At 41.0% G+C, this 121,896-nt stretch overlaps 5 protein-coding genes and 2 long non-coding RNA genes across 17 annotated transcripts; 4 read left to right on the top strand and 3 right to left on the bottom strand.

Annotated features, from left to right (window-relative positions):
* Positions 1-10,153: 10,153 nt before the first annotated feature.
* Positions 10,154-15,822, top strand: erlec1 (endoplasmic reticulum lectin 1). 2 transcript variants are annotated; one of them, XM_037124853.1, is made up of 14 exons: positions 10,154-10,507; positions 10,657-10,761; positions 11,618-11,698; positions 11,849-11,926; positions 12,029-12,089; positions 12,215-12,258; positions 12,359-12,582; positions 12,722-12,863; positions 13,241-13,402; positions 13,491-13,550; positions 13,669-13,793; positions 13,873-13,950; positions 14,085-14,160; positions 14,973-15,822. In XM_037124853.1, exons 1-14 carry the CDS (start codon positions 10,367-10,369, stop codon positions 15,042-15,044), a joined length of 1,449 nt encoding a protein of 482 aa, XP_036980748.1. In that variant the 5' UTR covers positions 10,154-10,366; the 3' UTR covers positions 15,045-15,822. The 2 variants fall into 2 exon arrangements, with proteins under 2 accessions (XP_036980748.1, XP_036980746.1); XM_037124851.1 differs by having other exon boundaries at positions 11,849-11,935; positions 12,026-12,089.
* A 1,551-nt stretch (positions 15,823-17,373) lies between these two features.
* gpr75 (G protein-coupled receptor 75) lies at positions 17,374-20,479 on the bottom strand. Its single transcript, XM_037122638.1, has 2 exons — positions 20,101-20,479; positions 17,374-19,717 (listed from the first exon to the last, which is right to left on the bottom strand). Exon 2 carries the CDS (start codon positions 19,604-19,606, stop codon positions 17,963-17,965), a length of 1,644 nt encoding a protein of 547 aa, XP_036978533.1. The 5' UTR covers positions 19,607-19,717; positions 20,101-20,479; the 3' UTR covers positions 17,374-17,962.
* Positions 20,480-21,911: 1,432 nt separating this feature from the next.
* On the bottom strand, positions 21,912-48,854 carry psme4a (proteasome activator subunit 4a). 2 transcript variants are annotated; one of them, XM_037124137.1, is made up of 48 exons: positions 48,079-48,854; positions 46,689-46,829; positions 46,310-46,426; positions 44,495-44,551; positions 42,522-42,566; positions 41,227-41,376; positions 38,860-38,923; positions 38,691-38,765; positions 38,170-38,292; positions 37,975-38,067; positions 36,483-36,748; positions 36,143-36,329; positions 35,967-36,056; positions 35,806-35,870; positions 35,209-35,359; positions 35,019-35,117; positions 34,855-34,924; positions 34,673-34,740; positions 34,373-34,588; positions 32,932-33,089; positions 32,712-32,807; positions 32,472-32,527; positions 32,304-32,360; positions 32,163-32,218; positions 31,677-31,775; positions 31,458-31,520; positions 31,279-31,374; positions 30,978-31,109; positions 30,679-30,888; positions 29,809-29,945; positions 29,589-29,642; positions 29,365-29,494; positions 29,183-29,264; positions 28,936-29,089; positions 28,731-28,800; positions 28,494-28,619; positions 28,257-28,409; positions 28,010-28,114; positions 27,745-27,836; positions 27,532-27,663; positions 27,219-27,427; positions 27,016-27,101; positions 26,788-26,916; positions 25,020-25,175; positions 23,625-23,787; positions 23,397-23,530; positions 23,144-23,284; positions 21,912-23,014 (listed from the first exon to the last, which is right to left on the bottom strand). In XM_037124137.1, exons 1-47 carry the CDS (start codon positions 48,273-48,275, stop codon positions 23,150-23,152), a joined length of 5,544 nt encoding a protein of 1,847 aa, XP_036980032.1. In that variant the 5' UTR covers positions 48,276-48,854; the 3' UTR covers positions 21,912-23,014; positions 23,144-23,149. The 2 variants fall into 2 exon arrangements, with proteins under 2 accessions (XP_036980032.1, XP_036980033.1); XM_037124138.1 differs by lacking the exon at positions 44,495-44,551 and having other exon boundaries at positions 48,079-48,853.
* A 1,510-nt stretch (positions 48,855-50,364) lies between these two features.
* On the bottom strand, positions 50,365-56,567 carry LOC119033762. The gene is made up of 3 exons (XR_005079365.1): positions 56,019-56,567; positions 50,605-50,707; positions 50,365-50,518 (listed from the first exon to the last, which is right to left on the bottom strand). It is a non-coding gene; the product is annotated as an uncharacterized LOC119033762 (long non-coding RNA).
* Positions 54,765-55,269, top strand: LOC119033761. Its single transcript, XR_005079364.1, has 2 exons — positions 54,765-55,084; positions 55,177-55,269. It is a non-coding gene; the product is annotated as an uncharacterized LOC119033761 (long non-coding RNA).
* A 2,185-nt stretch (positions 56,568-58,752) lies between the features above and the next one.
* LOC119033760 lies at positions 58,753-63,187 on the top strand. 3 transcript variants are annotated; one of them, XM_037124247.1, is made up of 4 exons: positions 58,753-61,514; positions 61,615-62,353; positions 62,446-62,527; positions 62,620-63,187. In XM_037124247.1, the coding sequence occupies exons 1-4, from the start codon at positions 58,786-58,788 to the stop codon at positions 62,637-62,639; spliced, it is 3,570 nt and encodes a 1,189-aa protein (XP_036980142.1). In that variant the 5' UTR covers positions 58,753-58,785; the 3' UTR covers positions 62,640-63,187. The 3 variants fall into 3 exon arrangements, with proteins under 3 accessions (XP_036980142.1, XP_036980141.1, XP_036980140.1); XM_037124246.1 differs by having other exon boundaries at positions 61,615-62,527; XM_037124245.1 differs by having other exon boundaries at positions 61,615-63,187.
* A 7,867-nt stretch (positions 63,188-71,054) lies between these two features.
* wdr27 (WD repeat domain 27) lies at positions 71,055-114,199 on the top strand. Of its 7 annotated transcripts, XR_005079451.1 has the most exons (26): positions 71,057-71,195; positions 71,292-71,437; positions 71,902-72,043; positions 72,272-72,396; positions 72,549-72,662; positions 72,787-72,838; positions 73,194-73,264; positions 73,334-73,448; positions 73,635-73,737; positions 75,224-75,315; positions 75,975-76,039; positions 76,605-76,717; positions 77,711-77,784; positions 83,289-83,358; positions 83,990-84,058; positions 84,146-84,249; positions 85,027-85,116; positions 85,914-86,035; positions 88,253-88,386; positions 89,806-89,903; positions 90,661-90,782; positions 93,151-93,248; positions 99,687-99,789; positions 102,658-102,756; positions 113,310-113,508; positions 113,896-114,199. XR_005079451.1 is itself a non-coding variant. In XM_037124637.1 (25 exons), the coding sequence occupies exons 2-25, from the start codon at positions 71,303-71,305 to the stop codon at positions 105,497-105,499; spliced, it is 2,358 nt and encodes a 785-aa protein (XP_036980532.1). In that variant the 5' UTR covers positions 71,056-71,195; positions 71,292-71,302; the 3' UTR covers positions 105,500-105,880. The 7 variants fall into 7 exon arrangements, 6 of the variants coding, with proteins under 6 accessions (XP_036980534.1, XP_036980532.1, XP_036980531.1 ...); XM_037124637.1 differs by lacking the exons at positions 113,310-113,508; positions 113,896-114,199 and adding an exon at positions 105,452-105,880 and having other exon boundaries at positions 71,056-71,195; XM_037124636.1 differs by lacking the exons at positions 113,310-113,508; positions 113,896-114,199 and adding an exon at positions 103,361-103,483 and having other exon boundaries at positions 71,056-71,195.
* The last annotated feature ends 7,697 nt before the right edge of the window (positions 114,200-121,896 follow it).

Below are 121,896 nucleotides of genomic sequence, written 5' to 3'. Positions count from 1 at the left end.
AAAAGATGGAACATTTGTTCGTTCAGGGACACTTGCACACTTACATGTTGTTATGTCTTCACAAAGAACAGTTCCAACAGTGCAGAGATGATTGTTGGGCAACTGTGAAGAGAAAAATAACAAGTTAAAGTGTACCACAACTAAAATCACAAATTGTTGCATTTCTGTTTCTGTTTGCAGATTGTCTTCCTCTCTACACTTGCTTCCTGTTTTTAGGCATATCTAAGCTAATCATCTGTCATTTTATAAAGCATGGACACAGAGAGTGCAATTAATCTCATCACCTCATTCTTGGAAAGATTATTTTACTGACTTTATGAGGTCAACAGTTTGTGTGAGCACATTCATCTTTGTAACAGGCCTGCGGGCAACCACTGAAAAATATATAGCCAAGTGAATGTGAACTTGTTGAAGAACCTCATTCATTTCCCAGTGATATCCAAGAAGATTCCTCTCCTCGCTTCAGAAATTAAATCTCATAGTAATGAGCCAAGGAAGTTAACCCAAAACCCCATCAAGTCCAAATTACAACTTAAAAGAAGAAGTCACACCAAAATCCAACACCTTGAAGGAGGGCATGATTAAGTGTGTCCAAAGGTAAGCCTCTAATTTTCCAAGATAATTACCCGCCGTGAGACGCTTTCAGGAAGATTTAGGGGCTGACAGTTAACTTTGTGTTGTAACGACTCCCTTCATTAGGATTCTTACAATAGAAGATTTTTAGGAATAGGATAATCACGCCAAGCACTTTTCTAGGTGAAACCACCGGTGAGCAGAACAGGGAGGATGGAGTTTATTTTGGCAGCGTACCTCTGCATCCCAGCAGCGCCGAGGGTGAGAAGCCAAGCAGTCAGCTGTGAGGGGAGCCCAGGTAAAAGCTGCGGATGCACCATTAATTCATACCACTTTACATTGTGGCAGACTTCAAAGCTCGCCTTTTTGTTTCTCAGTGTGTGTCCTCTGTCTTTCCCTCTGGCCCTGACCGGCCTGGCCTTTTGGACACCGGAGGCGGGTGGAGTAGCGGGTCGTGGATAGAAGAGAAAGCAGCATGGATCCTGCCAGTCACACAGGGCCCAGAAGACTGAGTGGCCAGGCCTTGCAGGACCAGCTGGCAGATGGCTGCCTCGGGATAATGACCAGGTGACATCTGCAGAGCGAACAAGCCATCAGGCTAACAGACTCACCTTGACCCACCGGGGAAGCCAAGCTGCCCGTTCTAAACCTCGTCATCGTCCTCCTCCTCCTCATGGCGCGATTCCCTCAGGTTACACCCACAAAACCAGAAGAAGAATAGCAGAAGTTTATTGATTCACTGAGTTCTCAACTCACCGAAAAAAAAAAGAGGTGTGAGAATGTCCTGAAAAAAAAAAAAACATTAACAGATTTCATGTGGGTGTTTGAATTGAATTTTCTTTTATTCACTAGAGATTCAGTCGCTGCCTCATCAGTGCCAGAAAACAGGGAGTAAATTCGTCTTCTCCTGTGATTCTGACCAAAAGCTCTCAGAGACACCAAATTATTGTGAGACAAACCAGACTCGTGGGATCTGAATAACTTCTGGTGGTGAGAATAGCCCGAACATGATGCACAACAAAACATTTTTTTTTTTTTTGTATTATTATTATTTTGCTCACAATGTTGCTATTGACAACTGATTTTAAAAAGGCAACGTTTGTGCCTCCTCATAAGCCTTGACTGCGTGGTGCTGTGCACAAAGGTCATCTTTTGACAGCGCCGAGATCACGAAAAGGTCGGATTCCTTGTGCCATTTGGAAAAGAGGCAGTGTGATACCAACCTGCCAATATGATTTCAGCATGTCTTTTTTCATCTGAGTGTTAACGCCGCACGCTGTTTACCGAGCAGTTAGACTGAGGCCGGGTGACTTCACGCGAAACTGATGTCGGGGAAGAACTTTCGGAGGCGGACGAAGAGGGGAGCAGCGAGGAGCTGAATTAAAATGAACCGAGAACAGAAAATGCAGCTGCAACCATTGTGCGCAGGAAGTGAAAATGTTGTGTGTGTGTTTTTTTGTGTGTGTGTGTTGAACAGTAAAGCAAGTAAATAAGTGAGTTAGAAAGTAAGTGAGCATTGCATATGGTGAGAGAGACAGCAGGTTTACCAAAAAGGTTTGGGATCCCTGGGGAGAGACCGTGAATAACTTACACACAAGCCTCAAGAGTGCAAGACTGTTTCATTTTTATTTCAGTTTCTGCTCACTTTTTCTGAGCCAAACACACATGACGTGTCGGACTAGGGACAGAATGATGTGCACTGTGCAATTTCTACTTTTGTCGGGACATGAAGCTCAATTTTCACTCGATTAGAGCCACTCTTTTACTTGCGGCAGATGTAAAGAACATTAGAACAAAGTGCAATGGAGGGGGGGGGGGGAGCTGTGTATACTAATTATCGCACATTATTGCCTGCATCATTTTGCAACATGCAAGCAAATACATGTGGAGTTATGGATGTGGAGGCTTCTGGGAGGGCAAAATCATATTTCCGCCGGATTAACTCGACTTGACTTCATCACGACTTAACTGTAACTCAGCATCAGCGTGCCGCCTGCAGGGGCCTCGTGTGCTCGGCGTTAGAGACGAATGCTCTGAGCCAGGAGCCCCGACCCACGCCTTGCACAGTTTTAATCATATACTGTAAGACATTCGTAGTCGGCCTTTAATGTAACAACAAGCCTTCCTCCTCCTCCGTGGTTGTGCATTTTTGAAGTAATGTTGCCTTACAGTGGGTGAAGCACAGGGTTAAATTGAATTCTGCCATACGGGTATCAGCTGACTGGTACCGTCCAATCTCAGTGTAACCATCTGAACCTGACAAACGTGATGTTTGTCAATTACAAACTATAGTTCTGTAAGTCCATAAAGACCTTCAGATTTTCTCACATTTTTCATCATTCTCCCAGGGGCACAATTTCTCTAGATTTATAACCAATTTTCACACCTTTTTCCCCTGAGTAGTTATCATCAGTTGTTTTTGGCACTGTACGGCGTGTAGCCGGCTGTTCTGTCGCTCCTTTGTCCTGGATGGGCTGGACACTTTTAAGAGACAGGGGTATATAATTTGAATAATATGCCATGTTGATTTCTTTGTTGAACATAGAGTTGCACTGATGTCAGTCACCATCTAGAGATAAGTCAGTGTTTTTTAATGAAAAGTGATGAATGTTACTTTTATGCCATGGATTCATGCAAGAGAGGGAAACATTCTGCACTGTTTTCTGAATATTCAAATAAAAATTCTGGGATTTTTTTTTTTTTTAATCTAAAAAGCCGTTGTGCTGTACTTACCATTTCTGTTATTTGCATTCTTCATGAGTCGCCAGGTTGCATGAAGAAAAAGTCTCTGAAACTCAGCTTCCTCAGGATTAAACAGGCCCCTGCTTTGGTTTTGGAAGCCTTCCTATTTCTGAGGTCTCAAGGTTGGCAAGTGTGCCTCTTTCAATACTGTTAGCTCTGTTATAGAAGGTGCAACATGCAGAGGTGAGAGCCACGTTTGTGTTGTTTGAGTATATTATGTGAGGTGAGAGATGTGGAGTTTTGCACAAAACTAAATGCTACATTCATATTTTTTTTTAACCACAAAAATGCGACTTTCTTTAGTTGAAAAATTAACTTTTAAATTGACAAACATCATATGCGTTTTACCTGATCTTCTGAAATGAGGTCCAGTGGAAGGAAAGAGACTACATCTCTGTGTTACGGCTGCTTTGTACATTTAGTACGAAAATCTATTTTGTCGCAGCTTGTTTTTCATTATCTTCATGAAATTAACGTGCCAAAGGTTAAAAATAATAGATTCACATCACTTTCATTTCCCCATCGGTTTTCAGCCATTAGTCTAAAGCAGTGAACGCTTTACAAGTCAGCCAAGTGCTCGTACATTAAATGGAAGAAGCCATCATCTCTAAAATATCTCAGCCAATTAAACCCATCTGCGGTCCAAATTGGTGCCAAACAGATAGTGTGACTGCATTCGAATGATGATGGATCGTGTCGGGTTTCTCTGCATCGATAACATTAAAACAGCCAATCGAATATAAATGACTCGGTAAATCCAGTACATACTGTACTCCTAATTGACAGGATGAGAACTGTGTTGAGACAGGAATGTATTTGTTTGATCTATAAATAGCTTGCGTGGATTGTTGCAGACAGTTAAAGAAATATTTCTTGGACGAGATCGGAAAGCTGTAAAAGGATACGGTGTCGAACATCACCCAGGTGTGGCAAACCCCAACATGTACTATACAGGAGTAGTTTAACCGTACGTTCATGTTTTGTTTATAAGATTCCAGTAATAGTAGGAAGCAACATAATCAAATTCACAGTTATCTTCCTTGCTTTCCAATCCCGCTCAGATTTCCCTGCATTTTCTACCTTCTGAAGTGTTGATATTGATCCGTTCTCCATCTCCAGCCACTTGCCATCCAGTCGGACAAGAGCTCTGCTTACCTTACCTTGCAGTATTTTCTGCCAATCACTCTCAAACTGTGAAGAAACACTAAATGACTTTCAGTCTCAAAGTCTCCCAAGCTTCCCTATAAGCTCCTCTAGCTTATGCTCGCTGCTTAGGATGCATTTTCAAGTGGTTAACCCACTTTCCGTCCTTTGCTTATAGACAAAATGCACTTCTGGGGCTTCACTCACTTTTGTCTTGGAGCACAGCGTCTCAAGACTCTCAGAAACGGCTTAAAGCTCAGACAATGCAGACAGTATTTACGTAAACATCCATGGTCACCTTCGAGAAGCGGTCATGGTCGGCGATGTGAGAGCCAGCTGTAATTGCAGGTCTCCCCTTGCTTTCTGGATGAAAAGAAAACGCGAACCGTAAATATAGAATATCACATGAAAAGAGAGAGGTACTAGTGAGGACTAACACCTGAACATACATCATAGAAGTACTCGCAACCTCAGATTTCGATTAATACAAAGCTTTGACTGCAGGTTCATATTTAACCATGGGCTCTGTGCCATCACGATGCGTTCAGGGACCCATGGATGCTCCCTTTCTGCTGACCCTCAACTGATGTTATCAAAAAAAAAAATGCTAAAAGCTAAGCCCGAACCACGGGCAAATACAGCGAGGACCAGCTCTGTGAATATCTGGAGCCCATCCAGCTCCATGCAAACAAAAACACTCTCTCATTACTTTCTCTGCAGGGATGTGGAGAGCGGCGCTCTGATCCACTGGCACGGTTAAATCCATTTCTTTCATGTTTCACAGACTTTGTTGACTTTGTTTTGCTTCTTTGCATCATTTATTCGAGTAGTAGCTCCCTTACAAGATTCGTTTAGCCCGCAACACAGTTTTTCGGGTTCGGCTCGAGCACAACAGGTGCCTGAGTGGCAGCTGTGCACACGCAGAGCAGACAGAACTGTGGGGGGAAGTAGGGAGGGGGGGTTTGCTCGAGCATGCTTCAAAATGCATATCAGGAAGCGTACCACATGTTCTGACACGTCGGTCCTCAAGCTGGGTAGCCCTTTGGTGCTTCCATCGCTCCCAGAGAGTCAGTACACAAATTGAGTGTGTGTGATTTAGGCAGCAGAATAAAAAGGCATGATGTAACGTTAATACGCCTGACAAGTGTGTAGAATTAATGCGGACGCCATGATTTATTAATTAGACGCGTTGAACGGACCGCGAGCCTGAAAGGGAAATGTTGGGTGAGGGGGGGGGACATGTTCAGCAAGGGAAATCTCCATTTTGGAATAAATACAACAGGTAGAAAAGCTTCAGTCAGATCAATATTGAATGCCATTAAGAAAATCCTGCTAAAGTGACACTATTGATCTGACGCCTGACATATTCTATGTGTATTTTTGGGCGCCAGCTCGGGAGATATCTTAATCTCGCTTGAGACCTTCAAATGTCAAGATTAATTTCACTCTGCTCCCTTTGGAATGATGTTATTATGGTTGGGGAGATGACAGTTGTATCAATTATGCATAAGGTGAGAGTGTGCGGGAGGCATCTATGCAAATCAGGTTCACCCCACGGATGATGGCAGTGAAATAAATGAAAATGCTCATATCAGAGTGCTGGGTTCAGGTGAGTTCCCGCCATTCAGGCTCCGGGAAAGTCTTTGAACCAAAAAAGAAAACCAAGGAACAGACGCTAAAGAAGTTATGACTCACTTTGGCTCGTAGTGACTGAAATACCAATTATTTTTAGGTCTCACGATACTCATTATCACCATTTTGATGGACAGCTGATGCACAAAAACTGGCACAAAAAAAAAAGCGGTACAAAGTCTTTGTATGAACTCATGCAACATTAGTAGTCATATTGTTGCTTCACTTTCATGAGGTGTAACTGCAACATCTGTTTGGCTCCAATCAGTTTAAAGGTGCACTATGCAGTTTTGGGGAAGAAATCTTAATCGGAATGCCTAAACAATTCAAACAAAGTGTCGTTGTCAGTCATGACTGGACTGTCATGAAAAGAAATACACAAACAGACCTTAACGGACAACAAAGTTTCATACTGTTTGAATTTGTTTATATGTGGCGGACCCTGCCACCTTTCTAGCTCCATTTGTCTCTGAGAGCAGCTTGTTTATTCACTAACAGAAAAGCTAAATATTTCTGGGTTACCTCATTGATATTGTAATAAGAGTATACATGTATCCTTCCAAAACTACAAAGTGCCTCTAAGAAGTTGCTACAGAAAACACAGTAACCTGTGTCTTATTGAGAGTGTGATGAGAGGATTGGTACCACTCTCATGTTTGTATGGTAAATATGAAGATGGAGTCAGCAGCCATTAGCTTAATAATAATCTGCCTGTACTAAGAAAACCACTGCAGGCCAAAGCTTCATGTTTGTCAGACAAACACAGAAGTGGTGTTGATCTTCACTTGGCAAGTCTTGTTAACGCAAAAAAAATTGTTAAATCTATTGCGTCAGTTGGCTCATGGTCGACCCCCTTTCTTGTTCTGGAGCCTTCAAGAGCAGGTCTTGAGTAACCGCTAACTGCTGCTAACGGTAGCTGCCCGTAGCTAGTTGTTGCGGTGCTGCTAGCAACACAGTGCAGTGACGTCTTCGACATGATGTCTGAACTGTTCTTTTTGTCACATCCTGTTGACAATTTCAGGAAAACAGAGTTACATATTGCACCTTTGCAGCTTTTCTTCTTAAACTACTTGGTGTGTTGAAAACTTGCATGTTGAAGTTAAACATGTGTGCAGCGCTGTGATCCAGCCCTCTCACTGAACTCACACACACACAAACAAGAGACAGCATTCAAACTAATACAAGACGCTGTACCATCAACAGGATTTGGAAGCTCTTATTTTAATGTTTGAATGTTTGCCTTGAATACAGCCACTACCGCAGATGTTGTTTATCAGAAGAGATTACAAAACAAAAAGGCAACCCTATTAGAAGATGTCATTAATCAACAGCAGAATATCAGTTACCATGGAAACACAATGTGGTTTGTCTATCTACATAACTACCTCTTTACTTATCTTTTTTTTTTTTTTTTTTTTTAAATCTAATCTACCTCAGACACGCTACCTTCTGTGCACACACAGATGTAAGTGCACACGCCGGTATTAACATTCAGGTACTTAACAGTCAGGTGTGAGAGGAAGCTGAGTGTGTATCAGACGAGTGGAGTGGTTGGAGAGGGGTGGATGGTCTAGTGGGACGTTCTTTTGCTTGTATCCCTCTCTGTTCCTCCATAACCCTCTCTCCTCCCAATCCTCTCCCTCTTTGTCTCAAAATCTCCTTTATTATGTCTCCGCCTCTCTCTCCCTGGCTCCTGTGCTGTGCATTCTCGCGCCAACAGCTCCACCAACAGGTGGGGGAAGCGCCTGTCTCTCTGCTTTGCACTCCACGTTTGGATCAGTCCACGGCAGTGAAATGCAACGCCACATATTTTCAAGGTCCATGTGGTAAATTTCCTGTTCGCTGAGAGCTGTTTCCATGTGAACTGCTCAGGTGTGGGGTGGGGTGGGGTGGGGGGCAGATTATTTATTGGTCATACAGCACAAAGCTGTGCTGAATCAACAGAGTCGCAGGATGAGGGAGTGAGGACACCGCACGCTGGCACAGAGATGCTCTCATCAGTGCCAGTGCACATGAACATTATGTCCAGGAAATGGTCAGTAAAGCAGCTTTTGAAAAGGATCTACAAGCCTGTATCTTCATTTCGTCTTTTATCTTCTGCTCTGCATGAAGAAAATAATAATAATAACTGAGACACCCTAAACATCAACTCTATGTGTTCAGCACACATTTGAACTGTTAAACTTCCTAATCCATCCACTGGGAGGCAGAGAAGAGGAAACCTGACTTTCTCTTTTGGTGCCCACAAGAAAAAAACCTCTTTCAAGCATTTTAAGTCCAAAAGAGCCCAACGCTTGAGGCAAGCGTGCGGTCTGCGTTCAATAGTGACTTTATGAGCACTGTTCTCGGCATATGTGGATGTGGTTAGCTGTAGCAGAACATATGGGAAATTGATTCTTGCCAGTGAAAACAGTGCACAACAGAAGGAAATCACCCCCTCAGAATATTCTCTGAATTATATTATCGATCATGTTCTGCACAGCTATAGAGGGACAAGATGCTTTGTTTATAGCCCTTTCCTGTCAGGCGCCTTAAGTTGCTTTCATGTTGGTGATCCATATCCAGATGCCAGATGTGTATATCGATGTGCATTTTAACAAAGATAATAGCTCTGTCCATGCTCACCAGCCTCATTCCAGATCGTACCACCAGAGAGTTAAAGCGTTGAAAGGAGACTGAATCAGAAATTACCTGCTGTTAAAATTTTAAACACATGTTTGTACTGGCTGGTTGAAAGTATAATAATAGCCACAATTCTTCCGTACCAAACCGGAGCAAACATATCATGTCCATTTCCAAAAGATAACACTGATGCACAGAAGTATTTAGTGCAAAAATTTGGTTGATCCACCCGCAACTTGAGAGGATGTAGAATGCATACAATTCTGTATAACTCCATATACTGTATATGTAGAGTATATTAGGGAGGACAAAAACCTGAATTTCCTCATCAAACTGGTAACGATAAAGTGAAATATATATATATATATATATTTGTATTAGAAGAGGGTGTCATCTCTTCTAATACACCTAAATATACGTGATTTTTCATCAAGATACATTCATTATTCTAATAAGAAATGTAACCTACCTGATGGAGGGTATGTTAGAGAAATAATGCAAAAAGAGGGCGCTATTCAAAATACATAAGACATTACATTACAAAGATTAGAGGAGGCAAATGCTATTAAGGAGCAGTAACTAAATATACCTTCTTAATAAAGGAGGGGAAGTCAAGCGGTGCCATGGGGGGTTTTAGTGGCTCATCTTTTTTCTGCATACACTTGTAGGCACAGAGTGATAATGCAGGTTAGACTTACAGGCACAAGTTGGAATTGAGAGTGTATTTCCAATATGATTCCCTTTTCCCTAACAGATTCATAGTGCTGCTACCACTAAGAGGGTCTCGTAATCCTTATGAATGCAACATAGGCAGCAGATCAGTGTTGTCCTTCCTTGTGCCTTGCCTTGCAATAACTTAATCCATGTTTTGATTTTTTTTATAGCCATTTTATGTTCAGCTATTCTTAATTTTAGATTAAGCTTTGTTTGGCCCACAAGTATAAAACCATATGGACACCTCAGCATATAGATGACTACGTTTTTCATGTAAATAAAAAAACAAAAGTGTTTATAGGGAAATGTTCTACCACATTTATGATTTCCATAAAGCCAGATATTTTTTTAAAATTTTAGCTCGATGAATGGAAAGATCGTCTGTTTCAACAACTTTATACATATTTCCCGAGCTCGAGCCAGACGGATTTGATATTTTGTGACATTGTGGGATCTTCAGTCGAATTTAAAACAGTTATGTGGAATTGAAAAATGGTTTGCTACATAGAATGACTTTGCTGTTTAGGAAACTCAGCAGCTGTAAGAAACAAATGAAAATGTCTGAGATACTGCAGCGATTTTAGAGCACTGCAGGTAATATAACCTGCACAGTAAAGGCATCAAATGGTGGAGGGGTTATTCTGTTTTTTTGTGTCCACTCTCTGTCGGTACCTGGTGTCGCCGCCAGAGGGCGCTGCTGTTTATTTCCACTCGACGCAGGAGCGGAACACGACGTGGCAAGGAAGCAGTTCACTTCCGGCATTTCTTGCTGTGTTGACATCCGTCTCCCACTGTCATATCTTACGTCTGTCAAACCGGACTTCCTCGGACCTCGTAGTATCTTCCAACCCACCACTCGGGCCGGTGTGGGTGCGAGGTGAGCGGGCTGTTATCTTGCATGAGGAGCGGGCTGTAGGAGCTCGGCAGCCGGACTGGAGAGATGGTGTCTGGGCTGCTGACGGTGTTCCTCGGGGGGCTGCTGGAGGTCTGCAGCGGCGTCTCGGCAAACAGAGGAGGGTATCCCTCCTTCACAGACGAAATACCTTTTAAAATCAACTGGCCAGGCGCTGAATTCACGCTGGTAAGCCTCGTTTATTCATTTTGTTGGAATGCATTTCCTGTATGAGGTCAGGGAGATGCTACTGTCACCTGTGAGGAGAGCCGGGTTACTCTCGTCTGTCACACACAACGCAGTAGTTAACGTAACACAGGGTTTTTCTGTAATTTCAGCCGGCCACAGGTGCACTTTACAACGAAGACGACTTTGTCATCATGACCACAGCAGAGAAGGAGAAGTATAAATGTCTGCTGCCTTCCCTGACCGCCGGAGACGAGGTGAGCAGGATTAACAGGACTGTTGATTGATATCTGCACCGTGTTGTAACATCAGGCCGTGTGACTGCACCAGGTGTTTCTGCCCTCACGGAGATCAGCCTGAACCGTTTCTACACTCCACGTTGATTAAAAACACATCAGAGACGTTATCACCCAAGTTGTTTACATGTCAGGCAAAGCAGCTCAACTTGTCCAACTGAGCTGATGCAAGGCACTTCCACCCTGGTTTACATATCATACTGCGATGATATGCAAATACAAAAGATCCGAGAGGTGAACTGCTCAGAGCACTCTCTTTATGTGCAGCCTGTGCACCATCCTTACTGGTATCAAGGCAGCTGATCTGTGACGGCCACAGCAAAACAAACAGTTGGTTCTACCTTGTGACCGGCAGCGTATTTAACAGGAAGCCATATGTGAGAACAGGATTGCAGAAGAAAGTGAATGTTTATGTACAAAATAATATCAAAATCGAACCAAAACGATGGGAGTCTGGAGGCCAGAATGAACAGAAAGAAACACTAAGAAAAGACAACATAAACTAAACTAAGACTACCAGACCTCCGTCTTCAGAAGAAAACAAAACACCACCTCAGGACAGAGGCAATCTTAAAGGGTCAGGACAATTTTTTCTGTCCTCCTCCACCCTCCCTTATATATGAGGCAGGGTTTCTCCCTCCTCTCTGAACCCATTTATTGCAAATTGTATTGTATTCTTATTTTATTTTTATATATATATATATATATATATATATATATATATATATATATATATATATATATATATATATATATATATATATATATGCTGCCTTATCTCCCTCACTCTTTGTGTGGTGTCTTTTTATTTTATCAGGACGATGATAAGGAGTACACTGGGCCGAGTCCCGCTGAACTGCTGGAGCCACTCTTCAAACGAAGCAGCTGCTCCTACAGGGTGAGACTTCTCAAGTTTCATTTTCAGTTCATTTCCCTCTTTCTCACAGCTTATGGACTGAAACTGTGTTCACGCTACGTTAACGAAGCGTGACTTAAAGGATGTTTTTGAATTGGGCTCTAACCTGCTCTTGTCTTGCCGACGTTGCAGATCGAGTCATACTGGACGTATGAAGTGTGCCACGGAAAGCATATAAGACAGTATCATGAAGAGAAGGAGACTGGTCAGGTCAGTGCTGTGAGTGGATGAAATAACGTTCAGATGATGTGAATGAGAAACCAGTATTTAGTAAAGTATGTTCTCGAGTTGATCATTTGTTTTCCCCAGAAGATTAATGTCCAGGAGTACTTCCTGGGGAATTCGGCACAGAAGAGCCAGTCAACAGAGACAGGTGAGTTTGTTCATGATAGTAATTCTATGGTATCTTTTGTTTAAGTAATTTTGAATGTGCTATTGGGCATATGAGTCTTGTCTTCACTGTGAAATCCTTTTTTTTTTTTTTTTTTTTTTTAATAGATAAAGAGGAAGCAGAAAACGTCAAATCAGCAGCTGAAACAGAAGTGCGTTTTGTATTAAAAACTTTACTAACCAACCAGATGTGCCAGGTTGGCTCTCGCTTCTCACATTTGTCGTCTCTTTTCCGTTTCCATTCGTGTCCAGGTGTTCACAAAGAACATAGAAGGTCAGCTGACTCCTTACTTCTCGTTCGAGATGGGAAACGGGACTCCTTGTGTCCTGAAGCAGAACGAGGCCCGCTCCACGTCTGTGCTGTACGTCTGTCATCCAGAGGCCAAGCACGAGATCCTGTCTGTCGCTGAGGTCACCACCTGTGAATACGAGGTGGTGGTGTTGACTCCGCTGCTTTGTTCGCACCCAAAATATAGGTAGATTTATCAAACTGGCTACATTTAAATGTTGTGCTCAAAGGCACACACCTCAGTGACGGAATAAAGTTTGAAAAATTATCAGCCACTAAGATTTCCTGATCTTACTGTTTTCAAACTTGATGCTTGTCTCTTGCAGGTTCAAGTCCTCCCCGGTGAATACCATCTTCTGCCAGGCTCTGGCAGGCTCCCCTTTGCGGCCTCAACGGCTCGCTCAGCTGGACAAGGAGCACGAGGAGCAGCTCAAACCGCCTTTCAGTGCCACAACTGAGATCAGAGAGGTGAGATATGCGCAGAATTGACAGAGGTGGTTGTAATGTTTGTGAAAGCAATACCAAAGCTGTGATACAGACTTCTGCAGTCTCAAGTTGCGGTCCCATGATTTGTCGAACTGTCAGACCATGTCCTGTAGTAAGCAGCTGCCTGCTTCTTTCAACTGACTGTGCTTTACATGGTGCATTCAGAGGCTGCTCGAAAATGACAGATGTTCCCTTCCCCTCCAACTTTGTAATGACTTTCTTGCACTTAGTTAATGTGAAGACTGGTCTTAAAAGAAGTGATTTTTTTTGTTACTCTACTTTAAATTGTTATTGAGTGCTGTACAATACATAAAATCGGCAACAACTGGCTCAATTATGTCTGTGCAACACTGTCACAGGAGGAGGCGCCACCAGTGAGAGAAGAGGCCTTCACCTCCACTCACAAACCCATAACTGTCGGTGGGCAGACTCAGGTCACCGTCGGCACCACTCACATTTCTCGCCTGACAGATGACCAGCTCATCAAGGAGTTCCTCAGTGGCTCATACTGTCTGCATGGGGTGAGACATGTACACCTACGTATAGCTCCTGAGTGGAGTTTTATTAACTATTCGGTGGCATGTAATCATCTTGATATGTGTGTTTCAGGGTGTCGGGTGGTGGAAATATGAATTCTGTTATGGAAAGCACGTCCATCAGTACCACGAGGTATGGGGCCCTCATGGCTAATGCAAGCGTGCTAAAATAGCAAATCTTAACAATTGACAAGCTGGAATTGTATAATTCAGCCTCTATACAGTGATGAAAATGTTCCTCTGTGTTCCAGGAAAAAGAACAAGGGAAGAATATTGTGGTGGTCGGGAGCTGGAACGCTGAGGAGCACATCGACTGGGCAAAGAAGAACGTGGCCCGGTCCTACCAGCTCAGAGACGACGGAGTGCAGAAAGTCAAGTAGGCCATTTATATTGTTGAACCCCAACCAGCCTGTACGTTAAACCCAGCCTTGATTTTTCCATTTTCTCCTCGACAGGTTGGTTTCCCACTTTTACGGCCACGGGGACGTGTGTGATCTGACCGGGAAGCCCAGGCAGGTCATTGTCAAGCTCAAGTGAGTGAACATTCATGTTGGGGGCAGAGAGGAACCACAGCGCTGGCTCAGTGCCCTGAGCCGACTCACGAATAAGACAATACCCCAGTGTTTCCCTGTCGATTCACTCCTCTCACTGTTCTCCTTTCTGTCAGGTGTAAGGAGTCTGAGTCTCCCCATGCTGTCACTGTCTACATGCTGGAGCCTCAGACTTGTCAGTACGTCCTTGGGGTGAGTTCACTGAGCCTCACCTAGAGTGCTAACCTGTACTTTAAATTAACATGAGAACTGAATAAAAGGACAGTACTTATCCAAACTGTCACAACTTTATTGTTAATCCACATTTGGTTCGTTGAATAGACACGTTTCAAAGAGAAACTAATAATATAATTAATTGTTGCAATGCTTGACTAATAAGCTGACAATTGCTGTGACCGAGCCATTGTTAGATTTGATTAGGTCCATTAGATTTCCATCGGGAGGAAAAGAACTTGTTTCATTTACATCCAGCGTGTAAGGATGTAAAAACACTGATTGCAACTCTCAGTCCGCTACAAACTGCAAAAAGAAGAAGAACACAGTTTCCTTACTTTACAGTGTGTTTTTTTAATTATTCTCCTTATGAAATCTTGTTTATCCATTACTGACGTGACTGCCCGGTATGGTCAAAACGATTCACAATTGGTTGGAATCATTTTTACCTGAGAAACTGGAAGAGTCATTATGGTGTGACATCCCAAACAATCATGTTTTATTACATCTGGAGAAGAAGATTTGTAGCTCCGAGCATCTCTGCAGCACAACAGTTCTTCATTATAATGCTGTTTTGTCACACGTTGAACAGAAAATTGCAGCTTCTTGCAATTTAGATATTGCACTTTGCCATATTGCATTTTTGGTAATATTTTGATGAGTTTTGTCGCCTGAGGTGAGGAAGTTTCTCTAACTATATTGCCTGAGTGCAGAGAAAAGGTCAACCTAGATGATTGGCACCACATTTGAGGAGTTTTGACTTTTTTTTTGTGTCTTTTTTTCCTTTTTAGGTTGAGTCTCCGGTCATATGCAGGATTCTTGACACCGCTGATGAACATGGACTTCTGTCAATCTCCAGTTAAAGTGACAACAATCATATGACGGCAACGGCGCATGAAGGACAAGGAGAGAACAGACGGAGAGAGACTGCACTTAAAGAAAGAGGAGACTTGTCATGAAAGAAGAAGCCCGTGCTGTGGAGGAAGAGAGATGCCCATGACACTGCGCTAAAAGCCAAAATAAAGGTCAAACTTGATCCTGAGGGTGGACTACATGTAGCCGAGGATCCACGGCCTCGGCCCTGATCTGTGCAATGCTAAATCACAGCCTGCAGGCAAGCTCAGACTTTGTGAAAACTGTTAAATGGGGCTGACGCCTCACTCCACACGGCAGTGGATTTATTGCCAGTGCATCATATCTATGCGTAATTTTGTGTTGATAAATTGTGAGCAAAAGAGTAATGAATCAGGGGATTTGAAATTATCAGGGGATATTCAGTGAAGTTTTATTGTCTTTAAGGTGTGTACTAGTGTGTGTATTAGCGTGCGTGTGAGTGAGTGTGTGAGAAATGATGACCTGCTTGACTGCGGACAGCAGTGAGAATGTGTGTTGTGTTAATTGACAGGATGACTGAGTGTAACTTATGCATTAAAGGCTGCTGTGGAATAGAAACAAAAGTGAGCGGTTGATTAAAAACATTTCTGTCTAAGTTTGTGTGGGATGTACAGGATGTCTGTGGGTTCCTAGAAGAGGTATTCTGTGGTTGTATGATGATGCACACTGGGATCCTGATCACTGCTGTATGACGGGGATGAAACCGATGCATTTGCGGCAAAGAATAAAGCTAAAACATGAGCATCTCATGTATTGTGTTGCGTTACCACGAAGGAAAACAACATTTGACTTGACTGAGATATAAAGATATGGCAACATACTGTATGTCTCTGTTTAACAACTATAGGTCATTTTAGAGGTTGCTTTTTTTTTCTTTGAATTCATTTTGATTAAATATATACAGTGATAATGGAAAGAACATAAAGTATGTTGATCCTCCATTAAAGGGGGTCTAGTGTACCTTGTGTGCCATGGTAAATGTAAGGCCACCAGAGGGTGCTATTTTATAATCTTTTCCACTTTGTTTTTCTTTCATCCAGAAGAGAGCCACTGGACCACTACTATTGTATTTGTATTCCAAAATTTTAAAAACGTTTTTGTTGGGAAAAAAAAAAATTGGCAACCAGTGACCTGAAGGCCTGCAAAAGTAATAGGGTAACTCCACCAAAGTACACATTAAAATGTGTTTACTGGCCTTGGGGAGTATTGTGGGTAATGTAGGCACCAAGATATGAGAAGACAGAAGAATGTGTGCATTTTAAAAAAGGCAGATCTGGTTCTACTCTCAACAAATTTGATAATTTTGTGAAGAATTAGTCTTAACAGTGCTGTGGGAGCCAAACGATGCAAACGAGTGGATTGCTTTTCAGTGCCTACACTACCCACAATGCAGCTGAGCCGCTGGGTGACATCACTGGAGGCACTTTATCAGATTACATGTTGTTTCTCTTTAGAGCCACAAAAGACTTTCTACTGCTTGTCTTAAATATGCAGTAGTACTCCTCACGACCTGTAAACACACACACACACCTTTAACTGTATAATGTAATGAATACCAGGTCATGCTTAAGGCTGCTTTGATTTAAAGTACACAGTTTCTAATAAATATATCAAAAGAAAAGAATGTTGTGTAAGTTTGGGAGACAGCAAATGCCTGAGGTATCATCACTTTATAAGTAAGTTATCACTTGATAAACGGTTATTTTCATCAACTGTTAATCTGCCATTAATTTGTCAGTTAGATGTTTTTGGAGTCCTGTTTCATCTGACAGTAAAACCTGGACCTATGAATTTTACCTATCATCTATGGCAAAGAAAAGCTCACATTTAAAAAGCTGGAACTAGCAAAAGCCTGAATAAACGATTAATCAATCTTCAAATTGACGGCGCACCTCCACTCTCAAAACTCAAAAAGCAACCTCTCCCTCCTCCACAGTTCACTTAGTTTTGCCTATTGGGATCATGATTGTGCTATTTGATCCAACTGACGCTCAACATTTCAGCCAAGACAGCCTAATATTGCTGCTGGACGTATCTTCAGACTACATCGACATTAAAAAAGGGCATATCTGACTGTTAGGGAGTGAGCAACCAGTCACATTCCCCCCAAATTCTGCACCTGTGAAATATTTCCAACCAAATCATCCACCTTTATTCTATTCTATGCAATCATTAAGTAGCTAATGTAACAAATGGTGGGATATGTTCACTTCCATTCCTTCTGAAAACCTCTGCTCTAATCGACCCATCTTTTAACCATTTTCAAGGCTGTTAAAAGAAGTAAAAGCACACGTCCGCTGCACTTGCCAAACATTTATTGTGTTGAAAAGTGTATGAGGTTCACAAATATATATTTTTTTTCTCAAGAAGAAGCAGGAGTCCGTCAAAGTGCAACCACATGCCATCGGCAGCCACGTGTGGGCCTGTGCAGGGTTTCACAGCGGCTGGTGTCAGTGCTCAGCAACTTCCACCAGAGAGGAGAGCGACAGTGAAACCAGAGACTGCAGTCTTTGGCTGCGATGAAGACCTACAGAGTCTTGGGTTTTAATGGCACATGCGTGTGCGCAACACAGGGGCAGATTTATGTGTGTGAATGCAGCATCTGTAAAAGGTAAGTCATTAACGGTAAGTCTTTTTTTTTTTTTTTTTAAACAGACACTTTCGTTGCAATTCTATTGCTTGGTTTGAGCTTCCATGGCAAGGCTTATAATTCAGATTCTTTAATTCATCCACAATATAACATGTATTTCCACTGCAGAAGTAAAACAAACGTTAATACAGAATCCAAATACATAAAATGGGCTGTTTTCGTCTTCCTCTTTTGATTCACATTTGATCTAAAGCCACGGCGAGACCATCCAAACCTCACTGTGGAGCAGCTCTCTGATCAGACAGAGGGAATGGGAATCTGGTGCACTGAGGTGCTTTCAAAGTCTTGCAGTGCGTCCTGGTGAGTGTGGTAGTGCATGGCTACATAAGACTTGGCAAAAGCAAACGTCTGAGAGCTGACAGGCTGCAGGCTGGTGGGGGAGCTGGGCCCCGCGGAGGGGCTGCTGTTGTATATGCTGTAGTAGGGCTCAATGCGGGTGTTGATAGGTGTAGAGGTGCTCGGCGGGCGAGGCTTGCGCGCACCTGTCGCCTTTGGACTGCCCGCACAGTCCCTGGAGTGGCTGGGCCCGCAAGCCTGGTCCACCAGCCTCCTCTGCGGCTTTGGCGACAGGACATATGCCGAGTTGGTCTCGTGGTGGGAGGATTTATTGCGATTGACTTCCAGGCTGCCCTTCCCCATCGCATGCAGGCGAGTCTTTTGCTTGCAGCAGAGAAAGCCCAGTGCCGCCCACTGGACGCAGCACAGCACGCGGCGGCGGAGGCCTGCGCTGTTGCGCGAGTACACAAAGGGGTTGATGCCCGACTTGAGAAAAATGAGCACAAAGCCGCACAGTTCAAACTGGTAATGTGCAAAGCTGCTTTCTGGCGACAGAACGTCCTGTGCCAGTGACACTCCCATCGGCAAGCAGCAGAGCAGCACAGAGAAAACTATGACTACACAGGTGACAACCGCCTTGGAGTCTTTGGCTGTGGCCAAGTTGACTGTAGACACCAGCTGACAGCAGGTGGCTCCTTGGGCGGCGCCGGGAACAAGAGGCTGGCTGGTCTTGTTGGCAAAAGAGTGTGTCTGAACATTCTGCAGCTTGTTATATGTCTGGTTACGATACAGAGAGGGGCCTTGAACAGCACACTGCATGCTCTCAAAGCCTGCTGCGATGAGAGGCGGTGGGGGCGGAGGGCACGTGGCGTCTACAGTGATGATGGGACATTTTCTCACTTGCGCGTTCTTTCTCAGCGTCTGGGCGATCATCAGATAGGACACGGACACGACGGCAACGCAAAAGGCAAAGTCTGCCAGGTAGACGTACAGCACAACCCTGGCCTGCCCGCTTCCGAGGCCAAAGTGAGGCAAGCAGGGTCCGTCCCTGCGGGGGTACGCCCGCATGGTGAGCAGGGCGGCCATGGTGAAGCTGGTTGTCCACAGCAGGGCGGTGAGGGCCAGCGTGCAGGGGAAGGAGGCGGTGCGGTTGGGCTGCTGCCCCAAAACCATGCGCAGTCTGTGCAGGGCTATGACGGCAACCGTCTCCAGGGACATGATGATGAAGCCCGAGCTGGTCAGGTGGAAGGCGAAGCAGAAGCTCTTTGACACCCCATCCCCTCCGCCCGCGTCCAGGAAGAGCACCAGCGCGAACATGGGGGCGGTCACGCAGCAGATAAACAAGTCGCAGAAGGAGAGGTTGAGGATCATGAAGTCGAAGTTAGTGCGGAACTTGCGAAACACCGGGTCGAAAAAGGACAGGAACACCACCAGGTTGCCGTAGGAGCCCAGGCAGAAGATGAAGATGAGGAGGAGGGAGCAAAAGGTCAAGGTAGCGGTGTGGATCACGGCCCAGCCTGACAGGGCCGGTGTGCCCAGGGTGCCATTGAGGTTCTGCTGTCTTGGCACGTCCACCAGGTCCGACGGTGTTACAGTGGCGTTCATCGTACTTTTAACAATTTACACGGATGCCAAAGTCTTCGATCCCTCTGCGAAGGAGTGTGTGGTGCTCACAGTATCCGCTGCCTCCGCCATTGCTGCCACCTTGGTAGAGTGCTACAAAGGAAACAGTCATGTATTAGCCCTTGTACTGAGCAGAGCACATCTGAATACACTCACAGCTGATGGAAGGGAACAAGGCATAGCTAAATGGCCACAGAGTGTAAACAGGCACATAATATTAATAAGAAGCTGTGATGCACTACATGCTAGAGACAATCTACAGGAGGCTATAGCTATGCACCACTGCATTTGGCCAATTATACCTTACTCCCCCCCCCACCCCCTCTCTCCCCCAACACACACACACACACACACACACACACACACACACACACACACACACACAGTCTGCTGATAATCCAGAGGATATATGTACATCATAGTTGATCAAATGTACCCAGATCTGAAAGCTCGGATGACAAAAAAACGTCACCTACCGTCAGTCGTCATCTTCATCACTCGATGCAGCCCGTCTTCGTTTTTAAAGCAAAAAAAAAAAAAATGATGGTAAGTGAACGCACCGCGGCGGGGGGGGGGGGACAAAACCAACAAAAAACGTATTTTACCATCAAATCATCCGAACCACGGCAGGGCGAGAGCAAACACAGACACAAAACGCGTCCGATCTCATGTCCGGTGTGAATCTTTCACCGCGAACACATGACGGCACGTCGGTTTTTCTCTCGGAGATGTTTCCATCCTCGTACAGGAGCGAGCGGCGGCCGCTGGACGTGCGCTGAGAAAAATGAGTATGAAGTCACTGCCTACGTATCTGGGTACGAGCGTAACCACTGCATCCAAGAGGTCCGTCCGTCTCTCCTCTCCTCCTCTCCTCTCCTCTCTCCTCCTCTCCTCTCCTCTCTCCTCCTCTCCTCTCCTCCACTCCGACTCGGTGGACAGGGCGAGAAATGACGTTTTCCCTCTCTTCGTACAGTTTTTTTTTACAGCAGACTGTCACGAGAGCCGCTCACACCACGTGAATATTTAAAGGTGCGATTAAAGGTGCCAGGTCACAATCACAGCACGGTTACTCAAGTCTGACTCACAGGAATCGATTCAGTGTAATGAAAATAAATGAATCAGGTGAGACTTGGTGGGATTTACTGAGCAACTTGAAATGTCTTTGAAATTACCCCCCCAACATTATCACAATAATTACCCCAAATATTATTAAGAAATGATAATCTAGTCTTTCAACAAGTTGTTAATACATTTCAAAGAATCTTCCAACTGGTTTCTGCCAAACCTCTGCTCATGATGCCCTTTTAAAGCTGCTATGGGTGATATATATATATATTTTTTTTTTTATCAAAATATGAGTTAAATAGCTCCGTATTCCGACAGTAATCAATGTCATAACTGTATTTCTGTCATCTGGGTGAACAGGAGGTCCTGCGGCCCCGGGCACCGCTTGGCGATGCCTGCTTAGTCATCCTGCTGGATCCACACGCTTTACACATACTGTGTAATTTGTATCAGATAGTCTGTCAATATACTTTGTAAATTGTGATAATGTTGTTCTGCTCTGTACAAGTGACATCTACTGCATGTCTGTCTGTACCGAGAGAGGGATCCCTCGTCCATGGCTCTTCCTGAGGTTTCACCATCTTTTTTCCCCCTTGTTTTTCCCAATATGGCGAGTTTTCCTCACTTGAATCGAGGGTCTAAGGACAGAGGATGTCATTCACAGTGCAATTTTGTAACTATTGTGATTTTGGGCTAAATAAATAAAATGGATTTGAATTGATCATAGACTGTTTGCTCAGGGACCCGTCTCTATATTTTTTTCCCCACTCATGCAGTAAAAGAGAAAACAGATTTTCTGATATCCCTGCCCACTTTACCCAATCAGGACAGAGGTCTCCATAACGAGGTAGTCCTGGTAATTACCTGGCATGTACATGTGGGGAAGGAGAGAGGAGGGAGGGGATTCCTAACTGCAAAATGAACAGCAGGTCAGCTAAAATGACATCAGCGCTTACATTTGAAATTGAGAAAAGTTCCTAGATCCGTCCCTTTATCTGGATCTGCCCCAAAAGGTAAAGGGAGTTTATTCTGAGCTGAGACCCATCCTCCATCCAATTTTCTTTCAGTAGTTTTTGTGTAATCTTGTTGACAAACCAACCAAAATAACTTCCTTGGCAGAAGTAAAAATAATAAGATATAAAATATCTTTTATTTAAAATATGATACATATTATAAATGTTGTGAGACAACTTCATTCAAAGAAAGTCAATCAACTGCAGGCTTTGTTACAAACAATTTATTGTCATCTCATTCAATAAGCAAACAGTACATCTAAAAAAAAAAAAAAATCACTGCAGTTTTGGCACTACACTATCCATAAGTGAGGTACTAAATGCTTCAATGCTTTAGACTAATTTCAAGTCATCAGGGGGAAAACATACACAAACCAAAGTAATTCCATTTTATCTCATTGGGCTTTTAGAAAAAAAAAGGTAACTGTAACCGAAGATAAGAGGGAACAGGTCACAATTATTATTGACAGGCGGTTTGGTTATTTTCTTGCACCGATACACATGAAATGGTCAACGATCCAACTGTGCTCATGTCCTCACAGCAAACGCACCACACAGCACAGCAGCGAGGGGAGCTTGCCCTCTCCCTTTCTCTGCAGAAGTAGATGAGAACTGGGCTCCAGCGTTAAAAGCTCAGCCATCTACTTTATTTCAGAATACTTCTATGAAAAACTTAAAAACGTAGCACTTCAAAAAAAAAAAGACAAATAAATAAATAAATATGTTTGTGCATATTTGCTATACCATGACATACACATACATGATGCATATAATCATATTTAGAGCAAAACGCCGCACAAACATTGTGTGTTGCAGGTGTCAGTTAAATCTAAGGAGATAATTCAGTCAGTCAGTCAGTCCTCTGTGAGTGTGTCCTGCACCGGAAACAAAGTGTTGGCTCAGAGTTGATACTTGGGATAGAAATCCTGAGAAATGTGTGGGACATTGGCAGATGTCTTCAAACATCCCATAATTGTGCACACACACACACAAACACACGCATACACTCGTGCACATGCACACAAACCAAAAAAGGAGAGGGAGGGGAAAAAAAATAAATCTGTACAGAAATGTTACAAACTGCAGGTCATTCATTCCTGCTATGATTGATCCTTAAATATTAAGTATAGTAGAAATGTAAATGAGCTAAATACATAAATACACAACTTTTCAATCCTTCTGTGTGCCACAGCTTCATTACTTTGTGTGGCACTCTTCTTACAGGGTGACGCTGTTTCTTTCATTAGTCAATGGGAACCGGATCCTCCTCCCTAGTGCGTGCTGGTATCTGTAAATCTGGGGTTGTCCCAAACTGATGCAAGGGAAACAAACGCAAACATAAGTTCTTACTTTCCCACATAAATGTATCCCTTCAGTTTATTCAGTAACTGAACATTCAGTGAGGTTTATGTTCATAACGTGTGAAGTCAAAATGCTTTACCGGGTTTTAGGCATAGTAACAGGGGGAGACCAGTAAGTCGGTCAGGACCAGCAGCTGGTCGTCTGTGAACTGCTGCTTGTGCTGCTGCCAGTTGTCGTGGTGAGTCCGTCGGAAGTTTGACAGCGTTTTCTTCACAGTCATCTGGAAACAAACGCGACTTATGACTACACTCTGCACAGATGTTGTTGTTGGGAAGTTGGGCAATTTAAAAAAAACAAAAAAAAAACAGTTTATATAAGGTGATTACACATACTTCAATGGGTTGTGTGTCATTGAGGTGAGCACTCAGGTCCATCAACAGCTGGGGCATCCAGGTGGGCACATCATACGGGCTGGAGAGAATACAAGCGCTCAGCCCAAGAACACCAGCATGGCGCCGCACCAGGTCTATAAAGACACAACAGGGAGAGATTCCGTTAAAATGACAAGGAACAGCGTTCTTCGTGTGTCATCATATATTCTCCAACAGTTTATTCCTTACCAGCAGAGGGGATAGTGTCCACCATGGAGCCCAGCTCCCTCTTCCTCTTCTTAGGCAAACAAGTCTTGCAGAGAGCCTCGAAATGTGCCTGCATGGGGGCGTCCATGGACAGGAAATTGCACTGAAGGAAGCCACTGAGTGTTGTGGCAGCCATTTCTCTTACCTAGAAAATGCAGGCAGAAAATGAGCTGTCAAGTTCAAAAGGTATGTAGTCACTATGGTGCAGTATCCACGACTATCCTGGGCAGGTTACTTCTGGTGCTCTGTGCAAATAGCATCAGTAACAAAGTACAATAACTAACGTACAGGCAGCACTTTCAAGGCTTCAGAAGCACTACCTAAGTGGGCAAAGCAATAGTTATAGTCTTACTGGTATTTGCTTGATTAAGTCGCTAACTTAGATCTTCATGAAGAACACACATAATGACGGTCTAACTTCAGTACATGGATCAAAAACCAGTGATCAAAGCGATGGCTTACGTTGAGGTAGGGTAAAATCCATCTAGCAGGTTTATTTTATTCAAAAAGGCTGATTATAGATTACTCTTTTCTTTTTTTTTTGGCGAATTTAATCTATTTTCATACTTGAATGTGAAAATACCTAATCAAACACGTAGACTGTATCTGCCAACTTTGGGTGTGCGTTTTTGTCAGAGGGTGCTTCTCTATATTGTGAACTTTAATGGTCTGTTGCACTTTTTATGTCTTTATTCTCAGCAAAAACATACAGCTCTTTGAGTAGAAAAGGCAACTACAGAAAATTGGCATTAGCCTTCCTCTGAGGTGCGCTTCAAGATTTCCTCCAAACCAGAAGGTAGCCTCCTCATGTGTTAAGCTTGGTGTCCTGTGTGACACAGGTTATAAAAGAAAGAGGTTGCATAAAATGGCTCTTGGCACCAATCGATTCGGTTTATGTATTTGTCTAATAAAGGTGATTCCGCAGAGGAGGGAGTAATCAAAGGGTCAGACATTCGATGCCTATAATGAAACTTGGGTTAGTTTAAGAGGCCAAATAAAAATGGCTACTTCCATCCATCCCCCACTTCTCCTTTGTCTCTACTCCATCCCTCTCATCCTCCTTCAATCTGGACGTTATCTCCATAGCAACAGATTACTGCAGCCTGTGGTTTCCATAGCAACAGCTAGAGGACCGGAAAGGGGGGGGGGCTAGAGTGGAGAGCTGGAAGGAGAGTGCTGAATCACTACAGTGAAGCTGAAAGACAGCGAGAGTGCCTGCTAGCATAAACAAGTATGTATTGGCCAATAGCTTGGTGATTATTATATAATCATGCTGCCATATGTGTGTGTTCATCTTCCAACCGTCTTCCAGCAACACTTATGAAAGGCTGACTACATGTTTCAGCTTTCCATTCTGAATGATTTGAGCGCTTTTACCTCCAGCTGCTCGTCCTCCAGCAGTCGTATAACCAGCGCCCGCACATCGTTCACTGCTTTCTGGTCACTCATGAAGCTGAAGAGGTTGTAAAAGACCATTATCTGGAGGTATGTGAGCACCGTGTAGCGAGCGTGCCAGGAGCTGCTGCCAGCGATCTGCAACACACAACCACAAACCCATCCCAGCATCAATAACGCGCTCTGAGCATTTGTTCCACAAGAGGAACAGACCATGTCCTGCACAAGTACACCATTTAGATTTTTGTTTGTCATAATCAGATGTTTATTTTCACATGATAATGGGTGCATCTTTTTAGTGCAGATCACTGGCCTGAGCAAATGAGAATGAACAAAAAAATGAGTGAGAAATAAAACAAAGGGCAATGAACAAAACTAAACAAGCAACATTCTAACTGGATGTGCCCATTTTTAAAGGACACCACTTGAGTCCCTGGGCAAGTGGTCTACCAGAGGCTGCCATATATCTATAAAGCTGTTGTCAGAGCATCTCCATCTGAAAAACTCTCAAAATGTTCCTATAGTTTTTCATGAATCTACTGAAATTAAATAAATCTTTTAGCCACAGATAAGTTTGTTCAAGAGCCTAGATCATCTTAGCTCCATGACCTTGTATTCAGGTGGCAGCCCTTGTTATATGTATAATGTCATATGATTTTCAACAGCAAAATTATAAAATGAAGCCTCCTTTCCACCAGGCAGTCCACTTCAGCTCAGTTTGTTACATAGCAGAATGGATAAAACTCTAGATCTGTTTTGTATTTCCACTGCAGACCATCACATACTTAGTAGGTGCGATTACCACACCTACTAAGTTGCCACATCAACCACGCAAGTAGTGTGACATCATATCTAACACGACACAGTAAGTGTCAAACAAAGGAACACAATGGAAGACATTCAGTATTTTGTGTTCTTTCTTCTCAGAATGTAGCTGTTTTTTAAGAGGAGACAAACTTTGTTTGAAAAAAGGCTGCAGCCCGCAATGAAAAATACTGCCAAAAACCAAAAGCGCTTGGGAAATATTACTTTAAGCTCAGACAAGGAGGTTGACCTCATGTTGGCAAGCCCAAAGAAGACAGCCCAAATAAGAGGCTAACCTCAGCTATACAGTACTACAACAACCCTTATTACAACATCAGATCTCATGGACTTTAGCTACCACTAAACCACTGAAATCATTCATCTGATTATACTAGAACTATTACTATTGGTTGGTATAACTATACTGCTAATGCCTGAACATTTGTTTACTACATGTCATTTTGTGTTTGGAATCTGATTAACGGCTCTTTTATCAGTACTTATTTTGTCCTTGTCCTGCTACTGCACCCAAAATTCCCCTCTGGTGGCTAAGTAAAGGTGTGAGCACAAACAAGTCTAAGTCACTGATCTCTGCATGTGTGTCTCACCCCACAGCTCTGAAACCATTCCTCATCATTGCTCAATTGTCTCGATGCGATTGGTCATTTCTCTGTATTTTTTTCACGTAAAATTAAATGTGTTATATTAATACAACCAGTTGCGCATCAGGAAATCCCCAAAGAGTCCTCCAGAATACTATCATATTCATCATATATCAATACTGTCAATCATATGCCAGATTTGTATAAAAATTCATGTTCAGAAGGGCAGGAACCAGAAAATGTCACTTAAACTATTCCACATTTCTGCTTATAATCTTTTGGGTTATAAAGAGGGATAACATGTTAAAAGCCCAGTGATGCAGGTGAAAAGTGGAACAACTCACCTCCTGAAGGACCCTGAGGACCATGGGGATCTGCTCCGAGTAGAGGAGTCCCTGAGACATCAGCGACAGGCAGGTCTTTGCATCCCTCTTCAGCTCATCGTAGCTGTCGTCATTCTCAACGGGAGCGATCTGGAACAGAGGACGAAGATAGGTTAACAGGAAATGGTTTGACGTCCCTTTAGATAAAAAATTTAAAGTTAATATGCTGTGAATCAACAAGTGTTTCACCTTGAAGAGCAGGGGGAGCAACCGTAGCTGCTCCGAGACAGCAGTGGAGAAGGAGCGACCAGCACTTGCAATCAGCCACTTCAGCACTGCAGATGGGGGAAAAAAAAAAGACGGGCATTCTTATGTGCAAATAATGGTCCTCTACTTTAATCTTGAGTGTTAAATCCACTCCACTGAGTTCAAGTGACAGATCCTCGACCTACCTGTTTTGAGTAGCTTGATGGCTTGCGTCCTCTCATCCTGCTCTCCCACCTCATTCTCCTCGATCACGTGGTTCTGGATCTCCTCATCGCCCTCGGTCAGAGGCTTCAGCTGCACTAGAATCCGCTCTGTGAAGTCCGAGATGCGCGGGGAGGTGGTCGGCTGGGTGTAGGGCAGGTTCACGTCGATCATGAAGATGTACGTGAGCACGCTGGAAGGATACCCAATCAGAGAGGATAGAATTAGTCGTAAAAAATACGAAGAAGGAATAACTAGCACATCCACGTCCACTCGGAGTGTAAAAAGGGACCTCACCTGCCGATTCGTTCCCGTACATTCTTGTAGACCTGCGTGAGTTTGGGCTCCAGATACTGCAGCAACCTGTGAAGGAGCTCTGGGACACGCCACTCCTGCTGAGCGAGGCCTCCCTGCAGCACATAGAGACGACTGCGAAAAGAAAGAAGCATCGTTGTCACACTTTGTCTGTCGAATGAACATCTGCTACAGGCAGCAAGACTTTCTACTCACCAGGCGTCGACAAAGGAGCCCCCCTCTCCATTGACTGGAGACTCCATTAGCATCTCAAACAACCAGTGGAGCTTGCGTGGGTCCCTGCTCTCCTGTTAAGAGACAGACGCAGAAGAGTCGTATGAAAAATATAGATGATAGATGAGTATTGTGATGTTATGTTTTATATTCATATTATGTTGACTTGACACAATTTCAAAAGATTTTAACTTCACAATCTCTAGAAGCCTAAAAAAACAGTGGATAAAAATCGGCAAAAGCTTACACAAGCTGTGGCAATGCAGGTGCCCCAGTCTGCATATGTTTCTATTGTGATGTTGGACAGGGCAGTGCGGAGCAGTGGACACAGCAGCTCCCAAAGGGTATCAACCTGTAAAAAAAAAACAAACAAAAAAAAAACGGTTGTAAGCTCTGAAAGGCACCTTCAAAAGGTACATTTACATAAAGTCAAATGACTTCTCTATGAGTTCCAAGAACATGAAACAGCCAGGTGTCAGTTTTCAAATCCATACCTTTGAGTAGCTCCAGTGCTTGCAGCCTCTAATCAGTCCAGAGATGATCTCTGCAACACAACGCTGCTTGCTCTCGTGGGAGTCGGCCACTAGGCGCTCCATGTGCGGCTTCAGCAGAGGAAGGAAGGCATCACTGAAATTGCGGAACAAACCCTGGCAGAGCACGAGAAGGGAAGAGATTAATGTGCGCGTTGGCTGACTTTAGTTTAGTTTCTGTCTACCCTCCAGGAATCTCACCTTGAACAAACAGAACCTGCGAGGGCTGAACTTGTCCTTCCCTTTGCGGTCCTCGAGAGAGAGGAACTCGATAAACTGGTTGATGAACACTGGGTCTGAGAAGTGGTCGAAGATGATCTGCTCCCGCTGTTGGGAAGGGTATGAAAATTAATTTCAACAGATCCAGTCAAGATTGCTCTACACTAAAAAATGTGATATTTTTTTTTTCCAAGAGGTTGTGTGTGATTGTGCCTATACCTCTGTCATTTCTTCTCTGGTGAGGTTCTGTTTGGGCTGCTCCTCCAGAGGTGCATAAATCGTCAGTTTTCTAGAGAGGAGTAATGGGGTGATGGTGAATAAAAACAACATATTGTTAGACAAATAGATGAAAAACTGATAAATAACAGCAAGCAACAGTCCAGCAAACCAAATAAAGACAGCAGAGTAATGCTTAAATGAGAACCTCGGCCAGCAGTAGTATCCCCAGTGAGTCTTCTCCACAAACACACAGTCATCCCAGTCCTGCTGTGTGCGCGGCAGGCTGCTGCTGTTATACTGCAGCCACTTGTTGTCAGTACGGTCCCCTGCCACCATATCACTCAGCTGCTTCCCTCCGCCTACCACAGATAAGAGCGGATTTAGAAAAATATAAGAATGAAAAATGAGATACAAAAACTGTTGTTCACACACACAAATCGTTTGATGCTTACAAAGCTCCGACGGGCTGACGGTGACTTTCTTATGAGGCCTCTTTATTTGTTTCATTATCCCTGCCAAAGCTGATATCGCCACCTAATGGAGAAAATTAGGCATTTCAAGCTAAATGTCCACAGGAAAGAGCGGAATACATCCATATTCGCAGTACATGTGTCATCATGTGCGTATGGCAGACCTTGCGGACATAGAGGGAGTCATGGTTGAGGCTTTTGACAAAGAACGTAACGGCAGGTGGTGGGAGTTGGTGGTCATCTCTCAGCAGCAATGACAGGAAGCCGATCGCAATGTGCTCATACTTCCAAGGCCTGGGACATTAAACAAAGAAGGTGTTATCGATAGTAATAAATAAGTCTTTACAGGATTTAATGTAGACGCATAAATGTGATTAATATAACTTACATGTTCCTGTTGTTGATGCAGTCCAGCAGATCACCAATGAGCTGTTTGTACTTCCTACAAATACATAGAGCAACATTATCATCTTGCCCACATTATGGTTGTTTACTGAGTAAGCACAGCGTGTTAACATACAGCTTATGTGTCAGTCTGTTTAATTATTATGTGAAATGGAGACTCCAAGTGTGATGATTCTTTTGTCTTGTTGCTGGTGTAAACTTACGCAACAGACTCAGCATTCTTAACCTCCTGCCTCCTCAGTCCCTCGGCTAACTCTTCCTCTAAAGGAACAGGTTCTTCAGGCATAGGATTTGACGTAATCATCAGCTGTTTGGCCACGGCGCAGCAGTCAGCAGGGATCTTATGGGACGAAGAGGATACAACACATAGTATCAGAAATAATTTGCCCCGAACAAGGAAGGGAATGAGCCTTGAACAAGCCCCATTCAGAGGGAGTGGTTTGTAAAACTTTGAAAGACTGAAAGGAAACACAAGGGGGAGACCGTTCAATTTTTAGCTTTTTGTCATGTAGCTATGTGTGAGTGCATGATTGGGCTGAAAGCACATAGTCAGAGGGGGAAAAACGTTTTTTTTTTTTTTTTAGTGAGGGTCTGTAAGGTCAATGTCTTTCTGGTACCTTCAATAATACCCCTTTAACACTGGACAAAAGATCCACTAACATCTGGCTTTTGTTTAGAATGTGACTGTGTATAGTAGTCATTCACTCCCACTTCAAATGACCCTACAAAAATGACAAGGAAAAAAGCCCAAGTTGTCTCCCAACAATGGTTTACCCATGTTTACAGAAACCAAAAATCACTCGCTAATTTTGGAAAAAAGCAGAGAGAGACTTTTCAGATTTCAATGTTTAAGAAAAATACCCATGAGACCCTTTACCAATACTCACCTAATAGCACAATGATCTTGTTGTGCTAGATTAATTTACATGTTCTATATAAGAATTATGATTTTTGATACATGGTGCAGTCCCTTAAAGCAAACCTACTGTTGTGAGCTATCGGAATTTGAGTTAATGAGCTTCTATTATTGCAGGCAGGCAGAAATCACGACTGTGTTTTGGTGTTGCTCTTACAGCGAAGTCAATGCCGATTGTCTCATACTGGCGATGGATTTTGTCTGCGAGGTCGTCGAAGAGCCGCACAATGGAGGGTTTCTCCAGCGACATGGCAGAGCTGAGGCCAGAGCGTACTACAGCAGGCCATGTCAGAGCGATGCACTCCCAGTCATGCAAGTTGGCCAGGCACACTCCGCTGTGATTCCCAAGAAGACAGTACAAGGCACCCTGGAGACATACAAAGAATGTTTTTCAGAAAATAGAAAATTAGAATTTCTTGAAAGTGTGAAAAAAGAAAAGCTCAGTCTCTGACATACTTTGAACTGCTGCTGTGTGACACTGCTGTTGTCAGGGTTGAGGAACTCAAGGACGTGGGGGATGAGATCTCTGCAGCAGAAGTTGTACGTTCCCAGTGCACTGAACAACACATTCTGAGCTCTGCTGCGAACCTAGAAGGTAATTAAAAGCCTCTGTTAGGGTCTTATTTACTTAGGGTGTTTAAGCACACATCCCAAATGTCTTTCTGATTCAAGATGCATGATGGTCAATCTGTGGATACATATTTTAAAAACACAAGGTTAATAAATCCTTGATGGGACGTAGCTAATGTTTCCTCACTTGACTGTAGGTGCTGGTGGAAAGCCTCAACAGATCTCTCATCAGCTCCTGGTGAATGCTCCTGTATTGACATCCTTCCACTGTCAGTTTCCGCAGCTGTTAACACAAAACAGATTTGAAGTTAAAAACTGTAAAATACAATTATTATCAAAAGAATAATTTCTCTCTTGAAAACTTACCTCATGCTGGAGCATGACTCTGTCTATCAGAAGAGCTCTGATGTGCTGCTTTCTGCCGTGAAGCTGCAAATACGAAAAAGCATTATACACTTTGAATCACCACTTAATCTTAATCAAAGGATATAATACCTGTATCAATAATGCACCTGAAGTACACTTTTAGGAGGAGAGTCATAGTACAAATGTGACCAAAGAACAACAACACCTGTGATTTCTCACCCTGTTTTCCATTGACTTCTTCACAAGGTTGAAGCTCTTCCAGCGGGAGTCGAACTCATGTTTGTGAGAGCCTTTGAAGTGCAACAGGTCACTGATAATCTGAAAGGTATAACAGACAAAAATATTGATTAGTCTTAAAAGATGGGATCAATACATCTGCTATAATAGCTTATGTAGAGACTTATAGAATGCAACTGAAGGCGAAGAACGTGACTCAAAAACAGCTGGTTGTCTCCACAGCGTGATAGCTTACATATGCTAATCCATTATGCTTGTCCAAAAGATAAATTGTACGAGTGCTTGTTTGGTATACAGCAGTCTTTGTAATACATTGGCCAAATATATAAGTAAATGCAGGCTAAAGGTCAGTCCAATAGGGCAATTCTGCCCTAGAGCCTGATCCCTAATATTAGAAAGTTTTTCAATGCAAACTAAGCAGTATTAAGACTTAAAAATATCCATGCTATTGTGTTCCTGTCTGCTCACCTTGATGATGGAGAAAAGAGACTTGGTGTCATCTTCAGAGTGCTCCAAGATGTAATCTGCAAGAGGTAAAGGAACTCGGTTAATGGGAAAGAAACCCACAGTGTGTTGAGGCTGCACAACAAACAGAGGGTGAACACTTACGCAGCAGCTGTCGCATCACGTTACAGATGGCATCTCTGTAGTTCTCTCTGGACTCATCTGCAGGTAGAGAGTAAAATTACATAGTGTCATTATGCTACAACAAACACTATAAATTACATCTGTGAGTGATTGATCATTCAACAGTTCTTTAAAAAATGGTGTACGCACCATACTGCATTCCTGTATAGAGCAAGGTCTCATCTAGATTCACCATGCTGCGGACCCTGGGGGATGAAGCAGGTTCAAAGCCATGTTAATCAAATTTTGTAGAAATAAAATGTGCATTTAGCCTATGATCTTTCGCAAGGACTCAGTATGCCTGCTAACTGTTTCTATAAGGGAGATATTTTTTAACTAATTGTGTCTTTCTGTTTTTCTGGACTTAAGAGTGTGAACGCAGCTGCTCACAGTTCAGGGATGGGTTCTCCTTTCAGTGGAGGCATCAGACCGCCAGCTCCGAGGAGGCAGTGCTGAACAATGGTCAGGCTCTGCAGGACATCATCTCTGAAAAACACAAAACCAACAACTATCAAAAATACAGTATACATGCATTAAAGAGGCAAACAAAAATAAACAATCAACGGCCCACATCTGTCTACAGCTAGTGACTATGTGAGGGCCTCCTCACCTGCTCATTTCCTGTTCTCCCTGTGCAAATCTCTGAAGGCGCTTCAGCTCAGGCTGGAGGATCAGGTCCAGTAAATAAAAAGCCATGGAAGTCTCCTCAACACTGGGTACATGCCATCGGATATCCAAATTCCAGAGGTCCCCAGGCCGGCCCCAGTCCTATGTGGGATAAGGCAATCAGCAAAGCTTACTAGTTTGTCTGTCTGTTCTGGCAGAGGGATCCCTCCTCAGCTGCGCAATGTGAGGTAACTTCTAATTTCCCCCATTGAAGTGATTGTTTTGGGTAGATATTCCACATCTAAATAAAGGTGAGCATACAGTGTTGTGCAGACTGTAAAGCCCCTTGAGGCAAATATCTGCCAAAGCATCATTTATCTCAACACAGAGACTTGTTGAAGACAGTGCTTTTTTTCCCTCTGGTCCAAATACAAAACACACAGGCTTTCTCAGCACTTAGAGAGAGACACAGTCATTTTATTTTTTTTCTAGTCGTAATTTAACAAACTACATCTCAATAGACACCACTATTTGCCCCTCTGCACTACAGCTGGCAACTGTAGTAACCACAATCACATCCCTTCTACGGTATAGGACACCGTAATCCAGCCCAGTGATCTACTATCTATGCCTCTACCAAACAGGGACTTAATAGGATCAAGGGACATGAGGTCTTCACTGACAGTCTGAAGAGAGGAGCAGACAATTAATTAATCAAAGGTCACAGTAGCACCAGCGGGAGTTGTCTGGCTTATCTGCTTTAAGAGAATTTCTGCTATGACTTTTCTTTGTTTACAGTCCTGGTTCTAAGAATGTTTGAATACTATGTAAAACATAAATACAACAAAATGTGATAATTTGCAGAACTTTTGGGATATACTCTATGGAAAGCAGTACACATTTTGTTAAATATATGCTAATTCTGAATTTAATAGCAGCAGCATGTTTCAAACATGCTGGGACAGGGGCAACAAAAGACTGGGAAAGTTGTGGAATACTCCACATTCTACAGGTAAACAGGTTAATTTCTAAGAGGTGATTAACAGTATCATGACTGGGTATGAAAGGGGCATCCTCGAAAGGCTCAGCCATATAAAAACGCAAAGATGGAGCCAGTTCGCCCGTTCGTGAAACACAAATTAGTTGAGGGATAGTACTACATGGGCTCGGGAACACTTTGATAATGCCCCGTCAGTAAACAAAGTATGTTTTCAAATCAGTATTGCTTTTTTATTTACGTTTTTCACAGCATCCGAAGTCTTTTGGAATAGGGGTTGTATTTTGTTGTGTCATCACATTCATAATTTATGTCGTAAAGTGGATGCTTCGCTTCCTTGACACAGAATGAAACCTATTGTTAGTATCTAGCAGAGATTTGTATGGTTATCTGGATGTGAAATTCAATTGGTCAAACAGCCCTATGTACCACCATTCAATACACGTACCTTGATGGGTAAGTAGTCACTGATTGGTTGGTGGAAGCCTCCCGGCACACTGCAGTACTCTGTGGGGTAGATGAGGGCTGAGGAGCGGAGGATGTGGTGCAGCAGGTTGCAAGCTAGAGTGTAGCCCTGCTTACACTTGAGGCGAAGGGTCAACTGCAAAATCTGGACCAGGTTCGAGCGGTAGGGCAGGATCTTGTCACCGTCCACTCGAGTCACCTGAGGGAGAAATATAGTGAAGAACAGCATTAGAGATAGAAGTTAATACAGAAATGCAGAGGTTATGTATGTGTACCACCTCACCTCAGACAGTAGCTGGAGATTCCACAACAACTCCTTGTCCAGCTCCTCCTCATTCAACACTTCCTCATCTGTTTAAAATAAATAATAAATGTGTCAGGGAGAGGACAAAGATTCATGGAAGAAAACACGAGTCGTGCATTTGAAAACCGGCATATTGATGTCCCTGTGTGGTGTGCACTTACTGACAGCGATCTGGTTTATTGCATTACAGCAGTGTGGCACAAACATCTTGAGTGACTCTGCAGGGTGGCACTGAAAAACAAAGCACAGTGAGGATATAGATAAGATAAGCTAATACCCTACAAGACGTTGATGCAGGAAGAAGCTAAGCTTCAAAAAGACTCACCTTGGAAGCAGCTCTGCACATGTCGGCCACCATTCTTCCAGATACCCGGGTCTCGAAGATGTTGGTGGTCGCAAAGTTGAAAACCTTTTCTAGAGCCACCTGTTAAAAACACATTGACAAATGTGTTCATATACATTTATAGAAGAGAGAATGAAACATGCGGAGTGAGACACATGTGTGAAGTACTAACCTTGAAAATGTCCAAAGAGCACTGTGTGAGGATGGTGCTGAAGGTGGAAGACAAGCCAAGCTCTACCAGACTCTCCAAATGAGTCATTTTCTCTGTTTCTGTTTCTTCTCGCGTTTGTTCCAGAGTGCTGCTGTCGATCAGGGCAAAGCATCTGGGCAGGTATAAGAAAAACCTTAAGTTAATATATTTCATAAGATATTATTTCACTCAAATACTGAGAAAATGCTGTTGGTTATGAAGCTTGACCTAATTACGGTGCTTTTGGACAGATTGCTACTGGACAGATTCCAAAACTTTTTTTTCTCCATTTTAAATCATTTTGTCAAAAAAATATCTAGGCATGTTTGTTCACAGACATTAAAGCTACACCAACAGAGCTCATCTCTGAACACTGTAGTCTGTTTACATGTTCTGCCACTCAGTGCTACATCACAAGTTTTGGTGCCATGACTCGTTGTAGGTCTGTCCAGAGGCACTCTGGTCTGTGCCAATGAATTTTTGATAAGATTGGTGTGACTTATACTGCAGCAATTTTACTGCTACCACAACCGTGTTACAGAGAGCTGCTGACTCATGACTTGTCAAAACTCCACGTACCTGTCCATGAACTGAAGCACAAAGTCCTCAAATTCAGCTGAGGCTGAGCACATCTCTCTTTCAACCTAAAAGTCATTTAAAAGATATGAAAAGGGTTCAGGCAAGGATCATTTAACACCATGCACTTAATCATGACAAGGCAGGGAGGAGTAAGTATTCACCTCTGTCAAATCTGTTCTTTCATGTAGGGCAGACGAACAGTCCACCAAAGGCACAAGAGTCACGAATGTAGCAATGAACTGGAATGTTATCTGTACAGACGGGAATGATGTTTGTCAGATTGAAGAACTTTAACTGAATCTTTAAGAAGGTTGATGTTGACAATGCTGGAACACACCATGCACTTGCTGAAGTCATTCGGGTCAACGCCTGGCAGAGCCCTCATGAGCAGGGGGAGCATGTGAGTGGGCCCCTCAGGAAAGCGCTGCCCACCTGACACTAGGCTCCGTGCCACACCAATCATGCAGCTCAGAGTGGCAGTCAGCTGGTGGGGCTCGGTTAAAGTCTCCAGAGCGGGGTATGTTCTATGGCAGAGACAGAGAACAATCAGTCCTTTGTGTTCATGTTTTTGAAAATGTGGCCCAATCTCTTATCTAAAGCAGAAAACTAGCCACAGTGCAACAAACTCTAAAGAAGCAGAACTTGGGTTGAAAATGTATCGTTGAGATAAAACTCACTTCTCCAACACAGGGGGAATGACCAACTCAGGCCTCATTAGAGCGAGGTTTTGCAGGGCCTGGGCTGCATCGAGGCTGCCCGTCTTGCTGAACATGGCCAGCAGCACCGGCTGCATCATGCTTTCCACGAAATCTGTGATGTCCTCCTCTGTGAGTTTGTGACTGTCTGGTATCGGTGTCAGCCATGTGGGCTTTTTGTAGCGCTCTCGGTGTAACCGCCGCACCACACTGGCTGGGAGGCGCTGGAGAAGCTTCATGAGCTTCATCTGGACATGAGGACAGAGGGACAGAAAGACAGATGCATGACAAGTAGGCAGACAATGTGCCTCCATGTAGTCTGGACATCCTGTGGCATCCTGTGAACACAGCTATGGCTACTTGTCTTGTATGTATGTTTAAATTATGGGATTATTTTTTAATCTAATTTTATTTTACTACACAGTGACTCCACACGGCGGAGGCTCTAGAAAAAAAACATGATATCACCTGACCTCAGTCATAGTTTCTACTCTCAGTATATTGTGAAATAATGTTTACATGTAACAAAAACTGCAGCGAAGTGGACCAACTTCTCACGTGTATCCAAGCAACTGCTAAGAATACACACAAACTCATCCCCCTCTGCCAAAAATAAAGGTTTGTGTGTGAAGACACGTTGCTGCCTGTGGTGCTTCAAATCCAGTAGAAGGGGATCCTCAAAACAGAAAGGCATGTGGACCGGCGCCCACTGACCTTTAATAGCATTGCAGCCGACTCACTCACATGTTCTCTTGTCAATTCTGAACTCGATACTGACGTAAACCCTGACGGACGTTGAGATTCCGGAAGCTTCCTAGAAAAATGATGACGACTGAATACGCCCTCTGTCATTGTCATTGCTGCTGCAGTGTGCCAGGGTATGCTCTGTTAATATGCTGCTCGGATTACAGTTGGAAGGAGCTGGATGAGTGATGCAATTAAACTCGATGGAAGAATGTAAAGCCTCATGACTTTCACTTGTACAAGATGTTCATGCCTCTTGTATAAACGCACTGACACCGAAGTTTAGGTTTCAGAGCACAATTTGAAAAGCTCAAAACTTGATGACAGTTGTTGAGGCGGCCACTATAATGCCACTTAAATCTGAGCCAACCATGCCTACACGGTTCTGATGGCACAGAGTAGCTGAGTTTTGGAGTGTGAATCTAATATATTTTACCCTTCAAACCTCAACTTTGATAGACGCTTATTTAGTCATGAATATCTAATGCTGGAGAGAAAAGCTGAAAATTTAAGCCAAGTTTCGAGAGGCTTCAAGAAGGTGACCCTTTCCCTTCTTTAGTAGCTATTTTTGTACCATCTATAGACCACAGAAAACTAGATGTCTGACCTATAAACTCTAGTTTGTTCGCTGAGAACACTGAGTTTCTAATGGACTGTCTAACGAAGCTTTCCACAATCTATTGTTTTTTTCAGTTCCACAGTCATCCAAAAGACTTGAGAAGTGACTCACCAACCAGCGGCCATGGTTTGATGGGTGGAAGAAGGATGCGATACTGTTGAAAAGGCCACTGAGCTGTGCTTGCGCTTGCTTGCTGGGTCCTCCCTGAAATTGGGATAGTAGGAGTCATTGCAAGTCACAAATTTCTAACACTATCTGTTGCTGCTGTTATTCACCAGTCACATAATACATGAAGAATGAACTAACCAGGAGGGACGACACCCAAAGCACCACATGACTGATGTCGTAGGCATTGGTGATGTAACGCGGTACCATCATCTGACTGGTGCCCACTGGGAGATTCAAGCTCCTCAATACTCTTGTGAAAATCTGAAATGTGAGAAACAAAATAATTACTGTCAAATGGTTCATGTCTGATGATCATTTTGATGCAGACTAATTTGTGGTAACACTGATCAAAGGCCCTTGATATCTAATCAGACCTAACAAGTCAGGAGTGTGTGTCTGTTTATCAGTATCACATGCTGGTGATGTCAAAAAAACATGAATCAGAACAGTCATGATGCAAGTCACTTCCCTTCAGTGACTAACAGCGAGATCAACAAGGAAACTTGATAGTGTGTTTCTCTGAGGCGCAGCAGTGGCCATGAAATACACACCATGGGGCAATATCATAAAGGTCATCAGACAGCATGTGCCCCAAATCTCAAAACAAACAAGTACTAAAACATGTAGCAGGTGATGGAGAGAGAAAAAAAAAAACAAACCTTAGGGATGTAAGGGTCCCAATCAATGTAGCCAATGTTGTCATTTGACAAACGAGCAAAGAGATTGACCAGATGCTGCAAAGATGGATGACAACATGTTACAATGGCAAGACAGAAACACTGACCACTGCACTTCAGGTAATTTTTTAAAACAAATTAAGTTACGTACCACTTCCCAGCTTGGAAGATTTTGCACAGAAACCCATAAGCTGATCAACTCGTCGAACCACAGCCTGCAGAAAAAACAAGTGGTTACAAAAGCAGAGGTTGACTGTATTAAATACATCCACCAGACATTTAATAGACAATTGTTTGTTCCTGTTCTAGACTGTTCTAGTTCTCTTATGTATGTATGTATGTATGTATGTATGTATGTATGTATGTATGTATGTATGTATGTATGTATATTTATTTGGCAACCTCAAATTGGATTTTTTAAATATAGAATATCTGAAATCCTCCTAAGTTCAGGGAAGTTTCATGGTAATATCTATTTTTCATTACTTTTATCATTGTTTACCTTAAATGTCTCCCGTTAAAGGTGCAGTATGCAGCTTTAATGGGACATTGCAGTATGCAATAATTTTAGATAAAACATTTAAAAATGAACTAAAGCAGAAGAAGTATTGGTTTTGATATCATGAAGTCTATGTTGTGTGTTGCAGAGATACTGATATTGCATGCTAACCAGCTAGCCCTAGCTGGTCTCGGTCCTGATGTAGCGGTAGCTGCTTTTAGATAGAAAAGGTGGCACATTTGCAGCAAGTTAAATGCTGCAATGTGCCGCCTTGTCTATCTAAAAGGGAGGTGTAATATGCCTTCTTTGGCCACCAATGGGGTAGGCGCAAACATGTGACGTGAAGCACGAAGTTGGGCATGAACAGTGAAGCAGGTCGAATTTGTTCTCAAAATAAGAGCTTTACATTGCACCCCATTGGAGTTTAGAGCTGGGTTCTTAGCGGGAGGCTTTTAATTTGAAAGTAGCAACTGTATTTTGCCGCTACAACAACAAGCGGACAATGAACACAGCTACAGAGACTGAGGAAACGCTAGCATTTCCCGGGACTCAGCAGCTTTCCAGTTGCTCATCTTGACGTCCAATGAAGTGATGGACTGTCTGCTGTGATCAGCTGTTTCCTGGTTTTAAACTCCCTGGCTGTGCATCGCACAACAGTGCAGGCAATGCAAGTGCTGGCACAACGACAGCTCGGATTTACATAGCAATGGAGGTGGAAAAAAGTATATCCTCTGAGGCGTCAAATTGGCGGAACAAAACATGGGGGTCTGTTTTGTTCCACCAATTTGACACCTCGGAGGATACACTTTTTACCGCCTTTTGTCTAAATCCGCGGACCTAGCCCCAAAAAGGACAGCCATATTGGCGGCTTGCTGCCCAGTATAAAAACGGCCAGTGTAAACACAGACAGTCCTCTGGTGCTCCAAGCTTCCAGTCTGGACCGCTAGGTACATGGCTAACTGAACTGGCTAGCTAACACTAGAACAGTTAACAGCAGTTACTGGTTATTTTGTTGATATGCTGCCCCCTATTTTTTTTTATTATGAATTCAGCAAGATGCCAATTCTTACATATTGCATCTTTAAGTTTGACATGAAGCAGTTCTCCTTGGGAAATTCCTATTTCCCCTAAAGTTAGTACCAATGCATGAAAATCATTAAGAAACTATGGGCCCGTAAAATAAGTTGAGTGCTCAAGATCATACTCTTCACTCCTCCAGAAAAACTAAATTTACAAGGCATTCAAAATAATGTAAACACTTCTTAGGACACTTCATGTCCATGCATACTTCACAGCATTAAACAGTTTTGGCCCAGCATTTCAGCTACCGACTGCTGTTCACCCTGTGGGCTGAGATCTTAAAATGTACACTGAAGTCACTGTTATGATCCTGGAAAAAATCTTAGAGTGATCACTTGCTTTGTTCCCCAGGCCATGAAAGGATGCATCTAGTCAGTGCTGTGTTACATTGTTGAGGCATTAGGTAGGCGGTGACATTTAAGGGATGCACTGTCTGTATTAAAGGGGCCTAAAAAGTCACTCATCACCTCTCTGCACCATGGTGTAATGATGTGGGAGGAATGAAAGCCCTTAACTAATATCAAAATGTGTTTGATTAATTTTTAACCAGCAGTAAAAAAAATAAAAGAGAAAAAGTAACAGAAATCAATGTGTGTTTTGATTTTACTGGTTAAAAAAAAACAGAAATTGAGCTGTATCTCGGTTCTCTTTTCTATGTGTCACTACGGGATACACCCCCTCATTTATTCTCAGAAGCACTTATTTCATTATGCCAGCACTGTGTGGTGAGCAGTCGTGACGTCTGCCTTGGGTATTTATGCCCTTATACTGTATATATGGCTGACACAGCCACACTTTTCATTCATTCATCTCCTTTCGCTTCGGCAGCCAAGCTGTTCTTTACCGGATCTCAAGGCTGACTCGCTCAACTGCCCTCAGACTGGAGCGATTATATTGGATCTCGACCATATACGTAGGAGAGGATGAGAAGTTTCTTACTTGAACCCCTTGTGGTGCAGCTCTGGAGGCAGAGTTGTGGGTAGGAAGAGCTCAAAGTAGCTGATTGCTCTTTGCATGGTGACATCAAAGGGACAGAGGAGTGGTCTCCACTCATCCAGCATCTCCTGAGTAGCAGACTCTGAAAAGTATCTGAACAGACAGACAATAATCATTGGTTTGTTTGTAAAAAAAAAATTGAGCAAGTGACAGAAGATAAGAGCAGTATTTATATCATTCAACAGCTTGTGAATGGGCAGATATGGACATATGCACAGCCGGGGCAGCTTAGAGAGCGCTTCAAAGATGGACAAGCATATTAGGATTGCTCACAAATCACACCTGAACACTCACGAGATGCTAGGGACTGACAACCACAGAGTACCAAAAAATATGCTAATTTAAAGAAACAACCCTATGTGATGGCTTCAAAGCAATGGCATATAATCTATATTTGGTCATCATTTTGAGTTTCTACTCATCAGGTACTTTTATGTTTTGCTCATGTTACAGACAGGAGACTGAAATGTCAATGTTGGAGCACAATGTTCCACAAACGGGAGATTACAAGTCATACACCTGGCACATTTTAGCTGGTCGGGGCAAATCCTGTGGTTCAAATGGGCTCATAGTCCCACAGGGAGATTTTCACGGTTCATTACGTGCTTGTGTAAACCACTCAGGTTATTTCAGGTCACCTAGCCACCTCAGCAATTCCAAATCCACTGGAGGGCTTGAGAAAACTGTCACTTACAACCAACGCCACCTCCCCCTACGCCTCATCACTGATCCACAGTGTCTCAGCAGCTGACCACAAATCACTCTCCCTTCTCACAGAAACAGGAAACTCTCACACAAGACAGAATTAGATGAGATAATAGGATTATCTGCCTAAGTGCAAAGCGAGGGACGAGTCCCAGAGCTTGCCAAAGATATCTGCATGCACACAGGCACATATAAGAGGTGAACATAGTCAAGGACCTGCTGGTGACAACAAAGCTGTGGAATAATAAGGCAATTAAGGGAAACCTAATGAGCAGCATCTGACCATCATTCAGGGAGGTTCTTTTTTTAACAGCTCAGCTGCACGTGGTCGTAGTTTTCTTTATATCCCTGTCCCTAGATCCCTCATGACGTCACTAAAATCCATAATACAATCAATTAAGTGTCTGAACATAAACATACATTTGAAAACAATGACATTTCCAGTACCGTACTAAAATCCTCCAGCAGTCAATATTTTTAAAAAAAAAAAAGAGTCAGTCAAAGACACTCAAAAGATTTTAAGATGTACTTACGGTCTGCAGCTTTTCACGAGTGTTTTCAGCACATTCTCCACAGAGCTGTAACAAACGAAGTGAAAGAGGAGCGTCAGAGCACGTGAAATCAACCCCTGAAACTCTGATGTTGTTAGAGTTAAACAGTCTCCACACTGATGCAACTTGACTTTGATTGCATGCACACAGAAACGCCTTTTTTTCACGCCTGATTGGTGCACAGGGAACGAGGAAACCTTATGGGCCGGTGTATAGTGAGGAAACTAACGCGTTGTTAACAGAGTGTGATCACTTACATTATGGATTCCTATGTTAATAGTTTCCCTGACTGTTATCAATAACGAGTCACTTTGAACTCCGTCATTGCTTCGACAGTTTGTTAGAGGAAGTTTGGGATTTAAGTCAAGTCAATTTTATTCACAAAGTAGCTGCAAATCTGCTCCTTACATATTCTCTACGATATTATTTAAAGAGACCCAACAATTCCCATCGTAAGCAAGCACTAGGTGCCAACTGACAGCTTACATTAACTACTACTGTAGGCCTGTCATGCTAAATACAACAGCTATCTTACCAGACATATGTTATGATACAAATCGATCATTTTAGCTGACCTCCATAGTGTCAGTTGTGTTTACATGTGTTTGTTCACATCAGAATGTGACTATTTACACTTTACTTCTTTAGGATACCTAAATGTTTCTTTCCCATACCAGTTCCAATGCCTGAATATTAAAAGGTGCACTGTATAGTTTTGGAATAGATTAGAAGATTTTTTTTGTATCATCTATATATCAATGGCATAAATCGCTCTTAAAATGACAATAATATCCTTTATCGAAATTCTTTCTGAGACAAGTTATGGTCTGACAATAAGTAGTTAATTACTGTGACAGGCCTAAAAATAAAATGTAATTATAAACCCGCTTACAGGAGACACTTCTGACATGATTACCTTTACATATAGACTGTGAACGGCAGGGCTGTGGTCACATAATGGTGTTGAAAGCTTGGGACCAATATAACCACAGCTTTTGAGCTCCCTGCACAAAATCCCACCAATCTGTTCGCATGCAAGCTCAAGCCATGCCTTATTGGAGATGCCCCGCCAATCCCACTCAGCAACTGGTTATTTATTATCTCCACATCAATCAAAGTCTTTTTCTAGCTGACATACTCCCGATTTAATACTCTAACAATAGCTGAATTGTGGGGGACACTCTGCCAGTCAAATTGCAGCTATTTAAACGCAAGTTCCTCTCTGAATCTTAAGCACTGGAAGCCCACAACACACAGGCTACAGACCAGGGTCGAAGTCATGCACTGCAAATCCAACAGCAACAAGAACTAGGCAAAGTGAGTGTCCTGTTACAGAGTGCTCAGACACTTGGTGAGGAGGACCTTTAGTTCAAGTGAACCCTCACATTCAGCCTGACAAATTCCGTGTCGAAGAAACGTGACAAGAGCTTGGGCTCCTCAGTGACTCCTGAAAATGCTGAGTAGTGGTGCAGGTATGACCAACTAGAAAGGCAAGCCGAGAGGAAGGGTGTGCAACAGCAAAAACTCCCCTGAGCATGGAGCAAAATCTAGATAATCCTTCCTAATATGGTCGGCATCACTTTGTTAGTAGTTTGCTTTCAAATAATCCCTATGGCTGAAACACTGGGAAACCCAACCTGACAGAAATCCCGGGAAAATGTATATAAGAAACTACAGAGTCTATCACCATTCTCTCACAGTTGATATGGGGGAGTACGTGGGGGACATGAGAAGGGTAGAAAAAAACCTTTTTAGCTGCAGTGCGACAGTCTCCAGTATGTGTGAAATGTTAACATTGATTAAGTCTTGACATTTCTTCTGTCACAAGCTGCAAATGGGGTGTTGAGTGTTTGTTTTCACATGCAATGTATGTAAAAAAAAAGAAAAAAAGAAAACATGTAAGTGCCTCAAAAGATGACTTCAAAGTAAAACACAAAGAGAAGTATTGTCCTTACCACCTCTGAACCAATTTTATCATTATGAGTTTAGAGGATGAACGAGGCCGTGGAGAACTGAATGTGAGAGGAGACAAAGGCATAAAGAACACATTCAGCACACGACAAAGTGCCAATCACTCAAAAAATATGATATACATACTAAATGCATCATCTTACACAATTTTATCTTCAGAGTATCATGTGTTGTGTGCATAAGTAGAGATTGGAAAGGGGTAAGCTGGCAATCAGCCAAAGCAGCTTGCTTCCATCAGCCGTAACATGAAGTGATGTGCTAGCAAGGCATTTATGTGATAAACATACAATGTTGCCATAGCACCATAAAAGAGCACCTCGCACTGCTTGCTAAGAGACCTCACAGGGAATTTTCTAAGGGTGTTGCACAGGGTGAACCGACATTCAAACTTCTCTCCAAAAACTGTAATGTCAGGGTGAACATCGCTCTTGATGAAAAGTACAGTTATGAAGGGTGTGTAAAACAAGAGACGGTCCCCTTGTTCTCTGTCAACTGGGCTAATCGTCGAATGCAAACAGACTGTATTCAAACTATTGAAACCCATAACCTCAGACTAACAACAACATTATGCACTCATCTTTTATAGCCCAATTTAATTTAATTGTACACCGTCCCCTGTCCCCTTAATACTCTTTACCTCTACCGTCACTTTATATTTTTAATATCACTTTATATTTTTATACAGTTGTTCAAAACATTTTTATAACATTTTCTTATTCCATATTTTTATTTCTACTGGGTTTTTTTTTATATTGCATGTATGTTCAATGTATGTTCAATGTTTGTTATTGCTACTGGATGCTTGAATTTCCTCCGGGATCAATAAAGTATCTATCTATCTATCTATCTATCTATCTATCTATCTATCTATCTATGGTTTTGCGGATCTATTCCCCAAGATATGTAAACATAGCTGTCCATTTATTCATTAAAGGTGCACCATGTTAGTTTGGAAAAGAATCTGAATCTTAGAGAGGTAACATATACAATAAGGTATGGAAATGTATTAATGTGATATGTTCTCATGAGTGAATAACAAGCATAATAAGCTATCTAGAGTAATAAGGTCCCCAGAATACTGTTGGAAGATATAAAGGCGGCTACTTCGCAGAGGCCTGCAAATATAAACAAAGTCAAACAGTATGAAATTGCAGTGTCCTCTGGGGACAGTTTATTTACCCAGTGTATTCAGAATTGAAAATCAAAGTTTACCTCTTCTGTTCAAATTTCCTACCCCAAAACTACGTAGTGCACCTTTAAAGTTAAGTTGTTTAAAGCCCAAAATTAACAAAGCTAACAACTGACAACCTTAATTAGTCTAACAAATCACGATAGTAGCTATTCCTTTTAATGTTTACAGTCATCAACGGTGAAGACGGGAAAAATGTTTTGGACACTTGGACACCAGGGCTTTATAACTGAAATCAGTCTAATTCAGGCTTTCCATGACATTAGCTTTTTTTAGTTAAAGCAATCCATTTTCCCTCACATGCTAAAATCTTTACTGTGTATTTGATAATCATTCTTCAACACTTACATAACAACATTACCTTACATTACATTATTCAAGTCTTAAAAATTGTTTTTTCGATGAGATATAAACACTGCAGGAGTTCTATCACAGATGTTCCAATGTACCACACAACCAGCAAAAGTGTGCAATTCAAATGCAGTGAATGTGCCCTCCTCATTGGATATGCCCATGGCGATTTCCTAAATGCGATGACTGAGCATGCCTTTTAAAAAAAAAAAAGAACAAACAATAATATCAATGGCGACAGTAAAGAATAGAGGCATACTTGGGAAACCAGTTGAGGCCCAGATGCTCCGTCTTAGAGAAGAGGATCCTGTCGTGCAGCTCATACAGCGGTCTCCAACTCAACTCAAGGTCCTCCCTTGACAACAGTTCCCGTTTCCTGTTGGATGAATCAGACATAGAATAAACACTCAGATCCTAGCTCAGCATACAGCCTTAGCCTATGGGAAGAAAAAAATCCATACGGTCGCACGATTAATCATCAGTGGCGAGTTTTTCAATGTACTTCATTTAATGGACAAAACAACAACAACAACAAAAAAAACACACTCCAAATGATCTGTGGATATGTAAGTGTGACATAATGGAGCGTTTATCATGTGTGCAAAGCTGGTGTGTAAATAACTGGGGCCCATTCTTACTTGAGGAGGTTGATAAGAAGGCGAGCGAGGCCCTGCATCATGCTGATCTCCAGCTTGGGGATCGTCACTAGCTCGTAGAGCAACTTGATGAACAGCACATGGTCTTCTTTGCTGAACTTCCGCCCGTACAGCCTCATGTACCTAGATAAGAAGTGCAGATTTAGGGATAACTGCTTCAGTTTTCATCAGGCCAGAGTGTCAGCAGCAGCATCCACAACACAGACGTAAGGTGCTTATGTTCACTGTTGTGTAAAAAATAAATGTTTCAACAAATTCAGGCACCCAAATTTTCTAAACATGGGTAGTTGTTTTTTCTTCACAATAACACAAGTTGAACTGAATAAACTTGCTTGCGACCTTTGACAGTGACCTCTACAAAAGGGCCCTTAATCACAATTTAAAAAAAAATAGTGAGCAGAATCTGGGTCAGCCCCACAGTAAACTTTCCATCTCTCTGAGCCGGCAGTGACTCACTCTTGGACAGAGCAATGTGCCAGCGTTGGGGACTGAAAAGGATTAAAGACAGCCGAGCAACCAAGTACAACAAAATGAAACAGTCCTCTGAATAATCCACGGCCATACTGAAAAATACTTTGTGATTCATTGTAAAACACCTGACAGGGAAATAGAAACTGTTGGGTTTCGTTAACTCTCAATGAACAAGTGTGACTTGTCTTATCTGTCTGGCTGTGAAACTGTCTCAGATAACAGACACTAAAAAAAAAAAAAAACAAGTTAAACACTGTAGATGTTGTCCTCTCCACAAGCATGGCAATCCCTTGAAGGCAGCGACTTCGCCTTGCCCCGCAAAGTCCATTAAAAAAAAAAAAAAATCTGAATTTCCCCGTTTCTATTTCGACACATCTGCTGAGCTATCACCTGACCCGCTGCTTCCAAAATATAAAATGTCAGTGCCAGTAATGACAATGACCCCCTGTTGTGCTGCACTGCCAGGGTCAGGCTGAGAATTTGACACTCTATTCCGCCGATTATGAAACCCAGGCCGTCCTTAATCACATACACTGGGCAGTTTGTAGTGCCTGGGCATAAACAACTAGGTTAGCTAACGCTTAATAGCACCACAATAAACACCCCGGGGCTGTTGAGCAATACTGTTTTGTTTTTTTTTAACCAAAACAGCCAGGCTAACTAACGGGAGAGCTCCTGACCAGAAGAGTGTACACAGTTAGAACAGGGACAAAGTGTTAGCCTAGCAAACAAGCCAACAGTGCACCTTCAATGTTTCCCCACAGCTAAACAAGAAAGATACACGGAGTACTGCTATACAAACACAACAGTTGGTTTACTTTAGAGGGCTCAAGGCTAAAACATTACTAAGTGCTGCGGCTGTTTCCTCCCGGTTAGAACAGCAAAGATTAGCGCTACTTACGTGGAAAGTTTCCTTGTCCAGAACAGCACACCGGGCCATATCTCTCTGAGCTGAACTGCTCGGGCCAGGTTCCCTTTGATTTTACCCAAAATCTCATTAGATTCATCGTCCAGCCTGTCCGCATACGGTAGAAGTTTGTTGTATACGATGTCTTTTTGGGGATAAAATCCAAGTGTGTCAGACTGTGCCTTTTTCATATTACAAATTCCAACCGGCCAGACCCGGTATGCTAGCAGATTTGACTCTTGTTTAACTTCCTTCGGGTTACCAGTACACGTTGTTATGCTACCTGGCTAATATAACGGTTAGCAGTTCCCCAGCTAGCTTACCCTCGCCGATGGTAAGCTGCAAGGTTGTTATGGCCCACACAGTGACTAAGTTAGTATATTCACAAGTTGATGAGCCGCTAGCTAGCCATTTATCTAGCTTAAGTAAAGTTAGATTCCTTTACCGGAAAACAATAACATCGCCATTGTCATCGTATAAAAATATTAAGGCTCACGAAAAACACGAGTTTGTCCAGATAACGCGTTGGCACTCGAATTCCTCTCTTTCGGCTAACGTAATCCTACAAACCTGACAAGCCGCTAGCCGTCTAGCTAAAGTTAGCTCCCTACTACAAAAGCACAGTCATATCCCAAGGACTGTCAACGTCGACTGATTCATCCAACTACGGCAAAGCAGACGGCAGACGACACCCAGCTACAACCTACACAACACAGCCGTCACATCCGTTAGCTGCTGAGAGAACTACGCTACCCAGCATACCCCTCCCCATTCATGCTTTCTATAAACGCTGATCCTCTAGCCTGGCAAACAGGATGACTTCAAAATCCACTTAACAACTCGTGTCCTCGGATGTCTTTTCTGTTGCGGTTTATGTTCACTTCGTTAAGACTAAAATAACTAAAACTAAAAGTATTCATTATTTTCTCTCTCTCTCTCTCTCTCTCTCTCTCTCTCTCTCTATATATATATATATATATATACACATACATACATACATACATATACACATTTCTTCTTCCTCTATTATTATTATTATTATTTTATGCATTACTGTAGACCAGGGTAGTAAACAGTATCTATAGTCATATTTGTTTATATATTTCTTTATGGATAGTAATTGAGTGAAAGAATTACAGTATAAAGTGAAGCAATTTACCGCCAATAAAGGTACTTACATATCAAAAGCATACATTAGACAATTCCCCGCCGGGGAATCGCGAGAGTGGGCTGTGCGCTTTGCCCTGTGACGAAAAAACTCTGAAAGCTACCAAAAAAGTTGAATCCCACATTGATAATTTGGACTTGTATCTACATTTTAAACTTTGAATGGTGTGTCCAGGTTAAAGTATGCCAGATATGTCGATGTTTGAAAAACAAAGTTTCAATTTTTTCACTCAGCCCCATTCACTGTCAATGGGAAATGAGGATTGTCAATGCTATGATACTACAATGCAATGCTACGATGTGTTCATTTCACCACCTACCATTCATTCTCAGCATCTTCATCTTTTCATTGTTAAAAACTATAACTAAACTTGCAAATAATAATAATTCAACAGGCATACACCGACATCTTGTAACAGAGATGATATTTATTTCTCTCCAAAAAACAAGCACAGGAGGCCTTCTTCCTGGAGGTCTTCATCCTGAGTCTGAGAGTTGTTGTCTCTTCAGTGAAGAGTGAGACACGAATTAGTTCAAAATCATCGCGTAAACATTTGAAGAGACAACAGCGTAGTAGTAGTAGTAGTAGTAGTAGTAGTACTTCCCTTATTTTTGCTGCAGTCCGCTGGAGGTCTTCTTCCTGGATCACTTTTGTTAGATTTAAAGGACATTAATTAGTTACAGGTTCGAAAGACTGATGTAAACATTTTAAGTGAAAGTTGAGAATTCAATGAAATATTACTTCCCTTATTGTTGCTGCAGTCCTCTGAGGTCTTCTTCCAGTAGTCTGTATAAATGTTGCCAGATTTGAAAGACATCAATTAGTTACAGATTTCAAAGACTGATGGAAACATTTGAAGTGAAAGTTGAGAATTAAAAGGAAACATTACTTCCCTTACTGTTATTACTTCCCTTATTGTTGCTGCAGTCCTCTGGAGGTCTTCTTCCTGTAGTCTGTATACATTTTGCCACATTTAAAAGACATACATTAGTTACAGGTTCAAAAGACTGATGGAAACATTTGAAGTGAAAGTTGAGAATTAAAGGAAACATTACTTCCCGTATTGTTGCTGCAGTCCTCTGGAGGTCTTCTTCTTGTAGTCTGTATAAATTTTGCCAGATTTAAAAGACATAAATTAGTTACAGGTTCAAAAGACTGATGTAAACATCTTAAGTGAAAGCTGAGAATTTAATGAAATATTACTTCCCTTATTTTCTTCTGGGTTGTTGTCTTTGCTGGAGAGAGGGTCCTTCTCACTGGATCATCCTAGAAAGACAATGACATCATCATTGATTTAAATCACTCAATGCAAGTCAGTCACTTAAAAAAAAAAGAGAGAGAGACATACTTACTTTGTTATGCACCTGGTTTGACATGCAGCTTGGTCTGCATCTCAGCTGGATGTTCAGCTTCCTCCCTGACACTCCTACACTACATTAGCTAAGATTAGCGTAGCTAATGTAGTGACAACAACCCAGCAGAAAAAAAACAAGAAAACAAACAAAAAAACACAATAAAAAAAAACCCAAACAAACAATTACATTACATGAATAATAAAAAAAAACATGATTCATTAAACATACATCCTTAAATTACATAATTACATGATAACTTACGTAAGCTTAGCCAATGTAATTCTTACATGAGCTTAGCTATTATATTGCAGCTTACATTATATCTTACACATGCCATTCTCATCTAAATCTAAAGAACAACATGAGTTAAGATTTTACAATGTCAATAAATACATGATAAATATATTAAAACATTTTTAAAGACATTTACAAAATTATTAATTACAAAACATTTAACACACTGGCCCGGTCGCTCTCATCATCTCAAGAGATAATAAGAACATGAAAAAAGTTGCTGACCCCATTCTAAAATAAACAAATACATACATACATACATACATACATACATACATACATACATACATACACGTTTACATTAAACGATTAAACTATTTCCAGCCAAGACATGCCACTGCAACCACATACATATGAAAAACAATTACATAAGACTAAACACACTAAAAGACTAAACAAGACCAAATAGTGAAATAAATGACATCAATCACTAGTGAGCAAATCTCCGAGTGCAAATGATTATCCAAGCAAGCCCCCTGGTACCTACCTAACTCCAAACTAAACCTAACTATCTTCTGAGACGTGCTGGGCTCGAGGCTTCTTTAAAGCAAAACTTCAGTAAACCTCAGCCAAATGACCAAGGCCCTGAAATGCTCACCCCCACCAGAGAAACATGTCTCCACCCAGGATTGCCTCAAAAATAAAAAAGGCAAAATAACAAATAGTACACCGATGGAAGGACAGATTGCTCTGCCCAGCTGGCACACTCCCTAACTAACCAGGGAGATCAACCACAAACTGAAATCAGAAACACTCGGATGCTATACTCACCCGGAGAGGACCACAGCTCCTGGTACACTGTAAAAACGTGGCACAACAGGTCTTGGACGTAACAGCTGGAGATAAGTCATTACTCAGTCAAAATACAATAAACTGGACTGTGGTAACTGTAATATGTTTGGAGAACACCTGATTGAAGACATTTATCAGGATGTGAAATGTAAATGTGATCAATCAGTGTGTTCTTTTCGGTTGTCGAATTTGCTACTAATTGAGTGTAACCTCTGGACTGAAACAAATCTTTGAATCTTTTTTTTCCCTTTGAAAGGTGGTCCTCATTAAAATCGCCACAAACAATGATGTCAAACATGTCCAATGAGTCCAAGAGGTTTTTCAAGTTTTGGAGAAAGATTCCCAGTTGAAAACTTGGCGGTTTGTACACAGTTGCTATTAGCACTTTGACTGGAGCCTCAATTTTAAGGACAACAAATTCCAAATCAGTGACCTGTTGCATGTACCTGCGAGGCTCTGCTTGCACAGCGTCTCTACAGTACATCGCAACTCCACCTCCCTCTTTTTTGGCCATGTTCACACAGCTGTTGTAAGACAGCTGTCTGCTACGTGTGAACATGGTGTACCCCTCCAATTGAAAAATTTCAGCTACAGAGGACCCTGACAAATGTGTCTCTGTAAGGCAAAGCACATCTGCTTGTTGGAGCTCGTGATATGCTTTCAGGTCCACCATGTGACATGGCAGACCCTGCGTGTTGTGGTGGACAATTGTCAAAACCTTTGGCGTTTGTTGTATAGATTTCAAAAACGTTAACAATGGTCTACAGCTCTGGAAAGATGCATGAGGCATACTTTCCAGGGCTGTCTTGATCTTGGGGTCAGCATAAATTTTTTTCTCATCAAAGTCAAGGATGGTGAGACCTTGAAGCGAGGTTGTGCGGCTGAGTGCAACGTACGCCATACCAGGTTCAAAAACACGCTTCAGACACACAACCGCCGATGGCATGGTCATTCCTTGAACTTTGTGGGCCGTACAAGCAAAAGCTAATTTCATGGGGAACTGCCGGCGAACAACTCCTTTCTTGTTACTTAGGTTCTCCTCAGATCTTTCGATGTACACTGAGTCATCTGAGGGACCTAAGATTTTTTTGCGGTATCTCTGTCCTGCTGTAGGATTGTCCAGCAGGAGTCCAATCATCTTCACGCCTTCCGGTTCTCTAATTACAATGTTAGAAATGGTTCCAAATGTACCGTTCACAAGGCCGTCTTCTACATCTAAATTTCGGATCAACATAACGCGTACTCCTTGAGCAGCCATTATGTTGTCGGGCAAATCTCGCTTGTGTCCTTTAATTTCCCCAGACACAAACGTCATGCAGCCAGTTCTGGGGTCTTTTCGAAAATGGTTAAAATGGTTCTGGATTGTGGCCCCAGACTAGTTCAAAGCACCACTGTCGAACAGTGTAGAAAACGGAAGCCTCAGTTTCGTTCAGACTTTGGTACATTTTCCTAACAAAGTCTGGATTCAACTCTGGAGCATCTATTCTAGGCATAGAGCTCCCCTTATCCTTCTTAGTGCCGAATTCTGGGACATCTTCACCATTTTGCTCCTGATCGCGAGGTTCACATTCAGCCAGGCACTCCAGCCGGTCAACTTCAACTTCGGGCGCAAAAGAGTTCCAAGCATTCACGAGAGGACCGCACACCTGAAGCTGTTGAAACGCAGCTTCCATGTTTTTTCCTTGTCCCTCATAACGTTTTTTGTTGTGCCTCACTATTTCCTCTACTCTCATACCCCACTTGTCGCTACACTTATAAAACTCTTCATAAGTGGGGTACGCTTCATCTCTCAGATCGGCGTCGGATCGATGTGGGAGATAAAGTTTCAGCAATCTTCTATAAAACTTCTCTGGAGTTTTTTCCTCAGAGAAGCGAGTAAATCTAATGACTGCTGGTTTTCCTACGATTCTCTTTTGAATAAATCCTTCATTGTTCAACAATGGAATGACATTCGGGCTTTCTGTTTGCCGGCCATAGACTACCCTGTAGTCTGACGCGAACTCGGCCAGGCACATACATTCAAACTCTCGAGTGAGAGGTCTGTTGACGTATTTTTCAGGCAACCCCGACATCCATACATCCACTGATCCAGGTTCCATTCTTTCCAGTCTACTCATAGGGTGACTCATTTTCAGACCTTCCTCGTCGGTCTGAATAAACACCACGTATCGGGAGCACTTCTTGAGGCGTAAGCTGCAGGTACGGGCTACAGCCTCTTGAGCCTGACCTCTCTGTGTTTAGAGTAGGCCTGCATAATTTGTTTCATTTCGTCGCGCTTGTTAACATCAGATGTCTTAACATCTTTGATGACATTCTTAAGGAATTCCGTCATCTCGTGCTCCGGTTTCGCTACATATGACATCATGTACATGATGCAGCTGTAGTCGTCTATGACGTACTGGATGTCCATGTTTGCGTTCCATGCTCTAAGCAAATCAGGATTGTAGGCATTAACCCAACAATCATTTGGATGGCGCCTCAGCATCACGACATGGGTGTTTGCCAGGCGCTGCACGGCGGCAAAGTATTGCTCGTAAGTTAAATTGCACTGGCAAAGCAAGTCTGTCAAACTGCTGAACGAAACGCCTGGATCCATAAGCACATCTCTAACTGGTTGGAGCATTTGTTTAGCCAATTTTTGCATTTCTGCGAGGGCCCTTTTCTGCTCCTCTATTTGCGCTTCGAAGTCTGCATCATCTTGATCCTCTTTTTGGTGGCAATTAATAGTGGGGGGCCTGGTGATGAATGTTTTGTCCATCGGTAGTTTTGGAAAGCCCAACCTGCAGGCTACATTTCCCTTCTTACTGGACTTTGAATGTTTCCTGCTGTGCACCTGAACCTCTTACACTATTTTGTGGAGTTCCGGATCTGTGTCAGGGTCGGGCATTTTGCAACTAATGTATCCATCTATAAATTCCATGACGTGTCTATTGGGGTCCTCGTCAAATTTAGGTGAATCTTTTATCCAAATGAGCATGTGGATGTGCAGGCTTCCCCTGGCTTGGAACTCAACGCGATAAAAATAATCTTCCACCTCACCAATCGGCTGTGAAGGAGAGAGGATGAGGTTCGTCATGAGAGCCTCTACTCTCGTATGAGGCAGATTTTGAACCACTCCGGTGGGAAGGCTCCGTGTGATGTAGCTGCTGCAAAAACACCTGTTAGCATGTCATCCAGAATCATCAAGGACACTCAGAGCACTGAGGCGGTCAAGTTAATTCTGTCAGAGCCCAGTGATCAGAAACAAAGAACACCAGAGACAGAGACCACCAGAGTCCCGAAGTGGTGGTGCGTCTGTATGAAGAAAATAGTCGACCCCCTACCCTCTGGAAGACAGGGCAATGGTTCAGGTTGCGTAGAACTCCCGCCCGTGAGGGAAGCCTGGACCGAGGTCAAGAAGAATGATGAGGCTCAGGATAAGCCTGCACAGACCAAACAGGCTTCGCTGCTAAAGAAATTCCAGTCCTGTTTTTCCACCAGCAGATTTTCACCAGTTTCTCTGAAGGACTTGGGCGATGGTTCAGGTTGCGTAGAACTCCCGCCCGTGAGGGAAGCCTGGACCGAGGTCAAGAAGAATGATGAGGCTCAGGATAAGCCTGCACGGACCAAACAAGCTTCGCTGCTGAGGAGAATCCAGTGCTGCTCTTCCAGCGAGTGCTGCTGTTGTTAATGTTAGCACCGTTACCACGCAGCAAGTAGGTCGTGGATTCGATTCCCGGCTGGTGCCTACTACCCCGTCCTCCCTCCTCCACTTTTCCCACCTCTCTCTCTCTCTCTCTCTCTATATATATATATATATATATATATATATATATATATATATATATATATATATATATATCCCTTTCTTTCCCCTTTGTCCCCCTGAGATCCTGGTTCTGTTCTGACAAACAGAAGAGGTTACTGCTTGGTAAAAGGCAGTTTTTCCTCGCTGCTGTCGCCCAGTGATGCTCATGGGGATCTTCAAAAAGTGCCATGAGATATAACATCTGTGATTACACGTAATCTCAACAAAACTTGGCATAGGGCGTCATGGTGGAACAGTGGTTAGCACTGCTACCTCACAGCAAAGTGAGTTAGACTCCCCGTGTCTGCGTGGGTTCTCTCCAGGTGCTCTGGCTTCCTCCCACATATAACTTAATTTAATGTTAGACATAAGAATACAAATAAATTGGCTGAAATTTAATCTAGTGTTCTCTGTCTGGTCTATGGTCAAATATGTGTTGGTTGCGGTGGTATGTTGGAAAACTTTAATGTCCACATGAGGCAGCTGAGTTCATTACAGAGGGCAGGACCAACAGCATTATGGCAGAAAACAATCTTACCTCAAGATCAGTTAATAGCAACAATATAAATAAAACTGTCCATTGTTGTCCGTGTCATGTCCTGAGACACAGCAAGACGTTAAGATGAGTAACTGGATTCTGAATTCCGGGGGATGCAGCGTCTCCTCGGTCTCTGTAGGTGTCTTCGTTGTCTGCTTGTAACCCTAACCCGCTAAGAATCCAGTTCTACACTCCAATGGGGTGCAATGTAAAGCTCTTATTTTGAAGTTTTAATTCAACCTGCCTCACTGTTCACGCCCAACTTCGTGCTTCATGTCACGTCATGTGTTCACGCCGACCCCAGTGGCCAAGTTACGGCTTTTTGGAAAAGAAGGAATATTACGCCTCCCTTTCAGATAGACAAGGTGGCATATTGCAGCCTTTACCTTGCTGCAAATGTGCCACCTTTTCTATCTAAAAGTGGCTACTGACTGACTTTCTCTCTAAAACAAGACAAGAGAGCCCTTTACTGATGGAGGGACAGACATCAAGACAGCTGCCTGCTGACAAATCCTGGATAATTTAAGAAAGGGGCACTTGAGATATTTAAACAACAGAAACTTAAAATCTCACCTCCAGGTCTCGCTGAAGAATATTAAACTTGTGTTGACCGTGTCTCCCACTCATGAAGACTTGTTTTACCTTCTGCTTTTGTTTGATGCGTCGCGTTAATCTCCCGTTTTCATTTATGTCTGCTTCCGCGGAAGTCACGTAAGCGGACTCATGTGCGATCCTGTTTCAGTCTCACTCCCAGAGTCTCTCTCACAGTCCAACTGCTTCAAGACGAGGTGAGATGTTGCTGTTCAACAATTCTCTGCCAATGATGATTAACACAGAGTGAAGCATCGCCACCTTAAAGACGAACCACTGTGAATTCACACAGGAAGCCGGCACTGCAGCGGTGTGTTTTCAAGGTGTTTCCTCGGTGTCCCCCCGTCAAGCTAAACCCGCAGAAAGTTTATAATCATATGGATGCTGTTATAATGTTTTGTGATTGATATCCTGACCCACCAAACATCCTGGAAAGTGTCAAAATTACTTTTTTTTCACTCTAAATGACATAATAAAATAATTAAAATAAACTGGAGGCTGCCTGACTTTCTCACTTGCGGGACGGAGGCTGTTTTCTGGGGGAAAGTTCCCCAAAGTCTCAGTCAGGAGTGCTGACTGTCGCAGTGATTTATTTTCATAACAAATACTTGGTGAGTTAACGTTTTTTGGCGGTGACAGATGCTGTTTTTTGGCTAGAAATGTGATGAAGAGTCTGGAGGACAGACAGGAGGACAGACAGGAGGTCAGACATTCTCCCCATATCTGTGGTATTTTTTTCCTCTTATAAGTTGCCAAAGACAGTTACAGTTACTACGTTGCTTTTGTTTGGTCATGTAACGTTGCTTTTTGGGACATTTCTCTTTATTAAGTTGAGTGATGGACCTGTGTTAACAGACCCACCGACCGACACGCCCAAGCGACAGTGTGAATGGAGCTACAGACTGCAGCTGTTGGTTAAACAGGTAACAGACGGCAGTTTGAACTTTATCGTTGTGGGTTCACAAAAAAAAAAAAACTCCAGAAGACGTTTAATGTGTATAACAGAAGCTTCATTTGTACGAACATGAATAATATCAGGATATCAGCGGGAGCATAACATCCCAATGACATGTCCAATGAGAGATAACACTGTTATAATGAAACGGGAACAGAACTCAGTCCACTAAACCAGACAGCAAAGCAGCTGCAGATCCAGGGTACCAAGGTATAAAGGACAGGATTGGTTATGCCTGCCTCTGTTTTTAATCATAATTATCATACCTGACACATGGTCATAATGTGAATGTGAATATGTGATGTGCATGTGTGCATTTACTGTGCATATTTTGGCCTTTATTATTTATTATCATTGGGAGAGCTTCTGTCTGTGTATGTGTGAATATTTTGATGTTGTGTTGCTTCATGTACTGAAAATGTGTGTGTGTGTGTGTGTGTGTGTGTGTGTGTATCTATATGTGTGTGTGTGTGTGTGTGTGTGTGTGTATCTATATATGTGTGTGTGTGTGTGTGTGTGTGTGTGTGTGTGTGTGTGTGTGTGTTAGAACACTGAGAACAGATCAAAAGATCAAAGCAGAACAAAACTCTAGAACCTTAGAATTCCTGTGATGCATCAAAGCCACTCCATTCTACAGAGTTCATAGGTGGTTCATCTCCACAGTGAACCTCATTTCAATCCTAGATCTTGGACTGAATACATCTCAACGTCAGAGATAAAGAGCATATCTTCATTGATACTTTCACCTACTACAACTTCGTTTGAAGGTTAGAGGCGGAAAAAAGCAAGAAGAATCAGGAAGGACACCATTAGAGAATCTCATCCCAAAGAGGTAAATATCACCAAACAAACTCAAGTATTTTTTGAGATACATTTGCTAGTTGGCATGTACAGTTATTGTCTTTAATATTAAGAGTCTAAACACAAAACGTGTGCGTATATTATAAAGATATGACACATTGTTTTAGTTAAATTACTTGTACTTTGTTAGTTAAGGGCATTTACTCCCACAAAATTACCTTTGACACTCAACGATAATATTAATATTAATATAATATCAGATTATTTTGTATGTTTTAACTACAATTGTGATATAATTTATACACAAACAGTTTGATTCAACAGCAATATTGGTACCAACGATAGTTCAAGTGATAGCTTACACTTTTTTTTCATTAACAGAATACAAACATTCAACAAGGCTCTCGGGATCCAGAAAAAATGGAAGGAGCAGGAGGACATTCCACAGACAGGACAACAGGGCTAGGATCAACCTCCAGAGCCTCCAGCAGCATCAGTGAGAGTACTCTCTCCTCTGGTTCATCGACTACCTCAGATGTTGCCAGCAAGCTTGTCTCGGTGACAGTGGGTAGAGCTGCTGACAATCTTGATGAGCTGAGGCAATGTATCTCCAGGTGGGAGGCTGAGGGACACTCTGACACTGAGGATCATTGGGCATCTCACACCCAACAAAAGGTGAAGCAGCACTTGCATACGTTTTTTAACCTGAGGCAAGTGTTTGCAGAGCACCAAGGGGATGCAACAGAAGACATACTTGAAGACCTTCAACATTTGAACAAATCAGTGAAGGCAAATGACAAATCGCCACATAGGATGCACAAAAAGATCTGTAAGGGGTTTAAGTCGGTATGTCAGTGTTTTTCCATTAGTCATCCAAAAACAAAGGTGACTGATGAACAAGTCTTGGGTATGGCTGCAGGATCACAAAGCAGCAGCTCCACACTTGACTCTACATTGCATGGATCGTCTCCTACTGCCTCACTTCAAGCAGCGGAGCCTTGCATTGTGATGTCTCCTATCATGGAGGAAGACCTTGTCACAGACATGGATTTGACACCGGCACCCTTAGGACAGGACGGACATCTTGAACCTTCAGAGGTTCATGTGGATGAAGTCACTGGATCAGCCGGCAGTGGTTCTTACTTGAAAAAATCATTGAAGGCAGATAAGAAGTTGCGGCAAAGGATGCACAAAAAGATCTGTAGGGGGTTCAAGTTGGCATGTCAGTGGTTTTCCATTAGTCAACCAAAAGCAAAGGTGACTGATAAACAAGGCTTGTATGTGGTTGAAGGATCACAAAGCAGCAGTTCGACACTTGACTCTACATTGCATGGATCGTCTCCTAGTGGCTCACTTCGCTCATTTCAAGCAGTGGAGTCTTGCGTTGTGATGTCTGCTGTCGAGGAGGAAGACCTTGTCACAGACATGGATTTGACACCGGCACCCTTAGGACAGGACGGACACCTTGAACCTTCAGAGGTTCATGTGGATGAAGTCGTTGGATCAGCCAGCAGCGGTTCTTATTTGAAACAATCAGTGAAGGCAGATAAGAAATCGTCGCGAAGGACGGACAAAAAGATCTGTAAGGGGTTTAAATCGGCATGTCAGTGTTTTTCCATTAGTCATCCAAAAACAAAGGTGACTGATGAACAAGGCTTGGATGTGGTTGAAGGATCACAAAGCAGCAGCTTGACAAGTGACTCTACATTGCATGCATCGTCTCCTACTGCCTCACTTCAAGCAGTGGAGCCTTGCGTTGTGATATCTCCTATCATGGAGGAAGACCTTGTCACAGACATGGATTTGACACCGGCACCCTTAGGACAGGACGGACACCTTGAACCTTCAGAGGTTCAAGTGGATGAAGTCGTTGGATCAGCCAGCAGCGGTTCTTATTTGAAACAATCAGTGAAGGCAGATAAGAAATTGTCGCAAAGGATGGACAAAAAGATCTGTAAGGGGTTTAAGTCGGTATGTCAGTGTTTTTCCATTAGTCATCTTGAACCTACAGAGATTGATGTGGGAGCTGAGCAAAATGTGGATGAAAATGTTGACACTGCCAGCAGCGTCCCGACATCTCACTCTGCATCTACTCGACGACTGTCTACTACTGTTTCAATCAGTGCCAGTGAGGACACCATGACTGCTGAGAAAGCAGTCACAGACATTGATGCAACCCTTGGACCCTCCATGGTGCTGTCAGGAGCAGGACATTTGGATGAAGTCGATTGGTCAGCCAGCAGTTCTTCTTTGAAAAACTCACTGAGGGCAAATAAGAAGTCTTTTGGAAGGATTGGCAAAAAGATCATTAAGGGATTTAAGTGTGCATGGCAGTGTTTTTCCATTAGTCATCCAAAAACAAAGGTGACTGATGAACAAGGCTTGGATGTAGCTGAAGGATCAGAAAGCTACTCAACATGTGACCCTACATTTCATGAATTGTCTCCTACTGCCTCACTTCAAGCAGCAGAGCATTGTGATGTGACATGTCCTGTCACGCAGCAAGAACTTGTTTTGGACATGGATTCGACACCCGCACCCTTAGGACAGGACGGACATCTTGAACCCTCAGAGGTTCATGTGGATGAAGTCGTTGGATCAGCCAGCAGCGGTTCTTATTTGAAAAAATCATTGAATGCAAATGAGAAATCGCCACGAAGGATGGACAACAAGATCTGTAAGGGGTTTAAGTCGGCATGTCAGTGTTTTTCCATGAGACATCTTGAACCAGAGGTTCATGTGGGAGCTGAGCAAAATGTGGAGGAAAATGTCGAGACTGCCACCAATAACCTGACATCTGGCCTTGCACCTCCTAGAGAGCTGTGCAACACTTTCTCAAACAGGTCCAGTGAGGATACCTGGACTGCTGAGAAGGCAGAACAAGTCACAGGCATGACTAAAGGCACTACAGCTATCATGGCGTCGCCGGCACCAGGACATGTATATGAGGTCTTTGGGTCATCCAGCACTGATGCTAATTTGCCAAAACCAGGATCTCCATCCCCCCCAGTTAAAGACAGAAACCAGATCATGTGCGTGGACTCCACCTCAAGACATTCAGGACCGGACAGACATCTCGAAGATTCCCAAGATGACAAGAGCGCTGTCGACGTCATTGTCACAGGATTCATTGACAGCCTTACTAAAGAGTACGTATCTAATTTTCTCACTTAAATTCTTTGGCACACTGAAATACAATTGTGACATTTGTTGTGTTCTAACTCTGTTTTACTGATTTTTCTTTTTAAGGCAGCGGAAGGAAATGAGCAGAGGTGTTTATAGCGTGGACGTGCAGAAGAAGATGTCTGACAGCTTTGCAAAGGGGACGAAAGTTCTCATAAAAGAGCTTGATGCTGAGCTTTCAGCATCCCTCCAAAGATCTGCTTCCCAAAACAGTAGTGTGCACACAAGGAGTTCGACCTCTTCCCAATTATGTGGGAATGAGGCACTTGCCTGGGAGTTACTTTCAAGATTTACCAAGGAGTTGGATGTTACTGACGAACGTATGAGGCAGATTTTGAACCACTCCGGTGGGAAGGCTCCGTGTGATGTAGCTGCTGCAAAAACACCTGTTAGCATGTCATCCAGAATCATCAAGGACACTCAGAGCACTGAGGCGGTCAAGTTAATTCTGTCAGAGCCCAGTGATCAGAAACAAAGAACACCAGAGACAGAGACCACCAGAGTCCCAAAGAAAAAGTCATCGTGGTGGTGCGTCTGTATGAAGAAAATAGTCGACCCCCTACCCTCTGGAAGACAGGGCAATGGTTCAGGTTGCGTAGAACTCCCGCCCGTGAGGGAAGCCTGGACCGAGGTCAAGAAGAATGATGAGGCTCAGGATAAGCCTGCACAGACCAAACAGGCTTCGCTGCTAAAGAAATTACAGTCCTGTTTTTCCACCAGCAGATTTTCACCAGTTTCTCTGAAGGACTTGGGCGATGGTTCAGGTTGCGTAGAACTCCCGCCCGTGAGGGAAGCCTGGACCGAGGTCAAGATGAATGATGAGGCTCAGGATAAGCCTGCACAGACCAAACAGGCTTCGCTGCTAAAGAAATTCCTGTCCTGTTTTTCCACCAGCAGATTTTCACCAGTTTCTCTGAAGGACTTGGGCGATGGTTCAGGTTGCGTAGAACTCCCGCCCGTGAGGGAAGCCTGGACCGAGGTCAAGATGAATGATGAGGCTCAGGATAAGCCTGCACAGACCAAACAGGCTTCGCTGCTAAAGAAATTCCTGTCCTGTTTTTCCACCAGCAGATTTTCACCAGTTTCTCTGAAGGACTTGGGCGATGGTTCAGGTTGCGTAGAACTCCCGCCCGTGAGGGAAGCCTGGACCGAGGTCAAGAAGAATGATGAGGCTCAGGATACGCCTGCACGGACCAAACAAGCTTCGCTGCTGAGGAGAATCCAGTGCTGCTCTTCTAGCGAGTGCTGCTGTTGCTAATGTTAGCACCGTTACCACGCAGCAAGTAGGTCGCGGATTCGATTCCCGGCTTGTGCCTACTACCCCGTCCTCCCTCCTCCACTTTTCCCACCTCTCTCTCTCTCTCTCTCTCTCTCTCTCTCTAACCCTAACCCTAACCCTGATGCTCATGGGGATCTTCAAAAAGTGCCATGAGATATAACATCTGTGATTACACGTAATCTCAACAAAACTTGGCATAGGGCGTCACGGTGGAACAGTGGTTAGCACTGCTACCTCACAGCAAAGTGAGTTAGACTCCCCGTGTCTGCGTGGGTTCTCTCCAGGTGCTCTGGCTTCCTCCCACATATAACTTAATTTAATGTTAGACATAAGAATACAAATAAATTGGCTGAAATTTAATCTAGTGTTCTCTGTCTGGTCTATGGTCAAATATGTGTTGGTTGCGGTGGTATGTTGGAAAACTTTAATGTCCACATGAGGCAGCTGAGTTCATTACACAGGGCAGGACCAACAGCATTATGGCAGAAAACAATCTTACTTCAAGATCAGTTAATAGCAACAATATAAATAAAACTGTCCATTGTTGTCCGTGTCATGTCCTGAAACACAGCAAGACGTTAAGATGAGTAACTGGATTCTGAATTCCGGGGGATGCAGCGTCTCCTCGGTCTCTGTAGCTGTCTTCGTTGTCTGCGTGTTGTTGTAGCGGCAAGCTGCTAATGGTCGCTACTTTCAAATTAAAAGTCCCCCGCTAAGAATCCAGTTCTACACTCCAATGGGGTGCAATGTAAAGCTCTTATTTTGAAGTTTTAATTCAACCTGCCTCACTGTTCACACCCAACTTCATGCTTCATGTCACGTCACGTGTTCACGCCGACCCCAGTGGCCAAGTTACGGCTTTTTGGAAAAGAAGGAATATTACGCCTCCCTTTCAGATAGACAAGGTGGCATATTGCAGCCTTTACCTTGCTGCAAATGTGCCACCTTTTTTCTATCTAAAAGTGGCTACTGACTGACTTTCTCTCTAAAACAAGACAAGAGAGCCCTTTACTGATGGAGGGACAGACATCAAGACAGCTGCCTGCTGAGAAATCCTGGATAATTTAAGAAAGGGGCACTTGAGATATTTAAAAACCATCGTGCTTGATTCCCATAGCACATGTCCAGTTTGGAGCTGTGGAGCTGATGGGAGAATTCCCAGTAAGGTCATCTGAATACATCAGGAATGTTTGGGAACTGAAGGGTTTACTATCTTCTTTCCCATCATGTGGCAGCAGCGTTTACACCACAGTGCTGCTGTATGTGAGGGGATACTACAGCTATTCAATTCAGAATACACTAAAATAATCTAACAGGCATTTGTTTTACATTCGACAGCTGGTGAAATCACCTACTAGAGTCAATTATAATTGGGGTCAATGGTGAAAATCAGCAACATAAGCCCATATGTAGGGAATCATTTCTATAATAATAATTGTATTGATAAGTAAGAAGACAAGAGAAGTGGTAGAAAAAGTAATCATTTGGCTCTACTTTTAGGTTACTCATTCTATGTTCAAGCGATTAAAAGAAAAGGGAAACTAGTCACCAAATTGAAATTGTGATATGACAATTTAGCACGACAGGTCAAAATGAATATGGCAAAAAGCTTAAGTTTATAATGGCAATAGAGGAAGTAAAAGGAAATGACAGTATATGAATCATATAAAGATGAAAATATATAATCAATGTTGTGGAGGAGTCGACATGGAGAAGCTTAAATGGATGTGTTGTAACTGAAACAGGAAACAAAGATGAACAAGATTATTGGAAAGGAAAAATGTAATGGCAAACATCGCTCATGATTAAAAAATATGTGTGGACGAGGGTGCCCTCATGTGGTCGAATATATTACAGCAGTGTTGCAAAAACAACATATGACAAAAACACTGTAGTACTCTATTTTTTAAAATTAGTATGAAGGTTGTAGATGTCCACCAGTGCCCTCACTACCAACTCACAAACTATCTATGATGATAAACCACGAATGAAACCTGAACACCAGGCTGACAGAAATACAGCCATGAACAAAGAAACCATTATTTATGGTCTGAAGTGCAACAGCCTGTAAAAATGTCAGTGTGGGCATCTTAACCCTGTGATGTGATGTGTTTGATCACACATAATGTAGAAGTCCTGCTGCTTTCTTCAAAGTGAGGATGACCTGAAACACAGCATTCTGAATGAAAAGTTGTTTTAAGGTCACCTCAAGTCATGGCTCTTGCATAAAGTGACGGAAGATATTCAAACCTTAATATAAACCTGGAATATAAGTTTCCCAAGTATACACACACACACAGACACACACACACACACACACACACACACACACACACACACACACACACACACACACACACACAAATAAGCTCTGTGGTTACGACAGACATACGGTACTTACACGTTTTGTTTGTACGACACAAAATACATCATGAAATGTCCCACAATTTAATCATAAAGTGCTCATAAACAGTACTTGATGGCAAATGTCCGAGTTTGTTGGGGACGTTCAACATCCTCATAGCGAACGCCAAGACTCATTTACTCACTTGGCTGTCTTTACTATTCATTTTGCAAATTTTTTGGTAAATACCTCAAAATCAGTAGAGAGAATAAGCCTAAAAGGTAAAGTTGTTGGCAAGACACCAAACCTATGAGCTGCAACTCCCTGGAAGGATCTGTGAAACTGAGTGGAGCTGGAGACACAGGTGAAAATTCCCTGTACATTCATCAATACATGTGACATCTTTCATTCTCACACTGTAATTTAATCTATTGTTTGTTATCAAAACATAGATTACGGAGATTTTAAGGTTAGGATTAGCAGCGAGAGCATACATTATGTCAGTGCAGGTGCTCAGAAGTACAAATAATAAAACGTGTGTGTTTGTAGTCAAAGCAGTTAGCAAAACAATGTTGTGACCTCATGAGGCCTCACGTGACTTCAGGCTTCTGAGGCTCTGTCAAATCCACACAACTGTTTGTCATCCATAACTATATATTTGGGTCAGCTGTATTTATATCTCATAAGGGAGACCCTCATTTACAGCTGGCAAGGTGTGTGTGCATGTGTGTGTGTGTGGTTATGGCTTAGATTACCTTCAGGACACATTTCAGGGGCATTTGGGGCAGAGGGGGCAAAAGCAATCAGAAAACAGTTGATTTTTGGCTCAGTGGGAAAGGTTAGGGTTCGGTTCAGGTAGGAAAAAGGTTATTTTAGTTCTCTTAAAATGATTAAATCCAAATCTTGGGGATAAAATTCCCTGTTTTCCAAATGTTCCGCTCAGGGGAGGGTTGGTTGTGTCCCAGTCTGGTGACATTGTAAGTGTGCAAGTGCAGAGTGAGCAGCTGATGAAGGAATCATTTCCCTGATCAGAGGGTCAAATCCAAATTTGATTGGTTCTCATCTTAAAGGTCCCAATGCTTTAAAAACCCTTCAGATGATAAAACAACTATTTAATAACAACATCAGAGTGCTAGTGATTATAATAAAAAGTCTGTGTGTGTGCCTTATGTTGCTCTGTATAAATGTCACCATAAATTACAAACAGCAATTAAGAGCTCATTTAAAACAGCAGTGACATTGTCATTTATGACATAATTTATCAAATCTGGGCTCCACAATCTTAACATGCTCTCGTCTGTGATTAATGGGTTTATTGATTTTACAGTTAATATGTAAACATGTACAAAATGTTCCTATTTTCTCTCTTACTTATCAGACTTATATTGCTGCCCCTCTTATCTGCAACTATCAATTATCTTGCTTCTCTGAGGTTGTAATTGTTAAAGGACTCATATTTTGCTCATTCTAAGGTTCATAGAATAGTTTACATGATTTAATGCTAAAAAGAATACATCAGTTCTTTCTCATTCTGTCCATCGCAGCAGCACTTTTTCTCCTACTCTGTCTGAAATGCTCTATTTTAGCTCCTGTCTCTTTAAGGCCACCAAGTCTCCTCTGATTGGTCAGCTCACACACGCCTGACCCAGCACTGCTTAAAAACCACGGAGCAAAATTAATCGTTACTCGCCAAGACAGCTGCTAGGCTTGAATTGTGCAAATGTGTGACCTGGTGACATAGTGTGACATCACAAAGTCACAGGATTAAAAGCGGGACTGCCAACGAGGCGTTTCAGGAGCAGTGTTTTCTGTGGGAGAGAGGAGCATCAGTTTGTGCTGACTACTGACACAGTAGGTGTCCTTTAAGACCCCTTTGTTGTTGAATTTTTTTTTCCAGTTGTTGTTGCAAGTGTATAGTTTATCAGCTGCTCACCTGATCTCTCCATCTCTCTGTCCACCTGTTCCTGTTGGCTCACCTTTGTTTCCTGGTTATCTCGTTACTTTGCTGTTGCTACTGCTTCTTTTTAGCTGCTGTCTGTTGACCCTTGCTTTGCTTGTGCCTCTGGGTCATATTTCCTGGACCGGTTGCGAGAGCCATGTTCTTTAGTCTTTCATTACAAGAGTGTCAGTGTGATGAAATGTTCTTTCTAATAATAACTAGAAAAATTTGTATTTCCTACGAAAATACAGTGTGAATGCTGAAGGCTGAAACGCCTTCGGAAATCTGCTGAATATACTCCCGAAAAGTTGAGAGAGTCGAAAAGCTGGAAAAGTTGCAAAATTAAAGACCGAAAGAGCTTAAAAAGTTGAACATGTGATAGTTGAACAGTTCCATAGCTGAACAGAAAGCGGAATGTTTGAAGGAGTTGAAAAGGCAGAAAGATGAATATGTGAAAAGGCCAAAAAGTTATAGAGCACTAGGCCTGAAAGAGCTTGAAAAGGTGAAAAAAGACTGACAAGGCCAAAAAGTTGTAGAGTAAGAAGCCAGAAAGAGCTTAAAAAGGTGAAAAAATAATGAAAAGCCGGAAAATTTTCGAGTAAGAGGTCAAAAAGAGCTTAAAAAAGTGAAAAAAAGACTGACAAGGTGGAAAGTTAAAGGTAGAAAGAGCTTAAAAAGGTGAGAAAAGTCAGAAAAGGTGGAAAGTTAAAGGCAGAGAGAGCTTAAAATGGCTGCATCGTCTTTGTAAAGGAAAAGATGTGGGATCCAAATCCAGCTGAAGAGAAGTCTTTCTCCAGATTTTCCAGCTGCTCATCACTCTAAAGATGATGTCACACAGTGTAACTCAGGCACCACACACACATTCTTGAGATACACACGCTGGAGAAATAGGAGAGACAGAGATGATGAGGTCCCCATAAGAATGAATGGGAAAACTCCTCCCAAACCCCTGCGATTTTGGAAAAAACTTTAATGTTTAGGGCAAAAATATCTATATGGTGAGCGAGTAGAGACCTGGCCGAACTCGGTCATCTGGTTTTTATTTCTGGAAAGTGAGAAATGAGGGCACAAACGCGCGAGAGAGAACAGGTACCGTCTGCTCTTCACCAGTAATTTCGGCTCAAAATTAACATTGCGGCTTATGGGAGAGCTCTCTTGTCGCTCTCGGGCTTCTAAATCCCAAACCGTAAGTCCCACATCTGAAATGAGACCATCACCCGAAAGCCAATAAGATTTCCTACATTTCTATGTATACATTGTCTATGTTGAGTAAAAGGTTTGGGCTCCAAATCGAGCTGAAGAGAATTTTTTCTCCCGTTTTTGGAGCTGCTCTACACTCTGGGGTGCGGCAGTTGATGATGTCACGCACTCTAGCCGACGCAATACACACCCATTATAAACTCAGAAGAGGAGCAAAAACGACTCAAAAGTAAAACTGCGATGATTTCAAAACCGTACAGGATTTTAAAAAACGGAATACACCGGTAATGGATCACCCCCTAACCCACCGGTAATGAAGATTACAAGGTTGAAAGAGCCTAAAAAGCTGAACATTTTAATATTTGAATGGTTTCTATAGCTGAAGGTACGCTGAAGTTATAGCAGAATGAAATTTGGAAAAATCCCCATATGGATGAATGGGAAAAATTTGGCAGAAAAAGCTGAATAGTTCCAAAAGTATAAAAGATAGAAACGAGAAAAATACAAGCCATCATGTCCTTAAAGGCTGAAACAGCTTAAAAAGTTGAACATATTGATAGCTGAACAGGAAGCGGAATGGTTGAAGGAGTTGAAATGACAGAAAGATGAATATTTTAAGAAGATGAAGAGACAGGAAGGTTGAAGAGGGCTGAAAGATTAAGATTTAAGATTAAGATTAAGATTTGAAGGAGTAGAAGAGTGTTGAAAAACGTACGGAAGCAGGAATAATAATAATAATAATAATAATAATAATAATAATAAATTAGTGCCTTCAGCATTCACACTAATAATACATTCCAGAAGAACAATAGTGTGAATGCTGACACAGCATTCACACTAATAAATTCCAGAAGAACAATAGTGTGAATGCCTTCAGCATTCACACTAACTAGACAATTCCCCACCGGGGAATCGTGAGAGTGGGCTGTGCGCTTTGCCCCGTGATGAAAAACAAACATGGTATCAGCAAAATGTCTTCACCATCAAGTGGGAAAGGCCTTAAAGAACACAGTCACCAAGTTTTGTGGTCTCTGTTTGAGAAATGTGGTAACAGGAGCGAGTTAGAGAAGGGTGCAGTTTCACAAATCCTCCTCCTGATTTACAGTGGAGTTAATGGGACAGTTGAGACCTACTCTTGTTGGTTAGAGGCAGATAATTCAAAAACCCTGAATCCCACCGAGAAAATAGACACATTGGGAGAAAGAAGACAAGTGTGGCTATAACTCTAGAAAATTTCATTGTTTTTGAGTGAAATTTGTGGCTGGGAGCATCATGTCTTACAACGCGAAAAATTGATGTTCCGAAAAACTGAATGATAGCATACCGAGTCAGATCGAACCGCACGTTTTGATGTATTGTTTGTTTGTGTGCACTCAACGGTGTGGGACGAGTTAGCGACAGAAATAATGGCTCTCAATGTACAGTGGATTGTAAAATAAATAGAGAGAGAGAGAGAGAGAGACAGACTGTCTGTGCTGGCCCAGCTGATCTCGGCTGCCACGGTGATCGTTGCCGACCACCCCTGGCAACGGACTGGGGCAGCTGATTTCTGAGCCCTTTCAGCCTCACATGCAGGACGTCAAACCGGTGCTATATCTTCAAAACCATACATGATAGAAGCAATTTTTTTTCACGATAAAGCCAGAAAGGACTTAAAGAACATGCTCACCTTCGTGGTCCTCGTGTCAGAAATGTGGTAACAGGAGCGAGTTGAAAAAGGGTGCAGTTTCGAAAATCTGCTTCCCGATTAACAAAATTTCTGAGGTTTTTTTTGAGCCTCTCTCACTCTGTCAGTTGGTCTCCTGCACTCTGCTGCGCGAACATTCCGCCATACACACTCATTGAAAACACTGAATTTTCCCGAAATCACTCATCATCGTTAAAGGGTCAGAGTTCAAAAACTATACATCGTAGGAAAAAAGTTCAAATACAACTTAAATAGTCGAGACTTGTGCCTACGTTTTAAAGTTTGAATGGTGTTTCTAGGTCAACGTATGCCAGAGCAGGAGATGTTTGAAAACTGTTGCAGATTTGCGACATTTTTGACCTCGTCCCATTCATTGCTTATGGGAAATTTTTCTGCTATAGAGGTGTCCATAGTGGGCTGGCGAGCACAGCCCACTAATTAGGAGTAAAAAAGGAGAATACCAGCTTCCAAAATGTAGTTGAGTGAGAGTACAAAGTACAAGTAAATACACAAGTACTTCTGAATTGTACTTTATTAGGGTTGTTGGGTAAATGTACTACATTCCATCTCTGCTGTACTAAGAAGTTGATTGTGGTGCGCGTGGCACTGCAGGTGCTGCAGGTGAACCGTGGTCGCCATCTTGCGGCTAAAGGCGAAAGTACAAGAAGCAAGAACCTTGAGAGAAGTCCCACTCTGACAGTATTTCCAAGTACCACTGCGGTCAGTTAGTCTAAGGCCGTCCAAAACAGATAAATACACTTTATATCCTAAATATAGATTTTATACATGAACGGAAGCACTGATATATATATATATATATATATATATATATATATATATATATATATATATATATATATATATATATATATATATGAGTTTATTCTATTCTATCCTATTTCTTACCTTTTAATTATATTGTTTATCTTTTTTACTGTTGTCATTGTTTCTTGTCCCGTTTGTGGGACAATAAAGGAGTACTGATACTGTCTCTGATATATTTTGTTTCGTGTGAGCCATCGCTTTTCCATAGACAATCTGCTGTAACGGAAATTGATGTGGTGTCGGTCTCCTAGCAACCGCGAACGGTTGTCCACCTGCTTAGTTGAAGACGCTGAAGCCCTTGAAAGTCCCTCCGCTGTTAACTTTGAGCGACCGTACCCTATATTAATCCCACTATTTTTTTTTTTAAACAAAGGTAACTGTGAGTCAAATCTGTGGCACATTTAGCGAGAAGTAATTACCGTTTTATTAGCTGGCTGCAGCGCACCACAAACGCGGTTTGGTCTTTCAGGAGGAGAGCTGATGATTGAGAAGCTCAGTCTGACTTGTGATGGACGGCTGTCACACCGACAGCTCGCATGTTGTCACTCTTATTGTGGCCTGCCACTGGATGGCAAGGACATGCTGATTTACAGCAATGTCGACAAAAAGCTGGAGGTTTGTTCAAGTTCTGTTAACTATGAGTTGTGTAACTTACAGAAAACACCCTTCGGCTTACGAACGTCTATTGGCTAGCTAGCGTTAGCTACTTAGGCTGTGTGTGCAAGTGTAATTAACATTGAAGGCTTACCTTTTCTAACCACAGACATTTCTTTGTAATGTCAGTATTAAGTTAATGTATTTAGCATCGGAAAACGCTTTTTGTCCATTGACCTGTTTGTTTTGTATGAGGTCATTATTATCCAAGTGTCATAGAAAATGGGCTACAATAAGGTAAGACACAATAATATCTTACAGTATAGTATATAATTTCTATTGCTCGGTATTTTAAGGAGGGGAAAGAAATTGTGGTCTGTCATTTACAATTTTGTATTGAATTGTAATCAAACTCATGTATGTAGCTTAGGTTATTCGTTTGGTAGGCTAATACAAGGGCGGTGTTGTATGTATTTTCTCCAAAGCCACTGCTGCTCACAGGCCACCATGGTGAGATCAGTGCCATGACTTTTGGAAAAGGTAGCAGACCTGTCCTCCTCTGCTCTGCCTCTGCTGACTATATCATCGTCTGGGATATTGAACTGTGCCAGAAGAGGACACAGGAGGGTAAGGACACAACTCTGTGTGTGGTCCCTTGATTGAGTTTTGTTCTGTTTTATCCACCATTGGCAAGTCTAAATCGATGTTGTTCAGTGTTACGTTGTCATTCACATTAGATTGTAGAGGGCACCTTTGCACATCCTATTTTGGACTTTTTCCTTAGTGAAAATCTTAACAAGCCTGCTGCCTAGTGAAATGTTACCAGACAGGTCAACCTCATTGATTTGTGTGCAGGTAAGGTTGCGGCAGGAACAGTTATCGGGACTTCGCTGGGTGAAGTCGTTCATCTTGCATTCTGTTTATCTGATGAACGAGTGGCTGCGTGCTCAGGAGCAACTGTGTATGTTCTGAGCTCAAAGGTACAAGATAATGCATATTTTCACAATTTCCGTTGGTGCTCAATCTTACTTACAAATACTATGCTTTGTTGTACTCTATGATTTATTTTAGCAGTAGCATCAAAAGTCATCACTTCATCTTATCCAAGTTTCATTGTTGTTTTTCACATCAGAGACCTGATGTAATCTCTACTTTGACAAGCCATCTCGGGCCCTTAACATCAGCAGAGTTCTGTCCCTGGAATAAAGACATTCTTGTCACTACATCAGAGGATCGCACTTTTAAGGTTCTGCTTGATATTCACCAATGACAGAGTCAAAAATAATAACACTTTTTACTCTGGTACAGTGATGAAAAAATAATACACACACCATAATACCTGTAAAGGTCTTTGCCTTGTCTCTTTTCAGGTGTGGGACTTAAAAACTGAAACTGTTTGCTACCAGTCTTTTGTGCTTTCAGGTGAGATATTAATATTGTTGGAGGGAATTAATTTGCCTGCCCACGATAACAGGAACTGAATTCCCTAGATTTGAATTGCAGTGGTGGTAAAATCATATGTAAAAGTTGGACCTATAACATATCTAACTCTATTACTATATGAATTAGCACCAATTATTCAAATATAGGTGTCCAGACTTATCTTGTAGCACCGGTAAGACTCAAATTTAAGCACTTTAAATTTATGAGTAAGAAATGATAAGTAGTACATTTTAAATGTATTATTTTTTACACAGTGACATCTGTGCAGGAATTAGATCCTTGCAAAATGCTTGTAAATGACAGCTTTCCTAAAACAAATTCTTTAATTCTTTAGCCTCTCCACTGCTCAGTGTGCTCTTCCTGGAGGAGAACAGGCACCTTATCACCGGCTCAACTGATGGACAGGTAAGAGACTAAAGGACAGAATCTGAAACAGTACTGAAAATTGTAACACACTTGCATCTGTTGGTTTAGGTGTGGTGCTTTACTCTCCCTGATGACCACAAGTGTCACCTTGTGACCAAAATGGACCTTCAGAAGATGGAAAAAAGACATCAAATGCACCAGCTGGCTATTAGCTATCCAACAGGTGATGTTGATAGATAATATCTATTTTGATCAAATGCATTTTTAGTAATTCTATACCTCTTTTCAGCTGCCCAACTGAAAGATAAAATTGATTCATATTTATTATTCTTTCTTTCTTTCTTTCTTTCTTTCTTTCTTTCTTTCTTTCTTTCTTTCTTTCTTATTTATTTATTATTATTTCTTCCAGGATGTGCAGAGCAGTCAACTGTGGATAAAGTGGAGACTTCGAAGCCTGTGCTCAAAATGGCTTCATGTAGCTCACTCACTGACACCAGAAGTGTGCATGAAAAGTAAGTGAATTATAGCATTCATAAATAGAGTGAAATGTTAATATCTGCCTTTTTATGATTATATTTGAATGAATTGTGCAGCTGTACATTGATGATCTTTTTAATGTTGTCTTCCAGGAGAATGTCCTCTGAATTGGTAGAAATAGATAAGCAGTTATAAGATGGATTGATAGATAGAGGGTCAGATCTTATTATATACTTCATTCATTTTTCACAGTAAATGACAAGGTCTAAGATGATTTTGACCGTATTAACTCTCAGGTGCTCAAAGTGAATTGATGGGCCTTGTCATTATGACCTCACCAAGATGGAAAACTGCTTTATTTCATTTGTGACTTGAAATCTTCCTGTTGAAGCAGGACATGATACTTTCAACACTGTGTATATTCTCAATGGCTCCATTTAGTTCAGTTTTCCACAAGGTATAGATTGCATGTGATACAGGAAAATAATACAGAAGTGGTTCAAGCACAGTTGTCATGAAAAGAACAACAAATAGCTACACATTTCTGCCATTAACGTCATATAGATGTCTGACTGTCACAGAAGCCTGGAAAAAATGCCACCTCTTTACAGGCTAATTGCTGCACGTGTCCACACAATCACAGGAAACTTCACACATCGCAAGAAGCTTTACCACCTCATAGCATAAACTGTTTCAGGCTGTTTAAACATTTGTTGTTATGACAGGAAGCAGGCACTTAGAGAGCACAGACATAACTCTCTGTGTATTTTGTGGACCACTGGAATGAAATGGACATTGATTCCTCTTTGCTCTAAGCAAAGCACATGATCTCAGAGCCACATCATTTTAAGACTTGACCCAAACAGACACTTCTGTGTAAAATTCTAGTTCATCAACTGTTTGATGTCTCTGTGCAACCACTGTTTTACTGGCCTCAATCTGATGAGCTTTAGAAATAAAACAAATTTGTTAAGGTAAATTTTGTGTTAAGAATGCATGTGTAAAATAGGAAATTTAGACATTGGCGCCCCCCACTGGTATAGTCAAAAAAGACATTTTAGCATACAGATATTAACACTGCAAAACCTTCAGAGGAATTTGAACGATGCAATAATCACATAAATCATACATTTTTCACACATAAAAGCTTTACTTTTTTCACGCAGCATGTGAGGAGTGAAAATAATGATGCATTAAAGTACAAAAAACAATCTCAGCATGTGGCTCAGTGCAAGAAGTGGATAGAAAATGAACCATCAGACTCAACTTCTTCTTCTCTCTACTCTGTGTGGCAGCAGTTTCCATCTTGCAGGGTGTGCAAAGTTTAGACTACATGAAGTCAAAAGGAAACCTGAATAAAAACCTATAGTCCTATGGTGTGCATGGCTTGCCACTTCATCACATCACTGTGTTTTTCTTTAGTGAGGTTACACTGTCTTTCCTCAAATGATCTGAGAAAAAGCTTTTAAGGGAAATCCTGTAACACAGTTTTTCCATATGTCTCTGTGTGGGCCCCTGCAGGAACAACAGCTGGTTATGTATTGGAAGCTCTGATGGCCTGTATGTGGTGGATCTGGCTACCTCAGAACTCTTAAGAGTTCTTTATTTCAAAGGTAGGCTGCTGGTGGTGTGACTGTCATGTGTTTGTGCTTTTGCCATTTTAAGATTATCTCTCTTTTTAAGGAACACTATGATTGATTTTCAAATTCCAAAGGGAATTTGGTACTGCTTTTTTCCATATCCTTTCTGCTTTGCTGTAGTTTTCTTAGAAGTAGAAGCAGCGCTGTTCAGCTCAGCAAAATCGTTTGGTTACTAATTTAAGCTCAGTTCTTGGAGTATCATAAAATGAGTAAGTCTTAATCCATCAGTCCTGCCAACACTGCATTTTAGCTTCCTGCTTAGAGTGTGTCAACAGTAGCTAGTCACCCAAATAGCTAGCTCTGCCATAATGCTCTCTCTGAGTGGACCATGTGTTTGCTCATTACATTTTAAAAAGCAATCTTGGGTTAAGTGACTATCTGAATGGCATTAGCGATAGTTGCACATGAAAGGACAAACCAACTATCCTTATGGTCACAATTACCTTTGTGTTGAAGTAAAACTCCATATTATAAACTCTACAAAGATGATATATATTCTAATGATATGTATATCAGTAGCATGTATGCTCATATTTTCAATGTTGATTTCTTTGCATATTGTATAGCAATTGATACATATGAAGTGAAAATTTAATGTATCCAAAACTCATGACTGATGTTCATTCTCGTAGATTACCACAGCCTGAGCATCACACTGGCTGGGTCGTGGTCAATCTCTTCAGGGTGGGATAACTCTGTGAGTAATGCCAATAAAATCTTGACAAAACCACAGTACAGTTTTGATTGCATTGCCTGTAATCAATCCACAATCAGCGTTTTCTCATTTACAAATTACCTTTTGATTCAGACTACTTGCTGAAGAATGTGCATACCTGCATGCTTTTGTCCTTAGTAGTCAATCTTGGGTTTTAATGATAATAAATATTTAATTACTGAATTAATGAAAATTTCCACCCTCTATAATATGTACCCTTGAAATCGATCCCTGTTAAGTAAGTGTATGTTGTGGAGTGTTTCCTGTACTTGTTGTGACTATCTTACTGTGTTCCTGTATTCATTTTATCATACTTCATACTTCATCATAGTACACTCCAGGCTTATGTGAAACATATTTTTACAAGATTTGACTGTGTTTCTTCACTGACAAAAGGGGATATTTGAACACCCTCCCTTGTTTTCTGTATTTTCCTGAACATTAGCCATAAAGACACTGTACATTATCTATTTTTCTTTTTAAAGGCAATTATGGCCTCATTGAATTATTTTGACATTAACTATTTCTTGAATTCCTTGTCACACAGATGGTATTTTTAGTGAGCTCTTTGTTTACTCCATGCGTGGTCCTGCTGGAGTTATGTCTGTCTGAGCTAGGGAGGAACTGGGCTTGTGGTGAAGGCTTGTCGGTGTACCCGAGGTAAACCTGGAGTGAAAGGAAAATCCTTATTGATGCTGCAGTATGTTGACCCCCTAGAGCACAAATCGTCCTTTTCACTTGCTCCCTTCAATAAAAAATCAAAGTAACAAATCAGCTCCATTGGTAAAAATTTTGATCTTTCTCTGCAATAGCACAGTCCTGAATACACAGGGGCTGAAAGCTAAGCTCAGAACTGCTTAATGCAGCAGTATATCTCAGCTGCTTGTACAATAAATAATATGCTATTCTGATACTTTGTGTTTCTATGTTGTGAAAATAAGAGAAAACAACAGCTTTTCTGTAGTTTACATAATCATTTTGTTGCAGCCTAGATCTGCTGTGCTCAGAGAAAAACTAAACTGAAATGTTTTTATATGTCTAAGCTCTTAAATCTGCATGAGTTTTAATAAAGCTCCCTGTACTGGATGTACTCCTAATCCAGAAAATCATACTTATTACTCTCACAATAACTTTGGTTTAATAATGCCAAAGATTGAGAATTGTCCTCTGGGGAAGGAAGGAAATTCATTCAGGTATTAGCTGTACCTCCATAAATGATTATTTAGCAAAATCCAGCAGCACCAATAAACAGTGCTGAATTAAATAATATCAAATGTTATGTGTTTTTCAACTTTAACAAATTCGCAGCTTTTCAGCCAAAGCGTAATCATGTCAGCTTGTTAAAACCTGCAAAATATACTGCAGCTGTAGACATATTGCTTTCTCTCAGATACTGGTCACCTGACCTTGCTAACAGTACGACATATGAGTGAGGTCTGTTATTCAGATGGCCTCCTGCCTGTAACTGCCTCTGATTCTTACATTTCCATATTAACTTGGCCTTTTATAACCATTCTTGCCATCTGGATTTTCATGAGTCAGCAATATTATGGCACTGAGAATTAGAAAGACTAATAATCCTAATGGAAAATGCTGTGCTCCTTCATTTCCAGTAACTCTTCTCTCCCCGTTTCCACCCTCCCTTGTTTTCAGTTCTCCTCTGCTGCCTGAATCTCCTCTGAATGTTGCATTCAAGAAGAAGGAGCCTAATCTTCCAAAAAAGAAAGGTCAGCATGCCTGTCGTTGTCGTCACACTAACTCAGCTCTCACTTATTCTCATGTACTAAAAAAGGAGCTACTGCTGTTTGATGACTCTTGGTTTTAAAAGTCTGACCCATTTTATAGTTCACTCCATGTCTGGCCCGTTGACTGTTTTGCTTGGACCCAGATGGTTCTCTTAAATTGTACTTATTGTAGGTTTGTAGAAAGCCTATTTGGCTATTAGAAGAGCTACTGAGAACCTCCTTATTATCTGTAAATAAAGAGGATTGGAAATATTCCATTTGTTGCCTTGTAGAGGATGTTGATGTGGCATTCATCATAAGATTTCCTTCAGTTTTCATTTGCCACATAGGCAGGTACTTCAAATTACACAACAGTAAAAGTAAAACACAGACTGACAAAGTCTCGCTAATTTAAACACTAACATTTTGTTGTGTAGTCACTTCTTGCAGTGGTGGATTCCGGGGTAAAGTGAGCCTAATTGTGGTTCTTGGGTGTATCATTAAGATCTGGCAGCTTGAAACTATTCTGCAGGAGACCTACATTACAGTATACTGTGGTTTACATGTTGCTCTTACAGAGCATTAGCGCTGAGAAAGCCAGTATTCACTAGACTCCCCACAGCTCGAGTGAAGGAAGCTGCCAGTGCCAAACTATGTAGGAGATCTTCAGGGGAGTGTCGAGGTGCTGCGTGACTGCAATGTCAGACCGAAAAACCACAAAGATTTACAGACTAGTCAAACCCGCCATGCTGCCCCCCATGTGTCTTTGTATTCTTAAGGATATCTGCAGAATTGTATACAAATTACACCATAAACCTCTTAGATTGCTGCTGTAAAGGAAATTTGTAAGCCTGGCACAAGTCTGAAAGAGCCCTGTTAAAAGAACTATGAGTGCAGATTAGATATCTGCTGTCGTGTCTGCCATGTAACCTAATCGTGAAGTGAAACAGGACTGTCGGCTTATTGAGATGATGATAATCAGATGCTAATACTTTGAGTATGTTGTCACCGGTCTGAAGTGTAGCTGCCTGGATTAAGTTGTTTTATAGGTACGGCATCAGGGGACTACTAATGCTGCACTTAGTGTTGAATTGCATGTTAAAAACTATCTTTGAAATATTTTATGTAGATAGTTATCAAATATTACCTGGAAAGCAGCTAGATTCACAAGATTACGTAATGATGTGATATCGGAAATCTGTCTTGCCAGGCTTAGTGTCAGAGGTTAGCATAGATCTTGCAATAGCATCTGGTTTCACTTAATAAGAATTTACTTAAATAAGAGCAAAGCACAACACTTACGACATTTCTCTATAGACAAGAGATTTTCATTCTTATCTTAACTGGCTTGCACAAGTTTGATTACCAGTGGGCTTTGTTTAGTATTCTATGCATTAGGGCTCATTCAGTTAAGAGGCAATTGGTCAGCTGGACCCAGGTCTGCTGGTGCTCTGTTTTTCCACCACAGCCACACCTCCACACAACTCTGTTTATAGCAGCACAATGGCTGAAGCTGTAGCAGGAGTATGGTGTTCCAGTCGTGCTAACTGCTAATATTTACCGATAAAAAACTTTTACTTCTACTTAAGTAACTGTTTTTGAAAAGTAACAGTACTGTTACTTGGGTACCGTTTTTGGCCACTCTACTGACCTCTGGTTATTGTAACATTAAAATAAAATACTGATGGAACTGATACTTTAACAATTACTTTTTTTATTTGTCAAGAACTTGTTATTTAATAGAAAAATGGTTCTCTAATTTGTCCTTACATGTAAATAAAGCTCAGTGCTCATCTAAAATATAATGTTAATGACTACTGCAAGAAATCTGCCTACTGCGACATGATACAGAGCATTAAGCATCAGTGTCAGCTTTATTCTTTAGAGCTCCTTTGCTAGTTTTGGATAGAGTGAGATGGGAAAAACAGAGAACTGTGTGGCCTTGACTGGTCCATTTTGAATGAAAGAGAAAAGTGTTTGGTGCCTCTCACTATTGTTCCATTAGTCACTGCTGTACAGCAACTGCAATACAGAGTGCCTCCTGTTCACATCTAGCTCTCTATTGAAGTTTGATATTGTGGTTAGTATTTTATCCTCATAGCTACCGGTACATGTGGTATCACATTCTTTGCCCTCTTTGTACATTTCCCTCCAGAGTGCTACACATATGTTCCACACATTCTTCAGATGTAACATGATTTCAATTGCCGTCAGACCCTTAATTTGGCTCCATATTCATAATTCCTGTCAGTCTTTGGTTACTGCACCACTGATACCTTTTTACTTCTGCTTTCGCTTCATTCACCTAGTGTGTGCCCACTTTTTGCAAGTCAGTAAGGCAATAACTCGTACCAGAGAGTCTGGTTACAGTCAAGATCGATAGATAGATAGATAGATATACTTTATTAATCCCAAGCTGGGAAATTTTGGCGTAGCAGCAGCATTTACATACATAAAATATATAAGCAACACACTGAAATAAAAAGAAGAAATAGCATATTAATTACAGTATAAAATGCAATGTACAAATATACACAGTATAGATAATGTATAAAAAGAGGTAGTTATTATAGTGCAAAAAATAAAATAAAATATAAGGTGCAGTGAAACAGATAAATAATCATCAGTGGACCGGTGGGCATAAGAAAAACAGATAAAGTGTGCATGTACTGTATTAGATGACCAGATTATATAACTATTATTGTACAGTTTGATGGCATGTAGCAGGAAAGAAAAACAGAAAAAACAGATAAAGTGCATAGGGACTGTATGGAAAGACCAGATTTTTTAACTATTGTTATAAAGTCTGATGGCATGTGGCAGGAAAGATTTCCTGTAATATCTTGGAGACATATGTAGCTGCTACATTGAGTACACTTTTAGAAGCTTGGATTATTTTGTATTTGTCTTGGGTCAATTTCAACAGCTAACTTGTAGGGAGGTCTGAGTGTGTGCCTCCTGTCTGATTAAGCACAAGAATAAGTGTATTATTGGCTGGCTTGAGTCTTGTGCCTTCCATTGCAGGCAAAACAAACTGTAAAAAGAATCATTGTAACTTCTTTAAACCACTGAATCTAAAAGTGTACCTTACATCCTAACATCCTAGTGATGCAGTTCCAAATACAGCGGATAACTGACCTTGAGAACTGTGTATCTGTAGACAAACCTTACCGTAAAAGTTATCATTTATTGCTTTTGTTGTGTCCAAAGCTAAACATCCAACATTTGAACAGACTGAAGACTTATGAAACCGTATTACTGTGACGGTTAAGAGAGATTAGGCTAAGTCTAACATAATAAGGGTAAGAGCCGTAAATGGAGCACTGCTGTGATTTTACGCGGATATGACTCGACTTGGAAATTTGTCTGAAACTCTCACTTTGCTTCAACTAATACTAAGTCTCAAGTCAGCGTAAATTATGAGATTTTTACTGCCTCATAAAACTAAATGACCATTATATATCAGCAGGGGGTCAATAGGGCTGCTGAGCAAAATGCCAAGTGATTGTGTCGCCAGGTAATTAGATCTCTGGCCTTAAATGCCTTGTTTCTGCATATAATCTTTGCTGGATCAAAAGCTCCTCATACATCACCTCCCACACAACGCAGTGGAGAAACGAAGGATGGTGCTACATGTGAGTGACCAGTGTCACCAGACCTGAAATCGCACATCTGTTATTTACATCTTTGCTGATTGATACTGTGCAATACCAATTTGACCTAAGCTAGATACCAGGTTAAAAAAGCTGTTGCGGAGTTGAACTGAGACTGTAAGACTATTGCTTTGATAGAAGCAAGACAGCATGAAAAGTATCAGCAGCAATATCTTTTAAGGCTGACCGGATAAAAAAACAACATGTACCAAGAAAAAAATCAAATTTCAATTCACAATCCAAGGAAAAGAGTCATTGTTCAGTGGGTTTCAAGTGTATTCAACAGGAAAATCCTTGAAGCCAAACCTGGAGTGAACATTGGCACTGCTGATCAAAGTTGAAAAGCACTCACCGATAAGAGAGGATCAAAAAGAGATCCAGATGTTCTTCTCTTTGACTTTGACTGGTTGGTTTCACTTGCATACAATTTATCATTGTGTTGGGACTGTGCCTGACTCATACAAGAGCCTAAGCAGGACAACTGATATTACCTAGCATGCAAACATTGCATGAATCACAGTTGGGGGGAGGGTTGTGTAGCTGTTGTGCAAGTTTAATAATAAATGAATTTAATCTAAAGTACTTTCCAAGCTGCACTTAGCCCCAGGCTAAGAAGGCTTCACACGGGCACAGTCTTGGCAAATTCTAAAGTGTGCTAAACCTAACTTTACCTTAGGGCTCACTTGCCCTTCTCCAGAGCAGCGTTAGCCCGTGTTTGTGGGGTTAACCCCCAGAAAATCTGATAACACAAGGCTAAAAGGTCTCAGGGTCAAACAAGGCTAAAGAGAAGTAGTTATAAGTCATCATTCTGGCATTGTTAACATTAGTCATGTGTTCACGACTAATGTTAACAGTGCTTGTAGAGGTGCATTGGGATTTGTATAGCCCAGGGTTATCCAAGGGTCAACTGTAACCCTGGGGCTAAGGATAGCCTTGGGCTAAGAGTATGCAGTGTGAAAAGCCCTTTGATTATTTATGAATAGTGGTACATCTCTTTTACAGTTTTTTTTTGGTAGTATAAAGTTATTAACCATAGGTTATTGACTGTTATCAGGTTTCCTTTTTGAAAATGTTTAAACAATTCAAATGCCATCTCTCATGTTGTCATATAGAAGATAGGCTACTGCTGTAAACAAACCAAACCACAAATCTGTGTTTTTCATATCCATGTTAAACAACAGTCCGTCAATGAACTGCAATACCTTTGAAAGTGAATTACCATCAAAGAAAAAGAATAGCTGTGTAATATGTACATGTATTATTGCATGGGGAAAAATTAAAGAGCTGTGTATTATGCTAGTCGACCAAATTAATTGATGAATCCATGTCTGAGAAAACCAGGGTAGATAACATTTTCACTGGTTAATTTCTGCTCAGATGATAAAGTGAGATTGAATTCAAGTCCAGGCTGTTAACGAAAAAAATACGTATGTATATTTTGCTCTGATACAACTTATGTCCAAAGTTACCACCCAGAGATTATTCAACTTTTTCATACGTTGCCTGTTATTTGACAGGAGAGCAGTTCTTGGACAGCCTCACACATTTTAATGGTTGTGGAAAAAGTGAGCTCATTGTAATATAGTAAAGCTACTGACAGTGAACAGGGAGCAGAGTGAACCATCCCACGGTTTGTGGTCTCCTAATCGTATTGTATCTTTCTTACCTATACCCATGAGACAGTATAATGAGTAGCTCCATCCTAATTGTGGAAAATAGCGAACAGAAGTCTTTTATTCCTTTAGAACTGGGAACTTTTTCTTTTTAGCTTCTTCATTCTCTGGTTTGGGAATTCATAATGTCATTAAGTACTTGTGTTTGTCAGTCTGTGGCTAATGGACCACCTCATTTTAGGGGGAATAAAGGAGCAGCCTCTGGTTTTCCATTCAAAAGTGAGATCGTCTGGATATACCAGTGCCCCGAGGTACGTTCACTTTGCCTAACAGAAAATCAAATTATAGTTAATTGTATTGTCCAAAATGTAATAATGATTAAGAAAAACTCTCAAGGAAATTTAAGTAAGAGGAGAAATGATGGAATTTTTCCTTTGATTGCTTTATTTTCATTCTTCACCATGCATTCCACTAATGTTATGATTTCAGTATTTCCCAGGACTCCACTTATTGAAATGTATCACCCATAATATGCTTAAACACTCAAGATAAAATGGATCCCCAAAATTCCCACCATCCTAGCTCTTGACTTGTGCAGGACACTTCACACTAAGGTTAGTTAGGTCAGGTTAATGGGGGTAGAAAAGTGACCTTCTTAGATATTTTCTGCCACCCCAAGACATAGCTGGTAAGTGTACTCCTCTCAGTGACATTACTGGAGGCAATTCATCAGATCATATGCAGCTTCTTCTGCAGCCACAAAAGGTTTATACTACATTTTTAACATATGCACCTATACTCCAAGACCTGTCAGCACACTTTTATTGTGTAAAAGTGCTGGAGTTCCCCTTTAAGAGAGGCACCTTTATGTGTCTAGCAAACTCTTCAACACCCCACTCACGACATTACATTCATTTATTTGTTTGTTCTTGATTTTTTCAGAAGAATTATGTTTTCACCTAAAACAAATATTCAGAAGAAGCCTTCCTCTAAAAAGGCCACCAAAAATATGTAAGCAGTCCCATCATTTTTAAATACAATGTATTCTAAAGTTATTGTTGAAATAAATACTAATTTTCTTCTCTTTGTGTCATTTAGGACTTTTCCCCTTAGCGATTATCCAGCAGACAGTGCAGCACCAACTATTCCACACTGTCATCTGAGCACTGGCAACAAACCAGTCTATTGCTTTCAGTATTCAGGTGAGACAGTATTCAGGTGAGACATATTATAATCATGTATGTGGTTAAAGTTAAAAAATCATTATATATTACATTCTTCTCACAGACAACAAATCAATAGTGAGTACAGAAACTCAGGCAAAGTAGTGATACAAAGAAATCAAATTGATTCTGGGACTGAAGTTTCTGTGGTTTACAGTGAGAAGTGGAGACCATACATTTTTCACTAATAGGGCGTTACTGATGGATATGTTGACTTGATTTACAATAAATGTCAACGCAACTGCACATTTCATGTACTACAGCAGTCCCTCTTATCCCTTAAAACTAAGTAGATCCTGGTTACGTCTGTGTAATCACATCAAAATTAGTCTGAGCTCTGTGTTTTTCTCCCCAAACCATCCCATGGCCAGGTATCAGAACCTCAGCATATTCATCCATGATACTTCTAAAGAATTGAATGCTTTTTATATACAATGCCTGTTGAAGCCTGGATTTTGAGATATTTTGTCAGCAGTAAGAGTGTTCTGAGCCTTGCTATGTAAACACAAAAGCCTCATACTGCATTGAGTTTTTTCCATCCTCCACTGGAAGGGTGAATTGAGGTTAAGCAATAATGGTATGATTTATGATGACTTAACAGGTCATTGTTGTTGTTACAGAATTATATTACCTTTCAGTACTGGTCCTGTTTCTGACAAAACACTAAAAAATGCTTTTATATAGCCGATAATGATAAATCAGCTGTTGACTGAAAAATCCTAATAAAAGGATTCTGTGGTTCTCTGTCTCTCCCAGGTGACGGGAAACAAATCCTGTGTGGTCTTGGAGACAGCTCGGTGTTATTGTACAAGTCTTCCCTCACTGGAAATCCAACTGTCTACACAGGTGCATGACCTTGAATATGCATTGAAAGCTTGCTCATTATTTAGTTATTTGCCCTCTGTGAAATGGGCATTTTTGTCAGCAGTGCAGTTGAATGTTATTATCACTTGACTCCTCACAAATTATACTCACATCATAAGGTTATTTTAGGTTAAGATCTTGTGATGTTTGAGATGAAGGAGTATGTTAAGAAAAGGTCATCCTCAGCTTGGATTTAGGTCTGCCTTATTTGGGCTATTCTGATTAACATACTTGGAAAATGGATCTACTATGGCTTAAGATGAAAGACTCCAGGCAAATCCAAATATTTGCTTACTCAGCTATCAGTGAATGTAGATTAAGAATTCTCTTTCAAAGGAAAGGGGTGGTTTGATTATATTCCAAAGCAAGAAATTGGTACATTCTGTCTTTGTTTTTGTCAGACAGTAAAACCAAGGGCACATTGTACTTTGAATGTAGCTATTTTTTTAATTTACTGACACACTATTTAATTTGAAGTATCACTCAGAGTACGGTAGTCAGTTCTGTCTGCCATCACTCTGCCACTCAGCACCGACAGGTACAGACAGGATTCCATGCATGACAAGCATCTGTTTCACACCTTCTGTCTTTCGTGCAGCGGGGAACACAGTTTCCATAAGGGGGCAGTAGAGATAAGAAGACTGAAGTTGAGGTGATCAGTGGGTCACCAAGAGCCTCTTCTCTTCACTCTGTCTGTCTCTCTGAGCCGCACCATAAAAGTAAATGTTGCAGCCACACACTGATTTCCAGGTTGGTTTTGGACCTCTCTTTATATGCAGGCCATGGCAAGTCAGTGAGCAGTGTGAGCTGGAGTCTCAACAGACAGTGGTTGTTGAGTGCATCAGAAGACCAGTCACTCCGAATCTGGACCCATGGCAGCGCAGAGCCTGCCATTGTCATGGTAATATTAACATTCATATTCAAACACAGATACTTACTTTTGTGCTTTATTCTATTTTATGGATTTCATTAATTCCAATCATCTTAATCTTAACCATCACCAGTGTCTGAACCTTCACTTACTCAAGTCTTCACCATAAAAAATCAGTCAAATGAGGAGAAGCCAGAGTGACCTCATACTGCAAAAATCTCCTCACTCTGAAGATCTAAAATCTCAAATTGGTTTGGAAAAAAAACAAAATAACTACAGACACATTTGTTTCACCCTCAAGCCCACTGTGACTGCTGGAAGGATTTTGCCCCTTATTGCAGTTGTTGCAAATGATTCCACACTTGAATGACAGAAAAACAGTGGTTGCTTCTGTATCCACAATGTTTTGCTTCATGTCTTCAAAGGGAGTCACAGTCAGGCCCCTGTCAGTGGACCACCATGGGACTTCATTTCATCTCCTTTAAACACTCACGGATACTCAGAACTGAAACCTTGTAGAGCTGGTCCCGTATATTAGCTAGCTTGCAGAACTAACTAACTCCTTTCACGTAACTGTAAATGTCAATATGGCCAGACTTGTGTTGATTTTCACCATTTTTATAACATTATCTGTGCTGAGGTGATGGCCCTGCGAAACGATGTAGTTCATCAAGAAGTTTTACACACAACTAAATAGTATTTCACTATCTTTACAACAAACTGATACACTTAGATCCTTTACATTTACAAACATATGTGTAACTCATGGAATAATTCAAAGGATCAAAAATATTGACTACCATACATTTTTTTCTGACTAATGGTCCCATGAGGCAGACCCCTCTATTCTATTCTAGAACATGCTTTCAGGTATAACGCCTCAGGCTGGGCTATAAAGAGATGTGTCAGGTGTTGAGAGTGATGGAATATGTGCACCATATTATTAGATATGGCAATGCAGGTAAGAGGTGCTATAATTAGGATGCTCTAGTTTGTTTTGTCTGTAACTCATTAGAAAGTGCGTCATGGCCATCTTTATAACTTCAGCAGGGAAATTATGTGTAATGTTCAAAGTGTACCTTTGACACATTGATGTAAAACTTGCCTAATTCGTTTTTTCCTCCTCTAAATACCCTAATGGAATTAAAAAAGAGAAAGCCAAATTAATTGAGATGATTGAATGGTGTTTTTCTTGGCTCAAAGATAGTGACTTTGTCATTCAAAGCATCTGCTTGACTCAGAACATCCAAAACTCTGATTGTGTGCAGAGCCTCCTTACTTCATCGGGTATCATATTTAATGGGACAGTCAGAAGTGTGTCTGCTTCCCCTATGCCAAGTTAAAACTCTGGGGTCTTCCCATACCTGATGATAACCATCCCTGCTTGCACTACTCAGTGAAACTGTTTGGAGCTTGGCTAGCTCTACAGCCTTTGACTGCTTGGTGTTCTTGTGAAACAACTTGGCAACAAATGCAATTCTCTTCAGGGACAGGAGCTCCGTCAGGGTTAGCCAGAATTACAAAGAGCTTCGTACAGTTCGACTTGAAAAGTCTAAAAAGAAATAACCTCAAACAACCACATGGTATTCTTACAATTATTGTTGGAAGTATTTAGATGTCAGTTGGTAAATCAGGACAGCCCTTCTGTTTGGTTCTTTTACCATTCTTAAGTCCAGCTGTGCAGTCTTGAGGTCAAGGAGAAAGATGTGAATGCCTCATACAAAACATTTCTGATAAGGATGCCTGTTCTTGAGCTCACTTCCTCCTTCTGTGGAACTGACTTTCTTGGAGTCCCTTTTTCAACATGAAGTGAGAAAAAATGAGTGTTGTGGAGAGCAAACATTCAAGGTCTCATGATCCACCATTAATCTTGACATGTTTGTGGGATAACACAGACAGTATAGTATGTGTAGATTATCACTCTACATTTGAGAGTGTTGCATGTGTCATTTCAACCAATTTTAAAGTAATAGAGGTGTTCAGGACCTACTATTAAAAGTTTTATATTGCTTTCAGAAGTCAGCCATGACTTCACTTAGCTTCAGATCAACTCTAGGCAATATGGAGTATATATTTAGCAAAACTATTCAGGATTTATGAGTTTTCTCTGTCTGCATCATAGAAATACACTGTACACCTTATTACTTCATTTTATTAGATTAGATTAGTGTTATACTTTTATTTTAGAAGTCTGATGTTTTTTTAAGAGATGGATTTAATTTGTGTCTCTTTCCTTTCCTCCAATAGGGAAACAGTGCATTCTCTAAACCCATAAGAAGTGCTCAGTTTTATTACCTCGACAAATTTCTGCTTCTGGGTTCTGGGCCCTCTTTATGTTTGTATCTGTATAATGTGGACATCACACGTGATGACGTCAAAAGGTAATTATAAGCGATTATTTCACAGATTACTTGATAGTGTTGCATACTATAAACTAGCTATTTAGTGTATCATACAATGTAAAGTATAGTGTTAACATCATAGTTATTGCATTAGTGTATATCCGCAGCCCGAATTTGGCCTGCCATGAGGTTCGATTTGATCTGGCAGATTTTTAGAGGACAGAAATATATTCAGAAAGTAAATATACTAATTTGTAATAATAATATAAATTGCTGTTTATGCTGTTTTATTTTTGTCAGGCACTTTGCACAGGAAATCAGTCAATTACTTGAACATGAGATTCTTGGGCCATTTTGTATCTTAACAACACAGTACAATAGGTTTTAGCCTCATGGCCCATGGCCCACCATTAAGTTTCAGCTTTGTTTGGGCACCCCTGATTTATATGATCTCAAGATGTTTTCTTGGACTCTGTAAATGTCATGGTGATAAAAAGAAAAGTGCTTTAATTATAATATCATTTTTTTTCTATATCAGTTTACTTTATTTACTGCTTGTGCCTCTTTTTTAACTTATCGTAGTGGTAAATAGACAGTATTGACATACTGCTTTCTATTCTTAGAGACCACTTAAAGTCCTTTACAACACAAGTCCGAATTCAGTCATTCACACAAACATTGATAAACTGGTGGCAGGCACTATTATACAAGGTGCCACCTGGTTTAGCAATAGGCATTTATACGCACAAAACTATTGATGGAAGAGCCAGCATTGATGACTCACCTGGGGTAAATTGGGGTTCAGTATCCAGCCAAAGACACTTTGATAGAGTAGAGTGCAAGTGGCTGGGGGTCGAACTACCGACACTGATGGACAACCTCTTTACACACTGGGCCGCAGCCGCCCCAACTTCTGTTCCCTGGGAGTCATTGGTGAAGTACAGCTGAAGGAAATTCAGTGATTGTGATTATGTCCAGATATCAACAGTTTCTCTATTCATGCTGAATCAGCAGAATATAAAAAAAAAAATCAGATTGTGTTACGCAATCACAAACCTCAAACCACAAAGCTCCACAGTAGGACACACACAGTCTTGTTGGCCCCCTTAACAGTAAAACTAACACATCGGCAGTTACTTGCCTTTCTCAAGAGAAAATGAACAACGGTTTTAGGTTAGAAAGTTCATTTTTCACAGATTTAAACCAATAATCTGCCACTTTTCACCTCCAGTTAGTTGTTGCAATAGATGCATTTGTCATCATCCTGGCTGATACTCATTACCATATAAACTGCATGAATGTGCACTGTGAGCTATCACAGATTGTTCTGGAGACATAACCTAATAAAATGCCTACATACTCTCTTTTAGCACTTTGTCATACTTATTCATCTTTCTCCTATTTAGGTTGTTATTTTTATCAAATCATTATCATTGATTGTACTTTTTTTCTTCTTAGATATCAACAACGGAGTGTTGTCAAATTGGCAAGCCGCTTCATGACAGCATCATCAACAGACATCACTGCCTTGTCTGCAATCAGTGATTTCTTTTCTTGTATCCTTTTTCTTGTTATTATTTTTCTTACAGCAGCTACTTTGGATAGGGCAGAGTGAGCCTATCCCTTATCTAGTTTTACACAGAGCATCTTGTTGAACCACTTCCATGTTAACCACGGCACATCAGTCTGTGCTTCATAAAGTCTTCACGTAGCCTCAGGGCTTCCACTGCTGACTTTACCTGTAAATCATGTAGGTGTCTTTAATTTTTCAGGAATGTCTGCATTCCAGCCCCTCGTTAGGCTTTATAGTGCGTTTACTTTCCAATAAATCCACTGAACTTAGCTGTGTTGTGATGAGTGAGATCCCGTCACAAGTTGTTTTGCACCAATGGAGTCTATATGGTCTATATGGAGTCAGATATTGTGTCATGAGCTTAAAAAACTATTTAGTACAAAAATGTGCAAACTTATGAACAACTACTGACATTTGAATAATTTTCTAATTTTGAATCGCATCATGGAGCAATAGAAGCTGTCTGCAAAACACAAACTGATGTATTTAGTTATCTGCTCAACTCAGCACTTTGGTTTTTAGAGCTGGCCCATGGAGAATGAGGGAAAACTGATATTCCTTACATAACCTAATGAATGATGATGATTTGTGTTTTTTTCTTAACGTTGGAAGGCTGGCCCCCCTGTCCAAGAAGAATATTATGAACGCATGGCATGATAAACCTGTGTTGTTGTGCAGCTTGTTCCGCCTATAATTTATAAACAATAAATCTCATTATTTTTTCCTAAAAGCTGTCGCAGACATTGTTCTGGTTTGTGGTTCGGATCGCTCCATACAAGTATTTGACATGAATAAGGGAACAGTTGCTTCAGAAGTGCCTGATGCCCACAGCAGAGCCATCCACTGCATTACACAGAACAAGGTGAGGCAATGTTAATGTTCCTTTGGAAAAGCAAATTCGCCATTTTTGAAAGTTCCTAAGGATTATTTATTTTGAGAAGAGGGTTAACTTGTAGAGTAAGAACTATAGAGATAACAGCGCAGGAGACCATTTATTATTTTTTTGGTTGGAGGGTTTACTCGGTACAGGTTGGATAAAATGAAATTTCTGTCTTTACTTATTTTGTGGATATTTTATGTTTAACAATGCAACTTTGGGTGAATATTTCATTTTAGCTTGCCTTACCCTAGCCTGAAAAAACCTACAAGGACAAAGTCGAACTGTCTGCCAGTGCTGAAAATAGATTGTACATCAATTATCAAATTGAAATTGATATGCATTTAAAAAGGTTGACATTGGAGTTATTGCTTTTATTGGCAGTGTCTTCTTAAATCCTCACTCATGTAAGTTTACTATGCTAACCCTAACCCTGAGTTTTTGTTGTTTGCTTCACAAGCTCTTTTCCTCATTTGTAGTTGGACTGAGACTCATGATAACCTCTAACCTTTATGAATGGATAGAAGCAAACGCGTCACTCCACCGACAGACTGAGTGAAGTCTAGATCTCACCCACACAGCGAAGAATTTGCTTGACTTGGCATCAGCTGGTGGTGTGAGCCCCATCTTCCACTTTACTCGAGAAGGGTCTACTATTTGGCAGATGTTACAGAGTTACATAAGGCAGACTACGAGTGCTGTGGCGGTTACATAAGGCGCAGATTGTCTTCAAGGGAATAAAAGTTTTAGTTTGCGGTGTGAATGAAGGAGGTTGTGGTTGAAAAAAAAAACTGTCATGGTTACCTAAAGGTTTCCATGACAGACAGACAGGATGTGCTATCGTCAGAATCATTCATCTTGCTGAGTTTTTGAATGTAAATCCTTGGTGCATCAGGATTAAGACTGCCATAGGAGATGGCTGGAGGAGATTCCATGCTGGATGATGGCCTTGGAGTAATGCTGTTCCATGATGCAGTCTGGGTTTATGTGGCCTTTCTCTCACATCACTGTCTTGGACCAATGTAGGCTCAATTTGCTGGTGTCTAACAAGCAGACAGCTTAGGTCTGTATCCACATCGATTATAGTGCTATGAGGAATGCAATACTGCATCACTCAAAATGAAACTGTAAATATCAGTGATAAATTCATGCACTCAAGTCTGGGGTTTCTTCACATCATTTATATCTCTTTATAGCTATCACGTTACATTTTTCCAGAGAAATGAGGCGCTGGTTTCGCTCCATATATAGTTATTTGAATGTTTGATGATAATAACAGCAAAACCATTAATAGGAATCACAAAAATTACTGAAAAGTTGACCTGTCCCATAGATAACTTATTTTTATACACAGAAAAGTGTCTATTTGCGCAGAAGAAGAGGATTCTCTGAGTGACCCTGGAGTACTGACTATAGTTGTGCATGTTGACCTGTGCATACTTGACACTCAGGCCAGCCTGGATTAGCTGGACACACTGCAGCTAGCGGCATGGATTAAATGCATCAACCCATTCAACTGTGATGCACTCTTAGACACAGCTGACTCCTTCAACATAGAGGTGCCTGCTCTTTGTCACGTCAGCTATTGTGAAAAGCCCGCAGCTTGTTGTTTCAGCTTGGCTATTGCGTCAATGTGGGGTCCTCCGCCTGGGCGCCCAAGGGCGTTTGGACGCCCGTAGGGTTAATACCTGTGGATCAGAGGGATTGCCCCTGCCTGGAGACTGCACACATAACATCACTCTTCCCTCCCCTCTCGCTTTCTCGTCCCGATGCAGACCAAACAGCAGGAACTACAGCATGTGAAGCAGCTTTTCCCACTTCAAATTTCCATCACCTCCTCTGCAAAACTCACCTGGAACTCATCAGAGGAGAGGACTTCTCGGAAAATGGAACTGGAAATGCCCTCTCAGACTCCCTTTCTCACACTCTTAATGGAAATCTAAACAAAAAACACCCCCACCGCTGCTCTCTCTCTCTCTTTAGCTCAGTGTGGAAGTCATGTATGGAATTTATCTATAGATGTACAGCGGAAAGTCTACATAGCTGAAGCCTATCTCCATGTGGGACATTAAAGATGGAAAATTACACACAAAGACGAACTTACATCAATTATGTTCCCATTCCATTTTTTTTTTCCAGCCCATCCCGATGGGCTTAGGTTTTATTTAATGTCACCTCCTACGTTAAGGTAGAAACAATGCTACCTGGAATAATAATCATAACATTTGCCAATACAGGATACACAGAAAAAAAATGTTTTCCAGTGCCTGACAATAAGTGTAGCTGATTTACAGTGTATTTCTGTCAGGTATGTGCTGACTGGTCATTTTAGATTTTTGTATATGTTTCACAGGGCTCCATGTTCAGCACGCAGGCACCGGATTCATACAACCTCTTCCTCACTAGTGCAGTCACAGATGGTGTGAAGATTTGGGACCTCCGCACACTAAGGTAATATTAATGTAGTCCATTCTATAGGGGTTGTTAATGGATGCACTTTTAATGTGAAAATCAGGCCAAAAAGTTGTGATCAGATTTATGTTTCTATATTCACATTTACAAAGTACTGCTTCAGTTTCTTCAGGCTTTTCAGAGGTTGATTAAAATGCCTAAGCACAACATTGGTGGCCTTACAATATAGTACTGTAAGGCAGCTTAAACTGGTAAAAGACAATTTTTTTTCTTGAAGTAAACACGGATTTCACTGTGTAATGGCTGTAGAAAAGTGACACCATCCACGTAAAGATTGGTTCCCTATAAACCTCAGCTGAACTATGCAATTCAGTCTGCTAACTGGCTAGATTTTTCTCACAGAAATAAAGATTGCATGTGCATCCAGGGTTTTGTCAAAGTCTGGCCCCCCATTATGATATATGTTTCCTCTGACCACTGGGGCTTGAGACAGTTCAAATTGGACATCCTTTATTCCCGATCAGCAAGTTACAAAATCGGTCTGCATATTAAAACAACCGGATGTTTTGACTGCCTTTTCATAGCACTGAGATCTGGGTTTCTAGGTCAAATCATGATTCTTACAGTTGTTTTTTGCTTTGGACAGTAGCCAGGCTGCTAGTAACATGGGTAACGTTGTTTTTACGACAGTGGTGCCAACAGTAATAGTTAATTAGAACTGGAGAGGCCTCTTGGATGAGAGATGAAACATCTTCAAGAACCTGAAACAAGTCCAGTTGCCTATGATACATCACTTAAAACAGTAATAGAGTAATAGGGTAAGGCTGGAGGGGGGAAGTTGTAAAGTTGTCTATTTCTGCTTTAATTAAAAAAAAAAAAAATATCCTAATTTATTTGTATGTACTTTTTTCATGTTATCTTGGACACTTGGCCTACAGTGCTATCCGTAATGACTAGCAAACAATTCTGAAGTTACTTCTTTGTTGAGAAATAATAGCCGTATGCTGTGACCAGTAAAGTATTTGTAACACCTGAATGCAACAGATTAACATAACATTTTTCCCATGTAATATCTATGGTTTCTTTCTTGTTTCTGACTGAAAACTATTACATTGAAAAGTTCCTTTTAAGGGACATTTCACCCCAAAATCAAAAATACTTTTTGTTTTTCCTCTCACCCATAGAACTGTTTAGCCATCTAGATTGTTTTGGTGTGTGTTGCTGAGTTTTGGAGATATCAGCTGCAGAGATGTCTGCCCCCTCTCGAATATGATAGAAATAGACGACTCAAAGCACTCCCCCAAAAAACCATTTGAAAACTCAATAGCAAAAGGAAGCGTGCATCATCACTGACCTACCTAATGTTACAACTCAGCCAAGCTGGACTCCATTAGTGTTCACATCCGGTGCTTTCACAAGCACAAGCCTCTCATCCATGAGTAGTACTTTTGTGTGGAGACAGTGTTGGCAGGGGTAGTTTGGGAGAAAGAAAATTGTTCTTAAATTGATCTGCTCCCAACAAGGTCTGTGGATGATGTTGATTGAGCAGGTCATGATCTCTGGAAAGAGACATTCCTGTTGAGTTTGTCAGATGTATTTAAACCAAGTGCCATCGAGTTCCATTATAACTGAGAGAAGGCAGACATCTCTACAGCCAGTATCTCCAAGTCAAGTCAGGTCAATTTTATTTGTATAGCAACAGTTCACAACCAAAATTGTATCTCATGACACTTTCCAATTGGAGCAGGTGTTGACCAAAATACAACAACTTAAACGAAAAAAAATCTAGATGCAGGACAGCACTACAGGTAAGAGGACAAATATGTACCTTCGATTTTGGGGTAAACTGTCCCTTTGGTACCCCATCTGTTCTGTGGTTGCTGCAGAGTTGTAATCTCTATCAGGCCTCAGAGTGGCTGAAGTGTTGCTTCATCAAATCAGTCACAATTACCTACGAGCAATGCAGTAAATGTTTTAGCACATTAAGGACGAAACCATTATTGTTTTCATTCCTCTGCTGTTCCTCGAATTGAAAAATTACCTTTTTATTCAAATTACATTGACATTTTTTTTCTTACAGAAACATTCCTCAGTTGATGAGTGAATCGGCAAACGTTCAATTTCCAAAGGACGTAGCTGAGAATGTTTTTCTTTGGCCCTTGGTAGCAGATATCCATATAAGGCAGATAATTCAAATAGGCTCTCTTGGATTTCAACATGTTTTTTTTGGCCCGGTAGAAGGCATTATTGAGTATTTCATTCTTTTCAGTCTGAGACTGCTTCCATGTTTAACTCCTCATCCCAGACTCTATCAAAACCTTATTGCTATCTGATAAATATTTGCGCCTGGTTTCCAGGTCAACTTCTGGTTCTAAGAGCTGTCATCAAGCTTCCCTCAGCAGATGCAGTTCCTCTGAGGTGAAACATATTGATGCTTGAAAACAATATGGGGAGTCACTTTTTCATTTTGTCAGCCCTGTTCATTTTATTTCCCATTTAGATAAATGTAATGTGTCTGTTTCTGTGGCCAACACTAACCACAAAAAGAGTACCAGTTCCTAAGAATTAACATTTCTTTGTTTTTCCTTTTTATTTGAGGTTTTCGGCTAATGGAAGTAGTTATGTCTTCTCCAAGTTTTATGTTCATCAGAATCTCGGCATGATATAAATAGGTGTTATAAAAATTCTTGGAACAGTGTGTGGCATGAGTAAATCTTACATAAGGTGCTTATGTGACTGCTCTCATGACCAGGTATTTGCTTTTTCCTCTGAATGGAACAAAATTTCACTTGAATTCTTGAGTGATGATTTCAGGGATTGTTTGTTCAGGACTTTGACAACAAGAGCATAAAGAAAGTTGTGAACCGAAATTTTAGTGGCACACTGTCTGAGACTCCTGAATGATTGGATTATTAGTAATGCTAGAAGCTAATGGATAATAACTAAACTAAAACTAATGAGAATACTTGAAATTGAATTTCTGATCATTAGGGTGAAATCTGTCAATGGCAAAATTTCCAGCAGCTGGATTCACTACTGTGCATTCCTCAAAACAAATTTGCTGTAGTTGTTGTATTTTCAAAATATCATTTTTCTATGCTTTGAGCATCACAAAGGAAATTCAGTTTTCCTAATTATATTGGAAAAGAAAGAGGAAAATATCTCAGCAAGCAAAACAATTTGAATGGCTCAATATCCTTATGGATAGGAGTGAAATGTGTCTTGGTGGACTTCCTGTCGTGTCCTTAATCTAAGTGATTATGATGATCGTAATCCAATTGGGAGAAAACATAATTGAGCCAGAACTTAATGCCTTTTCATCAGCCCTAAATTAAACATCAAGTGTGTAGAAGACTGTCTGGCAGGCAGAGAGAGAGAGAGTTAAAATCACTCAGGAAATCAGTGAGACTTGGCATTGTCTCACAAAATCTGAGTGATTAGATGAACAATCATGTTTAGTTTGACATCTGCAATTTTATGAGGGTCAGTGCAGTTATCCAGAAAAATGTAATGAATTGTTTTCCGTTCAGAGTTATTAACTGAGTTATTCATGACTAAATTTGCTTGTCCATAACACTGCTGATTAAGGACTGTCTGGGTAACATTTTTACCCATGGCCATTGTACAGAATATATATAGAGTACTTATCAGACACAGAACTCCATTGACAGAAGCTCTAAGCTAGGACAGCATTCAAGTTCTGTCTTTAATCAAGCTGGAGCGCCTCCTGAAAAAAAACAGAAGGAAATGTAAATTTCTCTCAGTAGAATCTTCTGAAATGTAATCTTATTATAGCTTATTTTATTTTATGTTTGCTCTGTCACCCAGCAGGGCACCTCTTGTTCCATCCCTTTCAGACAGTATGATTTTTTTGTGCAAAAGTATTGCCCTTTTGAAGAGTTTCATAAGCAATGTCTATGTCACAGTTTATCTTTCAAAGCTCCCACCCTCCACTCACCCCTTGTATTTCAAACTTACGTGCTATGTGTGCAAAGTTCTAGTTTAGCATTTAGCATAAATCAGACCCACTCAAATACTGATTCTAAAGATAGGGAGAGCAGATGGTGATCTGTTTCTCCTTAGTTCACTGATGTTTTCCTCTTAAATCTGGAGGAATTTCCATCATCTGATACATTAATGTAGAGCAGCACATTATATACATTGTGTACTTATGTTAAACAATATCAAACATAGCAAACTTTCACCTGATCTGCACTGACATGGTTAAATTGGGTAACAGACGTTGACTGCAAATAATGTGCTATGATTAGCATGCTGATTACATTGATGACTGACACTGAATACCCATGTGGAAGCCGTAACCATATAGGCTCCCACTCAAGAGGATCAGACCCTCCGGTGCAGTCTGCCCAGTCATCAGTCAAATGCCGGATAGTCATCACTCACACAATATGCAGAATGTGTGTGTGTGTGTGGGGGGGGGGGGGGGGGGGGTTCAGCCCAGCATGTCCTCTCCTCTCAGTCAAAACATTAGATCCACATTCTGACCCAGAAAAGAGAGTGAAAACGGTGTTTACTCTAACTTGTTAAACTGCTTCTTATCAGTGTGATGGTGACAGGTTGTGTCAGCTTTGCTGCCGGCCTGAATGTCTAGACGTGCTGATGGGGATTAAGAAACAGAAACTCCTCATCCATCTTGCTAAGCATCAAAATTATACTAGGTGATGCACAGCTCTCACATAGAATATAGCCCTATTGGGTTTCAGTGTACTGTTAAAATCAAACTAACCGGTACTCATTTATAAGTGTTGATTTAAAGATGAAATGCTTCTTTTTTTTCCCAGTCGGTACCGATAACTGAGAATGACCTACTTCTCATGGCCAATACTAATAAAATAACCATTTTTTTCATTTATTATTGTAAAAGTTTATAATATCTAATTATATGGATTGTGTTAAAACTTGTAGACTTTTTTCCTACACTGGGACTTATGGCAGAGCATGTATTGCAAAGTTCAGTGGTGTTTTTTTCCTATGACACTGTTAAAAATGTCTACACCAGCCATGACATGTTTGACTCTTCAGTCTACACTGTTTAGCTCTACCCAGGTGCAGCAGTTTCAGGTCATGGTTGCATGGTTGCATCAGCTGTGTGCATGCTTTTTCTTCCTCTTCTTCCTCTTCTCTGTCTTTATTGATGAATCAGAAACCAACTTTAAAGAGGCATCATGCAACTGCAAAGATGCAGTTTTTTATCATCAAGCCTGATATATATCCTGCATCCCTATTTCTTTTTTCTTCGAGATAGGCAGGGCTCTGTCACCCCTTTTGTCGACTCATGTCATTTTGAGTGCTAGCTGTCAATCAAGCCCAATTTTCATTTGTCACTCCCCTGTTTTCTCTCTTTTTCTTCTCAGTCAGGGTGCCCTTTTGCATCATTGTTAAGGCAGTCTGGGGTTTTGGCTGAACCAGTCGAGTCAAAACAAGGTGTTAAGTTGCATCTAGTGAGGCTTTTTGACTTACTCTGTTGAGGGCTGTAATGGCAAATAGTGTTGTCAGCTGGAACACAGTCACAAAAAACAATATGTATACAGTAATGCCATTGAATATAACATCACAAAAAAATCTGGCATAGTCAGTTCCTCAAATTCAACATCATAAGCTACATAAAGTGTTTTCATTTATTGCTTAGCAATTGTATGAACTTGCTCATTTTTACTGGGTATATCAAATTCCTTTATGGTCACCACAGTGAATTTGACCTACTTTTAGTCTAGTGTAATGACATTAGCATGTGAATGTCGAAAGCATGCTCTCACCAGATCCTGTCTACAAGCCTGCACTGCCAACATGCCAGCCCATATAGAGCCCCCAGCTCAACTAGCTGTTAGTGGCATTGTAAAGACATTACATGCTGTTGGAAACCAAAACAAACGACACAGGAGTTGCACAAGGGGGCCATTCCTCATCTAATACCTTCTCTCTCTTTCCTGTGTTTTGCTTGAGTCATACTCAACTCAGTGTCCCCAGCTGGTTCAGTTATTCATAAAACGTGAGTTTTGTACACTAATAGACTTTTCATCTACAGTGTCCAATAACTTAAAGAAAAAACAGCTGCACTTATGTGTGAAACACTATTTATGCCAATACCATAGGAACCTCAATTCTAAAGCATTGTTTTTTAGATTATATTGTTGTTTTTATTAAAGATATTCCTTTAGTAACACTTTATAATAACTATCGTAAATAAATGGTAAATTGTGAGTAGTAAAACTAAGAGGTAGTAGCTATTAGTCCTTCACTGTTAACAAACTGCATTATAAACCATGTATTAGGCCATCAGTTATTGGAGAATTGCAACTAATATTTATAATGCTGTGACAGAGACTCCAATCACCCTATTACAAGACACTGTACCATCAACATGATTTTGAAATTGTTATGTAAGGTGAAAAAGTTACATTAAGTTGCTTTAACCTTATTATTTTCCCACCACTGTGTGCATCTTCTCCTCAGGTGTGTGCGGCGCTATGAGAACCATGTAAATCGTTGCCATCCGTGCTCTTCAGCCATCTCACCATGTGGTCGGTTCATTGCCTCAGGCTCTGAGGATAACTGTGTAAGTTGTAATAGTCTGGTTTACAGTGTATACTTTATACTACCCCTGCATACGTGTCTCTAGTTATACTGTTTCTCAGACTGTCAGGTTGTCTGTAAACCTAATTGACATTGATTGTCAGTGTTTTTTTTTTGTCTTGTTTTTTTTCCTGTCAAATTGAATGGGTGCCAAAGCAATAAAGGAGGCTGTCCCCCACCAATAAGGCCTTTTGAAAGCTTAAGCATAGTTGAATATATACCTAATTACATGTCACTATATATCAGTGTCTGTCTGGCCAGTTTACACGGTCTTTTGTAAATCTGTTGTAAAGAAAATAAGAAAATATAGCCACTTGTATGATTTTTACATTTTGAAAGCTAAATCATGCACACAAGATCATAACGCAAAAGAGACGACATACCTATCTGGATATTTGTTTTCATATATTGGCTATCGTTTGTGTTCAGCACAAGAAGCAAAGTGCAAAGTGTACTGCCCACTACACTGAATTGTTTTATATTTTATTTATATTATATCTTGCTTGATCTTGTAAAGGGGCATATCTTATTCTGTTTCAACTCTATTTAAGGTGAGGACTGGTTGTGCTTGACTCAGATGTTTTTATTTGGACTTGCTCCTTTTTCCATAGAAGTCAAATTCAACATTCATGTTGAAGCAGAAACTGTTTAATTGCTTTTCCAGACTGTGCCTTATACTTGCTTTCAAGACGTTTTCAGAAGTCTGCCTCCCTTTTCCTTATCCATCTCTCTTTTCTTCTGGTGTACGTGCTTGTTGAAAGCGGTGGAATAATATATGCATGCTGCTGGTTATTATTAATTATGGGGACTCAGCACAGCACGGACATTTGAGAGCATCTCTGTTGAGATCGGACATTTCCAACGTTTCTCGGAAATCGGGAGAGTGTATGGTAGTGAGCTGCACCATATTTATTTGTAGCTGCCCAGAGACTTCCATACGCCAGACACATTTGTACTTGTCTTAATATATCAAATAGCAATCATGGAAAGAAAGAACCTGAATATTCTAAAAAGACTCCCTAGATCATATTACACATTTTCCAAAGAACCGAAGCCAAAAATTATCTAAGTGGAATAAGATTTCAGTGTGGTTGATATTAACCTGTTGTGTGTTCATTTGAAATATGTATTATTTTCATCCATACTGACTTCCCCTTTTATCATCTGATAGGAAGTTCATCATTTAGAATATAGCAATTTTCTTCTTGAAATTTTTAATCAAGACGTGTGCTGGTCATTCAGTTTTCAGCCCTTCAGTTAGGGTTGATATAAACTGATACATCGGCAGATCCATGTGATATTTAAGCTTTTCTGAAAGACATTCTGTCTTCCAAGTATCTAATGCCCTGTTAGGCACCACACACGTCATGTGCTTCAGACAGGAGACACTCTACCCACGGATCGTTTGTCAGAGCTCACTTGAAGCGTTTTGCAGGGATACATAATACAAAACAGCTGCAGGAATCTGATGAGTCGTCGTCTGGTAACAAACATCCCCACATCTGTTTTTATCTGTGCAAATGGCACTAAAGCAAATGATTATAAAAATCACTGATTGGTTGATTGATTGAAAGGAAAAACTGCAAGATGAAAATGGAATTGCATATCTTTTCAAAGATTTCAAATTTAAGTGTTGATTTTAAGATGTCTGTGCAAGTACTTTAAAAAGGAATTGGCCTGCTTTGAGTATGTTTTGATATTTTAGATTTTATGCTCTGTTCAGACCAAATGCGAAGAAAATATTGCTTAACACGACATTACACTCGCACAGTCTGTTTTTTCTTCCATTTTATGAGCAACTTAATATGAACTGAAATCTGGTTTTAGCTCAGTTGCTTAACTTTTTGACTTGCTGCCGTCATGTAGAAATGTACTCCAGGGTATTGCAGTTCACATTGGCATCACTGTTGGGCATCGCTACAGGTGAAAAGAGGAAACTTCTGACCACACACATCAGTGATTCTGGTTACAACTCGCTTGAGCATTTTAATCACAGAGTTCAGTGAAACGCCAACTTTCAGTCTGGTATGAAGTTACTCTAAAGAACAGATATGTGTATCAATATTTAATGTTGCCTCAACCAAAACAGTTGATCAAGGAATCAGAAAGCCTTTACTAATTCTACACAATTCTGAAAAATGACACAAAAAAGAAGACGCAGAACCTGAAAAAGAACTTGATGCCTTATTTGCCGACAGTTTCTGATGCTACAGATGGTTTTTTGGGGGTTTTTTTATTACTCAGTACTTACTGTAAGTAAATCTTTAAATGCACTGTTGAACTTATCTCTAGAGTCATTTGGGATAACTGATTCTGGCACAGTATTGGGTCATTTTACGTGTCTGATTGCTGATATCAACAAGAGCCAAGTCTTAATGACCAGACAATCTTTGAACATAGTCACAAATTACTGGTTATCATTTAGACAATTTTCAATGTGATAATACTGACAGTAAACTATTAAGTTGACTATTTAGGTTTAGAAGGAATAGTCTGTTGTTCACCCGAAACAACCAGTGTACGTGACAGTATGGACGTTAGCTGTACAAACACTGTCTACCTGTGTATGATGTGTGTCTTATGTACGTACGTGTGCTGGAGCTCAAACTCAAAATGTATGACTGCAGAAATTAAACAGGATGAGCACAAAGGTTGCTTCTCCTTGTGTCTTTGTATATGTCAACTTTGTGTGCAGTTCTATCACATTTGATATGTGCTTCTTGTTCAATCTGAACACACTTGTGGGTTTATGTATTACATATGTTTTATGTTCTACATAAGTACATTACTTCATGGTTACAGTTCAGGCCTGCTATTGTTCATATAGTCCATCTTATCCATTTCATTTCAGGCCTATGTGTATGACATCCGTAGCAGCAGCTACCTCCACAAACTTCAAAAACAAGCAGACACAGTTCTCAGTGTGACTTTCAACCCAGCCACACCACAGGTAAGAACATTTCTTTAACTTTTGTGTTTGTGTTTCTGTTGTTTCCCTCCTCTTGTAGCATGCATCCAATGCCCCATCTTACAAAGGTGAAATAATTCTTCATCTTAAATGAAGCATTAGTCAAATTTTTATACATGCCAGTAAGCAATTTACCAGCGTCAGACAACTAAAGTGAAACCAGACATTGATTTTTCTTTCCAGATGTTAACCTGCCTTAACTCTACATAAACACCCACAGGATATACATACAGGCATCTCACATCAACACGTGTGTTTACCATCCACTCAACTCCTGATTATACATACACATCAATAATTCAACATAAGGAAATTAGTTTTAAAAATGTATCTTCCAAATTTTTTTTTCATTATTATTATTATTATTATTTTCATTATTCAAAATAAGTGACCCTCATAACAAGTGAAGGAACACCACTTCCCAGAACACCATGACACATATAACAGTAATAAATAGATTTTGTTCAAATTCCAAATGTTGTTCTTTATGTCAAGCATCTCACAGTCATACAGCAGCTTCTGTTAAAGTGTTAAGGGTTTTATGTTTCACTTTGGAAATGTTATAATACACACATTTGGTAATCAGGATACAGCACAGACTACGGTGGCCCTGAGGGTCCTAACAACATTTCAGGAGACTCAACAACATTCCACAAAACACAACATCATTTCAGAAAATGGAACGTAATTTTCACAAATATGTCATTGGGTAAGTTGGTTACACAGGTCTGCTCCATCCCTACTTGCTCTGCACTTCTAGTGTTTATAAAGAATGAATGATATCCTGAGGCTGAGGTCTCATAGCAGGGCATTTTATGTGTTATAATCAGTATATTATTCTGTAAGTGTGTTTCAGTGTGTGGGCTAAGTATACTTAAATTGCTATCAAAATGTGAACACTGACAGCATGTCGGTGTGTAAAAACACAAACAGAAACTCTGCTGTTATCTACAAACAACAACAACAACAAACTTTTTTTTCTCAATGTTTTCCTCCTGGACCGATGCCATTTTAATTTAAAGTGAATATCATCTAAATCACTCTGTGGGTTTAACCAGTGGTGGCCAGTTTATAGTCCAATCAGATAATGACTACCGCTCTTCCAAGCCATAACCCTGTGGGATCTAGTGACTCGCTCTGTGCACTGCCGATGGACTTTTATGACAGGCTGCCTGCAGGGTTGTTCCAGCCTGTGATTGGCTGCACAATTCCACAGTCCACATGGTTGCGCTTGTTTAGTTCAGAAGCAGCTTTACAACTTTCCTGTTGACTGTTTAGCATTGTTTACTAGATCCCTTGTAGTTTAATGTTATGCAGTTGTTAAAGCTGCAACAATCAATGGTTTAATCTGTCAAATTGCAAGCTATTTTGATAATTGTTTAATCAGTTTATCCAGCTTTCTCAAATGTGAATATTTTCCATTGTCTGTACTGCTCTGTGATGGTGAACAGAAGATATTTGGGTTGCAGACTAAACAAGACATTGAATTGAAGACATCATTATGGAATTTGGGAAACACTGATCTGAATTGTCTGATATTCTATAGACCAAACAATTAAACAATGAATCCAGAATTCAATTGACAGATTAATCCACAAAGAATATATATAAATGAGTTCCAGCTCTAGCCATTTGTTTGCTCTATGTCTAAAGGGATAGTGAAGGGAGAGAGAGAATGCAAAAAACTCTTCCAGTGCTTCAGTTTGCTGCTGTGATCTCTTTATTTCAGGTTGTTGCCACAATGAATTTAAAGCTCTTTCTTTGCATGGCATGCAGTAAATCTAAACTGTAAGATATCCATTGAAAATCAGGGACTGGAGGGAGTTTCGCCAAAGAAAACATAACGTGAAGATTAACAATGGGCAAAGACTTTTGTCTATCTTGAATTGTCATTACAGCAAAGTAGGAAATCAAAGTCTGCAGTGCAGCTTCATACCAGAATCCTTTCAATGTCTCCAACAAAATCTCAAGAGCATTTCTCAAAGCAACAACTCCCTTTGGAAATGTTTTATTGTCCAGTTAATGATTTTTCTTTGGACCTGTTCAAAGCAAGTTGTATTGAAAAAGAAAGCTTTTAAAATAGAGTATCACATCCTCTGCTGGACATCGTTGGCTGTCTTTTTGGACTTGAGGCACATGTTTTTAATCTGCTTGTCCGTCTGTGTAACTCCATTCAGTTAAACTTTGCAGTACAATGATACATTCGGATTTCCAAGTTTGAAAGTGGAAAGTTTGATCCATGGCCATTTACTGGCTGAATTACAGTAATCTGCAGAGTTTGACGACACACTTCATCACTCAGATCAAGCTCACTCCCCATCAATACTTCTGCACATCCTGTTTTCTGTGATATGATGTGTGGGCAAAGCATAAATTAAAAAAAATCAAGAAAGGTTACCACTATTAACTGAACCTTTTTTGTATTTTCCACCACAGGAGTCAGATGTTGATTAAAGATTAAATCAATGTTTCAACCAAACTGAAATAATGAATGATAGATTAGGACACAAATGTGAACACTTAAAGTTGCAGTAATGCTTAGACAAATTATTTCCACGTGGAGATCTGGCCACATTTCTTTAGAAATGTTCAAATTTGCTCTTCAGTTTAATGTCTTGTATCAAATTATATCTGTTCTTTTCATCTCCTACTGGCCATCACTTGTTTCTGTTCTCAGATTTGTGTCACTGACCATCTCATACTACAAGAGCCTGCCAGGATTTGACCACATTGAAGTCGTAAAACTCACAGATGTATGAAAAGCTTGGAAGGCTCCAGAGGGTCTGCAACATTATAAAGAGCAGTGACTCTTCCCACCCTGAAAGTCAGGATGTCCCCAAGAGCACACCCTGATCCAAAACACACTAAAATTTCCTTACATAGAATAACGACAGAGTAAAAGAACCTTAGCTGGGTACAGCACCTGGGTCTTGTGGGTGAGTAGGGTTTTAGTGGATTTCATGCTACAGTATACTGTACATTATATTGTAGCATGAGCATTTTAGCTTCATGTTTACTTTGAAAGTGTAGTCTGTCTCACTCATATTAAATTATAAGCATGTAATAATTGCTCATTAAAATAAACAGATCTGTCTTTGATCAGTGACTTAAATCAACATTTACTGTGGCCTTTTGAATCTTTCCAAGGACCTCTTTGAGGGAGGATGATCTCAGAACTTCTTATCACATTGAGATGAAGTTTTTTCCCAGATAGCAAAGTTGTTCCAGACACTGGCCCTTGTAAAACTTGGAATGATGGCACTTGGGTGATCTACTACAGTTTGCCAGATCTGAGCCACAAAAGAGAGGAATCTACCAAGAGAGAATCTAATAAACCTAATTTTGCTATCTAGGTCTGAAGCCTAAAGATTAACATTTTTTGAAATTTCATTCACACAATTTTCACAGATTAGGTTTAAGGTGGTTTAACAGAATAAATACCAACCTACAGCTGATAACCGTATCACACTGTTTTCGATAGTGGAGGGAGTTTGCTCAGTTGTCCTGGAGATGGATCTTTTGACATTTGAGCTCAGTAAATGTTATGATTGTAGCCATAGCACTTTTTTATGACCTCTCATCTGCATTAGCGGAGCTGAAGAATGGAGGTTCATTCTTCAGCTCATTCTTTACCTTGGAAATGGTAGTTTGACAAAACAATCCCTGCTGTGGGCTCGCATACCAGCATTTCCCAAAATTGACTTACTTTTCTTTAACTCAGGCAGTTTACTCACTCTTCATCACTCTACAAATCTCTCCTTCTGTTACATGTTCATATTTGTTTCACTCTGAATAATAGTTATATCATTTGCATTGCATTTACTTATTATATGTAATACAATGGAGGCTTCAAGTACTCAGTCTAATTATTCAAGATGCACTGTTAGAAATAATTCACCATTAGGGCACAACAAAGTGTATGGGTTTCAGTCTTTAAAGCTTTCTAATATGATTGCCCATGAGAGGTGGGTTTGTGTTCCGTCTGTGTCAGAGGACATTTGTGAACAGTATCTATGCATCCCGCATCTTGGATTTTGACATTCATGTCCCCATTATTTAGGAGCATTCCTCTTAATGCTATTGACAGCGTAAGATGGCTCATAGAGACACACACATGAAATGTTACACAAAGCTCTCCAATACAATAACTGAGAAGTGTTTGCTTTCTGTTTAGCAGACAGTTGATCCTCTAATGATATATTGAGGACCTGGCTCAGCTTTGTGAGGCTGCTACGAGTTCACCTTGATACAAAATATCAACTAAAGCATCTTTGGTTTGTGGTCAAAATAGAGACTAGTAAATAAAGAATGATTAGAAGTTGAAGAAGCTGTGGGAAATGATTCCTCAGTCTTACAGTTAAGGCCATTTAATATCATAAATGGTACCAGCGCTGTATTTCCTGAGCCTGTGTTTCTCCTCCTCAAGACATAAACAAATACTGTAGCTAACCTGTGCTCACCTTGCTCTTTAGCCACATTTGAGGGCCAGACAGTCACCATATTTAATGCTGCAAGAACAGATAAAGCAATGCATATTTTCCACTAATTTTTCACCTGTGTTTTCCATCCTAATACTTAAAAGACAGTCAAGCAGGCAGATCTACCTCCAGGGTTCATTCCTTCAGGTTAATTCCTGTACTTTTCTCTGTAATGAGAGATCCGAACTTTTACTGTCACTTGACTTTGTTGTCTTGTAAAATCTTGTGGGATTTCTCCTGGCATACCTCTGTAAAGTTTTGTAAGCTCCCTTGTGTTGGACCTACAGTAAAAGTTAACTTGGAAAATGATTTTCACACTTCTGTCTCTGCTGGTTCAACACATAAGGAGGTTGTCTTTTTGATTTATTTTGGAGTAGATTTGTTGGAGGCAAGCTGTGTCAAATTTGAACAGTGGCTGAAAACAAGGCAGTGGTGAATCTGTATCTGAAGTGACTGAAACTCAAAGCTCCAGCGTCATAAGTAAAAGCAAAAAAATGCAGTTGCCAGAGGCAAATCAACAGTGACTTCAGAGAAACAGGTTACTGTGTCAGACTAAAGAAATAGACTTCATGTGGCTCTGCTCTATTTGGATTACTCATATTTCTGCACTGTCTCACCCCGAGCTGGTGATAGCTCCAATTACTTTGTTCCACATCAGCAGTGGAAACGTCTTTGTGGTATCTGCCAAAGATCAGCTTATTAGTGAAGTGGATTTCTTTCGAAGGACAGTGGGGTGCCCTCTCTTTTGCCTTTGTTTTTTTTGTTTTGTTTTTTTCAGTGGACTATCAGTGCTGACAAAAATGATTCTGACCAACTGTTTCTGTTGACCCACATCTGTTACTCTTCTCTGTATGATCCAGTTCTTGAGTATGTAACACCTTGTTTATGTACATTTTTTAAACATGATGATCAAATTCTGGTTACATACATGTTGTAAATGTTAAGCAAAAAATAGCTGTCATATGTTGTATCAGCCCTTATTAGATGCGACCCATAGTACACAAATTGGAACATTTATAAAAATCGTAACTTTCATGTGTGGGAGACTTGCTAGATATGAACAGGATGGTGAACAGGATGGTTACAAGCCTGACACTTCAAATGAAGTTATTTTTCCAGTAATCTGAAAGCAGGTGTACCTGTTTCGCGCAGTTTTGAACATACCTACAATACTTTCAATCTTAGCTAAATCATTTGATGTATTATTATTATGATTGAATTTGTGAATCAGAATTTCCATAAATGTGCCATTTTATGTCCCATGGGTAATTTTAAACTGCAGTCATTTGGCCTAATGGCTAACAGTTACAGATTTCAGATCAGAAAACAAGAAGCCATGGTAACAGAAACATGGTGCTCTAAAGCTAGTGCTGAAGCTGTGCAGAGCAACAGGAAACAGCAAACCACTAGTACAGATTTAGTTGACTGAATGATTGCTGCGATAACAAAAAGTTTAAAGATTGGTGAAGAGTTTAAATGAGAGGGGGAAAAGGGCAAATAAGCTTAAAAACACAACATCATTGTTTAATCTGATATAAAACCAGTCCAATTAAAAAGTGTTTGAAAAGGTAGAAACTTAAATCATATGGGAGAAAGGTTTCTGGTTGTTTAACAAGAGTGTTTGTTTCTGTGAAAGTATCCTTGAGCAAGACAGTGAACACTCCCTCTGCTTCAGATACGCCTCTGCACTCTCACATATCTGGTTGATGTTAAATGCATGCATGTGTCTGTTTGTTGGAGGAACAACAAAATAGAAACAAACAAACAAATAGAATCAGCATGAAATACTGTTTTTGGTGTCAGTCCTTTGGCTAAGTGAGAAATTTCCCTCAACTACTTCAGACCTCATTTGTACTTCATGTGCTGGAGTTAGTGCAGGCCTGTGACCGCTCACTGACACAAGCAGCTGTCTCTTAAGTTTAGCATTTTCTATCGCCCCAACTAGGAAGATGAACAATGAGTGAATCATCCCATTGGCTTTCAAGCTTAGTGTACTCTTGTCTCCATATGTCAGCATGTATCATCTTTGCTCTTTGCAGGCAGGCGAAAAATGCAGCTGGTGTCCCTCTAGACCTTTTTACTGTATTTTTCATTTGTGGCCATATGGCATTTGAAAAGCTATCCACACACTAACCCTAACCCTTTTTTACATATACATATATATATATATATATCCTATTTCTCCATTTCCTCTTTGCCTGACCCCAGGGAGAAAACAGCTCTCTTCTTACTTTAGTGGCCAGACAGCAAATACAGAGCTGTACTCTGCCGTCTGCCCCAGAATGTCACGTTAGAGTGAGATACAGACTGAGCTGAGACAGCCTCTCTGGAATCAACTGGCCTGTGTTCAGCACAGCTGGAAACGAGAGTGAACAGGAAGTGAGAAAATAAAGAGTTGAAGTCCCATTACAGAGTCATGAGGGACATTTTTAAGTATCAAAATCTTTCACATGTACTGTAGTAGATAGCATTTGCCATGGTGTTAGTCGATAATGTTTTCTTTTCTATTTTGTATAGCCAAAATATGAAATACCACATATTGTGTTTCTAATTAATAAAAATTGCATAACATGGGGGTTCATGATGAAATGCATGGATCAAATGTATATCTTTCCTCACATCTAATGAACCAATAAGCCCCAAGTGGCCTTGCTTTACATTCACCATGTCAATTTTGCTTTTATTATGCAATCATTTAGGTGATGACGTCACATTTGCTTTTAAAGTCCCTGAGATGTTGACGGGGCTAGTGCTCCAACACTGTCACACTGAAATATCATGTGTTTGGTGATTGTGTTAGCTTTAACAAACATTCACTATCCTTTTGATTTTTAGCTGTTCCCTTTTTTCCTCGAGACAGAAATTCCACATGAACATTCTGGAGCAAACACAGAGTCTGATTTTTCTGTGCTTCTCTGTGTTCCCTCACATTCACTCAGGTGGTTCGTCCGGGACCTTTTAATTAAGATTAACCTATGCCGACTTTCAAAAGACTGGCCTGAGGGCAGTTTTATGAATAGTCTACATTTACTGTTATTTGTTTTATGTTTTGTGTTTGTGTCTTTTGTTTTAATTGCCATAAATATGAGCTGAGGTTTGATTAAGTTTAAGGAAAAAAACTCTAATGCGGTGTGTTTCATTTTCTTGAGGCTTTGATTACAGTTTGACAGTGGCTCATATGGCAGTGGCCCCAATATAGCTGGTCACTGCTTTTCAGTTTCTTAATTGTTTATTGAGAATTAATTGATATGTCCAACAAAAACTAGGGAGTGACATAAGAGATTGAAAAGATCTCTGACATCACAGACATACTGTCATCACTATGAACAAACAGTTCATGTACTTGTAAGCCCATTAAACAGGTGACCCTGGAGACTGCCTGCTCCCTTTTCCCATCTCTCATGTAGATCATCCGTCCCCTCTCAGCATGCTCAGCACAGAACATCCCGGTATGTTGGCATTTGTCAAGTGTGTTCTACCGCTGATAAATGGTATCCTTTGGGAAGGAAAGCACATCGCTCCTCATAACTTCAAAGCTTCAGCGATCGTTCATACCAGTTTGTGCTGGCAGACACTTTCTGTAGTCCAGAATGCCGGTATTTGACAAAAGTGTTCGTGACTGAAAATCCAACCCACATTGCATTCTTAATCATCATTTTTAGTCCTGCTTTGAACTATTGATTTGTGGCCCTTTTTCTGTGGTACTGAGCCAGCGCGCCAGACAATAAATTAGATTATGTAACATGCATGGCAAGCACCGTGCAAGTTCTCGATCTGATTTATTATCCCAGAGTTCCTAAAAAGTTTTGAATGAGTCTTCATTCTACAACACATAAAAACAAATAAGTATAAGATGATTAAAGAAGCAGCCCTCATTTTTAACATTTTGTCTCATGCATTACCAATTACTTTGAGATCATTAACCATTGCAAAACTATGCTTGTGAATGCCTTCAAAACCTCTGTATCAGTGGTGTCATGATTGCATAAGGACATCTGACATTGCAAATAAATCTTTAAACAGAGCTCAAACATTTATAACCTGAATTTGTTAGAGGTAGGCTGTTAAAGAAAGCCAAATGCCATTTCTTGTGATGGCCCAGCATGACCCCATTCTATATGTCTACAGTGAATCAGCTTGCAACAAGTTTGAACATCTGACCCCGACGGCCGTCCAAAACCTTCAGTCCTCATCAGCTTTAGCTCATTTCAGCCTCAGTGGACAGAGGTTGAAGGTTGCAGAGATGGAATGTGACAGATTATAGATGTTTGCTTACAAGCGTATGTCATAGAAACTCCACAAAGTTGCAAAGATCTTTGCAGTAAATCTGTGATTTAGTTTCCAACATGCTGCATGTTTTCAGGGAGGAGTGTAATGCTGAGGCGATGACACAGTCTCATGATTTTGGATGGCAGTTGATGAAGAGAGCTGTAGTTGCTAATGGAGCTGCTCTCTGACCCCCTTAAGTTTTAAGTAGCCATTTTAGCAGCCTTTGGGCGGGACCCAGACTGTTAGGCTATTGTTGATTAAGGTCATTTGAGCAGGAGGTCGTAGTGAAAAGAAACTCTCTTCAAAATCTTCAGGAGCTTGTGAAATGAGCTCTCAAACTGTTTGTTTCACGACAGAGTCTCAAACATGTTCATACAGTGAAAAACACCAGTAAAACACATGCCTCTCCAGCTGCAATTTTTTTTTGAGAAATCCTCTCACCTTTTAGCTCCGCAGATACCTTGAAATCTTCCTTGTGTACATAGGGAAAAGGCTGCAACAATCACTCGTTAAAAAAAAAGAGGAATGCTTGAATTTAGTCATTGTGTGCTTGAGTCATCCTCAGACCTCAGCTATGTTCACTCCCTTTCCCAGCATGGGCATCTGCTTGCTGGTAAAAGATTATTTCTGCTGGTAAAAGATTATTTATTTCTTTTTTATGGGAAAAAATGTTGAACTATTGTTTTACCAAATGTGGTTTTTATCACTGCCTGGCAAATTGTTGTTTTCCAAGATTCCAGCTGTTACTTAACAAAGGTACTCTGTCTTTACAACGACCTCAAAGTATATGAAATCACTAAAAGTGTCACCCACGCATTCCCATTTAGTTTGCAATCATTTGTGCTGTTGGTGGTGATCCTCAGTCATCCAGTTCGTGTTTTGTAACAGTGCTATAGTTTGTAGTTTTCACTTGTTTTTTTATTTTTTTTTTCATGTAGGATTTTTAAAGTCCTCCAAGATTTGAAGTGGAATAAATAAGAATGCAAAGAACCATAGCTGCTAATAGTATGAAATGGGTTTTAAATGATTTATTACTCGCCCTGGTCATACACATCCCATATGCTTGATGATAAAGTTCAAATAGAGCTGTTTGTTGAATCATGACTGTTCCATAATATCATACACTCTAGTTTGGGCAGCTGCAGGAATAGATATATATCATGGGCCACATTCTATGGAGGGTTTTCCTTTTGCTATTACTTCTAACTGGCTGTCAGAGAGTTGAGGTAATGCTCCCTCACCCTCATCTGCTCTACAGGCTGAAAGATGAGATAATCCTCTCCCCATCCTAAGAAATATCGTTAAGAAGTGATTGTGTACATGTGCTTGTCTGTGGTGCTGCATCCTCTTGTGAGTAGAGTGTGGGATGTGTGTTGGCACATGCGTATGTTTGAGGGAGTGCATTGTGTGGGTCGACGTGAGTTTATTGATGTGTGGGTGTCTAATTAATCAGTAAACAGTTGACTCACCAGGACTAGCGCTGGCAGTAAACGCAGCCCCAATCCTGATTAAATAGACATAACATTACATAACCAAAGTTCAGGCCAGGCTGCTTCCTGTTCTTTGTGATAAATGGCAGGTATGGAAAATCAAGAATTTCTATAAGAAACACAGTATGGATCTTGACCTTGGGGATGCAAGTCGTCTTTGAGGAGACAGGTGTGTTCTTATGCAACTCGGTCCTCGTAACATAGAGCTGTGGAAAGGACAGTGATGTGTGACACAGATCCTGGGAAATATCATCCACAAGCTGAAGGTGACATCATCTTTTTTCTCTGTCTCTCCTAGCTGCTGACTGGGACCCTGGATGGGAAGCTGAGACTGTTTCAGTCCAGCAGTGGGGACTGTCTGTCTCATGACAACAGTGCTGCTGTGCATAGCATCCCCAACATGACTGCATAATTACAGCAGGCTGCTGCAAAGACCATGCAGATTTCATTAAAGCGGTTCCACCCCTCTGGCCAGGATTTTACTGGGGAAGAAGAACGTAAGGGTTTTTGTTTTTAGTTGGCGATAAATGAAGATAAAAAAAAAATAGATACGAGTTTAAAGAGGTTTTGTGTTTCTTGTTGTGTATCTTTTGTGTTCTTCTCAAATAGTCAAAAGGACCCACACATTTCAACTCACTCATCTTTGTTAGACATGCACTATGTAACTCATTACCTACTGAAATTCTAACAAAGATGACTGTAGACTGTCTGTTATTTAACATATCTGTGGTTTAACCGATTATGTTTTCATCTAACTACATTATTGTGATGCAATATTTACTCAAGATAATTACAGCCAACCTTGCCAAAAACAATTTTAGCCGCCATTTTTCCCATCTGTTGTCCACATTCTAATGATGAAGCATCATATTTTGTTTGTTCAGTATGTGGAACAGATTTACTCCTATATCACTGGCTACACAACTATGACCTCAACTGGGTGCAACCTCTTCAGCTGCCAGACACAGATGCTACTACTGTTCACACTGACACACCCATCCCCATTGTCTGAGCTGTACATTTACTCTTCTCTGCCTTAGTCACAACACAATGTCAACTACACTGAACTGTAAGAGAACAAAATGTAATAAAGTAGGACTCTGACTCCGAAATAAGAAAAAATAAAAAGGGCCACATTGCTGGTAGTGTGCATGGCAAGTATCAATAAATTGATACATCTTGGTTAAATGCCTGTGGCGATTATTTCTTTAATTATGTGTCTGTTGTCTACCTGGTATAAATGCAGTTGTGTGACTGCAGTATGTAAGGTGTACCTCAAGGTTCCACTTTCGGACCACTTCTGTTTCAATTTTTTGATAATATCCTGATGGTATTTTCTTTTTCATTGTTATTAGTTACTATGATATAGTATACAATTATAAATACATTGAAACTATAGTAAATACACTACATATGATATACATATATAGCCTACTACTGTAATGCAGTAAAATGATCCCAGACATCCCATATTATGTTTGACTACACATGAAAATCTTATTCATCACATATTAACAACAAGTTTTTCAGTTTGACTTTTACATTCTATAAACTTGGTTGTCAGCTCTCAAAGTCAGTTTAACAAAGTCTTACATAACGGTCTTTGGTATGAGGCCGAACCTCAAATCAAAATTTAACTCTCTGGTTTTTGTTTGCAATGGCGGCACATCTCTCCAGAAAGTTGATAAAATTAAAATGTCTGGGTTTATGGATCGACTCTGGACTTTTGTTTTTTCCCCGCATGTTGATTTGATTATAAAAACATTAACTTTGTTATTGGTGCAGTGTTGTTCCACTGAGATTTGCCTCCCAAATTACATCACTGATACTGGACAACACTGAAACTGTTAATGAAATTTATTTTAAAACTTCTTCCTCTTAGTGTTGTCTAGTTTTTCAAATGTGGTTATTTATATTATTTATAGGGTTAGGGTTAGGGGTTATATATAAATACAGTATGTAAAGCTTATTAAAGCTTAAACCTTAAAGATTATAGATAACTTTATATATTTTCTGAGAATGTCTAATTCTTGGATTTTAAAATACTTTTTATTTGTTGTTTGTGAAGTTATCACTGATAGTTAAGGTATAATTTTATAATTTTTAAGTCTGTTGTACTTTGATATTGAGTCAATTATCTGTTGTGTGTTGTTGTTTTGTATCGTTTTGTTATGTTGGCTGTCATGAGTGGATGTTTTGAGACCCCCTTGAAAATGGTATAATACATATTAACACATATGTTACATTTGAATAATTAGATACAATAAATTGACACTCGCTTGTATTACTTGGGCTCACGTCAACAATCAAAAAGATCATATGTTAAATCAAGGTCATTTCTGTTGACTACACCTCCTATGCCATGTTTAGGTTTAAGATGAAGATACTTCATAAACTGTGAATAGCCAATTGATATAAGAGTAGGACATTTCTCTGGCATAATCTTTATTTTCTTTGTCAAGCGTTAAGGCACAATTTTCACTTTTCCTGTCCGGTACGAAACTCTTCCTACTATTAATTTCCTCCTGCCACTATCACTGCTGACATGCTCTATCCCACAGCTGTCTTGAGAGAAGCTGAAGGAAAACTCTACCTATCTGAAATGGAATGGAAATTTCAAGCCTCACTCACCCCCCGTCCATTAGGAAAAAGATATTGGACTTGACGCATTATCTGACGCTGACGCCGTTGATAGAATGATAAACTCACTGATAGGCTGCCTTGTCTCAACTCCCTCAGACGGGGATGAATTTTCAGAAGACTTGCTCCGCTCTGCCTTGTCCCCTGTCCAACACTCTGCGTTTGATTTACTCTGTCTTTTTGGACTGTGCGCTCTAATTGATATCGAGGCGGACTGCATGTGAAGATTGTTTCTTTGTGCACCACCAGCCTCAGCTAGATCAGATGAAATATGGCTTTGACATTGCACAGTATCAGCTGCCAGGTTTCCTATCACAAAAACTGATGTTCGACATTAAAGAAAGCAGTACGGGGTCTGCATGGGATTTATGGGGTGGTACCTATTCTTTTGTCATACACCACGTGTGTGTGTGTGTGTGTGTGTGTGTGTGTGTGTGTGTGTGTGTGTGTGTGTCAGTTTTTTTTTATGCCACAGAGATAGGTATGTACTGGCAAGATTGAGTCGGCCCTGTCACGGTGAGCTTTAGTGTTCCTGCTAGCAGAAAAGACTTTCTACTGGAACAAAACATAATAAATTGTCTATGGGGTAAATTTATGTGGCCATGTTCTTTCTCCGTTTTAATGCGCTGGAATGTGTGTGAGTGTGTGTGTGTTTATGATCAAGCATCTTCTCTTGAATGAATTAACCTGTTACTCACAAACCAACAATATATTTCGGTGCGCACACACATTCCTTGTCTGTGTGAGGTCGTATTGGGTGCACTCCCTGCATTGATCTCACGCTTGAAGAATGACGTGTTTAGATTGTCAAATAAAAGGATTTTGTGGGTAGCCACACCCGTGCACCATAACGCAATCTGGTCCAAAGTTTGATCTCTCGAAATACTTTGTCTTTCAGTTTGGCAAAGAGAAGAATTTTGTCTGCTTCCAACTTTGCAGAGAACTAGGACATGAGATATATACGACAGCGCTGAACAGAGCAGAGTGTCACGTTGTGGGAAGACAATGTGCAGGAACTCCCTCTTTGGACGTCCATTTTCTATCTCAGCATCGTCCACAATTCAAATTTAGTGTGTGCTCGCCTGACATTGGGTTGTTCAATGGCTCTCTGGCTTGAACTCTTAACGAAGGCCTTCACCTTCTCTCAAAAGTGCTTATTATAAAAAAAAAATTCCAAAAAACATATACATCATAGAGCACGTGCAGTTTAATGACCCCCAATGGACCTCTGAAGATCTCTGGTCCTTTGTTTTCATGAACTCAGTACAACCCAATGTCAAGGGAGGGGTATATTTGCACATGTCAAGAACTGCCGTCATATAGCCGTGACTCATGCAAGTCTTACATAAAGCTTTTCTAAATATCACATAATGTTCTCTGAATTATTTTAAAGATGTTTCCAGGGTGGTGGACATTAAAGTGATAATCCCGACATGAGCTATGTTCGTTTAATTGTGTCTGCTAGAACATCATAGTGATCTGGCTTCAAGGCGACCAACTTGATGGGAGCTTCCAAAAGCTGCCTTTAACGCCAGCTATAAACTGATGCCAGGATCAGACAAGATGACATCGGCCTGATAAAGGCCTGTTGTGAAAGACTCGCAGCATCAGGAACAAAGCTGAGCTACAGTTTGCAACAACGCTTTCTTTTGTGACAAGCGTGCATTGTTTGCTTGGTAAATGCACCAGTTGTAATAAAATAGAGTACTCTAATGGAGAATGGAGACTCTAATGGAGACTATTCAGCATTCAACAAGTACTTTTACTTTTGATACTAAAACTGCATTTTGCCGATAAATTACTAAATGTTTGTGTGGGTTTATTTTTCTCCCTCCTTTCTAGGTCCAACAGCAGGGGCACCAGCAGTATGCTTAGAAACCAGTGGTTTGGGCAGTTAGCAAAAAAACAATGCCACGTGCATGGAGTCAAACTTCATCAAGACTGAGTCAAAACTCCCTCCTGGTCCCTCCCTCCCAGTCCAACTCACTGTAGCACCCAAAAGAAATATTTGAAAAGAGCTGTGAAAAAACACCACGGCAGTGAGCAGCGGCACCAAATTTAAAAGCCTTATCACTCTACGTCAGTTTACAGCAACAGGGAGATAAAAGAAGCTCTGAATATGAGAACAATTTTCTTCTTTTCTCCCAGTTAACATACACATGTTACTGTAACAGTTCACATACATATATATATGTTACATCTTGAGGTGTGAGCCGGCCTGTCTTTGTATTTATGTGGTCTACAAATTACAACGACACATATTTTAGGCTTGAGCGATAAAGCATGTGTGTCAGTGTTCCATAACTGTTACGGTGAGTCTTTACAGCAAAGGTGACTGTAAAGGACGAACATGGACAGTAAGCTGGAGAGTGACTTGTAAATATTGGTGAAATATCCAGATGGAGCCACGCGGGGGGAGAGCCAGACAGGGAAGTCAGCTTCTCTGTACTTGACTCGGTCCCGAGATGTTCTGTGCTGCTGTGTGCAGACGACGACGGAAATACCGATTAGCAGCAGATGGTGTCATCCAGGGTACAAGGCATAAACATTCGAGCGCTTAACACTCGGATAAATCAACACGAAACCCTCACGGAGTTAGCGGGAAAAATGGGGAAAACAGGAGCACGTAACGGGAGGTGCCAGATCGCTGAATAAGACTGGGGCCCCGCAGGACCCCTGAAATTCTAAGAGTGACTCACTTGATCTTGAAAATCTTGATCTTTAAAAACTGGCTGAAAAGGATTCCTATGATGATTAGAATTTGCACATTTATTCCTGGCTCTCTTTTTTTAAATCCTCTTCAGCCAGTACTCATCAAACTCATATTTGAGTCCAAACAAATGTTTCATAATGAGATTTTTTTTTTTGCAGCAGTAAAAGTTGGTCCAAGCTTTCATTTGAGCCGAAGAAACCAGTTTGTGAAGTGCACAGTCTCCCTTCAAGGCCTTAATAAGGTTAAGACACTTCGCCGGCTCCATTAAGCCAAGGTGCAAGGGCGAGATGAGATGATGGTTTGGCATCCGAGTGTAAACCATCAAGTCTCTGCACATTTCTCAGGTTCATTAACTCGCACCGTCAGCCTAAACTCCAACCTTTGCGCTGACACAAAGATAGCATTTCGACATCGACCTCCACCATTAGCGAATTCCTCAGTTTTTATGACTGAATTTATTTCCTGAAAGACGCAATTTTATGTTTTCCTCTCTAATCATGTTTAACCGAGCTGGAGAATTAACAGCACATGTGGTCCAGCTCCACTTCAGTGTATGGCTGTGATTGGTACACGTGTCTGTGTGTACAGCTTGTTAATCTTTCTGCAATCAATTTGTGATATTACATAAAGCTAAGCTTTGGTTTGCTTTTTTTTAATTTATTTAATTTTGCCATAAAATTAAGACACAGAAAAGCTCTGAAGAGAGTGACGTGATCTGAGTTACTCCTCTGGTTGAGTGTGCCAGCACCATTTGAAAACGCATCAAAGTGAGCAACATAAAAGTCCAAATATATCATCTGTCTTCCAGGCTCTAACCTAGTTTTCAGGTTGTGTGGTTGCCAACCAGCCATGACTATCACCTGCCTGACCAACTCAAATCTGAGCAATAACTTCAGGTTATGGCATTTTTCTCTATTTCATACTGTGCCAGGTTTTCATACCCTCAAATGAACTCAAATTCAGCAGCGGGGAAAAATGTCTCAAAATCTTCAGCCCTGAACGCACGGACGTGGACAAATGTTATTCCTTCACCATGGCTGCATCGCACTCATTTAACCTGAGAGCTTAAAAACTTGCGGTGTACAGACAGGAGTGGGTTGCCAGCTACGAAACCTGGAGTCAATAACGAGCAGGAAATTCTCCCCTGGAACATTTGGTATTCTTCAACATATCATTCCTGCTAACTGCACCTATCCTCGGTGTGTTTCCAATGAGTGTGCTATTGTGTCAAAGTCCAACGTGCAGCACATTCCCTTACTAACTTGACAATAAGTGAAGTGCTTCAATTTATAACGGTGCCAGCAGTTAAGTATTATCACATTTGCTCTTAAAACGAGATAAATGTGCCATTATTCTTGGATTCACGGCTCATTTCTGTCTTAAAAGGATAAGTCTGGTGATATTATATATTTTACTGTCAACAAATCCAACGAAAAGTTAAGGCCAAAAATCAAGTATTGTCTACTTATCCAAAGCCTGAAATTCTACGTCTCTGTGTCAGTAATGTCCGTTATTGTCCATAAACTTAAACTGAGTCAAGTCATTGCATGAGTTGACATTATGACGAACATGGGTAATGTGGATTGTTTGTTCTAAGAAATGTCCATTCACTGTCCCACTGCCATAATAGGCATGCCCATTTCAAATTTCACCCCTACCCCTCATTTTCGAGTGGCCCCTAGCCCCTCAGAATAGAGTTACATGTGGTAGTGGTTGAAATCTCCTCTTAAGACCAATCATATTCACCCTCGCTTCATGTAAACTTTATCTAAAATGTAGGACGGTCGTGCACAAATCAGCATCTCAGTTTGAAGTGTGAGCATGTAGCCCAAACACTTCGCCCTACCCCTGTATCTCAACCCGAATCAGGACCCCCTGTCCCTAGGCGTGAGGGCAAACAATGCAGTGGTAGGATTAAGTTGTTGGGTCAAGGGGTGTGTTGGAATCGGCCCTAAATGTATTTCCATTTTTATCTCACCTTTATCTATGGCTGACCACACACACACTTACGTAGCAGCTCCCCATTAACAGTGAGATGAAACATGGAAACAGGGTAAAAAAGACGGCCAGGTGACTCTGACAGTGTTGGTTTATTCCAATTATTAGATACTTTATTTATTTGTTTTGGGAAAGATTAGGGATGAGTAGGGACAAATTTGAAACGGAACTTAGCAAATACCTGAATTTCTATTTTTTGTATGGTTGAATCCATGAAATGGGATGGGAATATTTTTTTTTCATTGAACTCTGGATGTTTGGTACATACAGTGAACAGTATTTGACCTCATCTGCAAAAAAGCTGCCAGGATGAGGTCGCGCTGCCGTCGTAAAACACGGCTACCTTTTTCAAAAGAAGAATTTGAAAATGATGATGGCAGTTGTCAGGGCATAAAAACCAAAGATTTGTTGACCTTAACAAATCCAGATGCCGCAGTCCTTCAGTAGCAGAGACGTCGGCGCTGAAAAGAAATCGTGACCATGAAATCGTAAGTCAAGTCCAGTCATGGATTCGGAGAATCATGACAACCATGTCTATGAGAGCAACGTTTCTCCTAAATCACTTCTGACGTGGGGTTACTGAACGCCAATCACTGCAGCATGTCAAGCGCGGGCCGTCATGCCACAGCAGCAAAGGTGTTATATAGATCGGCGATTTTTTTCAATCAAGGCTTTGCAGATAAATAAGTAACAGTACTTACTGCTAGCACTGCTTCTGCAATGCTCTTTGTACACGTGATGAGATGTTTAACATAATTATAAACTCAAACTTTTACTTGTTTCGCTCTCCTCCATGAGCCACAACAATGCAGCGTGTATAGGCAGCGGAGCCTCAGCTATGCTGCAGCACCTTCTGTGCCCAGGGACCCAAGGCCAGAGCTCCTCCTCCTCCTCCTCCTCCTCCTCCTCCTCCTCCTCCTCCTCCTCCTCCTCCTCCTCTCCGCTACGCTGAAGAGAGCTCACTCTCACTTTGTTCTCTCCCTCTCTCTCACACACAACACTGTTCCTGCTGCTCGCTTGAGCAGTCCATGCTCATCAATCTTTCTCCAGGTCCCGCATTGTTGTTCCGATCGAGATTTTTCCTGGTAATACTCGTGCACGTTCCCTTTAAAATGAGCCCGGGGTTCTCGGAGTACTTAAGCTCTTATAAATTAGCCCAATATATCTTGCTGATCTGCAATAACTCCACACATCCCATCAGGACCAAGGAGGGAAATGGGAGTCTGGAAGTTATTAGCGAGTGATTGCAGAATCGAAAAGGAAATTTGTAGGAAAAGAAGCAAAGTGGTGATTGTTCTTATGCAATCCCCATCCCATTAACCCAAATGTAGGTAAGTATGAGTCAAAGCACTGGCACTTTCTTTCTTTTTCAAACAGTGCCTCAGATTTATTTGAAGTTTGGAAGTCAAATCGGCAATTTGCTGGACGTTTTGCTCGCAAGTCCGACAGTTCAAATACACATCTGGGCAAAGGTTTCAGCTCGCTGGATTGACTGAAGCCCGATTACATCACTGTGACGGGCAGCGCTGCATAA

The sequence above is a fragment of the Acanthopagrus latus genome, chromosome 15 (assembly GCF_904848185.1).
Source record: "Acanthopagrus latus isolate v.2019 chromosome 15, fAcaLat1.1, whole genome shotgun sequence".
Classification (NCBI taxonomy): domain Eukaryota; kingdom Metazoa; phylum Chordata; class Actinopteri; order Spariformes; family Sparidae; genus Acanthopagrus; species Acanthopagrus latus.
Note: the sequence above shows the minus strand (reverse complement) of the source record. Positions and strands in the feature narration are given on the sequence as shown.

What these genes read in the sequence shown, in the direction of transcription:
- erlec1 (XM_037124851.1), top strand. Translation starts at nt 10,367, where the DNA reads ATGGTGTCTGGGCTGCTGACGGTGTTCCTCGGGGGGCTGCTGGAGGTC. An exon ending in CAGGCGCTGAATTCACGCTG is followed by an intron (nt 10,508 to 10,656) that starts GTAAGCCTCGTT and finishes CTGTAATTTCAG; the next exon opens with CCGGCCACAGGTGCACTTTA. An exon ending in AATCAGCAGCTGAAACAGAA is followed by an intron (nt 12,259 to 12,358) that starts GTGCGTTTTGTA and finishes ATTCGTGTCCAG; the next exon opens with GTGTTCACAAAGAACATAGA.
- gpr75 (XM_037122638.1), bottom strand. Translation starts at nt 19,606, where the DNA reads ATGAACGCCACTGTAACACCGTCGGACCTGGTGGACGTGCCAAGACAG.
- psme4a (XM_037124137.1), bottom strand. Translation starts at nt 48,275, where the DNA reads ATGAAAAAGGCACAGTCTGACACACTTGGATTTTATCCCCAAAAAGAC. An exon ending in ATAAAATTGGTTCAGAGGTG is followed by an intron (nt 42,567 to 44,494) that starts GTAAGGACAATA and finishes CGTTTGTTACAG; the next exon opens with CTCTGTGGAGAATGTGCTGA. An exon ending in AGAAGTCAATGGAAAACAGG is followed by an intron (nt 31,521 to 31,676) that starts GTGAGAAATCAC and finishes TCGTATTTGCAG; the next exon opens with CTTCACGGCAGAAAGCAGCA.
- LOC119033760 (XM_037124245.1), top strand. Translation starts at nt 58,786, where the DNA reads ATGGAAGGAGCAGGAGGACATTCCACAGACAGGACAACAGGGCTAGGA. An exon ending in ATTGACAGCCTTACTAAAGA is followed by an intron (nt 61,515 to 61,614) that starts GTACGTATCTAA and finishes TTTCTTTTTAAG; the next exon opens with GCAGCGGAAGGAAATGAGCA.
- wdr27 (XM_037124635.1), top strand. Translation starts at nt 71,303, where the DNA reads ATGATTGAGAAGCTCAGTCTGACTTGTGATGGACGGCTGTCACACCGA. An exon ending in ACCAGAAGTGTGCATGAAAA is followed by an intron (nt 73,738 to 75,223) that starts GTAAGTGAATTA and finishes GGGCCCCTGCAG; the next exon opens with GAACAACAGCTGGTTATGTA. An exon ending in TCAACCCAGCCACACCACAG is followed by an intron (nt 102,757 to 113,309) that starts GTAAGAACATTT and finishes TGTCTCTCCTAG; the next exon opens with CTGCTGACTGGGACCCTGGA.